Source organism: Ixodes scapularis, unplaced genomic scaffold, assembly GCF_016920785.2.
Source record: "Ixodes scapularis isolate PalLabHiFi unplaced genomic scaffold, ASM1692078v2 PGA_scaffold2__306_contigs__length_199485367, whole genome shotgun sequence".
NCBI classification, from domain to species: Eukaryota; Metazoa; Arthropoda; class Arachnida; order Ixodida; family Ixodidae; genus Ixodes; species Ixodes scapularis.
In genome coordinates this window covers 36,819,595-36,963,773 of record NW_024609857.1, presented here as the reverse complement: position 1 = coordinate 36,963,773, position 144,179 = coordinate 36,819,595, and the positions used below count along the sequence as shown (strand labels likewise).

Genomic DNA, 144,179 nt, shown 5'->3' with positions numbered 1-144,179 from the left:
GAGTCTTTAATATTGCAGCAGGATTTAAATATGTTTTCACTATGGTGTAACACATGGCAGATGAAAGTTAATGTCACCAAGAGTAAACTATTAACATTCACTGGCCAACGAACGCCTGCAGTACGAAATTATACATTACAAACTCTGCCTCTCGAAAAAGTGTCCAGCTACAAATATTTAGGTGTAACATTTTCAGACGACCTAACCTGGAATACCCACATTAACACTGTAGTTTCTAGTGCTTGTAAATCTCTAGGATATATCAAACGTAACCTTCACAGTACCCCGCATTGTGTTAAACTAACAGCCTATAAATCCTTTGTGAGGGCTAAATTGGACTATGCCAACTTTATTTGGTGGCCGCATCAAGCTTACCTTATTAACAAACTTGAATCAGTTCAGAATAAAGCATCTCGCTTCATATCTCATGACTACTCACGGACATCAAGCGTAACCGCACTTAAAACAAATCTAGACCTTTGCCCACTGGCCGAAAGAACTAAACTTGCTCGTCTTGTCATGTTCCACAAAATCTACTATTCCTCTTCGTCATTCCGAAACCATTACTGCCAACCTCCATCTCACATCTCCTTACGTCGTGACCACAGCCAGAAAATAAACCCTCTATTTGCGAGAACTAATAAATTTCAAAATTCCCCGCTCTCTCTAGCCATCAATAACTGGAATTCTCTTCCTGAGGCTATTGCTCTCGAAAATAATCCAGCTAAATTCCGCGATCTTTGCAAGGCACACCTCAAAAGTGTTTTTCGTTAGTCTAAATGTTTATGTCGGTAGCTAGTCATTAGTTTTTTTTTTTTTTTTTTTTTTTTTTTTTTTTTTTTACCATGATATGCATCCTGATGCGATTTAACCCTAGCCATTTTTCGGCAAATATTACTATTTGTATTTGTTTGTGAATCTACTTTTGCTTTTGTTTGTTTTTATGTGAGTTTGTATTCTTATCCCCCCTCATGTAATGCACTTCGGTAGAAGTGCCTTTGAGGTATAATAAAATGAAATAAAATTAAATGAAATGAAATGCGTTTTAAATTCATCATTCCAGTTGTGATTGAGTACCACTGTTTCCAAGAACAAAGATCGAAAATCGGGCATTAAAAGCATTTGAAAAAAATTTAAATTGGAGGACGTAAGATTATAGCATACATTTCTTAGAATTCCCTTCAAGATGCTGTTCACCTTTGTTTGCCACAAGTTCGAGCATTGGCCAAAAATAGTTATACCATAGCGTAATTTGCTGTAAGCTAAAGAATAGGCAATATGCTTGCGAACACCAAGAGGCATAAATGTTTTGATATGATAAAGCAAACAGGAGACACTCCTTAGTTGTGAACATATTTTTGTAAGATGAGAGTTCCATGATAGGTCTGAATCTAAGAGTATTCCAAGGTATTTTACGGTGTCTGAATAAGGAATTTGATCACAATGGCAGTTGTGTTGTCTATAAAGGAAGACATGGTGATAAAAATAAATTTCTCTAATATTTTAGCTAGACATGGCAAAATGGAAATAGGCCGATAGTTTTCAACCTTACTACGACATCCTCCCTTCAAGACAGGTGTAACAACCGCGATTTTTAGATCATCAGGTATACAACCGGTTTCAATTTTAGTGTTCAACAACAGAAGAAGTGTGTCCCGAACATAATTCCAATTCCTGCGTAGATCACTCAGCCGTACAGCATCGAATCCTGGAGATTTACTCGACTTCAAGCTAAAAACTATAGATTGTAAATCATCAGCTGTCATCAGTGGGAGAAAAGCGGAAGCAGAGTTTGCGTAAGAAAATGAAAGGGATAAGGTGCTTTTCCGGAGTGTACCGGAAAATGCGGCAAAAAAATCATTAAAAAGATTAGCAGTTATGAGGGAATTATGCCCAAATACATCTTGAATACGTTTTTTTTTGTATGCCCGGGGAGACACCTCGCAGTTCGTTAATTAATGACCAAGTTTTAGCGGAATTATTCCGAGACTCAGAGAACTGTTTCTGGAAGTAAATTCGTTTAGCCGAGCGAATAAGCGCAGTAACTTTGTTGCGGATAATTCGGAATTCGTGCTGCAGTCTTTGATTACGAGGTGAACGACGGCAACGCTTCCAAGCTACGTCTTTAAGTTTAATAGCGGACAGTATGTCAGTGGATATCCAACGTATGTTTGACTTTCTTTGTTTCAGAAATATTACTTTTTTTGATGCATTATAAAACTGCCGAAACAGCTGGACAAACGAAGTATAGAGTTCTGAATGGTTTACATGTCGCTGAAATGTTACCCAGTCGTACCCAGAGACATATTTATCAAAAGTCTTATTATCAACAATTTCAATTCGACGGATATCTGTATTTTTGCCAGTAGAAACCTGTTTTGGAAATTCGATCTGACACGCTACGAAATAGTGATCTGATAATTTTTGTTTTATAATTGCCGATTTAATTGCTGACGATGATGTCCTCAGGTTAATATGATCTATTGATGAGCTGACAAATCTGCCACACAGAAATTCTTCTCTGGTTGCTCCGAGAATGTAAGGTTCCACTCCGTAATCAGCCAACAACGTAAGATACTCGCAAACTAGTAATTTAGAGGGTTTTGAAAGATCAATGTTGATGTCTCGTGTGATGCAGAGGGTTGCATTACCCGGCAAAGATTGAATGCAGTGGCGTAGCTCAGAGAGAAAACCTGGAACACTTTCAGAAGGTGGTCTATAAAAGGCGAGCAAGTAGAGGTCATAAACGTAAGTAGTAACACGGAGTGCCAGCGACTCACAAGAAAGAAATGAAGTGGTTATTTCTGAATAACCCGCAGTAGCTTTTAAGAAAACTGCAATACCACCTCCGCGCTTTTTGTCCCGTGTATAAAAAAATCTGTTGAATCCAGGTAGCGAAAACCTGTCAACCTCGTCATTGTGAATATTAATTTCTGTGAGAACAAATGCATCGGCGATCGAAAGTACGCAATCTACGGCTAGTCTAAACTCATCCCAGTGCTTACGTAAACTTCTTATATTAACATTAAATAAAGTAAAGGAACTACCAGAACTTGACTGGAAGTTTTTTGAGCACGAGTGTAGGTCCGTAAAGTCGAAAAAAGTGGCCATAAAGTCTACACAATTTGCTCCAAAGAAGCAACATTAGTGATTCGGAGTATAGAAGAGCCTACGTTTTGTTTCGCAAAAATATGACCATGACGAACCCATACGAACTTGAATCCTTTCTCTTTCCCTCTGGTTCTAGCCATCCAGAAGAGCTTTCTGTTGCCGTCTGTCAGATTGTCGTTGAAGTAGAGTTTGGGCTGTGATTCTTCTCTTGTGAGAGAGCCCAAGCGGCCACGACAGGCCATCCAACGCTCTTTCAGAGGAACTGACGAGAAACGGACCAGAATAGGTGGTACGACATCACGCCTTGCGGGAAGGCGATGCACTGCCTCGACTTGTGATGTCTGGAAGTCCTCCACTTCGAGTTGCCTAGCTAAGCCTTCGAGGATGCCGCCAAGGTTTTCACGAGAAGCAAAGGGTATTCCGTGAATTTCCATATTACATTGGCGATTAGCTTGTTCAGATTCGTTCTGAACGGCTTTCAGATGTTGGATTTCCACTGCTTGGTCGGATATCAGTGACCGCAAGGTAGTTGTTTCTGCTTGAAGTGCCTTGATGATCTTGTCTTGAGTTTGTGCTGAAGCTAGAAGGGAATCGTACTGAGACGACACAAAGTTCAGGGACTCTTGCATCCCGGCCATTGTGTCGCGCATCGTATCGACTGCCTGCTTCATGGACAACAAGGCATCCATTTTGGGGTGCAGTTCGTGGAGTGAGTCGACGGTGTCCTTCCAAGATAGCAGACGATCGAGTTTTTGGTGCACCGTTTCTAGCTGCGCCAAAAGTGTAGTGGCTTCAGCTTGAGAAGAGGGAGGGTTGGTGCTTAGATCCGACTTCGCTGAACCTCCACGGCAGGCGAGGCATCGCCACTTCTCGAGCTTGGCAGTGCTCATGCCTTTAAAGGTGCCGTCAGCGATGCCAGAGCACCTTTTCCCCAAATGATACGGGCGAGAACAGTCAGCGCACTTCATGTTCCTGCCGTCCAATGGCACAGGTTCAGAGCAAACGCCGCATATTGCAGGATCGGCCATGATATTAAGATGAAGACGACAAAGAAGATTCACAAGAAGGTAGACAGTTGAGATAGATATAAAATAAATGCACAGTAAGTGAAGGGTTCCAGGCTCACCCGTGAGAACAAATGCGCTGAATGAGATGATTCTCGTCGCCGACACCATGAACTTGGTTAGTCGTAAGGGTAGGAGTATTAGGATTCCGAGATGGTTGTTGGGACTTCCCTGGTGGAATGATGGTGACCCACTGTTGCAGTCAAATCCTCCGTAAGATGTTGAGCGGATGGTACTTGCATGGAGGCAGAACTACCGAGAGGCGATCCCTTACGTCGAGGTCATCAAAGAAACTGATTAGAAGATTAAATGAGGCACAAATTTGGAGCCGCAAAAATGCCAGCAACCGAAGTCGCGCGTCGTCGTCGAAAAAACATAATAATAATAATAATAATAATAATTGCATGTAAACTATACATACAAACCCAGACCTGCCCAAGCCTCATCGGGCCTGTCTGGCAGCGTCTGGCACTCAGCAAACGAAACACACACACACAAATAGAGTACATAAGTTAAAAACAAAACGAAATCAAAACCGAAACCAAAGTGTTGACTAGGACATATGGGGGTGAAATTGGTTCGAATTTTGTCGAACTTTTGTTCAGAAGTTCGAAGTTCGTCGATTTTGAACTCAACAGGTACAAAAAGTCGACAATCGTCGAATTTATTAGAGCAATCAGTTCTGAAATTTCGAATTTCATAGCGCAAAAAATTGGAAGCTCGAAAACTATCGAATTTCTCTACGACAAAAATTCGAAATTTCGAAAATCGTTCAATTTTTAAATAATAGTTGCGACGTTTTGAAAATTTTCGAACCTTTCGACCTTTTTGATCGACATTCGAACCTCAGGCTCGTAATGCGTTAGCGAGATATCTACAAGAGCCCGTCTCCCACTGGTGTGTTTACCGCGCCCAAAAAAGTGGTCCCTCGATTTCCGCCTAATGACGTCATAGAAGTACTATGTTATCGCTGGCCGCGATCCTGGCGGTGTCACGGCGGCGGTGATGCACGTGGAAGACGCCTGCTCTGCTGCTTGTCGCTCTCCAGCTGGACAGTCCGCGGAAGCTTCGGCAGTCAGGAGTTGAGACGCCGCGACGACAGCGACACTCGTTCGCTCGTGCTTTTTGCCGGTACTTCTCTACCGACCGCCACACTCCGTCTTTTCTGACGTCATTGGTTGACACTTCGGGACCACTTTCGATGAATGGACAGGATAGGAGGCTCAACACGCCAGTCAGAAACGCCTTCCAGGCACAATAGCGCAGCTGCTCGAAACGGGGTCACGAGGTCCATGGGCCGCGTTTGTAACACGAGCTGCGAGGAGGTGACGAACGCGTAGATAGTCTGCGGGCTTCTCTGCCTTTCCGCCTGCTATCCTCCTCGCCAAGCGTCAAGCCAGCGCATGCGCACTGGCGACCAATCGGCGCGGGAGGCTTCCGCCATTAAATTGCGAACACTCCCCATGGTTTGAAATTGACCATGAGATGTACCCTCTCCACAATCCAGGCTCTATACCCGCTCATTCACTCTGGAAGCGGATCCGCGTTCGCAAAGCGGTTGCGAACGCGGTTGTATAAAGATTCAGTACAACTCTACGCGCACTCGATGACGTCAAGCGCGCGTGCAATTGTACTGGGCAGGAGATTGAACTATTGGGGGCGCTTTATTGAGCTTGTTGTCCACACAGCGCGGTGTTTACTAACACAGCAAAACAAAGAAATTGAACTTCACCTATAGGGAGTATTCACTGGCGGCCATATCCGTGTGCGCTGCTGCTGAGCGCGTGCTGACAGCGAGCTTCCGCAGTCCTTTTGGAGCGTGCATTTAGCACCATCAAGGTTCCCGGTCTTAGCAGGCTATTAATGTGAGCTCGTTCTGAGCATGCGCTCTAAACATCGCCCTCAAATATGGCGTCCAGTGAATACCTCCTATGCTCAGTCTCACCCACCGTGGTCTCACCTTAGCGTGGACTAACCGCGAAGGCTGTGCTAGCGCGAGCGGCCAGCCTTGACTGCCTTGACTAGAGCACTTGCTGCACGAGCGCTCGTACAGCCGCCGCGGCTTCATTTAAAGCGGCTAGCTCGCGCTTTTAGCACGCGCGGCTAACAATAGTCCATACTAAGGGGAGACGAAGTATAGCAACGTCTGTGCACGAGCGCTTCGCTTTGACCAGTGCTTTGGACGCACGAGGAGCGGCCTTCGAATCGTCATCTTCGATTTCTCTAATCAACAACAAACAATAAAATTAGGTTTGTTGTCTACACAGCTGCAGCATGCCGCTAGTGGCGTGACTGTTCGATCTCCTCCCCAATAGGAAGCATTCACTGGCGGCCATAGCTGTGTGCGCGACTGCTGAGCGCGTGCTGATGGCGAGCTTCCACAGTTTTTTTTTTTGTAACGTGCATTCCGCACTCTCAAGATTGCCGGTCTTAGCAGCCTATCAATGTGGCCTCGTTCTAAGCATGCGCGCTAGACAGCACCCACAAATATGGCGCCCAGTGAATACTCCTTATACAACCGCGTTCGCAACCGCTTTGCGAACGCGGATCCGCTTCCAGTGTGAATGAGCGGTGCAAGAGTACTGCGGCACCTTGAGCGATCATCTCCGTACCAAAAATGGGGAGCAAGGTGGGGATTTACATTCATGTTTTCTTATTAAGTTTATTTGTGTGATGAATAAATTACCGTACTGTGAGAATTTAATATTAGAGAGACGCGAGCCGGCATAGTGTAATGTTTCCGAAGATCGTCTGCTAAGCTCGGTGCCGGCGCGCTCGACGCTTCCGACATCTGTCGGCGGCAGGCACAACTGGGCGAGCTCAGTCAGTACATTGTCTGCGAATGCTGCGGCTGATAGCCTGAAACGGTTTATTTTTTCTTGTTTTTTTTTTTTAACAATGTAAGTTCGTCCGTTGATAATTTCACTCCAAGCTTCCGCCACCTAGCCACACCTCTGTAGTAAATTGCAGCGCGATACGTTGAGAAACCGATATTTGCGAGCCATCTAAACTGGGTTCGAAGCGTCAGTGCACATCTTGTAGATATAACGTCTGCAGATATATTGCGGACTACATAAATGTATCGAGTGTGTATTGCGTTTTTCAAAGTAGCGTTTTACTCCGTTCAAAGTGCCACTCATTTGAAAATAGCACCAATTAATCAGCTTCATGAGATATTTTGATGATTTTAACACATTTCCTATGGAGCTCACGCCACATTCTCATGACACTGTCTAAAGCTAAGGGGATCTCGCAAACCCTTTAAATAATTTGGGTTGTGTGAATATTCATACAGCGTGTAGTTGGTCAGCCATTTCAAAGTTGCAACGAGTCACTCGCTGTAGATGGGCAATTTAGCCAGTGTAGTACAACTGCCAGCCTGGGGTCTTAAACGTGCACCACGCAGTGTAGATACACGACCGCACGCCGCACGATGCTCGTCCAGATTGAAACGGGCAGGGGATAAACCCTTCCCCACCCTCTTAGAATGTTGTTTAAAGTTGTTGTCCCGCAGTGTTGGACATCTAAAGTCGTCAAATCCAAAGTTGGGGCCAAAGTTGACGGAGCGCACCGATTGGCCTATCACGATGATGAGTTCGCGCTTTTTTTTGCCGACCTCCAATCGCTGCGTTCCGCGAACTTTCGGCTCCAACTTTGTGTTTGACGAGTTTAGGAACCCTGGTCGAACACTCTATTGGTGAGCTGTCATTGGGAAAAATCACAACCTTCCGCAAAAGTGCGCCGCAAAGACATATTTTAAGGGCGATGTCCATCGTCCTTTAATGTTGTGTTGTCGGCGTACTGCTCACCGTGACATCAGGCGAAAGCAATCATCGGCATATTCTCCTTGACGCAAAGTTTTTCGTAATCGGAAATAATTAAATTACTGCGCGGAAGACCGTCCGGTAAATTTGTGGAAAAAACGCCACTATTTATTCAATGCGAAGTGCAGCTAAAACTGTCTCAATGTCTTAGCAACACATTTTTGACCCCACCGAAACAAATGCTTTCGGCGATAGCTGTCCTAAGATAGCTCTGCTCGCATTTGTATTCGTACGTCGAGAGTGTAGAATCTCTGTGCTCGCACTTCCAGCTTTCAGTCGTCGCATAGCAGAATAAAGGAAAGTGAAAAATGATCCACCCGATATTCCATCTCAACAAGTATATAGTGAGCTGATACGGGAACTTAAATCTTTGACGCCCATTCACGGCGATGGTGCTGTTCCGCTGTTTCGAGCGCAAATCGGGAACATTTGGAGCGCGCCTGTTTCACATTGGGTTTGAAGGTACCTATTTGGTTTTACTTTATTTGCAAGCGAAGTCGAAGCTACATGCACGAACTTATTGACCTAAATGACTCATTCATTTATTTATTCATTCATTTACTTTGAGTGGCCCACGAACAACATGGCGCCTTTTTAGTTGTGCACTTTCCGGTGCACTTTCCAGATTAGTATGTAACAGCAGAACCAAATTATGAAGAGGAAGAAAAACTTCAAAACAACACAATTTAACCAACAAAATTTCTAAATATACGCGCGTCATCAAAAATATCAAGGCTACTATTCGCAGCAATCTGTTCACAATTAGCGGAAAACAAACAGCGCAAGGACAAGGACAGAGTAGAAGGCGGTAGACACACACAGCGCTGACTTACAACTGAGCTTTATTGGCACTGACAACATGTATAAATACACAATTTGCCCTGCCCAAAAGCCAAGAAAAGAAACACAAGAGGAGGACTACACGTGTTCCTAGAGTCATCTGCAGGCGACTCTAGGAACACGTGTAGTCCTCCTCTTGTGTTTCTTTTCTTGGCTTTTGGGCAGGGCAAATTGTGTATTTATACATGTTGTCAGTGCCAATAAAGCTCAGTTGTAAGTCAGCGCTGTGTGTGTCTACCGCCTTCTACTCTGTCCTTGTCCTTGCGCTGTTTGTTTTCCGCTAATATGAATGACCAACTAGCCCAATCGTCAACACTACTGTTCACAATGGTTATAGGTTAATTGTAGCCGTGTCATGGGCTCTACTCTACTTTATGCAAATCAGAAGGATAAAACATTGAATGCGATCTGCAAGAAATCTGAGGAACGTGTATGTAAATGCAAGTAGGTAATACAGATGAGTCACTTATTTCATCCACGACATTGTGCAGAAACTTAAGGCCATGTCTTCTTCTGTTATGCTATGTATCCAGTTTCGTCAGTCTGCATATTTTATCATGACTGTAGTAGTAGTCTAAATAAAAATAGCGATCAAGAAGTACACGAATGAATTTTCTTTGAACACGCTCGATGATACATGAATGCAATGAGCTGCAATGTGCTGTGCTGTGTTTTCACAGTACGCGGGCTCATGCTGTAAAGACGATGCTTTCACAGCACCAGCCCGCGTGCTTGCCAAGCTCTCTGCGAGAGCTAGGAGCTCGCTCTTCTAGTGTCTGCTACGCTCGCACCTAAGGCAGGAAAGAGGGAATTAGCAGAAGTCACGGGAGGGAGCTTCGCGCTTTGGACGGGACAGTTGAGCACGCGAGCTCGTGCAGTGCAAGAGTACATAAAGATAGCACGTTTAGGGTTGTAGGTTCTGTTTCGCTCACACTCATCTTGAAACAAGAAAACGACCCTTTGTGTGTGCACTGCCTGTCATTTTCACGAGACCACAAGCTTGTTTATCAAAATGAGTGTGCGTGTATTGTACTCCAAGGAACAGGAGTAAATACTTACCCTAGACGTCAGCCTCTTTCTGCTACGTGTTCAAGAGTAGCCTATTCTACCGTTTACCCTTAAAGGGGTCATGAAACGATATCTGGTTGGAATATTCATGACCTTACAGAGGCGTACTGGTCCTCATCTGGCCCAAGTATACTCGTTCGGACCGTCACTGATTGTGAAGCTTTTTGGTCACGAACTGGTTAAATTGCGAGGTAAAAGGGGACTTTCCTTTCAGTCTTGCCTTCGCAAAGCTGAATGATATAGTTGTGGGATGGAAACTACCCGCCTGACGACAGGCGAGCGGGGCTCATGGATTGGACACGACAACTGCGTGCGCAGTCGGCTTCGGCTCGGGTAATAGCTCGTGTCCAACCGCTGCGGTGTTCAGGATAGCTCAACTCTAACAATGACGAGAGCTCAGCACGCGTTTTTTTATTTTGTCGACCCCAGCGCGTGGCTGATTAACAGTTGGTGGCATAGGATAGGCACCATGCCAACTGGTCGCTTGTTCTGGCTCCGAGTTGAAAGGATAAACGATGCTCATATTTCTCTAATTTATTTGCTGACTGCCATTGCCCATTGCTTAAAAAGAAAAAAAAGTGAGGAAAGTTTATTCGTCTATTAACGTTGGGGAGTGATCCTGAGTAGTATTAACAAAATTAGAAAAATCGTTTCAGAGATCCCTTTAAGCAGAGATGCCCTTTAAGCAGAGACTGTAGTCAAAACTACAAGCCCGAGCTAGCTCGCGCTCTTGCTTTCGATACGTAAGTTTCTAGCGCGAGTGCACGTTCTGCCTAACAACGTCTCTATAAGCAGCGACCTCATGCTCTCGTGAATGGGGCATTAGTGGCAGGCTCAGCTTAACGGTGAATGAAGTTTATGTAGGTGGTGACAGGCTAAGGTGGTATAGTAGAAGGTTCGTCACCAGTGAATACCACCTCAAAGACAAGGAGACTGCGCTTACCCCAATTGAACGTCCTCACTCCAAGCAACGCCGCTTGCCTCGCGACAGCGTCTCCACCAGTGCATCTCACAGCGTCTCATGAGAAGCCCAAGGACAGCGCTCGGCGACGCCGAGATGCAGGCGTCTGCCACTTTGCGACTACTCTCGTCGAGCCCTGGCGTGTTTGCCGGTTGGGGCGGGTCGGGAATCCACAATGACGTAATGTGCAGTCCTTGTCTTCAAGGGGTATACACCAACTCATGTTTACAAACAAACCGGAGCGCCCGGAGCGCCCCTAGCGGGCGCCACCGGCGCCGCGCATGCGCGACGGGGGTGTGGGCAAGAAGCTCGCAGTCGCCCATAAACAAACTATTGAAATGCGATGTTGTCGGCGTCGGTGTGAGTCCCCGCGCTCTTTTTAGCGTTAAAATTGTTGATTCTACGTCCTCCTAACGATCTCTGACTACTCGAGCGGCGTCAGCGAAATTACCGAGGCCCGTTACACCGCAAAACTTCGCGTGAATCATCTGACATGCGGCGATTCATTCCGCGTGGACGCCGCAGAGTGTGCACTAAAGCCTGATTCACATGATGAGATTTCGCTCGCAATTTTCAGTAGCGACGTCGCTCGGACTGCAAAAGCGTAAACCGTAGCTGAAATGTCGACGTCGATACTGGAAATCGCAAGCAGAATATACCCAGTGAATCAGGCATAACAAGTCGGTGGTGGCCACTGGTAACAATGATCAACATCTCCTTGTATCTACTGTTTACGTCCAGCCTGCTTACCAACCTTCAAACTTAAGTCTTTTGAGGCCTGCACTTCTTATCGCAAGGGCCAGGTTTGGTCTACGGGCCGGTGACCTCTAAAAGAACAGACGACAAGCATAAACGTTTGAGAGCAGACGACAGTTCGAACGATCAGGCGGCCGTTTCAACTTGGAGACGCACTGAACGTAGTCCGCAGGTGGTCCGTACAACTTGACGATTTTCCGGCGATTATTTTTGAACAAAAAAATAAATTTGATGACCAGAAGTATCCGTGAATTCAGCCCAAAATGCTTCCCGCCCAAGCAATCGTGGTCCGACGGCGTCTGGTTTTCCCTTTTCACGGCACATATCCGCGTTCTCGGACGAACCGAGCGCATGAAAACTGACCTTCAAATCTTTCTCGACACTTATGGTACAGCACCAGTCGCGGCATTTTGACGGGAAGGCAGGTTTTTGTCTGGTTCCCTTCAAAACAACGCAGGAATACACGTCTCACATGGGCACTTCCGCCCACAGCCCCGGACCGGAAGTGCGTCCGACGCGCCACCACCGCGGCGTGGCGTAACAGAGATGAGTTCGTGTATTGTTCCAGCACATACTCGTTGCCTTCCACTGGGCTTTGGCTACGCGTGCGACGACGTGTTATCAAAGGGAGAAGATTCGCGCAGGATATGGATCGTCTACCGAATTCTTTTCCTATATCAATAAAGTTTTTACAAATTTCGCAATCAAGGTTAGCCTAGTCTCCACGTGCTGCACGACCACGTGACTTCGCCTTGCGGCTCATTCGCACTCGCTCGTACAAGTAACTTTGACAGCGCCGCGGAATCTACGTTTGCTTCGAGAACAGGTGCTTGCACAAGCTCTCTTGTACGAAAAGTACTTTTTGTGCACAAGCTCTCTGGAATAAAAAGTACTTCGGCACCACTGCACGAAGTTTTGAAATAAATCCGGAGCCTTTCGACACTGCGTTTTTTGGCAGACACGTGCTTTGTGAATCCTTCATAGGCCAGCGCTCGTGCGAATGCAATACTACTTAAATTTACTTACTCGTCCCTCACACTGTATTTCACCGAAAATTGTGTTGTGCGTATGTTTAGACAGCCTTGGCCTACGCTCGATTCACCCTAGCTTCCAAAAGTGAACCCTCCGTTCCGTGATTTCGACAAAATCACACCAGTCGGCGACTGTCAAACCTCTAGCCGTCAACAGCGGTACGGGCGTAAGAGCAGAAACTCGAAGCTAGCGGAGGAATCACAAAACACACGGCCACAAAGAGACGCTTATATGCCCGTAACAGACGTGCAGAAGGCGATGCACCCGAAACATACTTGGGAAGCAAGCGACCACAGCACCTCGATCTCGACCGCCTTCGAAGCGACCTTTGCACTCGGCGCTTTCTTGTTGTTCTGTTTTTTCTCCCCGGCGGTCTGCCCTCACCTGCTGCGTGTCTCGCGGTGTGGACGTCAGTGTCCTGGAGAGCGGAGACGGGCGCTCGTCCTGGCGTCAGAGGTCGTCTCCTTTCGGTCGCGGTCCCCCGTCGCGTCGTCGCCGGACGCCAGCGGTCGCAACTGCAGCGGCGCAGCATCCAGGGATCCGACTGAGCCCGGCGGCGGCAATCGAAGACGCCCACCGCGCGACGGAAAAGGCCACCGAGCGTTGCTCGCATACCAATGTCTTGCCGCTCTGCCATCCGAGCTGACGGCACCGAAGGCTGCCGTCTTGCCGTGTCTTGCTTGCTTGCTTGCTTACTTGCTCGCCTTATTGCTTGCTGCGATCAGCGATGACTGGATGCTGTTGTTGCTGCCGTTTTGGGTCGGAAAGTGTGGGCCGCCTCCGTCGCTGTTTTTGCACTGCTGTTCTCCTGTTGCGCGGTCCTGGATAGTTGCGAGAACCAAGAACTGTGTAACGGACATCGACTTGGATGGTCGTGCTGAATTTCGGCTCTTTCAAGCTGGCTTCCGCTTTCGCTCCCGCTTGCTTTTGAAAAATATGGTTAAGTTGGACTTTCGCCCCCCCCCCCCCCCCCCCCCCTTCCAAGAAATATTAACAAAGTAGGTTTCAGCTCTGAATCTCTTTCGTAGTTTTCACGGTGTCACGTGATTTTCAAATGGTAAATTACTGGCGGAATATTTTCAATTAAGTCCATGATCGTTATGAGTTAATTTAATGGTTGAGCGATGCAGGAGAGAGGCAAATGAGTCATTCCACAAACGCAACTCAACTTTGCCTCCTGCAATCAAATGGTGTTATCTGTTGCACACTGGAGACGTGACTGGCACTTTTTAGCATCAAGTATATGTCTCAAGGGATGAACAGTAGGCTATGTTACATATACATATGTATGTTTATTTCACAATAAACGAGTAGAACAATTACACAGAATCGGTCCAACAACGCACCAGAGACTGAAATAAGCTACAGGCGAATAATTGTCGCACGTTATGTCTCCCACCCATCGCAAAGTTTCTCACAATATTCACCGTTAAAAATAAATTAAAACAAACTGGCACCATAGTGTTAGGCGATAGGCTTTTTTATACCGAAGTGCCCTCACTAGGTAGGAAGCTTCTGGAGGAGGCATGACGCGACCAGAGGTCAAGCCAAAAGTGTGAAGGGACACGCCTCCAACGATGGTCAAAACGAAGAGACGCTATTGAACGGAAAGGAGAGCTGACTTGGCGCCAACAACTGCTTTGGTCCCCCTTGGGGGCGTTCCACCGACCGCGTCCTCAACTTTCGGCTTCACTTGGGATTTTCTCACTTGGCAGGCTTGGGCCGGTATGTCGCCTCCTCCTCCTCTTCCTATCTTCACGGCCCGCTCTTACAACATGACCGCATCGACTAACCCTAACACTCCGGAGCGAGAATGTGTCAAGCTGCTGGAGTTGATGCACACATTATTACATGCCTACAAACATACGCATACTGAATGAATTGATATCCTGAAGCATCGAGGAATTCGAGTGAAAATTACTACGGAACAAATGGACTAAATGAGATGGCAGTAAACCCACTTTATTCACCCTTTTTTGCATGATTTTTGAGTTTTAAAATTATGTTTTCACTCCCCTTATAAAATACAAAGCAGCAGGCCAGTATGATGCACAACGTTGGCTCTTTCGTCCCTATCCGCCCGTTTTAAGCTGTAACTGCTAATATTACAATTATACTCAATGTTTCTTTGCTCTTTATGCTACATAGCGTATCAGCGATATTCTTCGTACATATCTGCAACTCGCTCTTCCCTCTCCTCAAAAGTTTACATAACTCAAGTTTGCACCTTGCTGGTGGCATATAACCAGTTTTGGTGGCCACTCGTTACAAGTAACCGCGTTACTGGTTGCGCTTTACTTGTTTCGGTACTATTCTAACGTACTTGTCAAATTTTCAGAACAGTAACGAATAACACACTTACGTTAGAGTACTTATTTCGAGTAATGGTTAACGTAGTTATGTTGCTCGTTACACCTTCTTCCCAGGCCTCAAAAAAACAAAAATGACACTTTATTTATTTTCGTGTTTCTAGGCGCCAAGTCATATGAATTCTTGCACTCATCCCCCATATTTTAATAATCAGAAACGTAAAAAAAAGGTAATTATGTTAAGTTTTCGCATGGACATGACGTTTCTTGTGATACGACGCCTATGTATACCTGTGAGTTAAAAACTGGAAAACGTCTTATTTCGTGAATGAAAAGTAATGAAAATAAAACGTGCGTTATCTCTTATTGGTAACGGTAGTAGTGACGCGTTCCTTTTATTTTGAGGTAACGTAGGTCGGTAACGCGTTCCTTTTATTTGCAACTAACGAGTAACGTAGTTCCTTGCTATTTTTTTCGTAACACTTACACAACACTGCATATAACCTACAACTGAATTAGGTGTATCACCCACGATGCGTTCGTATAGACCTTACGCGTGTTCTGGCACACAGCTATTGCCCAGAACGTTCCCGAAGAATTCGAATTCGCGTGCAGTAATACCGGCTACCCTAATGAAAACTATTATCGATTTTTCGATCGCATAGGTAACTTGGAATCGTTTTCCCGCATTCGCGGCTTTCACATTCATGGCACTCTGCGTATTTTGCCTTTTTATATTTTAGCTGCCTCTCACACTTCGGGGATGTCCTTCTGCGATTAGAGAAATTTGGACACAGCAAAGATCCTCTTCCCAAAAGCACATGCATATTGAATACGACGGATAAAACCAGCTGAACGTATCTAAATTAAGGAAATAAAGGAAAGAAAATACTGGCAAGGACCAGCGTTTTCTTGCTTTCCTTTCATTTTAAGTTGCTTTATCCGAAAGTATGACGCAACTAGCTCAGCTCCAAGTCTCCAACCCCTTATATTGAATACTACCTCCATACGTTGCCTGTCTTCAATCAAAGCTATACACTAAAGTCGAGCAGTACATTCCCATATTCGAAATTGCAATCTTGGAAGGATTGCAATTTTGGTGTTAACTGTAACGTGTTACTTTTTCTCGGTAACGCATAAACGGACCCGTTACATTTTCAAGACAGTAACGTATAACGCACTCAGGTTACTTATTTCTAGAAAGAATAACGTACTTATGCTATTCATTTTGACTAACGGGTAACAGTTAGGCTACCCGTTACGTTTCTTCCAGACTAAAAAAAAAAATACACTTCCCTTTTTTGTGTTCCTTGGCGCCAACTTATTTGAAATCTTTAAAATGTTGCCTCTCTTTTTGCTACTCAAACAGTTACACTTTTTTTAAGAATGGTACTTATGCATACCTGTAACGCCAAAACAGTAAAACGTTTTAATTTCCGAATAAAAAGTAACGCGTACGTAACATGTATTGCTTCTTATCGGCTACAGTAACGTGTTCCTTTTATTTGCAAGTAAACGAGTAACGTATTTCGTTACATTTTCGCTAGCCCCTACAATACTGATTTTATATATATTATAAAAACAATCTCGTGCTGCACGTAAGCTCTTTAATATCGGCCGTTCGGCTGCGCAAGGACATAAAAGGCCGGTCGAGCCAGGCTACGTGGACGCACATTTAGTCACCTACGAAATGAGAACGGCCGGGAGGAGTTTCAGTCGTCCCACCTTCGATATTGCTTCGGCTTCTCGTGAGCTTCGAGCATGCACGTGCATAAAAAGCACGACGGAAGGCGACGGACGGGCGCTGGAGGCCGGGCGTTCAAAACAAACGTCCTGCCGTTCTCATCCTTCAATCAATCAATCAATCAATCAGTTTATTTTTTCTTTCAAGGGGTACACACTCCTCGAAATGGTACCTTGGTGCAAAAGGCGATCGTGTCGCCTGACTGGGCACCAAGGTCCAATGGGGGGGAGAGGGGGAAAGGGGGAGGGAGGGGGGGGGGCAAAATCCAGCAGCAACAGCATTAAAGGTTGAACTTCGACAAGAGAAAAAATACTTATACAAGATATAACGGATACACACATACGTACACTTAAGAGAAAATGGATGCACACATAAAATTGTAAAGAATGAATACTAGGACACATTGATGTTGTTTAACATTGTCATAAAAACAAAGATTAAAAAGTAATATAAGACATCAAGCAAAAAATAAATAAATAAAAGTAAGAAAAGCACTTTCGGTATAAACCATAAAAGTGAAGAAGCTAGAATACATTCCTAAATTCCCGGCACATATAAAAATAGCAATCTGGCATTGTCCACACAATAAAACTAAAATATAAATGTGATCACAAGGTATACAAGATTTTTATTAAAAGCGGATGCACAAAAAATGCTGGTTAAAATTTTAAAACAAATGTATTTCAACATATCTATAAAATTATCAACTCAATGGCAATCAAAAAGGAGCGTAGATTTTTTTTTTTTTTTAAATGTAGTTCGGTTTGTAGTAATTATGAAATTATTACCAACAACATTTAGGAGCTGGGAAACCTGAAAATCGATCATTTGTTTTCCGTAGTTAGTCCTAATAGATGGTAGTCTGTATGTCCTCGTTGTCCTTAAATTATATGCAGACAAATTTGCAGGAATGAGGTCAAAGCCGCTTACTCCGTTCCTATGAATAAGCTGCCCAAGCTTATAATGGTAAAGTTTAGAAAGTGGAAGGATATTTAATCTGTCAAATAGGCTTTCGGCTTCACTACAGTGATTCGAGTTGGTCATTATTCTTAACATGCGTTTTTGTAAACTTACAAGTCCATTATAATTGGTTTTAACCGTGGTGCCCCAAACTAGTAAACAGTAGTAAAGTTTTTGATAAAAGAGGGTGTAGTATATTTGTACCTTCAACCATGTCGGTAGGAGGTCTTTTGTCTTACATATTATTCCTATTGTTCTAGAGAGGTCACTTTTTATATGCTCAGTTTGCGTTGTCCAGGATAGTTTGTCATTAAACCATACCCCTAAGAATTTGCAATCAGTTATACGGTCTATAATGCAATAGACTACTTCCATAAAGCCCTGCATGCAACACGGCGCGCGTTGCACTCTGGGAACTAGTTGGCCAGGGAGGAGGGTGGCATGGTTTCGGTTTCGATCGACACGTCGACAAGACATGGTTTTCTGGTCCCGAGAGCGTCATTTGTGGTCTCTAAACTAACCTAAATGGCCAGATCTCGAAGCTTCAGCACAAGCCTGAGACGTATAGCTTGTCTTAACACATGCTTGTTGTATTTTTGTACTTGAGCCTTCCTGTTAGCGTTCCAATCGAGGTATGTGGACGAGCCAGTGCTGGGAATCTCGACGCTGCGAAGCTCGGGGATCTTGCTTGTATACGAATCAACAAGCTGTAGCAACCAATAAGTATGCATACATCGAGCTGGCGCCTTTACATTAGTGTTGTTGATCAGGAAGTTTGTTTGTTTCGTGCGTCCATAGACGAAATGTTACTTTTTGCAATTACTGTATTTCTTAGTATGCCTGAGTATACGAGGTAAAACTCGGAGGCGCCATTGAAAGGCTCAATTTTGTCACACTTCTTATCTCTTATCTGTACTGACCCGCAGCACTGCACGAAGTGAAGTCCCCACCCGCTTGCATTCCATTAATATTCAACATCGCGTATGCACATAAAGTTATCCTGCAATCATATAGGCAAATTCGCACATACAGACCGTTTTGAAAAAGCAAAAGTCGAGCACTTGTGTGAAGAGTGTCGGACCGTTCCCCGGAAGTGCGACGGACGGGCATGAACCCCTATGCGCACAGCATAGGGGTTCATGCCCGTCCGGCGCACGGTGCGACATTCTTCACACAAGTGCTCGAACGAATTTAAAGCGCGTTTGACGGTTTCTAATGGCCATAATATTTGTTTTGTGTTTGTTTTTTCTCCTGCTTGAGTATGCCGAGATAATTTCAGACGCACCGTTCAGGCGCAGATCTTGGGCGTCAGTAAAAGCTCGTCCAAAAAGGCTTAGCGAGGAGTAGGGGACGCTTGTTAGGGCGTCCGTCGTAGCTAGCCGATCTCAGCATTTGCGAGAAATTAATCTTCTACCAGCATAAAATTCGAGTGGGAGATATATGATGACACGAGGAAGACATCATAGTAACTTTTGTGCAGTAGTTAGGTCGAATTTATTGCGTTTCCTTAAAAGTTCATGCGTAAACGCTGGACTCAACTTTGATACCCTGTGAGGATGCGGCTTTCTTTTCGCCCAATGAAGTAACAAGAAACTGACGTTTGGCAAGCAAAATACGTATAAGGCTCCAGATGAACAAATTTCAGTTCTAGTTCAGTGGTACTAGACGGGATTATTGAAATTGAGCTCAAACATGCACTCGTAGGGTGAGGTGACTAAGCCACGTCTTACTACGTTCGCATACGGACGCACAATATCCGGTGTTTCGGGAAGCAAGGAAAGTGCCCCGGTCTTCGTTTTGTATCGCTCGAGAATGAGTCTATTGTACGTTCGTGAAAAGTCAGATAATCGAAAACGCAAGCAGCGCGTTCGGTCGCGGAGTGATAGCATGAGGTGAAGCTGCTCAGTCGAAACCGAAACTGAGTGGCCAACCAGTTCCCAGAGTGCACTGCGTGGAATTTCGCCGCGATGGGGCGCGTCGGTTTTGGAAGTAGTCCATTGTTTATTGTCAAACATGGCAGTTTATTGATCTTTTTATTTTTTGCCGTAAATAACATATACTTGGTTTTTGCAGCATTTAATTGCATTTTATTTATGTCGAGCCACCTGTTTAAATCGCATAGGTAGTTATTAGCTTCTTGTTCTATTTCATCTACGGAAGTACCAGAAAAAAAGAGATTAGTATCATCAGCATACATGACTAAGTTTGGAGAAACTGAGATGTTAACAATGCCGTCTAAATAGATTATAAAAAGCAGAGGTCCTAATACTGATCCCTGAGGGACCCCATATTTAACAGTCTTACGATCAGAATGGATGTCATTGATTTGTACGAACTGCTCGCGATTTTGTAGGAAACTCTTTATTAAATCCAATGCTTTACACCTAATGCCATAGCGGGGAAGTTTTTATAGTAGGATGTCATGATTGATAGTGTCGAATGCTTTTCGAAAATCCAAGTATATGCCAAGAGTAAAAGGTTTATTTTCAATGTTATTTAAAATTTTATCTTTTATATGTAACAAGGCATCTTCTGTTGATTTACTCTTTTGAAATCCGAACTGAGCTGTGGATAGAACTGAGAATTTTATTAAGAAAGCTTGAATTCGACTGTTTATTAATTTTTCAAAAACCTTCGATAGTACGGGGAGCACAGAGATTGGACGGTAATAACTGATATCCTTTTTATCGCCATTTTTATGAATGATAGTTACTCTCGCAGTTTTTAAGGCATGTGGGAAACTACCGGTTTCAAATATAAGATTCATGATATGTTGCAAGGGCTCACTTATAATGTTAGACACGTATCTGATCGGTTCGGCTTTTATGTTATCAACCCCGCAACCGCTTTTATTTTTTAGTGATTTCATAACAGCCTCAACCTTAAAAGAAGTGACAGGATTCAGCATAATAGTATGTTCTAGGTGGGCTTCGTAAGGTTAAGGTTTATTCACACGATGCGTCTTTTCAACGCGCAACGGTTTAGTGAATCCGAGATTTCACGAAATCGGCCTGATCACACATCAGTTTTTGGCGCGCAATATCCGCCACGTATTGACTCACGAGATTTTCGCCAAACGTTCTCAAGTGCACCAGGAATATCATGCGTTTCGCATCAAAATCACATGAAGTATACGCACAGAGTGAAGAGACAGTCTGCTTGCTCGATTAGATGAGACCACTCGATAAACTTCGTCGGATCTGGCTCTCTGGGTTTACTATACTCCGTTTCATACTTAGCGTACAACGCTGTCAAAGCTGCTGGCGCTAGCATGGGGCTTGATCTCCTTGACACATCTGCACGTGTTCTCGCGCAAATTAAACCATAGATAAAGCTACGCGCTCAAGCCTGTAGCTTTGACAGCGTTGGATCCTAAGTATGAAACGGAGTATTGGCGACGTGCGCGACCGAAAGCGTCGCGGTTGCCGCGATTGGCCAAATGCTGACTATCACGTCAGCAAAGGAATTCGCATGAACGGAAATAAGAGGAACGTGAGAGCTTCAATTTTGACGGTGTTTACACTGTTGGTTCAAGAACGCTATGATTTCAAGCTTCCGCCATGCTAGTTACAAACATCATCGAACTTGTTTTTCGCAAGGTAATGACGTCACGAAAGGTAACCGTACGAGGGCGCCACCGAAACATCTCGGCGCTAATAAGGCTTGCCAAACCGGTGAAAAAGCGCGACGTCAAAGAACAGGCAGATTATCTCCAACTCCAAGTATTTCGGAGGTGCACCGCTAAAAGAGCAGTTATCCCAAGTAGGGCTGGGCGTCGATTAAAATTTTTAACCCGATTAATCGCTACCCATTAATCGATTAATTAATCGATTAATCGGTTTCGTTGATTTTTATAAATAATATGTTAAAAAGAATGCAACAACGCGTCTTGCTTTTGAAGACTTATTTTACTCTCTGTTACACGGCGCAAAGGACATTTAGAATTGAAGATACATATAGTTGAAGGATTCAAAGGCACACATATATTTTTGCTCCATCTCCGAAGACAAAGTAGTTTGTCCACATTTTCCGACAGGAAGAAGAGAAGTCAGGGCTTGGCGGTGCTTTCTTCTTTTTTCAGAGAAAGGGGCCTTGATGAGAAGGCGTTGATTGTTGTGTTTTGGCGAATAATCCTTGCTGCAGCGTCGTACATGGGTGCTTCGCTCGTAGGTAATATACTGCAGCGAACTGACGCTTCCACTGTAGGAAAACAACTTTTTGCAGATGATGCAGTGGACTTGCTCTCGAGTTAAAAACTTCGCCGCTGAAGTTTACTTCCAAACTTCCCAGCGAGATTGCCTTTGATACTCGTGAACTCGTCCATTTTTACGGACCGAATACTGGAACAAGTAACCATGGCGTTGTTCGATTCCCAGCTTGTTTTTCTGCTTGTTTGTCTTGCCTGGGCGGGATGTGTAATAGATCCTCAACACGTGAAGTTTCGCGGTCGCGCGGGGATCAATTGCGGGCCCGGCTTGTTCGTCTGGCCTCGGCAGAACTGTAATGCATATCCTCGAACACGTGACGCTTCGCGAGCGCGAGAATTGAACCTTGCTCATAGCACCTGGCTGGGTACAGAAAACCAGGATAGAGCCATGCGTGCGTCCATTTGACTTCTTTTTGAGTACCGATTAAAAAACCGATTAACCGGTTAAAACATTTGATCGCGATTAAAGCCTTAATCGATTAATCGGAAGGTTAATCGATCAATTGCCCAGCCCTAATCCCAAGTCATTCTCTTTTTATGTAGTGGTAGCACTCGTCGCGACTGTTAGGGATTCTGCACCGCGCCGCCAAACAGTACTGCCAACCATTATCGCTCGTTTGCACAGCCGCTATTCCGCTTGTCGATTGCCGCCATGTTTTTTTTTTGTTTTTTTTTTTTTTGTGTGTGTGTGTGTGTGTGTGTGTGTTTTTTCGGGTTTGGCTCGGATACGGGATCGGCCAAAAATCAGGATCCTCCAAAACCTCTCGCTCCGCCTCGAAGGTCAGACGTCACAGCGATGGCGAGAGGGGCAACGTTCGCGTTTCTCCTTCGGATGATCTACGGGCCTCGGTGAGGTTTCAGCAAAAATCTCGCTCCAAGAGCGAGGAGCGCTCGCAACCGTTTTTCAGAGGCTGGCATATTTTTCGGTCGCCTTCACATGTCACATCTGTTTTGCGAAACTAGGTCTCGAGACGTTAAACCCGCCAAAAAGATGCAGCGTGTGAAAGGACCTATTTTCAGCAATAAATAGCTTAGAGACGCTAATTAATGCGTCTCTTTGACCTCCGCTTTAATTCCCGTGCTTATATTCGCCGGCGTTTAATTATATCGCGGCTCCGCATTTGCGTCACAGAGTTCTTGTTCCTTCCAAGTACCGTTAAAGATTATGAACTTGCACCGAGATTCACTAACCTAAAAAAAAAAGAATCTTGCCAGTTTGTAAGGTTCGACGATAGACACTGTCAATGCAGCCTCAACAAAGTACAACGGATTGTGCGCATAGTTTATTCGTACACCATTATATGGAGATGAATACTGAAGTTACTAAAGGCATGAAGGCAAAATTTCGCCAACTCGATGTAACCATTACTCGGTGTCATTAAGGTGCAATGCACGTCTATGACTTAAAAAATGCACGCGGTGCAAAACAAAAAACAAAAAAAAAAACATTTGTGGAGATATCGATTTCACAACACACGGGTCACCATCACGATACACTTCGTCGCAAAGTCCCAAAGAAAAAAAAAAAAGAAAAAAACAACGTCGCTTTATGTTTACACAGTTGTTCAGCGTTGGATAGAGTAACGCTCCCTGTCTATTAGCTTCTCATGTGCATGCCCATGTCGGTTCATGACGGTTACGCTTCCAAGGAACTCCGATGCAGGCGCACACAAACTCACGTGCGCCCGAATACGCCAAATGGCGACCGGCTCAATAAAACAACTACGCGAACTGGCGTTGAACGAGGTTCGGCTGCGACACTGCCGCAGGACCCGCACCGCGCGCGCGCGCGTGCATGCTAATGCAAATGAGCCTCTCTCACAATTTTTATACACATTCCCCCTCCCCCGTTTCGAGATTCCGTGCGCTGCATTCGCATCGTTGGGCGTACATTTTCCGTTTGGTCTCTTCTCTACCGCTCATTGTTAGTCCTCTGCCCCTCGTGTCTGTCGTTAGCGGTCGGTTTCCTGTATGGACGCTTGCGTACACAAAGGAAATGGTCGTTCGACTCATTTTTAATTCGATTTTTCTACTGGCGTATTTGTACTTTTTTTCTTTTAATATTTTCTTATCTTCCGCACGTCCCTCCAGCAGTTTCCTTTTACCGATCATAATTACCTTTTTTTTTCTTCTTTTCTTGTTATTCGTTGATGCCCGGTCGGACCCCGATGCTGTCTGATTGGTCGCCGATCCGTGAGGTGAATTCGATAGGCCAGGTGGTTCGACGTTGACTTTGGCCGGCTGTCCAACTTGGTGGCTGGCGTTGTACTTTCCTTTATCCATTTCGTCTTATTTTTTAATGACAACGCGAGCGTCGTTGGAGTTTTTTTTTTTTTTGTTTTAATTTTATTTATTTATCTTTAGGCTGTCGGAGAGCCCATGCGTGTGTCGGGTGATTTTTAGGGGCTCCAACGGTTGGCGTCGTGCGCTATAGATCAACTTGGAGTGCCGAATGACGATGTCGCACCCATTCTTTAGTGAAAGAGCAATACAAAACAGGCGATTGAAAGACTGAATGGTGTCAATTTGTCATTGACACGACTGTAGGGTCCGATGAGTGACAAAGAGCAATCTCAGAGAAGTTACTTATCGTCACTAATATTCGGCTCCTACGATAAATCCTACGTTCATCAAACGCTTGTGCCTCCTGTCAGCCTTATACCAGCTTATTTGAATACTTGCTTTGACGTACAGGCGTAGTCTGGGGAACTAAGGAGTACTTCTTCCTACTTGCAGACACTTCCCGGGTCGTAATAAAACACTGTCATCGTGCAATACGTGCCCTTCAAGTTCACGCCAAGGTATAAAACCAGCTTGGCACCATTCCTGCGTGGTCATTCTGTTTCAGCTAAACCTTCTGTCTACTTTACCTTTTCATCCTCTCGTTACTCTCTTGCGTCACACATTGCGTCGACAAGCGTGCCTATTTTTGCTTTTTTTATGTATGTCTCGTGTCGAATATTTTATAGGGAAACAGTCCGGCTTTATAGTCTGCATTAGCGCGACGAGGTCCTCGCGGATCTCGCTCATGCGGGACCAGCTGCGAGACAGGCATACACTAATGTTTAAGTTCTTGCAAACGATCGTAAAAAAACGAGCATACGACAACGTTTGCCTGGCTTAAAAACTCGCTTCATATGCCATTGCCGACCTACACAAAGGAACACGGGCGTCAATCCAAAGCAGACTGGTTGTGTAATGCCGAATCAATCCCATCTTCAACTCCAAATAATTTTGGAAAGTACTTCTCGCAGTTAAATATTATCCAGGGCTTCTATCGGCGTCGGATCAGTTGCCGGTCTGGTGGCCTTGCTGTTGAGCCATAGCTTCCTGTATACAGATATACAGATATACGGGTACATTCAGATATCAGTACAAAGAAGGTTATGGCTGAGCGCGTACCACTTATAGCATACATTTCGCAGCACTAAATTTGTTTTTTCACGGCAATAAGAAGTAGGGAGTATAGGCGACATGCAAAATTCTTGCAAGCTATCATCACCATGCCATTCAATGCCGCCATATTGTTGTTTTTCTTCACATTTTCCTGTTTTGGACGAGGCGTATCGGCATTACACTCGGTTTTCTTGATACTAGGACAATGTATTTGTCTACTCACTGGGTTGCCGTTTAGTTTTGGTTTAAAAAAGAAAAGAAAGACGGCCGCGAAATTCTGGAAAAGGAATAGACAGCAACAGGTTCGCGAGACTGGTCCCTCAAGCAGTAAACTGTGCCATCCAGGTCAGTGAACGGTCTTTATCGAAGCCATTGCTTGAAGGGCTCGTACTGGACTTGCAGCACGTGATCATATTTTAAATCTATGACTCCCACTTTGCCACTACCATTGTCTCTCAGGCGAAAGTATCGCTACGGGAACCCCCAATATGGCGGAAATTAGATAATTGATCATGAGTACACCAGACACGCTTTTATTTTTGCATATGGTCTATTTACTGCAAGTGGTTCATTCATACCATTTAGTCCCAAACTCACAACATATGAGGAGTGGACTACTCCCCCATTCGCGACAACAACACCGCGGAGATATTTTAGAATCATTATGTTAATACGTAAGGGCCACACATAGCCATGCATATATTTAAGTTCCCTTTCACCTTCCCTTTTCTTTTCTCTCTGCACCTCTTTCTTGTCTTTAACCCAGCTTCACATCACCCCCACTGTCAGCCCCAGGTCAGACCGGATGACTCAAGTTCAAGACATCTGGCCTCTATCCCTTTCCGTTCGATAAAATACCTTTTGGATTAATATTCCCTGGCGGCCGTAGCTGAGTCTGCAGCTGCTGAGCGCGTGATGACGGCGAGCTCCTACAGTTTTTTGTAACGGGCATTACAGGCCATCAAGGTTGCCGGTTTTGGCAGCCTATATACGCGAGATGGCACTGACCGTGTGCCGTGTACAGCGCACTCAAATATGTCGTTCAGTAAATACCCCCAGCGGGAATGGCCACCAGCACGTGGCGCGATTACGCGACGTCTAAGTCATGTATACAAAGTAAAAATTAGTGTTATTTTTCTTTTTTTTTTTTATTGACGTTGAAAAAAGCGGTACGTGCACAACTGCCTTGCAATGCGTGCGACCTCCGCATGATTTTGAAGATAGGCACTTTTAGCAAACCATTACCGTGTTCCGCGTACCGCACTATCGGAGCCTTTGAAGCATGCTTTGAAGCGCACGCCCGGGTGAGACCGCGACCGCATGCTTCAAAGGCTCCGGTAGTGTGATACGCACAACACGGTATCGGTTAGCTAAGAGTTCCCGTTCTCCGCTGAGCCTCGTTTTTTTTCTCAAGAACTCGCGTTCATGTTTGGATACGGAAAGTACACGTTTGCTTTAGTTCTTTGTTTTGATCATTTGCTGAAAGTACAGACGAAGGGGTTGCTTACAAGAACGCCGCACGAGGGCTCAGCTTCGTGTCGCGTGTTGGGGTAAGTTACGCCCGTTTAGGAAGAAAATAAATATTCATCCTTAAAGTATAATGCCGTAAACAATTAATCGGAAAATAAAATTTAACAAACTTTTTCCTAGTATGATTTCGGGCAGTTGCTATTGGCACCGCGGAAAGCACATTTCGCAAGCCACGCTATAACACTGCCGTATGACTTCGGTCGTTGTTATCCGCATATACACCTTGGCTTTCTCCGATTTTCTTTCACAGACTTCATCTCTAAAATACGAGGGACTTTTTCAGAACCTGAGGGGACGATTATGGCCCACTCCCGAAAACGGCAACCGAGCGTCGACGCCAACTAAAGGAGCCATGAAACGATTTTTCTACTTTCGCTAAATACTACTTAGAATCACTTGTTAACGTTAATAACCGAATAAACTTGCCTTGCTTGTTTTTTTAGGCAATGGCAGCCACGCGCTGGGGTTGACAAAATAGAAAACGCGTGCTGAGCTCCAGGCATTGTTAGGGTTCGGCTGTTCTCATCACCGCAGTGGTTGGAGACGAGCCACTACCCGGGTGCCCGCCGAGGCATTGATTGTTGCGAGTTAAAGTCAAGTGCTCATGCAGTGTTCTCGTGTCCAATCCATGAGACGCGCTCCACTGTCGTCAGGCGGGAGGGTTCGAGACCACAAATACGTCATGAAGCTTTGCGAAGGCAAGACTAAAAGAAATATTCCCTTTTATCCTTGCAATTTCACCTCGACAACAAAGCTTCTGAATCAATGGGGGTCTGTGCGAGTACACTCTAAGAAATGCCTGCACGTCTACTTACCCGCAAAACACCCAAAGAGCCAATCTCTGCAATCTACGAAATCAGCTCAGCGAAGGATGAGGCGGAAAATCCGTTTAGACCTAAACATGATGTGACAGCTGTTTCATTACGCAATGCAAAGCGTCATGCTTGCATTGCGTAATGCCACAGCGCAGACTTAATTTAAAGGTCTACACAGATGTTCCGCCATATCATTCGCTGAGTGGATTTCGTAGATCGCAGAGATTGGCTCTTCGAGTGTTTTGCGGGTAAGTAGTCACGAAGGCATTTCTTAGAGCGTATACCTGGGCCAGACTAGGACCAGTACGCCTCTGCAAAGTCAAGCAGATTACAACCCGATATAGTTTCAGGACACCTTTAAGACTAACGCACTCAACACTGACCAGTCTTGCGGCAGGCTGTACAATCATTAACCACCATGCGTGGCTCACGAGAAGAACCACTTTTTAAAAAAAGGTTTTGAAAATAAGTATATTCATCTGCACTTCACGGGAGCCGCAGTCGGACAACTCAACATCATACAAGAAACACAAAATTCGCTGCACTCATGACGACATAATTACATAATTATAACCTCAGCGTAATGTACGATCTAGATATAAGCTAAAATAATGATAGGTACAAAAAAAGGCAAGGTTACAGTTTTAGGAGCGAGTATACGAGATTCAAAAGGTTTTGAAGATACGCTCCGTTACCAAAAAGGCCGATAAATTTTTTTCCTTTAGAGTCCGGTGATTCCGGATAGTTTATATCAGGATTAGCACATGTGTTTGTGTAGCAGAACCAATCACGTACGCAAAATGTGTGACCCAAGGATACTGAAGCTAAATAAAAAATATATAGATAAGAAAGCCTTATTCAATCAGGATCCCTTTATGAAACTTGGAGAACATAATAGCGCTTCACGACACGGACGAAGGGTAGGAACGAGACAACACATTGTGTTGTCTCGTTCCTACCCTTCGTCCCTGTCGTGAAGCGCTATTATGTTCTCCAAGTTTCAGTACCAACTCGCCCAAGAATCCGCATTACCCTTTATGAAGTGCCGGCAACCATGGGTCGCCTGGATTCACCTCGCATTGTTCAGTGTCAGAATTCCTATATTCCGAGTGCAAGATCAACCCTTCATTGCCTTTACACTCATTTTGAATTAGGAAGTCGGACTTCGAAATGTACACGGGAGCAGCTCATCGGCACATCACATCTCGCGCATAGCTTTTCACGGCAGCCTCTGAGCGGTACAGATTTTTGTAGTCACACGCATCGTATCTTACCCGATAGACCATTCGTGATAACTGTATTCCAGGCTGTATGCGTACTGCTATTCCTACGTCGGGCTTCCCTGAATGTGCCTTTCATATAAAACTGGGAAGCGTCCTTTCATAAGAGAACTTCGCACAACAACAGTAATTGTATACGTCGTCCGTATGGACAAAGCGACATTCGTTTTTTTTTTTTTTGCGGAGCCGTGCTTCTCGGGAACCTTCTCGCGCTCCCGATTTCTATACCGCCCTCGCGACGACCATTGTAGCAAACGTGTAGTCAGGACTAACCAACTCGTCCAGCACTCAACTCCTTTCCCCGCAGGCAATGGCCACAAAAGCCGACTGCGGGAACGGCTAAACTGCGTCCAGCAATCATTGCATTAGCCGAGGAACGGTACAAGCTTCGATCGAGCAAGCCAACCACTTCCCTTTGCACCCCTCCACTTCCCGCAGCCACTCGCCCGCCCTGACAAAACCGCACGGTTGCCACCTGTAACCCAATTTGTAGCCTTAATGACATCAACACCCCTTTGGCCAGGCCTTCAGCTTCCGACCGACTGCCACCTCTTGCCGAGGGAAACGGCTGTTGTTCACCGTGTCCGTAGGTCTTCTTTATATTCGAGAGTTACGTATAAACACTGAACACGTAATATTTCAGACATCTTGTTTATTGTTAAATATGGCTGCCGTATGATATTTAGTAAGGTGGACAGTTGGGCGAGTTGGTGCGAGTTCCCAATGAAATACAACGCGACTAGGACAAGGGAAAAGAGACGACAAATCAGCGTTTGTCTTCTGTTTTCTCGTTTCTTTGTCCTTGCCCTAGTCGCGCCGTTTTTCAGTATTATATATTTGTCTTAACCTAATTCAGTTTGGTGAAATAACTTGAGCTATGCGCAATGCGTTGAGATGACGGGACACCCGTAATATATCCGGGACATCCGCAAAGAACTTCCTCGGCTGAACAATCTTTCGCTGAATGGCGTGTAAACGTTGCATATAAAATACCTCGTACGATTATGCAGCTAAGCTGCGATTCTATAATTACCACGGTATGACTAAACAAACGCCAATCGTTTGGAATCGGACCCTTTTTTCTGCGCCTGATTACTGATGTGTAAGACATTCAACAATCCCAAATTGTTTCTGGTGCCACTGCGTTCGCAGCTTCAGCTGATGCATCCAACGGAGGCAGAAATTGCGAAGAGCGAGGCGTGTTTTTAGCATTACCAAGACCGGATGGGTTCCTCTGGTTCGTTGCCTTCCCGGCGTGCACCCAAAAGGTAGAACGTGGCGTAGCCCTTCCAACCCCGAATCCCGAGAACTGCTCACTCGGACGTTGAGAGCTGGAGCAGAAGAGCCCCGATGTAAATGACTTGTCAACGTAAGAAAAATCGCCACGAGAGACTCATCTAATCATAGACGAGAAGAAAGAAATATGTATAAATAAGGATCGCCTTCCGCCCAGCCGTAATTCGTGAAACACGCTTACGTCGTCCAGTCTTTGTTCTTAAATTTTATTTCCAGCTAACGATTGAGAAACAAAAAAAGAAAACAAAAAGGCGAATGGGAGCGAGATGTAGTCTTACACGGTGTGTCTTGTTAGGACTCGGGAGCCGTGCCAGACAATACGGGAGATAAGCCCCTCACCCCACCACCATCTGCCCATTAATTACACGCACGCAGACCGCTTTCCCTGCAAGTTTTCGTTGCGGTGCCGGTAGTTGACACGATTCCTGATCTCACTGTCTGATATCGTAACCTCCTTTCCACCCCCCCTTCCTCTCTCTCTTTTGCCCCTCTCGTCCGACAGTCCTCTTCCAGTTTCAGCTTGTATACGGGGTTTGCTTCGTATACGTTCTTTCTATGGATTTTTATTTTTTTAATGTTTTTCTGGGCTTTTTTTTTTTATTTCGTTCTTGCTTCAGCACGAACTGGAGTCTGTACTCCGCCGCAAATTTGCTTCAGCACTGAACGGAAATGGAATGGAACGACCCGCCGGGAGCGAGTGCTGAAGCCACCGAGGCCGCTGCCGCTGTGTCATTCCTTGCGTCGACGGTTTCCCCCGCCGTTTTTTTTAAATTTAATTTGTAGTTGTTGCAGATTGTGGTTCGATGCTCCACGGTCCCTTATAAATTATTTCTTTTCTTTTTATGCGCGGAAGATGGGGTAGGAAAAGGAGTCTTTTGTTTGATTTCTGGGATAATGAGGTGAAGTGTGTCCCACGAGATCGAGATTTCGCTAGGGAGTTCGAGGTGCGCGCACGAGCAGCGCGTCTTCATCTATCGGTCGCGGCGGAAGTTGGCGCCTCCGACCGAGAAGCTGTGGGAAAGGAACGGGCCAAATGTACGTGTTTGGACAATTTCTTAGAGGATTCTTTCTCCTCCCAAAGCCGTTGGAGATTACGCCGAGATTAAGGTTCCTCCTGTTTCATTTTATTGTCTTTCGGCGGTCTTCGTCAAGGACAGGTAGGGCTTAGGAAAGCGGTTCGATAACTGTTCCGTGCGAAGCTAGTGTCCCAAAAGGTAAGGTTTGTTTTGTCAAGGAGCATTCACAACGTTTCTTTTTTTCTTTTCTTAAATGTGCATGACTGACGGGAGTACGAGTATGTCAAGCTGAAGTATCCAATGAGTGTAGAAGTATATAATACTGAAGTATATTTAAAAGTCATTGGTGAACTATGGAGATTGCAGGACACTTTATACTTCTAGTTTCTTGCTTTAGTTAGAACTTAACAATTATGGTGCGAAATGCGGGATTCGCAGGGTCCTGGTATAAACAGTTCCACAATTCAGAGCCTTCCCGTGCAAACATTAGACCTTCCCGATTTTGCTGTTTATGTCAGAAAACTTGCAGCAGAAATGTTGCCTCTCGTAGATACAAGTTGTGAGTAATTCTACCTAAAACCACCTTGCACTAAAAACAAAAAAAAAAGGGGGGGGGGGGTGACTTTGCTTTTTCTGGACACAAAAAGTAACTTTGTTCCCAATTTAGAGTTACCTCTGCCCATGGTTCCTTCCGACCCAAAGACCGCAGTCGTCTCCATGAACGTCCAGCCTTTGGCTTTAATTGTGGTTGTGTGAAAGGAAATAGACAAGTCTTGTTTCGAACAAGCGGCTTTGGGATCGCTTTTTAAACAAACAGCAGCAATCTAAAACCTCTATGATCGTCTAATGCACAAGTGAAACCAAATTTTACTTGGGAATGCTATCAAGAATGTGCGCATCTCCTATACTCCGTTCACCACTAAACCGACAGGGCGATGGAAGCTGCCCTCTTGTTGGACGAGTGAACCATTGGTTTTGCACCACGTGATCACGCTATTTGCATGCTCACCCGCGGGGTCAGTTAGTAAGAGGTTCTCGATCGATTGGTCCGGCGAATACGTAGTAGCTCAGAGATGAACGGAGTACGGGCTGCTTGGACCAAGACACAATGTGGTGACACACTACGCAAAGCAAAAACCGGCAGGACCTAACTTATCGCCTTTAGCCAGAATACTTAATGAAATGTCTTAATACGAGTACGACGTGTATAGTACGTTAGAGAATGTGCAAACATATTCAAGTTACCCGACCCTTCGCCTGCCATCCTACTACAATCGTTCGCGTCTCGTGGTGTACTCTACTTACCTCGTGAAACGAAACGTGCTTACCTATCCAGCTCCGTCGGTCCCCTAACCACTCGTTTATCCAGAAGCAACCTTTCCTCGCGGTGTGCCTCTTGTTCTACGACGGTCACAGTGATATCCACGCGGCTTTCTTGGTCGTTAACAGACTTCGAGCCACGAAGCCCCGGACGCGCACTGACAACCACATCCCCCAGCTCGGGGGTCGCGTATCCTCTCGAGGGCGCAGATTCCCCGAAGACGAGCCGAGCGGCGTGCTCGCATCTTGACGCACGACGTGGAAGTGAAACAGTGTTTCCTTGCCTCGGCGCTGGCCGAGCGACGGCAGCGTTTAATAAGCGCCGTTGCCCGTTGAATTCATGAATGGACTTTGCATAATAGATCCAACTTGCGTCGTGTTGCATTGAAAAGCGGGCCTCATGCATGCAGCTGCCGTGGCTTTCTTATCGCTGCGCATATTTTGCCCCGCGTAGAGTGTCTCCGCTTGAGCCATTTTTTTTTTGTTTATTTTTTTTTTCTTTGAGCCTCAGCTATCACTCCGCTTCATCGTGGTTTGTAATTCATAACCGACTGCGCCGTTGCGACGGGCTGTCTCAGGCTCACGTCGTAGTGGTCGTCATTGCGATACTAATTGAGTGGTCACGGACACGCACGCTACTTGAGTCGTGTCTATCTCTCCGTGCTCGTTCCCGCTACCGACGTCGGCGAGGGAAGTTTCTATCGGTGGAATTATGACTTGCTTTACGTCGTAATGACGAATGACGTGCGTCATGCAGATTATTAACTTTACGTGGGCACGGGTTCCACGTGGGATGCTTATGCTGAGCCAAGCTGCGCTAGTTATGTAAGATGACATTTGTTACCGAAGGCTGCAAAGGTTTACATTTATTTCTCATATCTCTTTTCACTGATCGATTTTCCGGTTAGGTCTAAAACTACATCCAGACAGTATAATTTAAATTAATTAGTTATAACCGGTTCTCAGACTGCAAAGTATAATGAATTTCCTTAGGCGATGCTGTTTTCATAATCAATTGTAATTCAATAAAACCTTATTTACGTTGGTTGTTTAGGCCGTAACGCCGCTGTTAGCTTCTACGTGTAAAGAATGAAGTGGCGATGATTCGTATTTTTGAGTATCATATGTATAGACATATTAGACAATGTAATATAATTCCAGACCTACGATCAATACGGAATAAACGTTGTTACAAGTACGTATATATTTTTGTAGTTTTGCTTACTGTTCATATACCACCAGAAGAATAAAGCCACCGAAACGGAGCATTCGATCGTGGTGATTGTTACAGTGAACAAAGACGTAAAGAACTGGAAGAGTAGTCTATCCTATAAAGTTGAGCGGGGAAGGAGGTGAGGGGGGTGAATATTGAATTTTTCGATTTGTGTGAGTTTTCTTTCTTAAGTATCTCGTTTATTTATTTATTTTACACCACCACACCATTTGGTTGCACACTTTTATCGAAAAACTACCATTATAACACTATAACAAAATATTCAGTACGTCATTACGAAGGTGGTAACTCCCAAGTTCCTAATCTCACGGTCCTTCAATATCGTGTTCGTGACGAAGGAGATATTATTTGTCCCACCGAGTCAACATGTATCGTTAACAACCTCATCGAGCTTGTGTAAGGTGCTTCCAATTTTGAAAATAATGTAACAAGTCTCTCGAGAACAGTAAAAAGAAAACAACTCTTTTCTACCCTAACAATTGGTGCATAAAAATTTGCCTTTATCCCGTCCAGAATTACTAACCCTCTTCTATCCAATTCTCAACAAAAATAATAATGAATCCCAGTTTTCGAAAGGACTCTGAAGGACTATATACGTCGATGTATATATAATCTACGTAATACATTGAAGAAATAACAAAACCGCGATGGTTGTGAGTTTACAACACCCAAGCAAAAGGCTTTCGATACTAAGCTCTTGGGACGGAGTTAACGAGCACCATTAAAGATGTGCCATTTATACGAACGTATGCGGACAGCAAGCACAGGGGTTGCGATTATGTCAGAACGCCGGGGATTATTTATCGGTATTCATATTTTTCCCTTTTGAATCGGTGTTTTTCGGTGTCTAATTTCAAATGACGGAGGTATCGAAGTTTTTTGAGCTTATGCTGTAAAAGGAAATAATATAATATTTTCTACAGTAATCCTGGTAAAGATAAGAGAAGGGAGCGGGCCAAGGAATATGGTTTCGGCAGAAAGGAACATCCACAAGGGTAGTTCAGTGTAACTGTGTTCCGGGTCAAAAAAAAAAAAAGTAGGGTACAAAAAACTTTCTGGCATTTTTTTAAATATTTTTATTCAATGACGGTTCATATTCGAGGTTTTTCAGTTCAAACCGATTCAGAGAAAACCGCCTTGGAGGTTAATGTTTGGTGTGTATCACTACATACCGAAAGTACGTATAACCCTACCGATAGCCAATGCACACGGACGATGAGCGGCGCCGTGACAATGCAGTTTTGGTGCTGTTTCGTTGGCTCCGTTGGATTTTAAGTGTCAGCTGCGATCGGACCTAAAGCGAAAGTCAGCATAGAAAGCATTGCACAAACATAATAGAGCAGACGCGCCAAGCACATAGTCACGCAATGGCTGCGTCAGATCCTCGTGCGAGGCATCTTGGGCTTTCTCCCAACGAATAACCGTCGTTCGCCGCGGTTGCCGGTCAACGGCCACCGCCTAAGGACCCCCGCCGAAAGTTGTTCGAGGACCTCATTGGAGCTCGGCGGTGCGCGACGCGCCCGCCACGCAAAATTTCCGGACCTCGGAGCTCACTGTTCGGGGCCAGCAAGCTAATGGGGACGACGGGCGGCGCTTGGTCTCCGTCCCCCCCCCCTTTCCTTGTTTTCGTGCTCTCCCGGTCTCGCGCCGTGTGCACGGGATCAGCGGAGGATGTCCACGTTGCGTGCTCGGGACAGTCCCGGAGGAAGTACGATGGGCGAGGGAGAGGCGCCACTGGCTGCTGAAAGCGAATCGAGCAGGGACCGCGGCTGTGCTTCGGTTCGGTCCCCTCCTCGACAATCAGTCGAGTATGTCTTGCATGTATCCTCAGCGTGAGGGCCGTTGTTGTCGCTGAAATTTGTTTTTTGTTGTTGCTTACGGTTTTGTCAGTCTTGGGACACCTGAACGTCCGTAGAGAATGAGGGGTCAGGACGCCGAAAATTTGGCGTAAACGGAGCAATGCTCGCTAGTGAATGGGTAGAAAGGGCCGGCAATCCGCGAAGGTCTTTATTTTGACAGATTGGTGCCTTTCATTTATAATCAAAACTCCTTGGCTGAAAAAGAAAGGCGTGATCGGTTTACTTATTACTCTCCGTTTTGTTAAGTTCTTTGGCTTAGCTTGTGTTAGAATATGTAGTGTCCTTAATGTTTCTCATACGTATAAAATACGTGAGGGTAAACGCAGCTCTTTGTTTGCATCCACACTTGCAACACCAAGGAGCATCTCCTTTGGTGTTGCAAACCTCCCGTAATTTTACAAAACTATTCAAGTTTGAGAGTGAAACCTCTTTTTCTAACCGTGATATCCACCCGAGGATCTTTTAGGGCTTCGTTTAGAGCACATTATCATGTACATCTGTTTTCTTTTTTTTTTGTATTAATTTTTGTACAGTGGGCATGACGCAACCTAAGCAGTGACAGGGAAAGCTGTGGCTGTTGTATTTGGCGGGAAGTAAGCTGCTTCTATGTTATACTTTAGTGGCATGAGATTTCGTGAGTGAAAAGTGCACGGGACAAGAAATTAGTGAAGTGGTGTGCAAAGGTAATGCGTACCTACCCTATGCCGTCAAGATACCATCGTAAAATAAAAAAAAAAAGTTTTATATTTGGTGAAAATCGACGTGATTATCACATCAAAGTACAAATCTATTTCTCAGTGCAGACCTGTGGTACCTGGGACTAACGTTAAAATGACTCAGTCTCTTTATTTTCCTACAAGAAAAACATTTAAAGTGATGTTGTCAAAGAGAAAATACATTTCTTGATATTGGCGCGTCTTTCAGCTTGCCAGTAGACTTTTCCGGAAAATCCCAGAAAAAATTGCACCGACGGGAATTGTAGGGCTGTTCGGAGGTACTCTCGCGCCAGCTCGAAAGCTTGGCATATCCTGGTAGAGGCATGATTGATTCTTTCTTTTCCTTAGTTGCTTTAAACACAAAACAATTAAGCGAACGGAAAAGAAGATCATCACATACTTTGTTTTGCTTTCCTTCCGCCTTTTCTGCGTTCTGAAATCACGAACTTTTAAAACAACGTCAACTTCGCCTTAGCTTCATGGATAACTTTACGTGCCGTACACCTGAACGTCACAATGTGTAAAGCAGACGCTGGGGGCATCACATATTTCCGGAAAGGTCTTTTGCTATAGCCGTGCGAAGTAAAACTTTTCCCAGAACAACAAGAAAAAATTAATTTTAAACGTCGATTATATTGGGGCACATAACTTCCGTCCGTCACAAAAAATTTCGGTTATTGAATATATATAAATATTTTTTTTAAACTTCCCGAGCGGCACCAGTTTTGGGCATAAAATCAGCTGATCCGTCGTCTAGGAAGTTCGCGCCACTCCAGGCTGGCTGCCTCGTAACGTTCCCTTCGAACTCGACATCCCCGGAGACCCATTCATCGCTCTTGTGCAGCAACGTAAAACTTAAAACCCCGCCAGCACGCCCGCAAAAACCATAAACTCCTCTTCTTCTCCACGCGTTCTAGGTTGGCCCGAATCAACGAGGGACTAGTAGTCCGAAAAACAGCCGAGATGTTCGGAGTGAGGGCGCAATAAAAATCACAACCGGTCGTCCTCTTTACAGAAAAAAAAAAAGGCACGGGAGTTGAGAGGAGGCGAGCGCGGGATAAAGTACTGAATGTCGTATATATATATCCCGCACGCACATTCTATAACCTGGGGCGTCGTAAACTTTGAAAGCGGAGAATGAAATTCTTGCGCGTAATCTGCCACGCCGGAGAGCTCGGTGTACTCGGCGGACGGTGCCCAGGGACGACTGACTCCCCACGAAGAAGCTCGGGAACTCGTTGAAGCACGTAGCACCCGACCGGTGAATATCGGTGACTACGATGCGACGCCAATTCGCACGCCGTGTTTAAAAGGAATAATAAAAAAGGAGGGTGGGGGGTCGAGATCAGTTTAAAAGAAAAGAAACGCTCGTAAGCTGCGAGCAGATAAAAACAAACAAGATGAGCGAAGGAGAATTGTCTCCTACCATTTTTGTATTGTTTTGTTTATATTAAAAAAAAACGCGGCTGTACGCATGTTGCGAGAAATGCGAAAAGTACGTGACCCTTCCACGAACCCTACGGGTCTTCTCTGTCCCACGCAGAAGAGTAAGAAGCTAGAGCGCGCCCCAAGTGGCACCCGATATCGGCCTGTTATCCAGATGAGGATCATTACCGTCGCTGAGATTTCTAGAACGTGGAGGGCGTCGCTTATGCCTTTTTCTTTTTCCCGACGGGTTGCAGACAAGCGCGTGCAGACACGCCGAACCGCGCAGCACCCTAGCACGAGGAGCGGACAAATCCGAACCACAAACAGGAGGACGGGAGGGAGGCTTTACGCGAGATTTGTCTATCTAATCAAGGCGGCTTCGGGCGGAGGGGGCTATGCCTACACGACTAGCAGCCGTTCCAGCTCCTATAGCTCAAGCCGTAGCCGTAGCTTTAGCCGTAGCCGTGGAACGCTTCTTTCTCTTTCACGCGCGGGTTCTGTCGGGTGAGGCGCGAGCGGGGCCCAGAGTCACGGCCCCTGGGTTGCGTTGCGAGCAAAGCCGGCTGAGTTGCTCGTTCGTTTTCGGACGGGCCACGGCGAGCCTTCGGAGGTGATCGAAGCGCACTGCGTTCTATAATGCAGTATAAATACCGGGTGGGTGTTTTCGACGCGTGTGTTTGTTCGTGTCTGAATAAATGGGAAGGGGGAATACGAGGATGGAAGTTGCGGAGGGGTCCCCGCTCTAAGTGTGGGGTCACGTGGTGGTGGTCGGGGAGAGGCGGACAGACGTGTGCAGTAGACGAGGAGAGGTGAGGCCGCAAATCGGATTTCTTTTGGTCGTCAATCAAGTGATTCCGCCGGATCTTTGTTCCTTAGCAGGAAAAGTTGGCTGGATCCCGGCAAAATTGCCCGTTGTGTGTGTTTGTGTTTTCTAGTAAACAGGAAGCGCCAGCGTTGGTTGAATCTAGATTCGCAATCAACTGACATTATTGGGTTAATGTGTCGGCACTGACTGGACTGTTATATAAATCTTTCATTTAATTTCATTTATTATCCCTTAAAGGCCCCCATTTTATAAGGTTGGGGGGGCAATACAAAGAAGCACACAAGTAGAACTTGTATACAATAAAAACAACAACAAAAAAAAACAACATAGAAACAAGATGTGGCTGAGCACTGGCCATAGGTAGGAGCATCGCACTGATTACATATTAAATATAGACAATACAGCATATCTGAAGAGGTCGGGGTCACTGATAAGCACTACATGGTCCGGTAGATTGTTCCACTGTAGTATGGCAAGGGGAAGAAATGAACTGTTAAAGGTGACAGTCGAACCATGTCGAACAATCGAACACTAAGGGAGTTAAAAAGTCGTCGGGATGAACGATGCGGTTCTAACAGTAGAGACTGTCTGAGTAGAGGGTGGTAATAAAAAAATCTTCTGGAAAAGACAGATGCGTGATATTCTTCGGCCAGAAATGAGAGTGGGGAGGCATAAGGAAGGGGGGGGGGGGGGGGGGGGGCCTTCATGGCCGACACACTGGCAGTGCGTTCATAATTAGAAAGAATAAATCCGGCAGCACGATTCTGAATAGATTCTAAGGTGTTAGTGAGGTAAATCTGGTGTGGGGACCAAATGGCAGCAGCATACTCAATCTTCGGACGCACAAAAGTTTCGTAGGCCAGCTGGCGCAAAGCTGGAGGGGCTGAGTGCAGACAACGTCGAATGTAACCAAGCGTTCTGGAAGCTTCGGCATGTATGGAGTCAATGTGGAGGGTTCAAGACACAGGGGAAGAAAAATGAACGCTAAGGTATTTGTACGATTGAACACACTTAATTGTTGATGAGCCTAGAGAATATTTGAAAAGAGATGGGGAATGTTTTCGAGAAAAACAGACAAACTTACATTTAGAGTGGTTTAGTAACATTAGCCATTGATCACAGCATTTGGTTATATTATCAAGGAACTGTAACGTGAAGTATCTTCGGATACTTCACGTTACAGTTTCTGGAGAATTTCAATAACCCGTAGTAAATCAATAAATAAATAAGCTAAACTTGAAAGAGGTTAAACTAAGAAAAAAATTGCGACGTTTCTTTTTGTTTTTTAAAAATGTTACTTGAATATGGTTATACGTTTTCGAGCAAAGTTCTGAGGTCTTTCTGGAACGGCTCCAATGTTGATATATTTCTGCCGCATAGTATCCCGTGGTGCTTCAGAAATAACACACGTATGTGATGCTGTTCAACATGATTACGGTTTTCGGTTTACTCCTGTAAATGTGAGCTTTCTTAGGAAGTTCTTTAAACCAAAACGCACCTTTGATTATTTACGGCGGATGTCATATTTTTATGGATGCTATATGAAATATGTGATACCTAATACATTTGCGCTATTAAGCAAAAGCAAAATCTATGCATTTTTCTTTCACGAGGCTCATATGAAACACTTTTGCAACTTCCAGATGGTGCCAACGAGACGCCAGAGTGAATCGGAAGGCGGATAAAAACATGTGTCATGATTAAAATTCAAGGTGAGTTTCTGACTGTTTTGTACTCTCTGTGTGATTTTCAGGACGCTAGTGAAAACGAAAATACCGGTACGGGTACGGAGAATATACGAGGTGAACCAACTTGAAAACAGTTTATAATTTTCTAAGGACAGCGCGATCGATGAGCACTTGGTCGGTGCACACTCAACAAAAGGAATGTTCGAAACAATAATAAAAAATTAAAAAGAAATATCGAATTGGCTATAGCAAACACCTCCTACATAACCAGGCCGTAGTGTTGCGGATGATACGTCACCAACTGAAGGCCGCGCATGGCACATTGTTGCACTCGCCCCACGCAGACTCGGAATACGTGTCTAAGATGTGCCCCTCATTGGCCTTTGACCGATGATTTAGTAAACTCACCTATACGGCCTTCTAACCATAGGGGTGTTTTTACAGAACACGAGAAAAATAGCACAATACGATGCAATACGATACATTTTATTTCCGTTTTAACATATTACCATTTGTGCCTACATATAAGCCAAAAAGGCTTGTGCGTGGGACGCGGCAGAACATACCCCGTTAAACACACCCTTCTTTTACAAATTAAATGTGTGCCTCCGGCCCTGCCTAATAATTTAATTGTAAATAGTACATATGTTCAACTCTGTGTTACGAGTTTAACTAAAACAATAACAAAGAAATAACAAATTGTTTGTAATATGAAGTTTAGTTTCGACGTTTATCTACAATCTGAGGTGGAGCGAAGCCTTTAGGAGTGTTGGCTAAAGCATTTTATTCGCGTCGCCTAACGTACAATTTTCGCTGAGTTCATTTAGAACTTTCAGAACGCATCATCGTGTACGAGTGCCCTGGTGGTTTTTCTGTTTCTGCCGAAATCTGGTAAACAGTGCACGTCTAGCAGATTCCGGTATGTACATTCCTTATCCCTATAATGGGGTTGAAAGATTACGAGTTGATGGGTTCACTATCTCTACCTTCCCTTACTTTGTTCACGTTTCATCCGTCGCATTTAAAGCTTGCCCGGAGTACGAAATTTGTACACAAAGCCGCTGCACAAAAACTTTTGCTGAGTACGGGGTCACTTCAGCAGTGCCTTCATTTCTCTTTTCAGTTTGTTTTAATTATTCAGGGTTTCATCTGAAATGTAATCTTTATTGAGGCTGGTCTCAATGTGTGTGCCTTTAAAAAGGGAAGAACAATGAATTGCGATATGAAACCGTCCTTGTTTTTCTGATTTCTCTGGTAAAAATTTCGGTAGCTGATCTTTTTCATGGGCGTGTGATGTGTGACAAAAAAAAACTGATATTTTTCGTTAAAACAAATGGTGCGAATACTTTCGAATGTAGAAAAACGTAAAATAAGAGATGACACATATTATATACTGAAATATCACGTATTCCGGAGTCGCACATTTCAGAGAAGGTAGCCACTAGACTTTGCGAGCCTTACAAACTCATTCAGTTCTAATAAAACCAAAAACAAGAAAAATTAAATCTAAATACAAAGAAAAAATTGGGATTTAAAGGTTTTAATGAGGATACAACGTCATGCGAATGAAATGCTTTCATCTATACCCCGCAGTTGAAGACAGCGAGCACAATACTGGAAGCTTGTTGAGGTAAAAGTTCCTTGGAAAAAAATTGCAGCACTAGCACCAATTTTTTTTTTTCTGTAACACGTTTCACTCTCAGAAAAAAAAAATGCTGGCTCAGGCGTCACAAAGATAGAAGGCTAATCGAGGCGACGTATTCGTTTGCAGGCGTACCAAACCGGTATGTACGCAGTGAATTTGCATCTTTCGACGGTATGCGCGCAGCTACATGCGCAAATACGCTGAAAAAGATACCATTGATAGTTAGTTCGCCCAGTGCAAACGAGTGTTAACCCCCCAGCAACGGCACTCGATTTGCTGCTCGATGGAAACAGAACTAGTGACGTCATTCAGCTGCATGCGTGCACGCTTTTCCGTGATCGAAACAACTTGATATAGACGAGCGTGACCTACGACGACCGTATTACTTTTCCAATGGCGGCCATTTCGGTGAACGCAGACTCCAGAGCCTTGCATGGTTGGCTAGCTACGGCAACCAGAATATCGTGAATTTCGGTAGTCGACATCGTTAACGATGCAGGGACGGTTATGGTCGGACGTCTCTTGCAATGCAGGAAACGAACAAAAACGGAATGAAAACAGGAAAATAACAAGATACACCACGAAATTTCGAGACTGACGCCGCCTTATTCTTCAGGATGAAACCCCTCTTCCCGAATGAAAACTTCGCAAACTTCTCGTTCGAGACGCAGACCCTCGTATCGCGGTAACGCCACTTCACACGAACTTCGTTCGCACAATCGACCCGTTGATGCCCCGAGTCGGGCGCGCCGGCCACCAAGAGTCGACATTCGGCGTCGTGCCCCACCAGACCTGCCTTCCCTCTGCCCCGCTGGTATCTCCAGCGGAGCGTCCTTTGTTCTCCCGGTAATGGCCGGCGTGCCAGCGCGAGAGATCTCCGATGAAAAGGCGTCGTCGTGGTCGTCGTCGTCCCGGCGAGAGCAACCCTCGCCGGCCGCGCAGGCGTCAGCCGATCTATCGATGCCGACGAGAAAAGTGCGTGCCGCCGAGTTCAGGCGCCTCGCCGAGCGAGCGGGCCGCGGGCCCGGGCGACCGAATATGCAAATGAGTTGCCGCTCGCTCTTCCGCGCTGCGCCTAACGCAGGCACACACAGGCGCACAGACGTGCGAGCCCGGGTGAGAAAGGCGACCGGGTTCGAGCTAAGCCCTCGGCCGTACACACATCGATTGTCGAGTCTGCGCCGTGCTCACTGGAGCAGTATACGCTCTCGCCATCTTTGGTTTACCGTTGGCGCCGAGTGCCCTCGACCACAGTGCGCGGGCGTTTTTTCCACTTTACAGGAGTAGTTCGTATGAACGCACTTTTGGCGTGTTGCAGCTTTAGCTTCTATGCGTATGCGATGCAGCTGCTGAAGTTTTCGCGCTGCCTAACGAAGCTGTTGAAATCGGGGGTTACTTCGACGGGTGCCTATAATCGAACTGGAAGACATTATGTCGCTACAGACGGGGATCTAGAAGAGTGAGCTGAAGTTCCTAATGACGTGACAAGACGCTGATGCAGTCTGTGGAACGCTCGCGCGTGGCATCTTCCTGGGTGTAGCGCACCTAAGCGCTTATTTCGCCGCATTCGTATTTTTCGAAGAAAACAAACGAACGAAAAAAAGGAGACGGCCTCTATGTTTGTATAAATGACGACCATAATCGCCTCGGGCAGTTCCTCTACGCACCTTTTCAAAAGCGTTTGAGGACGCCTTCATTACAGTGTTTGTATGTTATGGACGCGCACTTTCTGGCTGGCCGGAATTGCGAGCGAGCGCTGGCTGTGATTTAGCACGTGTGGACCGTGATTTTTGTTAATATTAGAAACGTCTATACCGGTACATCCTATGCGACAAGACGTGTTTTCGGTGACGCGTGTTCTCCTAAATGTTTTGGGAGAGACCCTGCTGATCGTGCAGCGGGCCTGGAGAGCGAGCGGCAGGCCTTCCTTGTGTTGAAATCAGCTTCAACGTGCACGAGCTCCAACGCTGAAGAAGCGCATTCAAGAACCACGCATGCGCCCGTAGCCTTCGGTGCACGAAGGCGAAGCGAATAAGTGGTCTTCACTTCTGCTTCACTTCAGCGGTGTTTTGCGTGACGTTCAGCTCTATGCGAGCAGCAGCAGCAGCAGCTTGCCTATCAGGGCATGAATTGGGTTGGCAACATATTTTCTTAACACGTGAGCAGCTGTACGAGTCTACGTGGAGCACAAGTTCGTTTGCTTCTTTTTGCAGAGGTTGCGGTGACGTCAGGAAGCTTTGATTGGCTCTTATCTAAATATGATGGGTAGACCTCAAAGCAAGCTGCCTCGAGATCCACTCCACTATCCTTCAATCAGAGCCAATTTGAGCTCGGCGTCTTTCTGACGACAACACAACTTCCTGAAAAGGAAGCAGAGAAACTTGCACACCCCGCAAACACCAACGCACTGCTGTCAAACAAGCCCGCGCTTGCTATAGACCGCTTTGGGACTTGATCTGAAAATGAGTTCGCAGTTTGTTCTTGCGCGCTATAGCCCCCGTCATTCACTGTGCCTGGAAACTTTTTGTGGGACGCTGAAGGTATACACAACCGCGTGGGTGATTAGGCTGCGAACTCCAAGGTTGTCTTGTCGTCCGCATACACGTATATTTGCCTTCATACCTAGCGAGCGGGCGCTCGACAGAAGTGCAATGCGAACCCTCTTCCTCGTATAATTAGTCTTACAATGACCTATTAAATGGGTCCATGCAACGATATTCACTCGGAATCTGTTTCACTTTACACGAGCTTATTGGCACTATATAGTGCAGTGGTCGGCAGCCAGCGGCCCGCGGGCCGGATCCGGCCCGCGAGGCAGTATCATGTGGCCCCCAGTCCCCCAGCGAAACCCCTCTCCCCCCCCCCCCCCCCTTCCCCCCCGAACGATTCCGAGTCAAGAGGTCCAACGCGTCAAAAGGTGCAACGAGTCAAGAGGTCCAATATTGGACCTCTTGACGCGTTGGACCTCCCGACGCTTTGGACCTCTTGATTCGCCGTGGATCTCTTGAGTCGTTGGACCTCTTGACCCATATTGGATCTCTTGACTCGTGCCTCGATGTGTCAAGAGGTCTAATATTCCTAGAGTTCTTTTTTTATTATTATTATGTTGGATTGTGTTGGACAAGTCACGGATTTTGACGACGGATTTTGCCGACGGCTTTTTCGCTGACTGAGGCAGGTAATGCTCACGCATTAAAAAGGCAGACAGCAGAGATGCTAAAAATAAAGTCGGAGAAGAAAATGTCGGAAAAAGAGCAAAAAGGTTGAGCTGTGAAGAGTTCCACACGGCAGGGGGGATCTCACGAACACGGCTTTGATACATCGTTTCTGGCCGGTGATGTAATAAGTGTTTGTGCGTATGACCCGTGATTTGCTTGGTTTCTGAAGCGACAGATGCGCTGGGCTCTGGGGTTCGCATGCTGGGCACTGGATTTTGAAACACCGGAAATCATTGTTGTTATAAACTGTCAAGCTTATAGCAATATTCGTTTGTTGGGGACCTGTGTGCCTTCTCTCTTCTACCCCTGACCATAAAGTCGTAAATCTGCATCTCCCGTGTTGCTCTCCCCCGCGAATATCGAGATTTTAGATGCATTTTTTTAAGAAGTGACTACTTCGACACCCGGGTTCTAAATAATTGTAAAACTATTTTGAACACATATTTCGTCACATACAAGAAATATGTCCATAGTTATTTGCTATTTCGACGTCTACCATCACACTAAAGCGCTATTACGGCGTTTGCCGTCAGGATAACTGAACGTAGTTTTTTTTTTGTGACATTATTTTTAAAAGTTGTAATAATTGTTTAAATTTGTTCACGTCTCGTCAAAATAGCTTCCTTGATATTTTGAAGTGGTTGGACTTCAAAGAACTTGAAGAGACAGTTTGCCCTGGCGCAGCATGGCATGTAAAGCTAGTCATTTTTCCATTCGCTATGGCCTAGCACTGGACATACTGGACACAGTAGAGATCTATCGGCTTCAGAGATCGACCTGCTTTCCGACATAAACAGTTCTTCAATCGACTTCAATCTCTATGACCCACTTTTCTAAAAATGATTGAGCAAGTAACCCACCATCTTACAATTCCCACCGACTAACACATCGCGTAATTTCAACTAAAAGTAAATGATATCGACAAACAAGTGTTAGGTAATTCGTGTCAAGAATGCTTAATCATGGAACGTTCAGTTTCATGGTTTATTTCACAGCATTCTCAAAAATAAAGAGCAGTAAAGGAGTTGCATATCGCTAGCATAAGTATTTGTGGCTGCTCCCTGTTTTTAAATGAGCCAACGGCCCAAATTAACCCGCTATAGCTTGCACCGGTCATAACGTTTCAAGGAGACAATGCTCGCATTCATTAGCAACACTCTATTGGACGCCAAGTGGCATAATTTGGGCTCGTTTAAAGACGCCCTCCAGTGATATTTGAGCATCTTCCCATGTTGTGTTATTTACCTCTTTAGTGAATCGGTGAACTCAGTGAATAAAAACTAAAGCATAAAATAGTAGTGCATCATATTTTTAATCAAACATACGAAAACCCGGGACTGGACAAAGTTACCCAAGAAAGTATCTTCGTTTACAAATACATGAAAGGAAAGGCTAAATGCAAGATGCTGAGGTACATTTGTATTTTATACCTCGGGAATATGACAGACACTTCCGTAGAAATGGTATAAATAAGTCCTAGAACCGAGACTGGAACACAGATATGAAGTTCTACAAGTCCAAAATATGTCGCCAGGCACTATCCATGATTTAACACTGAAATACATATACATTGTGGCAAATAGTATCTGTCTACTTGTCTCCAATGGCTATGTAGTACTTGTATTCTCCAAAATGATTCAAATAGGTCAAACAGTCAGTAACCGTCACAAGCAGTCATTAATAGAAATAGCATTATAAACAGAGAAGATAAAGATAAGACTCGATGGACCTCTTGACGCGTTGGACCTCTTGACACGTCGGACCTCTTGACTCGATGGACCTCTTGACGGGTTGGACCTCTTGACTCGATGGACATCTTGACGCGTTGGACCTCTTGCCACAAATTGGAGCTTTTGACTCGTTGGACCTCTTGACGCGTTAGACCTCTTGACTCGAATTGGACCTTTTCATTCGTTGGACCTCTTGACTCGGTTGTCACGTGGCTATTGGACCTCTTGACTCGTTGGACCTCTTGACCATAAGCGCAACCCAACGTGGTCAGCTAAAAAAGAAAGAAAAAAAGATAAAGCTGACTAATTCGCTGCCCGTTGCCTGCCTTTCCCCCCCCCCCCCCCCCCCTTCCCCGCGCTTTTTTTCTGCGCCTTTTTTTACCTTCACTGAGTTTAAACAAGGACAAAGCGCACTGCCAGTTGGCCATAGCCCGATGTCCTTACATTTGTGTAGATATCATCTTCACGGATATCCTAGCACAAAGGTGGGATACAGTACGAACTTGACTGGTCCAGAAGTGAAACTGCAGTGCTGGCATTAGAATGCTTTTTGTGACCGTCACTTGCAAAACTCGTTCTGTTTTGATGCTTGCTAGACGTCCAATCGAACAAAGTCACTGACGGCAAAATGTTTAGCACTTTGCTTGGACTCAATAGAACAGTCACTCCTTTCCGTCTGTTCGGACAGTCCGGTCGTCTCAATGGCCCTATTGACAACTTGAAAGGTAAGTTTCAACATTACGTGTTACTCACTTAAATTTGTTTTCTAGAATTCGCCTTTATAACAAGTGTACCTTCATTTTTTTTTCAGACTGTTCGTCTGCAACATGTCACTTTCTAAACGCGGCAAGAAGCGAAATATAGATTTGGAATGCCGGACATTCAATGATCAGTGGACAAATGATGATTTATTTGTTCAAAATAAGAATAAAGCGTTATGCTTCAACTGCAGAGAAGCGCTTTCAATATTTAAAGAATACAACTTGCGTCGACACTACCACTCTTACCATCGCGACAAGTACGACTCTCTGATGTCAGGAACCAAAGCCGCGAGAATCGAAAATTTGAAGAAGATCCTGGGCATGCAGCAAGACTTTTTCAAGAAGAATTTCCAGGAGAAGGTGGCTCTGGTTCAGGCCAGCTACTCAATCTCCAAGTTGATCACAAAGAGTGGGCGGACTTTTTCAGACGGGTAGTTTGTTAAAAGACGTGTTTGTTGACAGTGGCTGACGATCTTTTCCCGGATCAGAAGAATGTATTCAACGAGCTTAGTCTGTCGGCCCGCACTGCCACAAGGAGAATCTAAGACATGGGTGAACAGTCGTTGAGTACTTCAAAGGATGGTGCCCGAGCTTTCCAGTGCTTCTCTTTGGCGCTTGACGAAAGCAATGACGTCTCTGATACTGCTCAGTTGCGTATCCTTGTGCGGAGAATTGACACCAGGTTTGAAGTAACGGAGGAGCTAGCTGCTCTAAAAACCCTGAAGGGCACAACAAGAGGAGAATATATTTTTAACAAGCTATGCGAGTGTCTGGATATGCTAGAGCTAAAATGGGAAAACCTCGAAAGCGTAACGACTGATGGCGCAAGAAATATGATTGGCTGTAAAGCCGGTGTCGTCGGACGCATCAACTCAGAAATGACACGCCTGGGCGTTGTTGCTCCTATTCATCTTCATTGTATTATCCACCAGTAATCACTGTGTTCCAAAGTGGTGCGCTTGAAGTCCTTGATGAAGCTAGTCGTACCTACCATTTTTTGCAGTTACACCCTGAACCACCGTCAATTTTAACAGTTCTTGTCGGAAACAGAGGCTGAGTATGGGGATGTCCTGTACCACACAGAACTTCGATGGCTCAGCAAAGAAAAAGTTTTGCGACTTTTTTTTTTTTTTTTAGCTTCGTGAGGAAGTCGCGGTGTTTCTTCGCGCGAAAAGGAAACCTCTCGAAGAGCTTGCTGATCATGATTGGGTGTGGGAGTTGGCACTCCTGGCTCACGTTTCTCTGCACGTGAAGGACCTGAATGCAAAATTACAAGGGAAGGGGAAACTCGTGTCCGGGATGCTCGCAGAGGTGAGAGCTTTCAAGATGAAGCTCAGTCTCTTCCAAAACCAAGCTAGAGAGTCTAATTTTTATCATTTTCTTTGCTGCAAGAATTTTTCAGGCGAGACACCAACTCCACTTCCCACGAAAAGACTCTGCAAAATCTTGCGCGAATTGAAAAGTGAGTTTTAAGTTAGGTTTTCGGACTTTACGAAGCATTCGAGCGACATTTGTTTATTTGAAAATTCATATAATGCAGATCTTAGCCAGGTTCGAGAGTGTCACCAGATAGAGCTGGCCGATCTGCAAACAGATAATGATTTGACGAGCGCATTTGCAGCAAACGATCTTGTTACTTTTTATGATGGCCTTGCGGATTCTACGTCCATGAATCTTAATAAACTCGCAGCCACCATGATTACATTGTTCGGGAGCACACATGTCTGCGAGCAGACTTTTTCACGAATAAAGTGCATAAAATCCAACCTGCGCTCACGAATGACTGAAGAGAACCTCCACAACGTATTGCGACTCGCAGTTAGCAGCTTGAATGTGGATGTCCGTAGTTAGGCGAGCGCAGTTCAACACCAGAAGTCTCACTGAGAGGAATCTCTAGGTTTTCGTGGAAATGTCGTATCTCATGTCGTGTGCCGTGAATTAAAGAAGCTGTTCATTTTTCATTTCTGTACGTCAATGTGGGTTCGTCCAAGGGCTTTCTTTATTTTTTATTGAAACCCCCACCCCCCTTACCCCGCTGCTTGCCGCCCTGCCCTTCCGCCTTGGCTTCGCGGTGACTCGGCCCGCTGCGCCAAAAGGTTGCCGACCACTGATATAGTGGAACACAAGTATACTCGCACGCAACGCCACTGACCAAGAAACTCATTTGTTGCGGTGTAATTTCAAGGACTAAAGCGAGCGTTTTCTTTTTACCTCTCGTTCGCAAAACTTGATGGCGTAGCGGGGGGAGGGGGGGGGGGGGGGGGGTCGCAGTGTCTTCATAGCACCCCTCAGTAACGATATTTGAATGCGGCTGCTGGTTCACACTGCCCATACATCATAAGTTAGGGTCACACTGCTCACACACCAAACAAAAGACAGCCTGCAAACACGAGTTACCGCAATATCCGTGGTTCGAATGCCGCCTGCCAAATTTCTGTTTGAACTCATTGCCGTGCGGCATTCGATGCACGGACCTCGCGGTGACTCGCGTTCGAATCTCAGTGTAGCCTATATTCAGGATGATGTATAATCAGTGTGACCCCGGCTTTAAGATAGTCCAGCAGATGACAAAACCTGAGAAATGGTCTTAGGTCGGTTAACACAGCACAGTTTGGTTACGTTGCGTTAGGTTAAGATGTTCTTTGAACTTTGACATTCACACAATTCATTTCATTTTATTAATTTTATCTCAAAGGCCACTAGTGATGCATACATAGGGGTTGAAATATTGTTGGTGAAATGAACTCTTAAATAATTCGCTGTCGTTTATAGCGATTGACTCTGTGCATGTGCTGGTACGACTGAATATAGTTAAAGAGAGAACGTCTCGGCAAGTCTGGTCAGGAGAGGACTGTACTGTACGCCTGTTCTGTGCTCCTGTTATGTGCGGCTTTAGCAGTTACTGTATTGTCATATTACAAAACAGTCAACCAGCCCAACAACCAACCAGCCCAGCAAGCTATCAAGTTACTGTATTGTTTTACTCTTTCATTACGCAAGCCCTCCACAAATGCCTCACGCGTCAATAATGCGTATATACTGAGAAAACCAAAATGCGCTTATACAACACTCTCGAAAGGCAACCCTAAGCACGGCGATTTCAGCCGTGACAGTTGAGTTGTACGACAAGCGCTGCATAATATGATTTAAAAAAGAACGACAAAAAAAATAAAACAGAGTAAAAATTGATGATTAGGCGGATCCAGGGCACTAAGCACGGAAGCCTTCTAGTTGGAGGTGGAGCATTCCCCGGCGAATTCGAGGCACTTCACCGGGTTGACGAATAAAAATGCCTGAATCAAGTGCACTCTCTTCTTTTCTTTCATTTCTCGCGCGAGCACGGTCGTATGAAAACGGATGCTCAAGCAGCTCTCGAACACACCCCCCGGTGCAGGGGCGTCATTGTAGCGTCACAGGAGGGCTGACGACGCTGCCTCAGTGCCGTGCTTGTTTTGGGCATTTTTTCGCGCGTTGAGATTCTACTTGAACAGTAGTCGGCAGTCTCTGTACCCTAACCGTCGCATGGATTTTCCGATCAGCATTTACGGCGGTTCTAAATCTGCGTCCTTTTACCGAGTTTCTCGAGAGGTTATTTCAACAGAAATGTTGCCTGTCCATGCGTTTTTGTTTTGTTTTTTCATCCAAGCTAAGTAGACGTGTCTCGTAAGATGTGTTTTAATAGCTTACTGGGTTATTTAGATGTTTCAATGTCTTTTTCTTTTCTTGCGTTCTTAATGTGAGCCTGGTGTGCGGCTTTTACAGGTATACTCCTATATAAAAAAAGTGTTCGATTTTTGTTTGCAAAATATTACGGCAAATAAAAAATGTCCTCGTTGTCATGTGCAGAAAATGCGTGAAACAATGCTGCCCATGCTTTACGCAAGAAATAACAGCTCAGTCCGCCGTACTTAATAAATTGAACCCAGTAGTGAAATGTAAAAACTCTCTTTGGTTAGCAGGGTGAGAATAAAAATGACTTGAAGTTGTAACGATATATTTTGTTTAGTTTTGTTAATCCTGTTTGCTTCTTTGTATAACTAGTCTTCAGTGAGTCGAAATATACACATCAATGAATCATACTGACCAAATCAGAGTAAAGTTCAAAAGCCATCGAAAGACAAATGTTGATATATGAGAATAATTGTGCTCCAGTTTACGACAATACACGTACAAAGCGTCGTTCGCACAATAATTATCTAGGGACAAACGCTGTTAAAATCAGCACTACACAATTTTGCGAGGCATGGTAGAGGTTTCCGAAAGTTACATGATGCAGTGTGAAATAAACTTTATAGGTGCTTGTGGCGATCTCAGCTAAATAAAACTGCCCTCCCGTTACAAGTGGCAAGCACTGAAAGCTCTTGCAGCGTGTCGACGGGTGGTTGGCGTAAAAGTGTACCTTTTTCTCAAAATTCCCAGACCATAGCATTAAGCATTTTTGATAGGTGATTATCTTCGAGCGCAGACCTTTTTATGAAGCATTGTGGCTGGTGCATACCATGAGCATTGTGAGCGATTGCGTTCTGCGGATCATCACCGAGTCCACAGCGCTTTCCGGTTAAGGTACTGGCGCTGCCTGCGCCATTTCTCATGTTTGGCGTACCTTGAGAGAAATAGCGTGTATAGGAATTACAGAAAAATAGGTAAATGTATATCAGACCAAGTTATACGGTTGCGCTAGTCTCATTATTTTCTTTCTCAGTTTTTTACAATAATTTACGTCTTGTCGCCAGGAAGTCCGCCAATATATCACGAGTTGCACGCGCCAATGGACCTTTTCCACATACCGACGACTCCAGGCGGTGGCTGCACGAACTCAAAATCGGGGAAGTGACCTACCTGCGCTACCAATCGATACCGGGAGCTACGCTACCAGTTTCTTCGCTCCCCGAGCAGCGGCGCGTGCCCAACGCGAGCTTAAAGATGGGCATCCGTGGCGTCCACCTAATCGTTGTGTTTTTCCTTCCGTCCACTTTCTTTTTCTGTGTAACCTAATTATATATATGCTGCAATTACCTGTTCTACACGCTTATCCACAGGCTCATTCCGAATTTCCTCGATTTTTTGTTCCGACTTCCGCCGCTTGGCATCGGGCGCTCGCGCGTGCGCAGAACGCTTCTCGGAAAAGATCCATTTACACATGGCAGGTTGGGGTACGGAAACGCCGGAATTGGCACTCAGCTTCAGTTTTTATTTTTTATTTATTGTATTTTAAGTCTCCTGATAAGATCAACGTTTCGCAGTTCTTACGAATGCCGATAATAACTGTAGTGTTTACTCATGAGACACGTGCAACTCCAGTGCCAGGAGCGCGTCTCCCACTGGTGTATTTAGCGTCCTTTCCTGTCCATGTGTCGAAAGCGGTCATAAGATAGAACAAATGACGTCACAAAATCCGGAGTGTCTCTAGATGTCGGATGTCGCGATCCTGGTGGTTGGTCGTAGAAATGCTGGCGAAAAGCACGAGCGAACGCGAGTATCGCCGTCGTCACGGCGTCACAAGTCCCGGTTGCCGAAGCTTCCGTGAACTAACTGAGGAGCGTCCTACAGCAGAATAGGTGTCTGCCTCATCCACAATCGCTACTGTGACGCCCCCAGGATCGCGGCCGGCGGCAGCGTGACACGTCTGTCCTATGACGTCATGAGGCGGAAATTGAGGGGCCACTTCTTTGGAAGCGGCAAACACACCAACCGCCGAGACGCCTTCCAGGCACCATTGTGCAACGAACGAGCACAGCGGCACAACGTCTCGACAACTCCAAGAGCGACATGGAAAACATGTCACCTCATGCATCTTTTTTTTTTTTTTTTTTTCTTTCGGCGCAATCGCCGAAACTTTTATATTTTACGCCTCGAGGGACATTAAGTCTGTCTTCACACGGACGTCACCAACACGGGAATGAAAGGTTGTCAGTTTTAGATATTCAGCTCTCAGGACGCACATTTGTGAAATCATGATAGTAGACACCGCGCAGTCCTGTGTTTCACCGTTTCATCGGTGCTGTAAATTATTTTTTTTTTGTGAACACTCGCTTTCTCAATCACGCTCCTTGCTACAAAATTGGACAAATAAAATTCAACCTACAGATTTATCAACCTAACGCACCAACACACACACAAAAACACCATGGACAAGGAAGACTTAATTTACAACGCTACTTCAATCCGATGTAGTGAAAAAATAAGTAAACGGGGATACACAACAGCGACGAGGAGGGGACCAGACGACTTGTCATCGACAATTTGATTCTGGAACTTCTCTTCAATTTTCTTTCCTTTTTTTTATTTTCCGCCATCAGACAATTGAGAGGCGGGGGTCGAGAACACCTCTGGGAGTCCGCGGCCGCCTTAGACCACCTCTCATCCGTCTCTTCTATCAAGCTTAACTCGACAAAGACAACACATAACTCGTAAGAAAAAAATATAAAAAAATACCTCGCACACCGAGACGCAGTCACGCGCTCACGTCCAGGAAAGGTCCACCGCTGTCCCCCGCAATATCACCAAGATCGACCTGAGTTTTCCCTTCTTTTTTCATTGTTCTTAGAATCTTGTATTTGATTTCCTTTCCTTTCAACTTGTCTTTTTTCACTACTCCTATTTTATTTTTCCTTACAACTGTTCCCTCAATCACGAAGATATTATTTCTACGTCACGTGCTCACTTTTTATATAACAAACGCGTGACGTTCGATGTTGGGTTCCAAATCCTCGGGGACCGCGGGAGCAGAATCCCCATCCACACATATAAACTCGGAACAGAAAAACTCACGTGAAATAAAATAGAAAACAAAATACCGGGAGAGGGGGGGGGGGGGGGGGGGGCGTTGAAAAGCGGTCGCCCACGTTTGAAATCTAATATGTCCTTCTCTTTTCCCCGCGCATTTCTTCTTTTGTTCGAAGGGGGCCCGTGGTGCAGTTTGTACGTCCTTCAAGAGTTGCCTGCTCTACCTTTGTTTAGTTTGCGCTCGGCTTTACTTCTTGCGGTCTCGTATTTCTGATAAAAACAAAGAGAAAATACTTTTTCTTCTAGAATCTTGTGGGAAAGGGTGTCAGTCGTTCGTGTGTATGTCGTCTTTCGATGAAGACCGGAGATATTGTGTTTTCAAGCTTATTCTTTCTTGTGAAAAAAAAAATTTGCTAACTTTTCATCGCCATTTTAGAGGAGCTAAAAAAAAAAGGGTGGGGCAGGGCAGGTAAGGGAGGAGAGGTTGAAGTGTTCTGTATTTGTGCAGTTTTTACCTCTCTTCACCTTGTCTCTTGTCTTCTACTTTGCCTGCGTTTTTCACTTTTTTCCCCTGATGTTACTCTGATCTTGTTTTGTACCTCGTCCATGAGTTCGACCTGCGTTGGTTCAGGCAGGCTGGGGCTGTATAAGCAGAAGCCGAGCACATAAGAGCAGGGTGGCGTGTAAAACGCTTCACGGTTTTCTTAGACGATCGTTTCGTACCAATTTTGTTTTTGTAGCATGGCAGCTGAGCTTTTTCCGCACGAAGGTCTTGCTGCAAGCGGCCTTCTATCTCTACTCCTCCATTTTTTGGTCTGATATACAGTTCTCTAAATCATTGGCACTGGGTATGACCAATGCTGCAGGCTTCTTCAATTTGGCAACCTCTGTCCTATAAAGAAGACTTAAAGGATCATGAGAGTGTGACGCGCCAGATTCCAGCCGCCATTGCTGACCTGATCTTGTCTTACCCAAATGCCGAGCCACTGAAGCAGGCGTTGACGAGCCACCACAAAGAAAAATGCTGGGGAGAAGGACACAGTATATCTAAAATGGCGATGACCTGCCCTACTGTGGCAGTGACGAAGTGAAGTAAACGCAATAAGAGGAAACAAGAACTGAAGGTCGGTTACGGCGGCTCCCATGCACAGATGATGTCAAAGGCACAAGCACGAGGCCATTAGTTTAAGGAGACTTCATTTTTTCATGAGCCATCGCTCCGGAAATGGGACATGCTCCTGGCCGTGATTTTTACGAAGTTGTAAAGTACTTTAGGCATAAAGCATGCTTTTAGCTAGCTCCCCCCCCCCATTCTAAAATCTCCACCCGCATAACTATTGGAATCATATATGGCGGTTTAATGGCGGTTTAATTACTCTTAATTTGCCTGGAGACTTCTTCGTTTTCTCTATAGTGTGAGGTTGTTTCTCAGCAGATTTACCAGCATTAAAATAAGTCGAATGAACAACGTCGGCCGTGTCTAAAATTTAATAAACTTTGTCTAATAAAATTGCTTTATATCTAAAAAAAGCTTGGGTCAGTTGCATAATATGTTCTTTTTTGCATGTCGCAATACTCGTCTTCAGATTCAAAATCGGTAAGGAACGTGTAAGGAGAATCGCAGGCGGTAGATTAGCGTACAACTAAGCTTGTTGCATAACGCGCGAGCACACGTTCTAAATACGGCACAGATATATGGTAGCAATAATATAGTGTACACTAGCGAAATTAAATATAAAACTATATAAGCTGCGATAATTATATATTTAATTGCCCCTCTTTTCCGAACAAATTGAGGGCCCAGGTTTTTTTCAGGGAGTGCTCTAATGAAAACGGACGTCTTCTGAGTCCTGAACCTTCGTTGCTCTCGCGAGTTCGTTTCCCTCCTCTGCACCGCTGGAAGCGGGAGAAGCGTCAATTTTAATCAAACCCCTGACTCCGACAATGGGACTTTCAATAATGCTGCCAGCAGAAAACCCGTTCAAAATGTGTCGCTACCAGCAACTCCTTTCGCTTTCAATCTAGAAGGAGAAGTGCTGACCCTGTCTTGTGCTTTTCATTTCCCTCCTCCGTTGCGCTGTCTGCCACCTCAGCGCTCACCTACTCTACAAATGGCCCGTGAAGTGGGCTTTTATTGGTGCATGTGATGATTGCAGATTCCTAGTATGTTATGTAAGCAATATTCGGTTGTGTTTATTTAATCGAGCAGAGACTAAAAATTTCGCAGATGAATATATATATATATATATATATATATATATATAAATATATATATATATATATATATATATATATTGCTTTGGGAATATGCTACACAAAGAATAAGAGACATAAATATTTGTAACCTTACGACGAAGTACGCTTTTTCAGGTGACAAAAGTGCGTAGTTTTTGGGCATAAGCAGCGATGCCGATAAACAATTTAGATCAACACGGTCAACACTGTGTCGGGGAGGAAAAAGAAAAACCCCTGAAATACTTCCGAGAAACTCACTGTTAACCAGCAGTGACCCCAAGTCGTGACGTGTTTTACACATCAGGTTATCTAACCAAACAAATGAATGAATAGTGTGCTGACAACATCGTAAAAAGAAAAAGAAAACTCCTCGATGAATGAGAGGGGATCTGTCTTGTTGGGCGATGTCTACAAAAAAGAAAAAAGAAATAAGGTTGTCAAGCATGGAACGTGCGAAACAAGCATGTGCCGGCAAATAAACAAGGCGCCTGGTGCACAAAGTTCAGAAGAGACGCGAGACATGGAACACTGAGACTCCCGGAGAGGCTGCTTAGGGATTCCGGTGGCGTTCGGGTTTTCTTCCAACGCCAATAGTAAAAGAGAGAGGGAGAGCCGTAGCGGTGCTTCAGCACAAATACGCAACACGAGCCTGGAAAAACGAGAAAAAAAAACAGACAAACGAAGGAGCAAAATGTTCAAAGCAGAAAAGCCTAGAACTAACCCATAAAAAATAAACAAGACGCAAAAAAAGAAAAAAAAAAAACAAAGCAAAAAATGATTGAAAACTTAAGTGAGCGACTCGATCACTGCTATCTCGTGGTTAACAGATGAATGAAAATCGGAAGTGACATTATAAAGTGTTACTGACATCGACATACATCATCACACGAATGTTTAAGTAAAAAAGAGAAATAAATCTGAAGTATTAAAACAATCGATTTTTGTCGTTTCTGTTTCCCATCTTATTAAAACGTCATACTTCGTACTTCAAAAATAAAATCTTACAAATTCAAAAAGCACTGGTTCAAATTCGAAATTGGCATGGTTGAACGTTAGTCATATTGAACGGATATCTCAAAGATCTTGGGAAATGTGTGGGCAGTAAACGCGCTAGAGGGAACTCTCAGAAACTAAATCACACGCTGATCGACAGCATTTTTTTTTATTACATTCCGTATTACTTTTATGATATTTATGTTTCGTAATTTTCCCCACGAAGCAATTTAGAAAAATCTCAAGGCCCGTCCTTTCAGTTCATGTGGCTTGAATTCCACTTTTCTTTTCTGTTATCGAAAATGAAAGATTAAATCCGGCGTTGTATTTGACCAATACTGAACTTTCGAAATATTGGACTGTTTTTGCGAACTTCGAATATTGCTGAAAGATGGTCACTGGTATCGCAAAAAGGTTTATTCTTCGTCGTTTTATTATTCAAAATTTAACTGCTCTAGAAATTTGAACGAGATGCTGTGCACCTCGTAAACTGAGAATATAGTCGCCAAAACTATTGCAACCTCCGTAGGATCCCTCAAAGCAACCTAAAAAGTATGAGATTGGAGAAATTTGTTTTCCCCCGGAAACTTATTTAGGGTTCAGTTGTTATGCGCCGACAAAGTGAGGGAGAGGAGGAGGCTAGAGCGCGGAGGAGACGTCAGACTGCCGAGCACTGGTTGGAAGGAATAGCGAGTACACCTAAAGCTAGCTGCTTTTGTCTCCACTCTACTCGTCGAACGCGCGTTGATTACGTGATAACGCAATCTTCAGCACACTTTGACGGTCGAAAAAAATGTCTGCCACTGCGCGGGTTGAATGGTTACACTCGAGGCACCTGTAATGACCGATTCACACGACGGACCGATCCGCCGATAAATTGATCACCGGACGACACGTCCATAAATTGTTTGTCTCTCAAGGGCATCCACACAAAGGAAGCAACGAGCAGACGACAGCGAGGACGAACTGAACTTTTTCGCGGCCTCACAGTGCCGTGAAACGCCAACGCCGCACTGTGGCACCGTTGTCCAAGAGCGAAAGCGACGTCTGCCGCCGTGGTATCGCGGCACTACCACGAAAAATAATCGTTGTACGCTGCTGTTACGCGCAGGGGGAGGCAGAAGACCGTGATAAGCTTAGCGCGAAGGGGCACTAGCTTTACTAACTCACGGCAGCTGACACAAGCATGGTCCTGCTCAAGGAGGCTTCGGCAAAAAAGCTACTAAGTCTTGGGCTCGCTGAGCGGCGTTTGGAGATGCCTTCACGCACCGCACGCTCGCGCACAACACTTCAGTACACAACAGCCGCGAAAAAGGTATTGCTGGGTAAAAGGCTGGATGAACGTGCAGAAAAAATCGCAACGTGCCAGACGAGTGTCGACAAACGATCTTGAAGCGGATCCGCAGGAATACCGGAACCTGCGGCGCGTCGACCGCGCAAAGTTCCTGCAGCTTCTTTCACGCTAGGAGAGATTGGAGAGGAGAGGGTACGAGGCGAGAGTATGCCCCTCCTCCTCCGTACCCTCCCCTCATCCCCTCCTTTCCTCCTCCTCCACGCCTCTTCCGTCGTCCTCCTCCTCTTCCGTACCTTCCCCTCATCCACCTCCCTACCCTCCACTCCCCCTCTTGCTAAACCTCCCATCCTCCTCCTCCATACCCTCCCCTCCTCTTACAGTCTCCCCACTAAATTTAGCTGAAAAATTGACGCCACGTGACCTCAAAACCATTTAGATTCCCCGCTAAATTTAGCGGGGAATTGAATTGATGTTGAGGTCACATGACGTCGATTCTCCCGCTTAATTTAGCGCGGTTACGCCGACGCCGCGAAACGTGCAAACGGGCGCGTGAGAGCTGCGCTCTAAAAACGTTGTTCTGTTGCCAAACTAAACGCTTTTCAAATCAATGCCACGCCTAAAATCCGGGTGTGAAACGGCGCTCGGCTATTTTAGTTCGCACGCCTTTGGACGAGGCGCGGTTCGCAGGAATCGGTAGCGTGTTGGTCACGTGGTACGCTACCCGCGGTCGAAAATCACGATTCATTCCGTAGCTGTGCACCAGCATATGCAATGGTCGACTTCTACGAAATCGACGGCACCTGGCGGCTAGAACATAAAGCTTTGACGGCGGGTTCGCTCGCCAGGCTTCTTGAGCGAATCAGATATTCACGGCTCGTCGCGACCTAAAGACGGAGCACTGAAAGTAGGTTCAAAAACATGGGATAAAAATCGTCACTAGCCGAAGCGTTTCTCGGCCGTGTCATTTTCAGTGTTCGTGTGCATGGCCCGTGCTTTGCTTGCTTTCCGAAGTGACGAACACGCGCGGCCATATTGTGTCTTAGAACCATGGTTCCTAGTTAACTGAAGCTTTATTTGAAATCACAGGAAACGCTTTTGCGCCCTTCACAAATGTTTAAACAGTTCGCGACAGAGCAAAGCAATATTACATGACCTTCCTAACACCAAATCTAATGTTGAGGAAGTCGCACTTTTGAATCATGACCATCGGCAGTTGCGTCTGCTCTGCACAAGCACCAAAATAGCGGCGCCAACAACAATGTCGGGGAACGGAGTGCCGAAACTTTAAGCGCAGCTCACTTAGTGGCTGAACAGGGAAACCGCCGCCGTGGTGGGCTTTTCAAGATTGGCCAAACTAAGATTATGAGAGCCTCATCAGAGTGTCAACTTGGACCGTGTTGGTTTAAGAACGCGATGACTCCTAGCTTCCACCCTGCTTCTTACACACACCATCGAACTTGTCGTCGCAGCTGATATTAAGATAGCCAGGATCACAACTGGTGACGTCGTGGCGAGGCAAATCCTGGTCGTGACGTAATGAAAGGGAACCAGACGAGTGAACTACTGAAACATCTCGACGCCTATAGTCTCTGACAGGATTAGAATTGCAGGAAGTTCCTTCATCAGTCCCGCCTCCAATGCGATCTTCCCTGCCCTCGGTAACACACCCCCGTCTCGTGAACCTCGATCAAGCTCGCGCAGCCAAAACACAGTAGAAGATAACCGGCGCTTGATGTATGCCGGACACCGGTAAGAGTTAAACTGCCGCTCTCACTCTCAGTGACTTTACTGAAATGCCAGAGTTCATTGACCCCGGGCATAGGTATACAGTTAATTCTTGTTCATAAGGGGGGGGGGGGGGGGGGGGAGGGGGGTTAGTAGACGACTCCGACAACAATACCCGATGTTTCGCCGGCGCCTTTCCACATGCATCATATCGTGATCGGATGTCGTTCTCGTAAGTATCGGGACGATCTTCTAAAACACTCTAGTACAAACAAATACGCCCCTCCCCCCTAAAAAAAGATGTCCATAATGTAAGTTGTTCCTAGTAACGAAATAAAAATGCAATTATTTATTCAGCTCGTCCCCGAAAAATTGGCCTCTATAGCGGGCTATTCCTATTAATGGGGTCCAGATTCACCAGGCATGGCTGTGTATTTCTGGTAAACCTGCAATCGCACGTGCTTACATCACGAGCAGAAATATGCCAGTAGCCAGAATGCTTTCATCACACGGTTCTCATACGCTTAGAAGCCAGTGCCTATATGCATGGGCCTCTGCTGAGTTTTGTTCATTCATTCATTCGTTCATTCATTTATTGATACTGTCAGCCTTTGCACAGGGCTATTGCAGGGGTGAAAAAAAAAAAAAAAAACAAATATGTACGTTTACATCCATGCATACACAAAGGTTACAAGCATATTGAGATGCTTCGTAATTTCGGCAGTTTACGAAATGGATCACTTCGTAGTTTTGAAAAAGTTTTTTACACAAGCTATAAGGGTTTTAATTTGTTGCACATATAAAAATATCAGTGATAAGCTCCAGAAATTTATTTAGCGACATAGATGACACAGCGGAATCAGGTAACATATTCCAATCTTTAATAGCCCTGGGAAAAAACCTGTACTTAAAGCAATCGTTTTTAACAGATGGATTAGGAATGTACATGCTATGACGATGTCTTGAGAATTCGGTGGAGCAAACTTCAAAGTACTCAGATTTCTTTACCTTTACGAAATTATGAATAATCTGAAAAAGAAACTTGAACCTTTCATATTTCGTTCTTGATTCAAATGTAGGAAGATTGACAAGTTCACATAGTTTTGTGGGGGAATGAACGTGGCATTTTTTATTAAAAATAAACCTGGATGCGAGTCGCTGAATTTTCTCCAGCTTATTGCAATTTGTGACGGTATATGGGTCCCATACAATTTTAGAATACTCGATGACGAGTCTTACCAGTGTCATATAAGCTAGACTTTTTATTTCAGGCGTTGCAATAGCGAGGTGTCGTCGAAGGCACCACGGTGCTTTATTAGCTTTGTTGCATACGTTATCAATGTGAGTGCTCCATTTTAGATCAGGAGTAAATATTAAGCCTAAGTAATTATGTTCTTTTACTCTCTCAAGCTCAGCGCCCCCAATGCAATAATTATAAGCCAAAACATTTCTTTTCTCGTAATAGACGTGAAGACTGATTCTTCAGGGTTTAGCACCATTTGCCCATTGTTACACCACTTCTTGAGTTTTTCTGAGTTACTGTTTTATTCGATTTGATCTACTGATGTTTCAATTGTATTGTAAATCACACAATTGTTGGCGAATAGTCTGATTGGAACTGAGATGTAATTGCGCAGATCGGTAATAAAAATCAAGAATAAAAGAGGGCCCAATACACTGCCCTGGGGTACGCCTGAAACAACTGAGGACATAGTGGATTTGCTTCCCCCAACTTTAACATACTGTTTCCGTGATAAAAGATAACAAGAAAACCACTTCGTGATGGCTGGATTTTTAAAGAGAGCACTGATTTTCAATAACAATTTTGGGTGAGATACTTTGTCAAACGCCTTTGCAAAATCTAGAAAGACTACATCAGTTTGACCACGGCAGTTTATCCTTCGAGAGAAATCATGAACAGTTTCTATATGCTGGGTTGTCGTGGAAATCCCTCTGCGGAAACCATGCTGTGATTTAAATAATATGTCATAATTTTCAAAGTGGATGTTTAGATATGATAATCTCAAGAAGCTCGTACTAGTACGGGAAATGGGCGAAAGTTACAGACGTCATTAACACTACCACTCTTGTGGACGGGTATAATTTTTGCTATTTTCAACGCGCTGGCGAAAAAACCGCTACTTATAGACAATCTAAAGATGATAGCAAGGTATTTATAAACCCACCCAGCATAACTTTCTAAAAATTTATTAGGAATTTTGTCAGGACCTGGGTTCTTTTTTGCGTCAATGTTCGGGAGAGGGTTAAAAACTCCTTGCTCACTTTTATCTAAATCATTGATGTGAGGGTTGTTGAAAGAATCACTAAAGCTTGGCAAATTTCCATCATCGTTGGTAAAGACGGATGAAAAAGGAAGTGCTAAAATTTTCAAAGTTCTGTTTGTTTGTTTGTTTGTTGTTTTTTTTTTTTTTTTGGGGGGGGGGGGAGGGTCAGAGGCACGCTGCTGGAACTTAGCGGAACGGTTGACATACCCTGTATACCCGGGGTCAGCCTTTTCTTCACGTTGTATAATAATTCATCACGTATGTTTAATAAGGCGACGAGTAAGCGCTCCCAGAATGTCCTTTCGACCTCCCGAAAGTAGTAACAATACCACTTTAAATATAAGGCCCCTGTCATCCCCCCCTCCTCCCCCTTCCCCAAATATCATCACGAGAGCATCTCGTGACGTCACGGAACAAGCAACATTAGCATGCGACGACGCCAAGGCAGCAGACGCGCCTGCCGTTTTGCAGCGTCTCTCATCAAACTTCAGCGTGTTGCCACTTGGGGCGGGTCGGGGCACAACTAACGATGACGACATGGGCAGGTCTTGTCCTCTGGGTAGTATCTCGAGCGTCGTCGGGAATCAGCTGAGCACGGCGTCGGTGGCACCGGTCCCCGAGTAGCGGCGGCGTGCGATTTACTCGATGCCTTTCCGTCCGTGCGTGTAATGAATTATAATTCAGAGCGTGCGCGCGCACACATACACGCTCGCGCGACTATTTAATTAGCCCACGTTTCCGTAATTGCTCGTCACGAATCTCGTAGGATGCCTGCCGCTGGCTGCCCCCCGCTGATTCCTCTTTCACCTCATTACAAGTCGAGTCGTTTTATTTTTGGTTTCTTTGCTGCTGTTGCCTTCGTTGATGTTGCTTCGTTGCGTCTTTTTTATAGTCGTTATTATTATTATTATTATGCGCGCCTCATGTTTTGCTCTTTGCGCCGCTGACCGCGGGGGCCTGCATCGGTCAATGGCGAAGTGACCCGACGTCGTTCATGGTGGCGCCATCTCGTGCGTGGCGTGCGAAACCCGCGCTGCTCTCTCGTTTAGTTCGTCGTGTCGTTCGTTTTTTTTTTTTCGGATTCCATACAGCAATGACTGCCCCTTTCCGGCGTTTGCAAGCTGAGCTCCGGGATTTCTCGGGTGCCCTGAGGTACTTTGGTCAGTGAATGTTTGCGGTATGCCTAATGTCTACGAAAATCCGTTGAAATTTCTACCGCAGAAGGTCAAGTATGGGTGTCTGTGCGTGTGTGTGTGTATGTGTGCGTGTCTGTGTGCGTGCGTGCGCGTGCGTGTGTGCCTGTGCGTGCGTGTGTGCGTGCGTGATCGTGTGTGTGTGTGTTTATTCACAAATTTTGTAGGATGCGTCTGCCCCACCAACTCGTCAAATTACTCAAAACAGGTATTAGAGGAAAAAAGAGAATGACTGTGCTTGAAACTTACGGACTAATATTTATTGAAGGGGCTTCATACACATCTGTAAGTTAGGCTCTGGTTAGGAAAAAACAAGTTGCTTTCCCGATATTCTCTTTTTACATTGTCCACAAAACACTTAAAAATAAAGAGTCAAAAACTAGCCAGAATTAGCAATCGCCAGCTACCTGGTTCTTTCTGCAATATGTTTGAATATGCTTTCTCACAGGTACCTTGCTATGGGAACGTACCTCGTTTCAATAATTGTAGCCCACTGAGTGCGGCGGTCCAAACCTGCCCCCCCCCCCCCCCACACACACACACTTTCCAATTGTTTCAAAAGCCTTCAGTTCTCGAACAACTAATCTGATCAATGAACCCGGCGAGACAAAGCTACATTCTTCTACGGACCAGCCGGGCCCACGAGTACGGTGCGGTGGTACTTAGACGCTTCCGCCTTTCCCCGTGTATTTACTCCCAGCGGCGCGTAGTGCGGTCAGCCACGGTGGGCGCCCGCCGTCGTAAACGTGGCCACCGACAGCCAGTTGCCCACCGGACCATCGTGTCCGTGGTCTTGACCGCCGCCGTAACGCTCGTAAAGGTCCCTTTTACTGCCACTCCCGGTTCACGGACTGAAGCGGCCCGTTTTCCTTCCCCCTTCCCCCTCTCCCTTCTCCCGCCTGCTCTGAGCCACGGTTTACTGTAAGCAACTGGCGGCTGTCCTTCCACTTCCATGTGGCTATTCGCCACTTAGGATAGTAGGAGCTCCCGCTCACATTAGCGGGTAGACGTTGCTGGCTGTACGATTCCATTAGGGGAACTAGTAAAAGAGATCCGCCCAAGTGGTGTTACTGTCGCCATTTGGGCTTCTATGGCGGGATCTTGTGGTGGGCGTACGCCGCTGGTGGCCCGCTGTGCTCATAGGTGAACGAGGGTCTACTCTATTGTATCATAGCTTCAGATGTCACAGCTAACGTTAACCTAAAGAAATAGAAACTATACCTGTGTTTCTATTGTCCTTCTCTCGCTCTCGTCCGCAAGCCACATTTGAACCATCGTCTTATTTTATTTATTGTTTTCATCAGTACACTAATTTTATTAGCCGCGCCGCGGTCCCTCACGGACTACCTGTCTTTCGGCACCGCCGCGGCTCTTTTGAGACAAGGTGACCAAGACCATGTGTATGACTTTGACTGTGCGACCGTGTTGTTGTCCTTGTTAGTGTTGAGCGAAAGGGAAAGAGAGGGGCCAGAGCTGAATGGCTGCTCCAACAGATTGGGTCTTGCATAGGAAATACACAACACTTTTGTTGACGAGACGCATTAGGTAAACCTTACAGAGTTTTGATGCACACATTTCGGTAAGCAAGTCGTCTGCGTCTTGCGCAGGAGTTGTGGTGACGTCAAAACGACGCCGAGCTCTGATTGACTTTAATTGAAAGGTTAGTGGGTAAACCTCGACGCTAGACGCCTTGAGGTCTACCCACTATTTTGGTTTTCAATCAGGCACTAAGAGTTGGGCTTTCTGACATCATTGCGACCCCTGTGCGAGAAGCAGACGAACTTGCGCTCCGCATAGCTAAAGCATCATGCTAAGGATGCCTGGAAATCTAGACTTTCCAACTAAAACCCCCATCAAACGAGCCCACCCAGCCGCTCAGTAGATCTACAGCGTGGCAAAAACCAGTATCTTGTCAGTTCGCGTCAGTCAAGGGGACCTCCACTAGCACAACCAAAACCATTCCCGTTCAATAGTCCAAAACGACAGGCATAAGATTATCCAACTGTTTACCAGAGCCCCGGATCAAAGTTCCGACCAGAAAGAGACCCCGAGGCACTCGATCTGTGGCGTGCCAGCAGTGACCACGCAGCGCAGTAAAAACAGCAGGCACCCAGCCGACAGCGTTTTTATGGAGCTGAGGCAGCATCAGCCTCAGTCCACATCCGTGAAACGGGGTGCGGGAGCGAATCAGTCGGAAGCGGAGAATGATTGGAGAAGGGAAGGGGACAGACGTGAAAAGAGGAGGCCCAGCAGCTCCAAGGAACCGATCCCAATGGCATCTTGCGGTGCGGCTCCGCGGGACTGAGTTATTATCGGGTTACAAGTGGCCATTTAGTACATCTGTAACGGATCCCTCACGGCAGGCCGTCCTGATTCGGGCTCCCCTCGGCAGCCGATGCCCTCGACTGGGCTGTTTGGTTGCCAGCCCGATTGCCTGTCCCTCGATCAATCCTTGCACTGAGCACCACCGGCTTTCCTTTATGGTGGGCGTAGGGAACTGAGAGGGGTTTCCTCGCAGCGGCTGGATCCCCGGTGTCGGTCACTTGTTTACCTTTCAAGCTTTGTTGTTGTTGCTGCTGCTCTTGACTGCCATGGATTAGACACCCCAGTGTATGGAGCGGTTTTGTGGCGCAGAATACATTCGTAGTGTTTCACGGGTATTGTCTTGCAAGATGGCTAGAATAGACGTTCTGCTGGTTGTTTTTTCTCGGTAAGCCATCTTCTAGCCAAAGAAGTGGTGTCGTTGCCACTTTTTTTGGTGCTGATTGGGAACTTCTTCTAATCGTTTCATAACAAATAAATGTTAGATTGTGCGAGGCGAAACAGCAGTGCACAGGTCATGTTACATTACGCCTCTCTTTTTTGTTTTTCACCTAAATTTTATAAGTGTTTTTAGTGAGTAATTTTTTTCGCGACCACTCATTTGTCCTTGTCTGCATACTACCTAGTATGCAACATCCGTTGACCAGTGCATGGTGATCCTAATTAATAATAGCGAGTTACAGGTTAAATTTCACGGCATATATACCTACCGGAAATCTGAATATTGCGTGGAAATGTCAATTTAGTAGAATAAGTCTCCACTTGAATTACGCGTTTAGATAAGTAAACTTTAAAATTAGACCCTTCGGAAATTTAACTTAAAGTCTCCGTTACTTCCTTCAAAGCCTCTTCAATTTTATTACTTAAAAAAAAAAGAGCGGTAACATGTAATAACAGGGATCTCGAACGCACAGGAGCCAAGGGCTCTTTCAAAGGAAATAGAGACGGTCTTGCGTTTATTGGTGCTACAGACACGAAGAAACAACGATCGTGCACGCACAGCCCGCTATACTGTCCAATGAAGGCGCTTCGAACTCCGACACGAAAGTGGATTATTGAGGACGCTTACCAATCCCAATTGCAAGCAACCGTAAACGTGACCGATAACGTGAAAAAACAAACAAAAAACAGTTGGCTAAAACGAGCCATTTAAGATCACGCTGCATCTAACGCAGAATTGTAGCGAATCCTAACGGAAGCTGTCGCAGCTTTCTTGACTGTGCAAAGCGTGCTTGTTGTGGCACAGTAGACGGTAGCAGAGTTGGCCGTCCGCCAAACACCTGCTCCGCCACCCACCTGCGCGTGTTGACGTCGTGTCTCGCGTCAACATGCGACGCGTCACCCCACACGATGGTCCGTCACCTCAGTCCGCGCGTTGTTCATGCCGTCGAGAGAAAGGAGCAGACTGTGCCCGTTATTTAAAAACTGTAACGGGTTGCAATTACAAATCATTCAGCTTTGAATGTAATGGATTCACGTTTCTAATTACTTCCGTAAAAAAAGTAGTTGAGTAGTACTTTACTCGTTAGCTTGCAATTTACTTTCACATTAGTTGCTCGGACACTTCTCAAGAAAAAAAAAAAGAAAGAAAGAAACGCTGTCATTTTAGGGCCCAGCCATAAAATTTTTAAACGATACATGCACACTCGTCGGGTGCACGCGACCCAGTCACACTCAAGTAGGGTGGTTGGCGTAGCGTTGCGCTCGCTTCCGTCTGCTAGGGTTTACGTGAGCGTATCGAAAGCGAGGTGGGCGAGGCCCAGGCGGCGAGGTCCCGCGTAGCAGATAAGTACTGACAAAGCCTGGAAGGTCACCACGAGACCCTGCCGCCGAAATGGAAAATGGTGGTGCCGTGGTTCTGTAGACAACGGATAAGAGGAGAGCAACGTGACTGGCGCCCCGCAGCGGCGAGACGCCGAAACGTAGCGTCTTACCGCTGCCGCGAGACGCTGCAGCGAGACTTGAGGACCCGAAAGTATGTTTCGGGTACTCGGCGCTGCAAAAGATGTGCGCTGACGTCCAGGTTACCCGAGAAATGGCTCTTTGGTGCTCTTTGATAACATATCCTCGTGTTTTAAATCTGCGACCGTGCACTCTATGGCTCCTTCATCGAACTGCCAGGCTTTGTGAGTATAGAGGAGGCTATGGTATTACCAAACAAAACTCGAGGAGCGGGCGCGGTGCGTCCCGCTTTGCGCGCCGGAGTACTCCGGTCAGTCCGTCCGGTGTGCTTAACGAGACCGGTAAAACATGCGAGACCCTGTTGGGCAGACGATGGACCACGGCAAGTGGACGAACCGAGCCGCTGAGTTGTTTGAGTAAACGAAAGTGTGCGGCGTTGCCGAGACCAAGATGGGGCTTTGTCAACGGCTGCAGAAACCTTCCGCGGGGAGTTTCGTCTACCGGCATGTCACTGTTACCGCTCATTCACACTGGAAGCGGAACCGCGTTTGCAAAGCGGTTGCGAACGCGGTTGTATAAAGATCCAGTACAATTGCACGCACACTCGATGACATCAAGTGCGCGTGCAATTGTACTGGATCTTTATACAACCGCGTTCGCAACCGCTTTGCAAACGCGGATCCGCTTCCAGTGTGAATGAGCGGTAAGACTGTGTCCTGAACTTCACAGTAGCGTGAAGTTAGATCTTTTTGATTTTTATAGCAACCTAGCTGCTAAAACAATTAATTTCGGCCCTTTGTTGCAGCAGTGACTGGGCCTCATCGAACTGGAGTTTCGTTCGCTTCAAATCTGATGACTTTGACACTCGCACCAGGAGGGCTCCTGCCGAGACGAATTGAGTTGGTTCAACGTTGGTCACAATATATAGCCAAAGTCACCTGCAAGGTTATGGTTCAATGTTGGTTGCGAGGTATGCTAAGACACTTCCAAACGTATTGTGAAGTGGTGTGAGCTCTCCACAAAACCTATCACACGGGCGTGCACAAAAAGATTTGTCAAAATTTGTATTAAAATTTTTATCGATGGAAAACACATTTTTCAAGTTGAACGAAATCACTCGCATCGTTAGCACGGTGGAATCCAATTGCACCATGGAAATGGAGTGTTAAAATACAAAAACAAAATATTTGATTGAATTTATTCTTAGACGACCAAATAAAAGACAGGGGGCGCAGTCAGCTGCCGCAATCATGAACAAAACCACGGTAGAAGCTGGGGCGACTAGACGCAACCATGTACCATTCCATAGTCACGTGTGGTTTATATTTGAGAAAAAAATTGGCGAGGAGGATGAGAAAGAGGCGAACGACACGGGATGATGGCTTGGGAAAGCTACGTAACTAATTTTATGCCCCCCCATTCCTCCGGGTAGTTAGCGGTGAGCAAATACCCAGTTGCATGCTGCTGCTGACCATTTTTTAACCCACCGAGCTTTATCTTATTTACCTGTAAAGGTCTCATACTGCAATAATTAACTTAGGCCTTCATAAGAACCGTAGCACGCGGAAAATAAGTACGAGAATTCAACAGTTTCATTGAGAGACGACCTGTCACATGATGCTGTCACTCTAAAAAAAGTATGAGGCCCTCTTATCAACTTAAGGTGTCTCGACTAATAAAATGGATCATAGCCTCCCCTATACGCACAAAGCCCGGCAGTTCGACGACGGAGCCACAGAGCGCCCGGTCGCAGATTTGGAGCGCGACGATCTGGTAGCATAGAGCATTTCTCGGGGAGCCTGTAGTCAGCGCACAGCTTTTGCAGCGACGAGGACCCGAAACATAGTTTTCAGGCTCAACGAGAAAAGAAGCCGTAGCGCCCCGCGGACATTCCGCGGGGCGCCCGTTACATGTCTCTTATCTTATCCGTTGTCTGCCGCTCTACACTTTCAATTTCGGCGGCCGCGTCTCGTGGTGATCTGCCAAGCTTTGTCAGTACAGAGGAGGCTATGTATGGATCTACCGCCGCTTCCCGACTAAAATGGTTCTCCAAATAAAAGTCAGGCAACACTTACCTGCTGTCCAAATAGCTATCGAATGATATTTATTTTCCAGGTTTGGAGACGGACTGCTTCTTTTGGAGTAGAAAAGAGAAAAATGTACTTTTAAGGTTAGGTGACCGGGCTCTCACTCTATAGAGGAGAGCGATGGGGTTGAGTCAGGCACGTAGCCAAGGGGGGGGGGGGGGGGAGGGGGGGCTTATGGGACCCGCCCCCCCTCCCGATATCTTCCATTTTGATGCGACCCCCTCTCCCCCCTTCTCCTCATACAGCATTTGTCATGGGAGCCCCCCCCCCAACCCCCCCCCCCCCCCCCCGAAACAAAATCCTGGCTACGTGCCTGGGTTGAGTAGTATTTCCAACCTTTCAGGGGACGTCCTTCATCTGGGGAAGTAGATTGTAATTCTCATAAATCTATGTAGTCGTGCAGAGCCTTTCCAAATTTCTCTCGTCGTTCACTTTGGCATTGAAAGAAGGAAAACAAATCGGGCATTGTGAGCTTTTAAATTGCAAGAGGGCAGTCTGTTTTTGAGAATCGGCGGCATTATTCGACTCTGTGAAGGGGTGACTTAACGAGTGCACCAGTCTGAGACTTAACCTGAGATCTGCAAAAATGCTGCAAGCTACAGTAGTTACACTGCCGCAGAAATGTACGGCGCGCTGCTCAGATAGTGATTGATTGAGCAGGTCTATGACGTTCGCATCAAATTCGATTCCAGCGCCCACACACTTCTCCAAAAGTCGTTGATTATTTCTCAATGGTCCGAAATTAAAGTGGTCAAGGCGGAAGTACGCGGTCATAGCTGGGCAAAAATTCCTCAGTCAATTTATGATATGCCGGAGCCTGCCCCAACGCGACGAGCCTAACGCGACATGATTCAGATGCTCCATAAGTTCATGTGACAAAGACCTTTTAGTGTATGGGTCGTTTTTATGCGCAATCCCATTTTTGTTTTACAATCTTGACAAGGACTAGACTTCTATAAAAGCTCTGACAGTGCACACAGGTTCCGAAAACCAAACAGACCTGGAGCTCACCTCAGTAAAGGCTGATATCAAAACAACTTCAAACGAAACCTCTTCCTTTTTGTTTGCTTCTCCTAGACAACAATGTTCTAATTGGCTAGAATAAGGTTCCGTGTATCACATGTGACTTGACTGCTAGCAACGACGCCGTCCAGCGTAGCGTATCATGCGCAGGTGACGTTTCTACCAAAATGCAGAGAAGCAAAGAGCACCCACACCTTCACGTCCAGCCTACTATGCCGAACCAGGCGATGAGCGCACCTTACCCTTCAGCGCACCCTACCCGCGTGTCGTAGCGCCCTTCCCGTAGGTCACATGACACACACACGGCATTATGACTGACTCTGATAGTTCGCAGCGGCCGCTGCATTTTATCGTAAGGTGAAACGGAGTACGCAAGCTACGACACAGGACAAACAACACCGTTGGGCTCTTTGACACACATTCAAGAAGAAAAAATAAGAGCGTAAAACATCCGAGCTTGCCTCCTTGGCGTGCAGTGGAAACATTGCTGCATTGTCATCAGTAGCGTCTTGGAAGGGCGATGATTCCGATGCCTATTCGGCGTCTCAATTTCGGCTTTATAAAAACATTTACCTGTGTAACAGACCTAAGAGAGAATTCTTCGCGCAATGGCGGTGACGGGCTGCTCGTAATTCCACAACATTACCTACCAATGGCATATATGGTAATCGCGACAGTTTATGATATATATATATTACGCGAGACTAGCCTGATTCACATAGAGCGATTTCGCAGTTGCGAGGGCTGCTACTGCAACTTCCACCAACGTTTTCTTTCATTTTTTTTTCTACTGCACGAGCAATGTTGGAACTACGAAATCACAAGTAAGATTGCACCATGCGAATCATGCAATACTCTCTGCTTAAAAATTGTCGGCCGCAATAGATTTATTTTAAACCTCGATGCGCCTCATCGCGGCTTAATGTCACGTTATGCATTGTGAAAATCAGTGAGAAGCAAAATCCACGCACGCTCCACCTCTGGCCCGCAGTTTCCCAGGATGCAACGCGAGCGGTTACGAGTTTATGGAACTAGCCTGTTCGATATGACGAACAGACAGACCAACACCGTTCTCCGTCTCCGTTCAATTTTTCACCAATACGCCATCACCCATCGCTACATTTTATCCGAGAGCTCCGGAAGTCCTCGCAGCACTGCACGCCATCGCAGATGCGCGTCCAGATGGGTGACTAAGGCCGACGCCCGCTTCCTATACCCCCACGCAGCAACTCCCGCGGCGCGCGTGCTGCGAGCTTTGCCTGGCCAATTACCGAGGGCCCAAGATAAACGCGGCCGCTTTATGCAAATGTAGAACGGGCATTAATTTGTCTCTACCCCAATTGGCAACAGCCAGGCAAACAGCGGGTGGGTATAGGGTGAAGGGGGAGGGGGGCACCCTGCTTCGTGGTGCGCGGAGAGATCGGCCGTTGTGGCAAGGCAGTCCCGTCCATCCATCGGGATGCGCTCCTCCCTCCCTGGTCGGGGGAAGGCACCCCTCCAGTTAGCGAACCTCATTTGGGAGAACTATATTACTGCGCCAATTGTTAACTTGGGGAGATGCCCGTAGAAACGTTACCTTCTGACCCGAGAAAGTAGACGTTGAGAAATCGGGCTGCAGTTACTTGTTTAGAAAGAGTCTGCTACAGTCACTGGGAGAGCAAGAAGATCATGGTGTCTCTTTCAAATGCCCCTGAATTCAGAACGCGTTCATCCCCTTCTATCGTGCTGGAAACGAGACGACTGAAAGACCTCCATGCCGTTCTTTTCATCCTGTCAGTTACTATGGGTGACTACGACTGAAAAGTAGAGATCTGTTTATGAAGGCAGGCCTTGGTAGTTTGTGACATGGGATGCAGAAAATCGTGGTTTGACAATAACACGTTAACTCAGATTTTTTGTTTCTTCTCTCCGTCGTATAGGTTATAATTTCATTTTGTGCGCGGCGATTTACAGAATGACGTCACTAAGATGATTCGTAGCCTTCTGGGCACATCTATCAACGTTTTCCCACGATAGAACGGCATTTATGGCAGTGGATAGCGATGCGGGCTCTACTGATGCACCCTATTAGACAAGGCCGTCTCTCTTCTTACGTCATGACTAGTGGACTTACCCTGCGCTGCGTAACTCAGGTTCGCGTCGCCGAAAGCGCGCCCCCGACGCGTGGGCAGCTTGTCACAATAAGCGAAATACTAACGAGGAGCGACGCCAAGACGCAAGCATTTGCCGCTTGTCGCGTTCCCTAGTCGATCTACACATTACGTCATCGACTCTTGATGACGTAATGTGTGGGCCTCGTGTTTACGTGTTCTGGCTCTACGTATTGTAACAGATGGAAGGCTGCGTAGATTCACGTAATATACAATGGGTGGACAGGGCGTGAAGAAGACCTCATGCCCTCAACGCCAACAGAGCAGGCCCCATGAACCGGTATCCAGGCAATAAATACAACGTTGAGCTGAAAGGGAAAAAAAAAAAAAAAAGACTGCAGCATATGTATGAAATATGATAATGTTCAAAACTTTATTTATTTTTTTAGAATTCAAGTTAGGGGGGGGGGGGGGGGGGGACCGATTCACAAAACGTATTGCAACCCATTGGTACCCTTATCGTTAGCCTGTTACTTGACAGTCCCCCCTAGAAAAGAGTACGAAAATGCGCACTGAATCCACTAGGAAAAGGTCGGTGTTTTTATTCTTTTGTTTCTTATATTGCCACGTTCGTCTGATCACAAATTGCTCGAACGTTGCATTCATATTGTCAAACTCCTGGACAGTCGTACAGATGACACGTGATTTGCGGTTTGTTTACATAGTTTTTAAAATAAGTTGAAGCAAGGCGCAAATACAAGATTGCCGGGTTTTTTTGTTTGTCTTTTTGCCTGAATGCAACTTTTTTGTTTTGTCGCTCGTTTACAATCAAATGATTGTGTCCCAATTCTGTATTTATTCATATTAAGGTTTCTACTTCATTTTATATAATGTTTGTATTCTCCTTGCCGACACGTTCCTCTTTCGACTTTATTTCCAATATCTCTTCTTTTGTTTTGCTAATTCTTGACTTCTCTTTCCCCCTCCCCATTTCTTCGTTCCTCACGGTCACGTCCTTTGGATTACTTCTCCATACTTTCCCATTGATTATTTCTTGCTTTTTTTTCCCCCATAACCTTCTTCCTCCCATTCTTTCTTTCATCTCACTCACCTCTTCCCTAACCCCCCCCCCCCCCCCTTTCTCACCCCACTTTACTTGCCTTCGAACACATTGCATTGTTCTCTATTTTCTTCTTCTCGATCGTTCCGTATGGAGGTCGGAGTCACGTCCCGATATCGACAGCGGTCTCGACAGAGCCAGGCAACTGTCGACGGGCGCCGAGTCGTACCCAGACCCGGTTTTTAAAAGAGGCAAAGCCGGCCACGGGGCTTTTCAAATCCTAGGGATTTGTACTGGGCCCGGATTTTACAACGGGACCGAGACGACGTCTCCATTTCAAAGCCTGCCCGCCCGGAGGAATAGCAAACAATGCAGCACATACTTAGATACATCGGCCCCTCCCCCTCACTCTCTACCGCGCTGGCGCAAGCACAAAAACATAAACGCGTTTCATGAAACAAAAGGCTGGTATCCTCTGGCTTGCCACTACTGTGCTCGACTGAAGAAGACAGGGATCAGTCGAGGGCCAAATCCGTGCATCTCAGCAGCTTTTCAGTTTCCACCAAGGTTCTCAAAATTGGGAGGGAGGAAATAAAAGGGAAAAGGGAGTGGTGGTATAGAGGACAGCTGGATAGAAATAAACGACGGTGCTAGAGCTGAAAAGAAAAAGCATCTGTCTTTGCGATCTTGAGGGAGAACGTCAGCGGGTCCTCTGCAGGTGTACGTGGATGAATTGCGTCCTCTTTAAAAACCAGCTTGACTTGAAGAGAGTTAGAGATAAGCTCAAGAGCGAAATGTAAGGAATACGACATTTAACAAGAATAAAGGGTTTTAGAGGCATGAGAACGCCCACATGAGAGATGGGTCGGTGTAATTAGTACCGCGAATGAATAACCGGCATACTTGTTTTTTCCTTCCTTGTCTTTTATTATTGTACATGTGTTGTTTCTTAAATGGAGGAATTTGTGCTGTTTTTAATCATGGTGACAGAGTTGTTGTTGTTGCATTGTCATTCTCAGTCTACTTAATATAAACTTACGACATAATAATTTCATTGTTGACAGGCATAACAGAATATTAGATGTAGTAATAAAAGCGTCCTATTATTTATATAAATGGTTCTATTTACTATAATATTTCCCAACTTGTTGAGGTTGTATGCATTATAATTTTTGATCTAACCCTGTTGGTTGCACCTTCTAACTTAATATAAAAGACCAGTGCAATAGACACGGTCAATTTTCTAGAAAAAGAAAACAAGCATCTTTCGCACTATATCTACGTTATCTCAAGAAGTTTGCCTGAAATATAATAATTAAGGTTTATTTCTTTCCTTCCGACGCAGTATTAAAAAAAGTTTGGTCATCAGAGCGTGATACGCGTTTTTTTTTTTCCTTTTAAACTGCATCCCAACTTTTCATTACCCTCGACAATAAGCTTGAATTATGAAAGGATATGGATCTTTCAAATACGACGGCAAATAAGAAACTTAAATGAAATAATTAAAATCATCCTTGTTATAGGCACGTGATTTCGCGATTTTACGTAGTACATGCAGTTCTTCTTGAAAACAAATATCTGAACGTATATTTCACTTGATCAGTTTTAGACGTTTTAGGTAAAACTGAGAATATAAGAAGACCCTCGCGTCCTAAGCCATGTAAAAATGGCGACTGGCTGTCTGTACTGTACCAATACAGTTACACATATCAAAATATAAACGCTATTATTGGTGCTTATCAACGAATATCGCGAATCAGTTTAGTCTATAACATTGGGTATAAACCGAAACCTTCAACCTCCGCAAATCTATAGCCACTGGCGGGCATCTCGAACATAAATAGTATTCGCTCTCCGGTGAGCAGATAGTATGTCCCGTGTACTTTCCATATGGCGGCGTCGCGCCCGTCCACAAAGAAGCGGACTTACGCGGAAGCCCTATTTTCGCCCAAATGGAGTCGCTCTATTTCGTGCCGCGGGTTCCTCCCGGATGCCCATCCTAATTACCATCCGCTTTTAGTCGCCACGTTGCACGGGCAAAGCAGTGCGTACTGTTTCCCAGTCGCAAGGCTGGGAAGCAAAAACAAGCTCTTATTTATTTTTTCATTCTTCGTTCACTGCTTACAAGTAGTGGGCTCTTTTCCGCGAAGTGACCTCCCCTGCATCCCTCGCTGCGCTCAGCTAAGAGCCCAACCAATGCCCCCGATTCCTTTGAAGTCCGCCTCCTGGTCTATGGATACCCTTCCTTTGATGTCGATCACAGGGTGCGGAGCCGATACCACCTAGAGAAGACAAGGCCAGCACCTTCACGCCCCAAATGTCATCTCTAGTCCATCCACGCAGCGGCCGTTGCCACGCGGCGATGCAAAGATGGACGCTTGTTCCGCTTTGCGGTGTCTCACGTTGAGATTCGGCGTGTCTACCGCTTGTAGCGGCTTGGGCATGGTGCCTGGAGCGCGTCTTTTACTGGTGTGTTTAGCGTCTTATTCTGTAAACACGCGCGGTAAAATACGCGGTAAACACACCAGTCAGAGACGCGTTTCAGGCACCATAGTTTGGGTGGTTCACTATTGATGACGTCATGCACAGGCCTTCTCTTCAGGATAGTATTGTCCGAGCGCGTATACGCGAAGCGACCTCCTCGTTAGAAGTGACACTTCTTTCCGCGGTTCCCTCCGGACTCCCCCGATTCCTGCCGGGCCAGCTCATTGCCCCGCTGATCTCTCACCTCGATAACGACATCTCCAGCCTCCTGCTATCCCACCTCTTTCCTTTCTGTCTCCAAATCGACGGCCATAGCGCACTTCCCCCGTCGCCGACAGCTTCGGCGCTAAGTGTACCTACAGCCCGTGGTCCATGGAGTCCCTAGGGTGTTCTTGGTACCCTGTGTGTACAACGCCCAAGAACCCTCCGAACCTTGTACACACTCGCTCGTTCTTTTTCTTTCTTTTCGTATCTCTATCCCTTTTGCTTTCTCCCCGGCTGTTCATCTGATGTCGCGTCTCGTCGCGGCGTTGATCCCCCCGGGGGACTAACGGATTAGCGGGCCCGAAGAGGAATGGTTGTTTTATGGTCGCTGGGGTCAGCGATTGGGGGTTCGATGGCTTCTGTTCCCCGCACGCTCTGTCGCGCCTTCTGTGACTCTGGGGCTGAGCAGCGTCGAGGCGAGACGCGTTGCGCTGATGGGCTCCTCGTCTGTTCCGTGTGCGTTTCGGGCCTTGATGAAGCTGGTGTTACAACTGACAATACCGTGGCACCCGAATTCGATTTTCGAACACTAGAATGAAAGTTAACGGTCTCTATCCAGCAAGCACATTTGTTTATTGCCAATATGGTAGATTTTGGGTGTCAACAAACGAAGAAAAAAATAATATATCTCAAGTCAGCTGTCATTTTATTTTATGCCGCTTTCATGCAACGGTGCCCGTAAAGTACACATCAGTGGTTTGGGAAGAACACAATAAAAACTAAACAAGGATAGAAGACTGGTTGTTATTGTTACGTCTTTGTCTCGTTATGTTATCGTAACGTATGGTCGTTCATTGCCGTATGTTATTGCCTGTGCCTCCTCTCGTAATTTTGTGCTACGTGTTAGAATAAATTAACGCTGCAAGATAAATGTGAACTTTAAACCGATATAACAATCGCCTGTTGTCATTTTTATGACGGAGTAAGAATGTGCAAAACTTTGCATTGTGGGCTGCATCAGATTTTAGCGGTCTTTTCTTTTTTCTGGCGCTCTAGATCATCAGTGCAAGTCTTCTTTTTATTGATCGCAATATTATAACGGAAAGTTGAATAAAGGTGTACGAGCCCCTCGTTGAATCCATCGGAAAACACGCACCTCGCAAACGCGCAAAGCTCCTTTGAACATTTTTTTTTTTTTGCGTTCTCACTTTACGGAGTCTTAGAAATCACGCTTAATACATTAATACACCCACTGCGGTACCCACGACCAGCTCATATAAGGGAAATACTTGGAAAAGGTTTATATATCAAGTTAACAAAATATTGGGATCTAAATAAAGTCGTTTTCAAAGAAGGTACAAAGAAATGTTGGGCTAAAGTTACACGCCACTGCCTCTCTCCCACCCAGTGACGTCACGACTGCACTTCCGATACGACCAGAAGGCACGTGACCGGAAGCTCGATGATTTTCGTACCACCATCCCGCACACTCTCTGTCTCTTAACATGGCGACTCTTTAGAAAAAGAGCGATCGTACAAGCGCCTACACGCGCACGCGCTGCAAGCACCACTTCTCCGCAGCGCACCCTCCTACCCGCAGAAGAGCGTCACCGAGGAAAAACTTCCGCTCCCTTCGTCATCGCGCGACTTCCCGTTTCCTTTCTGAGTTCCAATTTTTATGGTGCCGGTCCTTTTATTTTTCCTCCTTTATTGGACGGACGGAGCGGAGGGGAGGGTGTATGTTTGAAACGGTCGCACTGCGCGTCGCGGACCAAGTCGTGGCGCTTCTTTTATTTCTGACGATGGGTCCTTCCTCGGGCGTATCTCATTGTACATTGACCGTTTCGACTTCCGAGCGAGCGCCGGCGTCGCCGAGATGTCCCGAATCCGGTTCGCAACGCTTGTCCAGTCCATTCGTCTCTGACATCCGTTTTTCTTCATTATTTTTTGTCCTCTCACTCGTGCGTGAAGCAAACTCTAGAAAGAAATGTACACACACACATACACACATTGGCTTTTTTTTATTGTGTTCGTGGAGTTTACGTTTCGACGACCATCGTTGTTGCGTTCGAGGAGTGTTGGGAATTCGCTTGGGAGGGAGCGTACCCAGGGTGCGACGACGGCGGTCGCGGGGTCCGAGATTAAAAAATCGTCACGTGACAAATAGCTCCTAATACGTCACGCTTGGGGCTTGGGAGGGGGGGGGGGTGACAAGGGGGAGAAACCTTTCTACGCGACCGTTCTTCTTTCCTCCCCCCGCGCTTTGGGACCGTCGGGGCCAAACTCTCGGTTCGGGGGCGCTCGGTTTTAGCCGGGACCCAAACCGGAACGGATTGGAACGCACCCGCCACCATCGCCGACCCCTCCTGACTTCTTTGTCTCTTTGCTTCGGTTGAATATTTTTTTTCTTCTTCTGGTGTTTCGCGGTTCCAGTGTTTCGCCACTGCCCGTTATGAGGCAAGCAAATCAAGCTTGGCGTCGAGGAAGTTCGCTTGTGTTGAGCGGGACGGGTTTTGAACCTCGGACGAGGATGAATCACTGTCTGGCTGTTTTCGGGGGTGTCTGTTTCTGACCGAGTGTGTCGATCGTCCATATCGGCTGTGTTTGACTTGCTAGCTGATAGCTGCGTTCCCCCCTTTTTCCTGTCTTTTGTGGGAAACTTCCTTGGGACCCCGTCGGAAATCCCCTTTTTTTTTGTTATTGTTGGGCTTGTTTTCATTACGAGAACTATATTCAACGAGTGAAGGTAACGCCACGTCTTCGTAATTGTTTACTGGGGTAATGAAGTGGCACAGGCACTATGGGACAAATCATTTTAATTTAAATAGGTGGTGTGGGCGAGTTCGTTCATGACTAACCTAACGGAACAGTGCGCACTAACACGAAGACAAGCGAAAGGAGTTCACAGGGTGCGAGCTTTTTAGTGTGCTAGTAAATGAAAACAATAGTTGGCTTACGCTTTTACTGCACGTATTTAATTAAAAGTGGTCACTGACTGATCAGTTTTTGTTTGATATGCGATTAATATGCACTAAATTATCAATTTAATTTATGTAATATAAATAATTGTATTGCTAACGTCAGCAGCTGGTGCCATAATAACGCGATCAATATTTTAAACCTTGAAGTCGAAGGATTACATGTATTGTTGAGATTATATATATATGTCCTGGGTAGGGTGCGGTATATTAATAGCTTTATCAAGTTTAGAAAACAATTTTGTATGCTCATAACAATGATAAAGAAGTTGTTGCTGTTGTTGTTGTTTTTCTTCCTCATGTTTCGGGAAACGTTTAAGCATTTGTAACGAGGGAAAAATAAACCTTTTTTTTACCTTGTTTTCCCGTGGGAGTTCCGGTACCACCCGGTTTTTAAACCAAACAGGCAGGCCACACTATCACGAGTCTATATCTTCTCTCGTCAATCATCAGGGGTCTTCCATATTTGCACACTATCTTTGATGTAATTTTCTTGAATCTTCCACACAGACGAGAATCAATAAACTATATCTTCATTATCGTGTATCCTGAGCACTTCGGCTTGATTTCCGTGGGTTCCACACACTTGAACCGTTTCCGCGATATGCAGCTAAGTATAGACGAACCCGCTGTGGATACAATAAAAAAAAAGGCATAATACAATATTCAACGCATTTGCAAAAAAAAAAAAAAGTAACGAAAAAAACAACAAGTGCGTTGCGTGGTACTAAAACAAAACAAAAGTCGCTAATCGAATGCCCTCTACAGCATATCAGTTCCGTCTCCATCCGCAGTACCGAGTCTACCGACACAGCCGGGGCGGTGTCCGAATATTCGGTGGGCCTTCGCTCCCAATACATGCACCCTAGCGGTTCCTACGCCCCCTTCCCCCGCTCCCCGACGGTCGTTTACGTCACTGGGGTTCGACCGTGGGCGAGCCCCCAATTGGATTAAGCTGGGACCCTTAATGGTCGATTCACTTCTAATCTTATAGCGTTTCCTAAGAAATTGGATCGCTCGGCCCAGGAGGCATGGGCAGTGCCGAGACGAGGCAACGCCGCCCCATGCCGCCACGCCCAGCTATCCCGTCTTATTTGTGCGTTGGCCCGCGCTTGTCTGTCTTGTTTTGGGGTGTGCTTGTTTTCGTTGCGCTCTTGTCTACATGCATGCGAGTATTGGGCTCTGTCGTTTATCGGGAGGGCCAAGTTGCTTTCTTTGACCAGTTCAGTAGAGTCGAGGATCGGTTGGAGCTTTAGATTATTGTTTCTCTGTTCGTTTGTTTGCTCATTTTTGTTTTGAGGAGGTCTGTGTCTGGTAGTTAGTGGAAGTGTTTTCTGGGAAACTAACGTTGAATTAAGTAGACGTAGTACATCGCCGTTTTATGAATGTCCAACAAAATTAATTGATGGCACAGTTTAGACCGTATCATTTATCATTTATTAGTCAGTTGTTTTGGTAATAAAAGCAGTTAGATTACCAGAAAACCTTAACGTAAAGTTTAAAGTGGTTTTCTTGATTAAAACCGCTACGAGTTCCTGAATTTCTTTGTATGAAGTTTTGTTGGTTGCACTTGCTATGGAATAAACTGGCATTAATAGTTGCGTTTTTGGCGATGCACCAAAGAAGTATAAAATATAAAACGTAAGCCATCCTCACAACCCGGATAAATTCTTCAATTAAATTATTAGTCAAGTAACATTGAATAGTGAAAACGGAAAGGAACATTCTAAATTAATCTTGTGAATGAAATAAACCAAAATAACCCAAATAATGTATTTTCTCAATTTTAAAATAATTTGCTACATAATAACGCGCATATTTAGGCGTACAGTTTTTGTCTGATGGGCTCAGTGCGTTTAACGGAAACCGCGCTAGCGTACCTACTGCATAGCGTCTCCTGCACAATCGGGATGGCGCTTCTCCGCAGAGGTACCCTTTTAGAGGAGAAGGCGAACTCCGCGGGGCGGGAAATCTTGTAGGTGTTTGTTCTATTTTTAACCTTTTTCTTTTTCTTCCCATCCCTGTCACTCCTACGCTCTCTCTCTCTCTTTTTTTTTCTCTCTCTCTTTCTCTCTCTCTCGCTACCATTCAACGCCTGGAAAAGTGATTTCGAAACTTTTTCTTAAGTCAAATTAGTTTTGTTATGACAAAACAGTAATTGGATTTCAAGTCATATGTGTTTTGCATTCCTTGAACCGGTATTTATCTCATTGTTTATTTACTTCTTCTTGTGTTTATTACTTTTTCTTGGATCTTTATAGTATATAATTTACTTGTCATATTTTGCCTTGGAACTATTCTTTCTTTTTTACTCCTATTTTAATAAAGCGCTGCTTTAGTTTTGAAGTTGTAACGGAGACCGAGGTTTCAACTATCTTAACACTTTTCAATCATAAACCAATTATAATGTATAAAATGTCGCCCCTCCCCCTTAAAAATAAATAAATAAAAAATCGTTTTGTTTTAATTGCAAAAAAAACAACAAAAAAACTAAGGATCGTGGAGCGCTCAGTTTCTGCTAAAATGTGCCACGTGCGCTCCTCACCAGGTCCCAAGGTTTCAGAACGAAACGTTGTTTTACTAAATCGTTAAACGCGACTTTCAAGAATTTTGTTTTGTAGAATCGTGGCCAACAACGGCCACGAATACGTGGAGCTGAATGACGCAAACTACCAAGAACCGGGCCTTTTTTTATTTTTTTTATAACATCAATTGTGATTTTTGAATAACATAAAAGGTAATTTCGAAAATTTGCAATCCGGTCCGAATCACTAGTGCAACGTTTGAGGGGCGTTTCAGCGTTCGCCAATACGTACTTTATTTTTACGGTGCAAGAAACACTGGGTATTTGATTTTTTGCACGCTGTACAATTGTCCGTGATGTTAGTCGCCATCTTGCTTCAAGACAAAATATAGCAGATGAACTTAAAGCTGAGGTGCCACATACACGCAGTCATAATCTGTAATCTCTTTACGAAACATATAAAATCCAGGTCCGCGTTTATCATAAGCGAAAAACTACGATAACTAAATAAAAATATTATCTTGTCACTTCCCTTTCGCATTACGCACGATTCAAACGAAACAACGACCCCAACAACGACAAGAGCGACACCATCAATAACGATAGTGACAACAAAAACAATAATGACAATAAAAACATAACGACAATAAAAACTTCGATAAGAAACTATAAGATTTTTGCAGGGAACACAGCAATACGTGAAACACAAATAATAGACAGGCGGTCCTATTATCCGGCTCCCCAATCAGTGGGAGTGACACCATATTGGAACGTCGGCGTGGACACCGCCCGCGAAATCACAGCTTCATTCTGTCTCCCCACGGAGCGGAAGGGGTCCGAAAGCAGGGAATGACCGCACGCACTCGACTCCCCAACGCGCCAGGACAGCCTCCTGCATTAGGGAGAAGAACGCAACTGCGAATGCCCCTGAACAACACCCTCCGTGGGGAGTAAAAGAGGGCTATTACCCTTCCCCACCCCTGCCGCCTTCTCGTTATAACCCTTACGTAATGGACGAGGGGGAGAGCCCGACTCTAACAACAACCGTAACAATCGGCAGAGCGCGGTTTGGACTCTAGTCCGTTTCAGCTTGGGATGGACCGCGGGAGACGTTACGGGCCATCAGAGCGAATTTCAAGCCGCGTGATTGCCACGTGACCTTGGAGAAGAGCGCAGCGACCCGCGGGAATCGTAGTCACGTGATAAACCCGCAGCGTTGGACTGGTTAGGTGCATCATGGTGTTCATTGCGGTCGACCGTAAAGGTAAAACGGAGTGGTATCGCGTTTTATTCGCACTAAGAACTTATTGGCGACTGCATTTACGTCTGATGATCATAACCGTCGAGCGCACTGGCAGACAACGTCCTACCCAAATTATTATTACATTATTGTGCTGTTTACATTGCGATATTTTGTGTAATCACACGCAGTACCTCGTAACGTGCTATCTACGTCAATGGAGGAAGCCTATCCTTTGTATATTTTTTCCGTACCTTGTTGTTGTTGTTGGTGGCTCTACGTATTATTTATTTCCAGTGGCGTCCTTGTTTTCCCTATAGTGTTGTTAGGAACGTTCTGTTTATGATGGCGAGGGTGGTTGTGAAGGTGCTCGCTGAACTCTTTCGACGTGTCGTTAGGCGGTTTGGACACTGGGCGATTAGGGATTGCATGACTCAAAACAGGCAGGCTGCGCTGCCCTCTAGGTGGATTATGCCGACCGCGTAGTGGTCGGTATGCCGTACGGGGGTCGTCTCACTGAGCGTGCTTCGAATTCTGATTCCGCTAACAGGATTGCGAGACTGCTGATTTTTTTTTTCAGAGTGCTGACTCGGACGGTCTAATATCATAACTGCTCCATATGGGGTGTAGCGGGTCGTGGGCATTGCGGATTTAATTAGTGATTGCTCTCGCATTGAGCTTAGCTGGAATAACCTTGGTCGAAGGGGAACGATGCTCAACGTTCGCCTTACGAATTGATGGAGAAGTGTATGTCGAGGTTCTACAAATAAATCCTGTTTTGCGGACATCGCATACGCGGTCATGGCGAATGGCAAACCTCAATAAAGGTTAGAACTTTTTTTCTTTTTGTTGTCTTACTCGTAACTTGCCAATAGCATGATTTACGCCAACCATACAATACCTAAAATACAGTGCTCTCTTTTTGTTTTTGTTATTAATTTCTAAACAGACCAAGAACCCAAGTTCCGCGAGTCGGGGACCGAGCTGAGCGCTCCGGGTTACCAAAGTCTCGGAGCTCTCTCTCTCCCACCCTCTCAGGACTGGCTTCTTAATGATGATGGAAAAATGGAGTTCTAGCGTAATCAGCCTCTCTCCTGTCCTCCCGTCGTTCTATGCAAATGAGAAGACGTGGAGAATTACGCTGAATGAGCGCCAGGGCACGCAAGAAAACGAAAAAAACAAAACAAGGGGAGAACATTAAGCGATGCAACTGAGCGAAATATTTCTCTTGCACGCTTGCGTAAAAATACTGCTATGGGACAGTAGAAACTATACTATGCTTCATATAGGTTTTCTAGCAAGGCCAAATAGTTTTGCTACAGACGCATAGTATATTCTATCCTACGATGATGTCGAAAAGAACCTAGATATCTCACTCTAGCGCATCTTCCTCCTGAATAGGTAAATATCAAAACTAACTCGTTATTTAAAGAGCTTCACAAATTTGCGTACTTACAGATTTGTTCACTCTCATAACAAATATATATTTATTTATTTTTACAGTTAAAGCAAGCTTGAATCGTACTTAAACTGCAGAACTGGTTCGAGCTGAGAAACACCCGTCTTTCCATTCCACATTTTTATCATGTTTCATGCAGTATTAGTATGTTGTGAAGGACGTACGCTAATGCTCAAATGTTTATCTAAAAAAAACATTATTCAACGACAAAATGTATGGTTTGCGCATCACAAACAGCAGAGATTGGTAAAAGAACGCAGTAACAAGACACAGACGGGTGCGCTGCCAAAATGTCATATTGCGTGACATATTACCCTAGACTTCCTGGCGTGCATTCAGCAATGTCGTTTCATGTATATAGATAACTCATTTATTCTGTATCGCGGAAGGAATAACTGGTTGCATATCCACTATTACACATAAATTTGAATTCATCGCCTCGAAATTGCCCTTTCGAATATCACTAATTTTGAAGTAAAGTGATGTCTCGTTAATATGGACACCTCCGTTCCCGTAAAAAGTCGTCCATAACGCTATATGGACATCCCGAAAGTGGTGTCTATTAAGGGGTGTATCCATTTTAACGGGGTCCATATGAGAAAAACATGACTGTTAAGATTTCGACGATTCGTTCTTAAATGGAATGCCAACCGCAGCTTCGAGACCTCTCCTAGCCTAGGTCCCAAGTCAACAGACACCGTGTGACCTGTTTCTAACGCGAGTAGTCGTGGGAAGTACATCAGTCGGCGTCCACATTTCACGTCATTATCGAGGACGACTCGTTATCATAACCTTAAAATGCGGGCCGTTCACCCTTGTTGATATTACACTGGTGGCAGCTGTTAAGACCCGTTTGCTCTACTGGCGTCTGACTCCTGGTTAGCTCAGTTGGGTAGCGCGCTCCACTGGAAATGGAAAGCTCCCTGGTCCGGTACCAGGGCCAGGCGGCCTTTTGCACTCACGCACCGGTCACCTAGTTGTGTTTGGAGATTTGTGTTTGTCCTTCGTCCCCCTTGTTCCGCTTGTTACACTTCTCCCAGGATTATTATCGGTTTTGTCGCTGCAACTTTGGCATTATGTTCAGAGGTTGAGGAGGCGCACTACCACAAGTCCCGCTTTATGTTTTGATAACTTAGCTGAAATTTCTGTAACTCCCAGTTGGACCAGCGCGGTAGCCTGGACGAGTTCTTGGTAGGAGCTCGTGAACGACGTAGAGGGTCCAATGCTTGTTCCTAACTTCATAACAAACTTTATCATGCGGCTCGGACGAAAAAAAAAAACGTTCAAATCGGCACAAATGACCCTTTATGGTTCCTAACTGACATTCACAAAAGGTTGAGTTTATGCTTACAGCGTTATATACTTGAGGGCAACATTTTATGGCATTTAAGGGGAAGTGAAGACCACACGTGAACCGCTTTGGTCGGCGTTCAGGGTGCGCGAACGCACGGGCATTCAAATATCTGTGGCTTCACTGCTCGCAAAAGTGGTTCCCAAGTAAGCTACACGAAAGGCTCAGCTCCATGGAGCGAATATGCAGTGAACAACTGACGAACTTCATCATGCGGCGTTTACGTTCACTTAGCGCTACACAGTCATTGCTCTGACATCACGCGCGAAACGAACACCGCAGAACGAAATCGCCCCCCCCCCTCCCCGCCCCTAGAATAATCTACGCCCTGGAAGATCCTCCTCCTCCTCCTCCTCCTAGGCTCCTCCTCCTCCGTGGAAACGTCATAACACTCAGACGGCGCCAACTCAGCAATCGGACACGAACCCAATGCCGAGCGTCCTTCGACGCGTTGATTGGACACGGAGCAAAGCCGAACACGGACGCCGCACTCGTGTGTCTAATCTTGCGTCCTCGTCCGATCTCACCGTTATGACGTCACCACAATTCTAGTCTGCAGGCTTTGCTTACCATTGTCTGAAGCGTTTTTCTTTCTCGTATATAAGAGTCTTATCACATTGTTCATATAAAAACAGTCTGCACAGATGTTTGAAGCACACATATGTGCACGAAGCAGACATGATTATCGAGATGCTCGGGGCGTGTTCGCAAATAATTCTGTCGTCATACTTAGGGACAACTTTTTCTGGCATTTCAGGGGAAGCGAAGACCGCGCGTGAACAGCTCTGATCAACGTTCAGCATGTGCGGGCGCCACGTGACTGTGCGGCTCAAGACATCGCTAAGAGAGCCGAGCATAGAATACGTGAAAGGGGGGCGCAAGGAGACCCTAGGAACGCGGTCGAGATATACGCCAGAAGCAGAGAGATTTGATGGTCTGCCGGGGAGTATTCCCGCCGCCACGCAAGGACGATGCGGAGACGGAAGTCGCGGGAGAAGCGGAGCTTTCCAGGGAGCCGAGGCGGGCCAAGCGGTTTCCATAGCCTCGGCGGTCATAAATAAGAAGCGCGCAGCGAGACGACGGGGGGAAACTGGGGCCTAATTATCCGGCCATCCCCCGCGATAGACACCCCCGGGCATTTTACCTAATGGACTCTCTTTTCAAATCGGAAGACTGCGATGACGCCGTCATTTGCATATTCCTCCAGAAGCGGGCGCGAGGAGGGGAAGAATTCGGGGTGGGGGAGGGTAAGAGGGAAAGGTTTGACTCGAAAGGGGTTTCGACGGGGGAGAGGCGAATTTGACCCCGCCGCGCGTGCTTGCGCTGGTCGAACGTGCTGAAGCGAGAGGACGGCGAAGGGGCCCAAAGTCGCGATGGAAGGCACGGTGGCGCCATCCATCGGAGTGTCTGGGTAGCGCTACTCTGGCCGAGGAAATTTCGATTTCGGTTTCGTCGGCTCTCTTCGCGGGATGTGGTTAGCGAAGGACGCCGAGTGCGCATAGTAAACATATAAATATAGGTATATAAATTATTAAGATATTAGAGGACAAAATAACTTTAATTGCCTTCCGAAAGACACAGGCTATACGCTGTAAATTTTCCTACCGTAATTGATTCTAGACTTCAGGTTTTGCAAGTGTTGGTGCTTGTGTTCAGACAACTTTACATTTACTCAACATGAATTAGGAATAGGGTTGTTGGCTTTCTAAATTAATTACTTGAAAAGATTGGATCCTTAAATAAACTTTATTTCGTGCAAAAATAATTTTACGCATATGTCATCACAGGATACAGACAGCACAGAATGTAACTATTGTGCATATATCATTCCTACACTCTTTATTTTTTTTTAATTAAGCGAAGACGCGACTAATTATGTGAATGAATGCAAAATTATTCCTATACGCAGCGCATTCCTACGAGCAGCGCTTCGCCTTCCTCTTTCACATGGCGCTCCAGCATTGACATCAGGCTCCCCCACTGCGCAGGCGCGGCACCCCCGCCGGCTCCACGGCTTCCTTGACGAGACATCTGCGTTGCTGTGCTTTTTTTTGTGTTTTTTGTTCGTAGGCGCATCCACTTTGACCTCGTGCGCCCCGCCGGCTTTCGTGACGAAGCATATGCGTTGATCTGCTTTTGGTCAATGGGAATTTAGGCGGTGTTTCGCTCAGCCAACGGGAACTTCGGTGCCGTTTTTCGCTGCTACAGACAACGCCGGCTTTGCCCCATGGGACAAGTAATGCTTTCGCATTAAAAATAATATTACAACCAAAGGAAGGCGGATTTATAAGAGCGCTGACTTCTTCAGCCTTCTTAAATTCGAAGATGCAATGTAGCGCCTAAGCAGCAACGCCTTCAACGCCTATGGATACATTATGCAGCAAGAGCAATACGACTCGTGTAGCGTCAGCGAATTTGGAACGAATAAAGTCGATAAATTGGCTTAATGTCTTTAAAGGCTGCTAATACCCATGTTACATAAGCACCCTTAACCGCGGTTAACTCAGCTTTAAGCGTTGTTTCGCGGCACCACACTTACACCACTATACTCTCGGACAGCTATATCAGAAGAAGTGAAGAGCGTCCGTGCACTTCTTTGATGGATGATCAAGACGCTCAAGCGCACGTTCCCCCATAGCTTTCACTGCATAGCCGCAGAATGTTGTCCGCAAGTATTGTGCGCTAACTGTAACTTAGCGTAACTGCAGATAAGTGTGCCCGTTTGGCAAGGGTATAAGAAAGTTATCGCTCCATCTGTTCCGTTGTATAAAATAAATAACTTCGTCTCGCGCCTCTTTTCGCCGCATCAGTCTCACTTTGGATTTCAGAAAGCACTTACGTATGCTCCTCTTCATTCGTTGAGCCGTGTCAAATTCCCGCGTGTCGTACGACGTGAGTTTGTGTCGTGATTCGAAAGCCTAGGATCACTGACCGGCCGTTTATCTGAAGCCCGCAAACAAAGAGCTACCGAACTTTAGCCGGTCCTTTCGGAAAAAGTAGCCGCAATCTAGCGGCGGACGCTAACCCCTTTGTCCCGCAACGCTATGGAAACTGACGTCCCAATCTCTCAACACGATCTGCTCAGCGAGCCGTGTCATCGCAGCACCGTGAAAGGTCAGAGACGAGCAGAAAACACCGCGGTCGCTTGTGATGCTGATTTACATCCTCAGTGCCCTTTTGAAACGAGGTTGATGAGGGCTCTTGTTTGGTTATCGGGCGTTGCTAGAGTCTTTTTTTTTTATTTTGAAGCATTATTGTTGTCAATGTTTTTTTTTTTTTTTTTTTTTTTTTAAGGTCGTCGTTTGTGTGCGTACGTGTTTGCCCATATTTGTCTTTATTGTCCTTACCTGGTCTGTGTTGCCGAACGCTAGACCGTTGCGCCTAAGCTCGGACTTACGCTTTCTCTCTTTATTTCTCCCGCTTCCGTTTTTTTTTTTTTTTTTTTTTTTTCTCGATGTTAAGAGAATATTTTGTTAAGGCTGCTTAGTCTAAGTAAGTGCACAGCTGTGTGAATATCGATATTGCGTGCGGAAACATTACGACACAATATTTAGGATTTGTCTAAATTGTTGTCAGTTGACGATCGTTATGCACAGAACACTTTTTCTTACTTATTTCCGGACTGTAGTTGTGACCCTGAGTGTCTCTGAGGCGAGCTTCTATTGTACGGGTCTCCAATTGATGGGTTAAAATTTTGGCCAAAGGTGCGTGATCAGAGGACAGCTGATTGCGGTGTATCGCCGTTGCCACCGTGCAACATGGGGTTTTGACTCTCCATAAAGTTCCACGTGCGCTACGAGTACTTTCTTCGCTGGAGCGCGCCAGATGCCCTTTGATTCCTTTTAGTACGTGGCCCCCGAATTAAAGTTTTAATTTAACTTTCGGCAGGGTAGCCTCTGCAGCATAAAAGTGTATAAAGTCAGCCTGTGCGGTCCTTCTTGACTCACGTAAGTAGTGAGTAATAATGCTTCGTCGTTGATGTAGTTGTTTTGAAGCGGTAGCGGCATAACTGCGTGTCTTCCTACAGAGTGTGTCACTTGCTATTGCCTTCCTCGCGCTCGCGTGTAACTGGCGTGGTTGCCGAACTTGTGCTTCCCTGCTGCGGCTGCACCAACGTTTCTGGGAGAGTGAGCTTAAAATGAAAAATTAAGTGCATGTAATAAGTTTGGGGAATTATAAACCAAGCAATATCGGTTATTTTTCGATCGGAGCGGGAAGGCTGTTTCAATAATTCAACGTTTGGGGCATAAAACAAATGCTAAAAAGATGACGTTTTAAATTTTGGAATGCCAACGTTATAACTATGATCAGTGCGAGATGAGATATAGGATGGTCGAATCTGATTCATTCTTGCTGAACTACAGTGTTCTGATGAAAGATTTCAGGAAAAAGATACAAGCAGAGGATTTTACGGTGGTTCTCTAAAAATAGTGGATCTATAAAGTGTTCCATGTTAGTAACGCTTCCAGCGTCACCACCACGACAAACTCTATGCTATAGCTCTCATTTTTACGTACGGTACGATGATAAAGTACCGTGATGTTGCTTAGGATGAAGCGTGGTGAGTGATTTGGGGTAGATTATAGACGCTTTCAGGCATTTGTACATAGGCGCCGCCATAGCAGACATTCAGTTTTTGTTTCCTCTTATCCCGTTTGCTTCACTTCATCACTGCCACAGTAGGACAGATTATTGCCACTTTAGGTGCTACTGTGTCCTTGTTCCTAGCATAGGCCTTTGTGAAGGCTCGTCAACGCCCGCTTCAGTGACTCGGCATCTCGGCAAGATAAGTGAAGGTCAGCAATGGCGGCTCAATCTGGCGCCTGTTTAGAGCGTCTATATTGAAGTGATTAGCGATGATAGACTTTGACCTCGTCAAACGAAGAGTGAGCTGGGGATGTTAAAATTCTAGATCATCATATGTTAAAACTCTAGATCATCATGCGTCATGTGTACCCAACCCTAGGCAAGCGAACCTTTTCATCGAATAAAAACATGTTTTCAATCGATCAATCTATTTGAGGAGATGCTCCCACAACTTTCAGTTTTTGTCAGAACTGGCAGATATGTTTTGCTTGATAATAACGCAGTCATATGACTGCATGTTTACGGCGACCACATCTTTATATGGTTCAGATGGATCGAAGAAGAGTCAAGTGATTGCCAACGACTGAAAAGCAGCTGTTCAAATCAAGCCAAATTGCGAAAATCCGAGGCAAATTCAAAAACTAAATCTTAAACATTTATATGGCTGTCAAAAGTAAAGTGAAACACAGATACCGACTATTCAAGATAAATAAATAAATAAGTAAATATTTCATTTTCTCTTTTTCAACACAGTACATATACCGGCCCGCAAAAACATGGGCAGGCTTGTCTGCGGGACTGGCGTCCAAGAGGTTGCTTACATATTATAACAAAGCATGCAATATTTGCATGCAACTAAACAAAACCAAACGAAGAGAATTATACCTGACAAGAAAACAAGCAAAACCTTGGTCCTTTTCAGTCACCTATCGACTGACAGCAGCTATCTCTCAGGTCCTGTTTTAGTCTTTTTTTTTTTTTTTTAGAAAATTCAGGTTATGAAGCTTTACTGGTAACTTATTAAAATCAAAAGGAACGCATAGTATGACCTTCCATTTTTTCCATATTTAGTATAAATACTAGAAAAAATCGACTTTTTCTGTTCTCCTTAGTAATTGCTCTTTTGTTAGTGGAATTTTAAAATCACTATAGGAGTAATGTTTTACCAAAATTACGTAACAGTGCAAGCTCTCAGCAGTTAACACTCTCGCGGCATTCAGTTTCTCAGCTTTCTCTGCTTCTTCGTCCATTGTCTCATATAAAACGGCTATCGATTCGCTATATGCGGTTCACCATAAGCTTCTCTCGTGCTACCGCAATTTTACGCATTTCGAACGCACCTCCCTAAATCAAAACAACATCCCAGAGAGGTATATTTGAAACTTTGAGATCCTCAGACAGCCATCGAGAAGTTGGCTACCGAATACTGGACGCGATATGTTTGTTCTTCCCCGTCCAATTTTCGAACTCGCCGACGAGAGTCCATGTGAAAGTGAGAGGATGCATCTTGTTGTTCGATATCTGCAACTATGATTTCAGTCTGGCGTGAACTCGCAGCGGTGCCGTCTGCTTAGCCCCGTCGCGTCTTCTAAAACCATCCCGTGCTTCAGATGTGTAGATTCACTGCCGCATCAGATGGCCAGGCAACCATGGGCTCCAATTGCGGGACCTTCCCCCTTTGATGATCCGCGAGGGCGCAGCTGAGCTCCAATTTTACACATGCGCGCTCGTTGCGCGCGGCTCGCGCTCGACGTAAAGAGGGAGGCAGTCGTAGCTTAACTCATCCCAGCGCGCGAAAAGGGTGCGAATGTGGGAAGCTCGGTCGGTTCGCCGCACCGCCATTCAAAGGCTGAGTTGGTCGTCGGGGTTTGGGGAGCAAAGGGGGGGGGGGGGGGGGGGGGGGAAGATGGGAGCATGGGAGAGGGAAAAAGGGGGTGGGGGGAGTGTTGCCTTGGTTGATTTGTTCCGCGAAAAGCTGCAGACCGCGGCGCTCCTGCGTGTTCGCGTTTGTAGCGGTAGATGTGGAGCCTAGACGTACCCCTTTTTTAAAATGTTCGGTTATCACGCGGATGAAGCAGTACATAGTAGCGGGTCGGTGCCACATGCGTGACTGCAAGGTTCGATGGATTCGGGTTGTGTCAGTGGACCGCCGTACTTTTTGGGGGAAGTGTTAGGTCGTTTCTTCTTCGAAACTTTACATTTTTCTCGGAAACCAAATTGCCAGGCAAAAATAAAAATAAACAACTCATTCTTTCACAATGAGTTGTGGTGCACTTGGTTGCCAGCCCAATACCGGGTTTACAAGCCATAGCCCACACACCTCCGCAGCAGATTATACTTAACATGTTGCGAAACCCATAATCTTAATATATACAATGATAAACGAACAATCGGAAGGTACCTATTTTGCCCTAGAACATTGAATTGAACTAGTTATTCCGGAGTTGAGTCCATGTCAACTTCGTGCTTTCGTGCCCTTTTCAGTTACTTCTTTCGTTTTTGTAAGGTGCTATTTCGCCGAGTGCGCCCCTCATTCAGGATTCCACAACACAGTCTCCACTCGGAAAACCCTAGCTCCATTCTCGGTAAAAAAAGAAAGAAAGAGGGGAGGGAGGGGGTCATCCACTGATTACATCACACGCGGAAGCCAACTGTCACGGCTTCGCTCCCCTCGTCAGGAGAGTCCAGCGCCACCACTGCTTCCTCCCGACACCTCGTTGTCCCCAGCCGCTCCCCGGTTACTCCTGAAAAAGAAACAATTCCAATATTCAAATCAGTCGGACGGACAAAGACAGGGAGGAGACTCGGGCTTAAAAACTCCCAGCCCAGAATAACGAACCCACCCCAGGCAACGCCACGACCACCATCTAAAAACGAACTGGAACAACAACAACAACGTTGGTACGGACACAAAAACCTTTGCCCGGCGTCGTCTTCGTCGTCCTCTTTCCGACTGTTTTTGCCTGTCCAACGCCACCGACGCTGCTGCTCTCTTCTTGCCTTCGGCAGCGAAGCTTTAGCTGTCGTTGCGGCGTCATATTTTGTTTTGTTTTTCGAAACGCGTTGCTAAGGAGGAAGGGAACGCTTGTTTGTCCTCCGTCTGCATACCAAATCAAGCGAAGAGAGTCGGTGCGAGCAGACCCCGGAACCCCAAGCCGCACCCGCACACTACAACCGCTCCAGCCGGGCCGGAGCCAAACGAGACATTTGCATTCCAAACAGCTCACAGAACTGTCGGCGAAGGCAGCATGGCTCGCTTCGAAATGCCCCGGCATACGCTGCGGGCTAGAAGAGGGCTTCTGCGGGACTCGGGGCGCGGTGGCCGTGCTCCGTTTAGACTCCTGTCCCGGGCGGCGGGTTCTTCTTGCCTCTGCCTGACTGTGCTAAAGGGGAAAATCCCCATCGGCCCCCGTGGAACGTTAGTGGCTTGCCATAGCGGGTGCGGCTCAAAACCATGTTGCCTTTGTCTTTGAGTTGGTATGTTTGTGTGTTTGTGGGGAAAAAAAGGAAGAGGGGGGGGGGGTTCATTCAGTTTTAGCCGACGCGGCTTTGAGAGAGATCGGTGTACACGAGTATTTTGGTTGTGTTCAACTCTTTGTGCGGGTTTATTTTGGTTGTTTGAGAATAGAAGCCTCTCCTTACGGCAGTGTATATTCAGAAAGCCTGAGACTGCTTGCTTTGGGTTGTATGAGCAATCGCCCTTCGTGCTTCATATTTTTCTCCTTTTTGTGTGTGTGTGTGCGTGCGTTCAATGCAGTGACGCAACCACGCAGGCTCAGTGCCTCGATGTCCTATACATCAGCCGATGTCTTTACGAGGTTTAGGGGGAAAAAAAGGGCAGAGAGCTGGAATAATGTTAGCGTACGCCGTTAACGTCCACGTTACGAATAGGCCTGAATGCGTTTAGCATGCTTCACGCCCTTTCGCGTGAAGCATGCTCAACTAGTTAGCTTTTTTTTCCCCAATTTATTTACTTGATAGGACATGCAGTGCTCTAAATGTAGATAGGAATACAACAAACATATCCTAACTGCGCTTCATTTCCAGTGCGCTGCTGCTCAAAGACGCCTGAAAGCGGGCACTGCTGATGAGAAAATATATTATTGAATGACTGGATAAATGAAACGATATATTATAACCTTCTGCTTTCGATTGGTATCTAAAGCAGACATATTTTTAATTTTTTTCGAATACGCTCTTTGGCGAAGGCCAATACGACATCAAGTTCTTTTTTTCTTCCTTCTTTGTCTGTGCGATGTGTAGCTTTCACAGGGAACCTGAAACACCGTGTATATAACCTTTGTATTTAGAAAATACAAAGGTTTAGAACCTCACGTGGTGCATTGGGGCGGGTCATACGGTACTAAAGGCGGCAGAATAACATTATCGTGCTCTTTCTGTACTCCTTCCTAAGTGACGCTCGAACTTGTTCCAGTGCTCCCAAATTCGCTCATTTAGCCTGCCACGACCAAAGTCCCGCGCGCTCCCACGCCTTCCAACCGCGCACACCAACGCAGCGCCGCGCAACTATACGGCTGGCTGATGATGAAAAGGACGGCGTCAGGGAGGAGAGGGGTCAGGCAAAGTTGTCCGAAGAGTTTACAGGTGTTCTGACCAGGCAAATTTCGCGAAACTGCCGCGTTCTCGCGCGCGGCCGCATGCACTAAAGAACCCAGCACTCGTTTGATCGCGCACACACGCACGCTGGGAGAGATTCCCGAGGGACCCGGAGGGAAGGGGGGTAGAGGGATGAGGGCCCCGGAGCCGAGCAGACCGGGAGTGTCTGGGACCACGGGCCGCCAGCACCGCGCTCTCGGGAAGACCCGCCGTGGCTTGATTATGATAATGCATGCAAATGGTCTCTCCCGACGCGAATAGTGATGAACGGGCTGTCGCGCCCGTTGGTCACTAGAGGGAGCATCGTCGTCGTCTCGTCGTCATCATCGTCAGCGTGCATCACAGACCGAAACAATGGAAAGATGGGCCCGGCACTCTCGTATATCCAAGGGAGCGCCGCTGCTGCTGCTTCTTTTCCCCGGGCTGGTCACTTCTCCGCTTGGGATTTTTGTGTTGTCACTGGGGCAATTTAGATGGGCCTATAGGGCTAGTGGAACTCTCGGGTGCGCGCGATCTGTCGTCATAGCCTCGAGCAAGCTCACACTTGTGGTCGCCTAGCAACATATGAGCTACATGAAACATGAAATGTACGCGCCATGAAGACCAACATGTTGGATGTCTGCAATATGTTGATCAACTAAGGGGTGACCAACTGATGTTTCTGCAGATATGCGGCAGAAATTCGAAAAGGGGTTTTAACCGGATTTCCGTCCTGCATTGAGGAGAGACTTGACTGAACCTTGAGTTTACATTAACGTTTGTATACGAGCGAATATGTTTCATGTGCGGTTGTACAGCAATTCAGACCTGCCCCAAACGAGGTTGAAAAATTTTCTCGGAGTGTTATAAAATGGAGGGGGGGGGGGGGGTCTTTGATTTTCGCTTTATGTTGTATAAGCTGCATTGCCTATACAGGTCAGTAACGCTTTCCTTGAAAAAATCACCCATGCTGCTTTGCTTAGGCATAAAATCTCTTACTTAAGAAAACCGTAAAAATATGCCTTCAGTGTTTGGAAGTTCCTACCTGTTTGGATATTAACGAATGATTAATTAAAGCGTTGCACCACGTTTGACGTTATTTAGCTTACTTTGTTTTTGTCAAACCAGATTATTGTTTATTTTTTCACAATAAGCGGTTTACAAACTGTAGCAAAACAAAACAAACAAAAAAAAAGAAAAAAAAAACAATCGGAGGAATTACATTACGCTTCACCAACTTTAACAAAAAACAAAATTTGTTCTCGAGCTCATTTCCCCCGCGCGCCCCCCCCCCCCCCCCCTCCCCCCTTTTTTTTCTTTTTTTTTTACCTTTTTAACGTGGATTTGCAGTACAAGGTCTGTGAGGCACAGCTTTGTCAGTTTTGAATAGCGGTATTATAATTCATTTGTTTCGTAGTTTCACTATTTTTTTGAGTATATATATATATAGCTCTCAGCATGGTTGTAGCCGTGGAGTTCTGCCTGCTGCAGGTATTTTTATGCAGACACCCTTTCAGCGTATAAACTCCCCTCGCAAACAAAACAAACCACAAAACGGTGGGAACTAACTTTTAGTGAAAGGAATAGCGGCAGGAGATAGCTTGCGGGACGGCTTTTAAAGCTCATTTGGGGCACAACCCGTGAGGGATTAGGGCATTCCAGTGCACGCACACGAACGTTAAAAATAAATTTTAAACAAAAGGACAATATATTTGCGCTGGAGGGGGCGGCGGTGTCTGCCTTGCGAAACGCAACGAACACTTTCCGGAGTTTAAAGTGTCTAGGAGCGATAAGAACGTTTTACGGCACATGTCCTTAAAAACCCCAAATAATATACGAGTGCTGAACTGGGGGAGCAGAGCGTTATAAGCATATTTGTCTGGCCCCCATGCATGATACCCCAACAACGATCTATAAAATGGGCAATTTCGTGAGGTATAGCAATGGCGGCGCTGGACTATACTCTGTTAATCTTAAGCTGACACGGCGGTGGAACCTGCGCGCTAACCCGACCAATCAAACGCCTCCCTTTCATCACGTGACCTCGCTCTCGCCGCGTGGGTGTGGGAGGGAGGATGATCACCTGGTGAGAGATAGACGTGTGACTGGACCTACAAGCAAGTAGTTTCCACTGCGCTATCAGCTTAGGGATGAACGGAATATAATGTCGTCTTTTTGACGCCATTTTGAATTATTATTCTTATGGACGTTACTTTTTTTTTCTTCATCGAACTGGTATCTCGCGAGACAAAAGTATGCGAAACAGACATCAGTGGATCAGTTTCATCATCAGAGCAATATTTTAAGACGTATGATTGGTAATGTAGTGCTGTTGTTGTTTTTTTTCGACACGGCGCAATTCAGGAATATTTTGCGCAACCGACTATTTGTGGAATTCGGATGGTTAAGAAGAAAGCGGTCACATTTGGTTGTCCAAGCTTGACGAAGACGAATAAATGAAACGGTAAAAAAAAAACGCAGATTCTAAATTGTATACGTAGATACGCCGAGTTACATTTTGGGTCGCGTTCAATGAGGGGATACATTTGTTATCAGTCTGAATTAAAAATTAGCATTTCAGACAAACCGTGTGTCTCTGACAACGTGCCATAAATTTGAGCTCCCAGTTTTCCCTAGTCCCTAGCCAAGGGTTCACACGAGGCCCATGAAGTTTGTGAGGTGTAAGTTCGCATTTTAAACAAAGGGGTTTTAATCGATTAATCATTATGATTTATTTTGCGCCATTCTTCTTTACGAGATTCATCAATTGAACACACTATACTACGCAGACCGTTGAAGATAATCCCAAACCTAGACATTTTCCTGAGCACACTCCGAATACCGGATACCTCGTCCGCAAAGTGGTAACCATAAGGCACAGCCGTTTATCCTACGTCTCTTCACGCGGGACGAATCGAATAAGTATACGATTTCGTCGTGAGAGTCAGCCTCGAATGAGTGTATACCTGAAAGCCTCTCGGCGGTTATCAGTTCTATCCCAGAGATTCGTCCATTTCGCTTCGGGTGCACGCTCGACGCTCTCAGCTGTACGACCCGAGCTTCCGCCACCGTCTTCCGCACGACAGCCGCGCTCCAAACTGTTAAAATCAACACATAGGACTCGTAAAAGTTTTTTTTTTCTTCGTTTTTCATGTTCGTTTCGTTCTTCATTCCGCTCCAAGGAGCAGAGTGCACTTTTCTGTCCGTCCATCGTTTGTTCCACGAGCAGGGCCAGGCTCGTTGGGGCGTTTGGTCGATCCCGCGATCTCGGCTTTGTTGCCAGCCGTCGACGTTAGAGTGACTTGGCGGCCATATACGTGCGTGACGGCACCGGATTGGCTGAGCTTGCTGATAACGAGCGACAATCCACGGGCGCTCGTTATACCAGGTGTCGAGAGTCCTTTGATATTGAGGCAGGAGTCCCGAGTCATTTTCCGAGGGTCCCTGGGCGAACAGTGGATGGCGTTTTGTGTGCGCTCATGGTGTGCGACAAAACCCTGCTGTGAACCTCGTTCGCAAGCAGTCTATATGTCCCAGATCACCTTGGGACTGAGTTTGCGGTCCAGATGGATAGATGATATGTAAAGAGAGGAAAAGTTAATACGAGCTAGTGACTTGTTAGTTCGGTGGGTGTGTTCCAGGTGTGTGGTTCCAGCGTTTTAACAAAATTCAAGATACTAATTGCAATGCCCACTGAATGTACATGTCGTAAAAAAAGAAAAAAGCGCCCTTGATTGTCGATTTAGTCATATAGTTTGACCAACGTGATCACAAACCTTTCTTCATTATTGGTTGATCGTTCTCTTATTTTTTCTCCCCCAATTTAAGGATGAAGTCTACTGGAACAGCGAAAGGGCGTGGTATCTACTCCTCGTAAGGTGAGTGAATTTTAAGGCATACATTTTCCACTCGTTTAATACGATTATTTTGATACATTAAAAATCGACCCTTCCTTCTAATTATGTAGCCATGAAATCACGATGCGTGCTCTTCGACTTCAAATCAAGATAGCTTCAGACAAATGCGCAGCGGGAACATTTGGTAAATTTATAATTTATCGGACAATTTTGCCACTGTAAAACATCAATTATGAATGCACACACACCAAAGAAGAAAAAAAGTGCGGGAGTCTATCTTGGATTTGTTCGAACCTGGATGAGAATCGTACGCGTCTAACGATCCCATAATCATTAACTGCAGCAAGACGCACGTTACAGATTCGAGGTTAGCGGATGTATATACTGCATGGCCCAATTACCTAACTACGGCGGGAACACTTCCCGTCATGGATAACTTCCCGCGAAGTAAACCTTCACCTACAAACTTAACTCTTTCGTTAAACAAAAAAGGTACACCAAAGGTCTCTTCCGTGTTTCTTCCCTTGCACTTCTAGCGTGCAATCCCAGTTCATCGTCCGTAACGAGACTCTCACTAATACAACCGAGACGCCGGTCGTACAGGGATGAACACGCGCGCTGCATTACCCGCGCTAGAACGAGCTCAAATCTGCATCGCCCGCGAAAACCGCGACACCTCGACGACCCCCCGCGTAACCCGATCCAGCGTGCATCGCAACACGCGAGCAACGTCGGGTTTATATCCCTCCTAATCCCTTCGCACGGGGGAGCTGTTGCCGTCCCCGTGGATCCCTAACCCTATCGTGACTCAGCCCACCGTCACCCGAAGAATAAAAAACATTCGTGCGGGGGCTAAAAACTACCCAACAAAACACCGTTCTTGCGGCGGCGTGCATATTTGCCTTGGATATGGTAGTCTTCTTTTGGGAACGCTAATATAACCGTGCTGCAAACTCTGCCAAAGGTTTCATGGCACCATAGTTTGCAGATGTATAAAGACACTGCTATCTCAAACAAGCAATGGCATTTTTTCTTCTTCTGGTTTTCTTCTAGCATCGAATCACTGGCCTCAAAGCTACTACTCTGTGGAGGATAGAGCTTATCCGGTGCTTCAACCAAACCGGTTGAAGTTTGTGCTCGTCAATTCCTCGCCTTAATAAAACGTAAAAAAAAAAAAAGGTGCCGATGTTGTATTTGCATTGACTGTATCGCGTAGTGTGCGTATAACAGTCAGAAATTGACGCCTACCGTATAAAATGTGAGAACTGTGACGTTAACATTGTCGTACGAACACGTGCACACACACACACACTCACCAACGCACACACACCCACACACGCACGCCGACGGAAAACGTCGTATTGACCTCTCCACGCCGACGGAAGCTGTTCTCACATCTTCGTTTCGCTTCACCTATATTTTCTCGCCTATTCCAGGTGAGAATGTCCTATCATTTTTTCGTCCCGTATACCAGATATGGAACCCACGTGACTGAGAACGAAAGCGAACGAAAACCTTCTATAGTTTTTAGAACAAATTGGGTTGTGTGTATGTTCATACAGCCTAGAACTTGGTCTGCCTCAACGGGCGACGAGTCTCCGAGCTGTAGATGTGAAATTTAGCCAGCGCAGTGCAGCCGCTAACCTGGGGTTTTAACGTGCACCACGCAGTAGTGATACACGATCGCACGCCAATGCGGTCGTGTATCACTACTGCCCAGGATCTTGGAATTTTTACAACACAAGTAGTTTTGATGACAAACTTTCGATACTAAGGAAGGTACCGAAGAGAGAAGAAAACGGCGATCACTTGTTCACGGTAAAAGTGTCAACTATCGTAACATTTTTTGTTTGTTTGTTTATGTCGTGTACTTTTTGAACCGCAAACGTGTTTGCCTTTTTATCGGCTTAGTTCAGTTCGTTTTAATTGTACGATACTATTATTAATCTATTTCTGATTTAAATTAACGTCTGTCCTGAATTCGGCAGGGGCGACATCTTTTACACATTTACGAAGAACGTCGTTTTGCCTCAGCTCCCAAGCAACAATGGTAGTGTACTGCAACAATTCAATTGGCATCGGTTTATTTGTATTGGCCTAGAAACTGGGGTACAGCCCTATAGACTTCGCGACATTGTTATTGCGAACAAGTTATTGCCGGTTTCACTATTAATATTTAGGAACTGGCTATCAAAATCACTACATTGGTGGAAAGGGCTCAGCTCGGGTACTAAGCCAAGCGATGAATTTTTTCGCCCGCCGGTACCCTCTCGAAAACAAACGCTAAAATGCGCCAAAGCCGTATTTCTGCTAACAGTGCCCCGCAGTGTACACCTAAAGCAGCACCTATACTCATTGGAGTGTGCCGCCACCCGAATTCCAGAAACACCACTCTACACCATGAGTCGGAACACACGCACCCCACCAAAAGCACGCGCCATCGTCCGAGCCACATACCCACATACTGGAACGTGTTATGCACGCGACCCAGAGTTCGTCCGCCTTTATCGATTAACATTTTTTTTTTTCTTTTTTTTAAAAAACAGCAAATATTCAGCGACGGATAGCACGGGTTTTCCGTCTTGCGGGGTAGAAAACGCGTGAAAGCAGAACGGACGATCTCCCCCGGCCCGGGCTCGTGAAAGGGATCCCGCCTCCCCTAAATACCACCGCCGCAAACCCTGCGCAACCCCGCAATCTGCGCGAGCTTCCTGGCAGCTTATACCAGCGGCGCGAAAAAGGAGGATCCCGATTTCGGCGAGGGGTTTGTTTTCCGACAACACGCGTGCGACTCTCCCGCGCTGCCTAAACCGCGATGACGAATGGCGCTGTATTTTTTTTTTTTTTTTTTTATTTTACCTGCAAAAGTATTTTTGAAATTTTTGTACCCCTTTTGACTCCTCGTCAGTATACGTTCACGCTTCGAAGTAATCTAAGACATTACAAAAAGAAAAAAAAAAAAAAACAGTAACAACAGAACATTGCGGAGTAGGTCGACTAAATGAAGTGCGTGGTATGAAAATGCATACATAAAATGGAGCTGCAGTGATGTCTCGTTAACATGAACACCTCTGTTAACCCCCCCCCCCCCCCCCCCTCGTTCCAAATAGCGTCCAAAATTTGAGTTGTCTATAATACCTATACACAAATGAACGCATTTACCCTGTTCGTCCCCGGAATACTGTCTTTTTGGAGGAGTATTCATATTAAGAGGATTTGTATTAAAAAGACATGGCTATAAAAATGTATATATTCCGAAAGGAATTAAAGCGAAAAGCGAGTGAGGTAACAAAATATGGTTCCATAGGAGGAATTCAATATATAAGGGTTGCGGATGAGCTTTTTTGTTGTCTTTTTATGGAAGATTTTGCGTGGTCGCGTGCCCCGTTCGTTGTTATTGTTGCCGTGATTGAAGGGTTGCGACGTGAAAGCGCGCTGGGTCCGTTTAGTGGAAATGACTGGAAATTAAACGGGCGTCTCGATGCGAAAAAAAAAAAAAGAAAAACCTGGTGGGCTAAAACTTACTCTCATGCTCGCAATAAAAGAAAAAAAAAGGAAAAAATATTTTTTTACGCGTGACGCGCGGAGTGCTGCGGGTGCTGCTCTGCGAAAGATTGCTAGGATCTTACATTATTGTTTTTTCTTCTTGTTTTTTTAGCAGCGTGCGTCGGCCTAGCGGCATGCTAAACATCCATCCATCTCCGGGTGGTACTGCAACGCTGGAAACAGGTCGATGCGCGATATTACGGGAGTCCGACGTAGAAAATAGAGGACACGCCTACACGGGGGAACGAGGTGCGAAAGCACACAGCTGTCCGATTGCTTCGTTGTTTCGTTATTTCTCGTAAGGGCTTAAAGAGTAGTATGATCGATGGAGGCTAACGAGCGTCCTTGAATACGGTTCTTGCGTGTGCCCTGAATGCGTGTCGGCCCGCCTTTGGCCTTGTCCAGCGGTCCAATGGGTGTACAGTACCGGCAAAGTTTAGGTATTGTTGTTTGTAGCCTTTTTCATGCAAAAATTAAAATCGAGCAATCTCAACACCTTTTTAATTATTTGGCCATGTTACGCATCATAGTTTTAATTATGGCATACGTTGCACGGTGTCTGTTCCAGTGTAGAATCGGTGGCACAAGCGCGAGCTTTCTGTAGTCCATGACACTTCAAGGAATTCAGGCCGTGACGAGTATCTTATCGTTCCTTCGCAGCCAATCACGACGTCGCATTAGCTAACAAGGACGCCGAAGAACGGACCAGGAAGCCTGGTCATGATAAGTCACGCGTTTTTTGAACTGTCAGTGACTAAAACTTTGATAACTCTTCGGCATCCGCGTGACCAAAGCCAATGCCAAAGCACGATGGAAGGCAACGGGCGTGTGCTGGAGGCGGAACATCTACTGCAGCTCTTATGTTGAAACACTATATGATGCGGTTTAAGCACAGACACCACTGATTACTCTAATGTATTAGCATTCACCAAAAAAAAAAACAATACCGGTCGCTAGTAACTGGAATAATGTTATAGACATAACCAGATACGCGAGCACACGAGGATTAAAGAATCGTTACTATTAAAAGCGATGCAGTCATCATCTTAGTGCTTATTTAGATACACGTGCGAGGGCACGCATCGTTATCATGAATTAATTAACAATCTAAGATCGTTTTAGCTCCGGCCGTTGCAGCCTGGAGGGACCGCAGCTTTCTCATTCACCGATGAGGGTATCGGGAACCACGCAGAGATCCCGCAGGAATATAAATTTATGCACCTATTGCTTCGAGGCACGTAAGCACGTCGTCAACGGGACGGTGGAGAAGTGCGCCGCAGGACGGAGAGGGGCTCGGAGTGATAGCATCTGGTTTGCACCTCATCCGTATACGGTGCATCATTTGTTTTGGTATACGGGCACAGCATGAATAGGCGATTTGTGCGGGGAGAGATCGATGGAAGCCGCATACGAGACCCTGCGGTCCGTTTCAATGTGCTCTTTGTTTCATTGGTTTCGAGCTTAACGACAGCTTTTTAGCGTCGCCACTCCTGGCCGTTCGAGCAGTGGCTAACGGTCGTCTGCTTCGGCAGGTTCGTCTCTCTCGTCTCACTTAAGTGGGTATTTGCTTTGCTTTGTTATCGACTCAGCGGGGACCTAAATGGCAACTCGACGTTGTTCACAACTTATCGAAGCCAAGCTTCGTGCGACTTCGCCGAGATTTGTTGCTGGGTGTTTGTTTTTTGTTTTTCTAAATCGATTTCTCGGAAGATTCTTGTTTCGTGTGTACTTATTCATCGCTCAGTTTATTTAAAGCATTTAGTGATGTGTCTTTACCTGCTAGATATGTGTTTGTTCGTTATATTGAGGACTAGAGCGTGTGCATTTTCGGTGAATGGTTCGTGCTATATTTCTGTGAATTTGATTTAGTCCAGAGAACGATATCTTGCTTGTTATGGCTTGCTGTCGGACTCGAGGTATACTCGCAAATATCGAAGTTTATAATTTTCTAGAATCGTCTGAGTGAATGTTGTTTTTTTCTTTTTTTTTTTAGTGGCGATAACACGATATAAATAACAAGTCGGGTATATTACGTGCACGTCTTTGTTTGTGAAAAAGAAATAAAAAAAATATCATTACAAAAAAAAAAGGTTAGCTTTTTTTGTGTTTACGGCATCCCAAAAAGAAGAGGCCAAGCGGCAGTTTCTTTCTTGAGGAAGTCTAAATTTAATTTTGAAATGTAAAAGAAAGATAGGTAAGTCTTACTACTCAGCAAAAGGGGAAAGGGATGAAGCAATAAATAAGCTATAGTCAGTGGCAGGTTAAGAATAAAGTAAAAGCTCCTCCCTCCTCTTTCCACTTTAGCAGAACGAACTCTGGAGAGGAGGCGACCTCCTCTTCAGCATTCGTTCGGACAAAGGGGAGAGAGCTGGGAGGAGCCTCCACTTTACCCTTAAGCTGTCACCAACTATTGTTAAGTAATAATTATGAATCAGGAAACAATAATAGATTATCTTAACAAATTGTGACAAAATTAATGCTTCTTAGCCTATCACGATAAAGCTAAATTGGTGTCCCCGAGCGTTGTAGTGGCCTTTACAGAACGTTCAGCTTGATGACATGCACTCAACGCTTTTCCTTTTTTTTTCTGGGGAAAAATTTTTTTGCCATTAGGAGATTTTTTTTTTTTCTTCTCCTTTTTCACTGCATAGACGGCACAATAATAGCTCAGACGACTCGCAATTTTAGGACATCTCAAAGTGTGCATTTGGAGCATGGTAATGAAGTAAAAAAGAAAACAGAAAAAAACTTGATACACAAAGAAACGGTCTCATGGTGTTTTTCGGCCTCCCCGGGGGAGGCCATATTTTCCGCTTTGAAATATGACACCCTCGCGCCCTCTGTCGGCCGCACGCGCCGTTTGCGCTTTTTAAAAAGGGGCGAGGAAAGGGGAGGGTCTCTGCACGTGCTGGCTTTCCCAGACCTCGGACCCAAACCACTCGTGCCAGAGGGTTGCAGGCATCGGTACATCACCCGCCCCCGCCTCACCCGCGGACAGACGCACGCCTACGCTTGGGTCGGTGCTCCCGGTATCTAGTGATGATGTGGCAGGATTTATGAACCAGCGCCTGTATTACGCAATTAAGTTAAAACGTAGCAATTCGCCTAAACACGGAAGTTCTCTCGCGTGTGAAATGCTCTTCAACGAGAGCTTGCGTTGATGTGGCGCCGCCTTGCGCTTCGACTGATCTGGTCAGGATTTGTACCAGTCGTTACCTGATTGTCCCTTGCGGGTTCCAAGATAGCGAAAGCGTCGTAGAAACAGGGATTTGGCAGTATTTTGACATGATGAAGCACAAACACGTAGATGATTGATTCAGCACTAACCTGTTTCTTATGACGGCTTAAGAATATGTATTTTTCGACAACGTCCCTAGATTCTCTTATCATCTAAAGGATTGTGAATTGTTAGGAATCGTGGCATACCAAAGAATTCATTCGGAATAAAAATGGTAATATATCTAGACTGTCACGTGAACTCTGCTTTATTTCCGGTGCTAGAAAACATGAGGTTTCATTCCGTGTATATATAAATCTTTAATTTGCGTGATCCCTGCTGCGCACTTCGCACATTATGGCGGTGTTTTATCCAAGCCGAAGTTCTCTCGGCGGAGGTGCCTAACCGAGCAAGAATATTTTACTTAGTAAAGGTGGTCATTACTGACAAATAGGCTACAGCGTTGGATCACAGGAGTTTTAACTTCTAGCAAGTACACAGATTAGTTAAGTCTTCAACGAACCTGTTAAGTGGATAAGTAGAAAATGAAAGCCACTACAGACATTCGCAGCCTTTGCTTTAAAATCCGGGAGGCACTCACTTGATCGAATGATGTTTTAGCGAACGCCCACGTTTCAGCGAATGACACTTTAGCGCGTTCACCACGCGCGCTTTTGTTATTCGCTAAAACGTCGATTCGCTCAAATGTCGCTGTTCGCTAAAATGTAATTGGCTCATGTTATATGGACCATTAAATCCTGTACGCGTCTGTCTTTGACCCCATGTGCTTTATGCGTTCGTTTCCTACTGACATTGACTAAGTATTCGCCAATATGCAAAATTTTATTTATTTTCTCACTAACTGCTTTAGGAGGTTGTTATCTAACCACCAGTACCTTAAGATATTACAAATATCGACTAGCGTAATTGTTGCTTCGTGAGTGGATATTGGAAAGATATCGATCCTGATGTAAGTAGTTGATAGCCTCAAGATTTGTTTCTTTTTTTCCTAAACCGTGTAACCCCCGCCCTCTTTTTTCCTTACACACACAACTTCTTTGAACTGAAATTAAAGAATAAAAGCAATGAACGGCCAAGTCAGCTCGCCTTCGCCAACTTTACCATTGTCGCCTGTATAGATTCGGATAACGTCCGTCTTCGGCTTGTGCTCTGACAGCGAGTTGGCTATCTTCGCGGCAGACAGTGTTGTCGATCTCGGCCTCTCAGCACAGAGTCAAAGAGAGGTAAAACGCTTCACGACGAAGCCAACGAGAAGCGTTCGACGGCGCTTCATCTCGGTGGTACTTGCAGCACTGCAGCCTCTCCTCATCCCTTTTGTAACGGCGACAGGAGGGATCGAGGAAGAGAAGGAAAAGATGTCTTCAAACCCGAGTGCCACAATCAAAAGCCTACAAAATACAGTTGGAACATAAAAAAAGAAAAGAAGGGAATTGAGGCAGCGCCGAAGCGACAGTCGTGCTGGAGAGCAGCGAGACATTTTATCGATTTTATGCTGATCGGTATAGGAGGCTGAAGAAAATATTTCGAAGCGTAACGCAACTTTCAGAGGAAGCCGGCGTCTCCGTTTTTCTTTTTTTCGTTTCTTTTTGGGATTGGGTCTTACTTTGTGCGTGTGTGTGTGCTTGTGTGTATGTGTACATGTTTGTCTTTTTGTTCTTCACTATTACTGCCATTATTCGAGCCGGGGAGGGAGCGAGCGAGACGCGAGACGCCAGTATAAAAACGCAAACGACGTGAGTAATACACGTAAGAGTGTCGAAAAAAAATTTAAAAAACCAACGTAAGTATGGCGACGAGAAAGAGAGAAAGGTAGGGCTGTAAGAAAAAAAAATAAGAGACTCGTCTGTCGCAAGCCTCCCGCAGACGCCGGGCTTGACCAATCAGCTATCGTCTTGCGGGTCTCTAGTTCTGCGCAGTCGCAGACTGTTTCTCGGGGAAGCGGGGGAGCTAGCCGGAAAAGCGGCGGATGTGCAACGGTCTTCACGCCATAACCGCCATTACTTGGCCATTAAAAAGCACGCAAGTTCGGAAGATATACCTTCTGCGAGCGTGATATATTCTAAATGTATGGCATATGACTTCCGAAAGTCGCTTTTACATATGGGATACACACATGTGCCGCGAGGATTAGGTAGACGTCTTCGGTTGTGAGTGCAGCGTGAACGTTCGAGGAATTTGACGCACTGCATGTTCTGACTTTTTAGTTTTAGGTTTGTTATGTTCCATTGATTGTAGACTTCGAGATGACACTTGGTTAAGAAACACGTCTTAAAAAAATGCCACAGCTTACACCGTTCACAAAAGGGAATGGCATAATTTTACATGATAACGTGTTAGTGTGCCACACCGCTGGCCCCCCAGAAGCGAACTCTTCCCCGCATACTGCGAAACCTTTAAATTATTTAATTAACATATAAATGACTAACTCAAAGGCAACTGTTCTTTTTCTTAGAATTGTATTATGTTTTATCTTATGTTTAGTACCCATACAGTTTACAAATTAAAGATTATCAATAAAAAAAAAAAAAAAACGACTCACGTTTGTGGCTCCGAGTGCAACGTACTTACCGACGGATTACACGTTTTTTCATTCGCGTCCACAATCTCATGAAGGCACCTTGGGAGACCTAAAAACCTCTACCTGAAATTTTGATTGCTCATTGAATGTCCCAAGGCTTGGGAGATTTTTGTATATTGGATTGACTAGTGTTTTAATATCACAGAATTCATAATACTATCCTATTTATTCTTAACTCGGCGCTGGAGCACGTGTTTTTTTTTCTTCGGCAGGAAGAGTCTTAAACCACCTTAATCTTCTACTAGACTACAGTTAAAGTGATTGTTCTTCGAGAGACGTGACCTCCAACACGAATGTGGCGCCGCTGTCTGCCACCAAAGGCTTCACCTTGACATTTTAGTCTGAAACAGCCATTTCAAATCATTAGTCCTACACCGTAACAATCATCTGTATTTGACAATGCCGATGAAATAGATGCCACTGGACATTGGCAACGGCTGGTGTCGCACATCGTGGCTCAAAACTTTTTCTTTCTTCGTCTGTAGTTCAACACACTTATCACATTCTCAGTTTTCCTTGACTCAGCATTGTTTTAGTCAGAACGTCCCTTTCTACTTGGGACTCCAGTGACCTGCATTTAACCCCAATTTTTGTTTCATGATTCGCCCGCCAGGCCGCACCAATTTTCGTTGCACACTTCGATAGTCGGCTGTTTCCCTCTATCCTATTCCTCACGTCTCTTCCGCTGGGTGGGTTTTAAATCGCTGGATCTGTGAAGACCTTGGCGATTAACTGTTCGTATCACTTAAAACGTCGCTACGATATAGCGTGCATTTCCCTATACATCACTTAAAATCTTTCACTCCACGTACGAGGTATTTACCCTGCAACTAGACGGTAATATTTACGCTAATACTTTTCCATTTGCACCATTAATAACAGACTGGTCTTAGCAAGCGTTGAGTTCATGCGTGACGTAGCCAGAATTTTAGTTCACACAGAAGAAAAGGTGGATTGAACGACACTGCTAAAGTCATCTCGTGCTCTACAGGCTCAGAGTGGCCTCGAGGTTGTCACACGTTCAGTTCGGACAGACTACAGTTCCCTCGATAGCAGCGGCGACTTAACGAAACTGGATGGTGAGATCCGTATATTACTACAACATATGCTTCCAATTTTTATGTGTTTCTTTTTCCTGCAACGTTCTTAAAAAAAAAAAAAGAAAGAAAGCAGCGACTCTCCGACAGTTTGAGCTTCGTTCATTCCGAAAGACGAAGAGCAACATCTCAACAAAACCGCTTCACTTGCGCGCACACCATATCACGCCTTCCCATCTTCGCTACTATCGTGAGTACTGTAACACGATCCGGGCAATCAGGACGCCTCACCGGACAGTGATAGCATCGCGGATGTCGCGTCGACACGCAGTGAATCCGGGCTGCCCGCGCACACGCGCGGCACGCGACGCGGCAGCACGTGCGGAATGCAGTGGCGTCCTCCGACGCGGGCGGCGTTTCTTTCGCAGCGTGCAGCGTTGGAAGCGTGGGCGAGGGGAGCGGATCTCCGAGGGTGGGTTGGATTCCATGGACGCTGAAACGCATTAAAGGGGAGGACGAGACGTGAAATTGAACCTGTGATCCATCATGCCCCGTCGCGTGTCGGAGATGGCCACTATACTACACCGCAGCCGCGGGAACAGCTTTTTGAGGGGAAAGAGAGAGCGTGCGGCAGGAAGAGAGAGCGTAAGGATCGTGGCGGGCAGCGATGTAACGTGTTTGTATGAATACATGATCGGCGGATGGGCAAGAAAAGAAAAATTTGGTTTGACGGGAGACGGCCTCACTATTCACTAAAAACCGCAGCTTGCTGACAAAACAATATCAATAGGGGAAGCAGAAGGTCATCGACTAAGAGTGTGCTCTTCCATGGCATCAGGCTCAGCACTGGTGTATTCTGTCCTCCGGTCAAAAGGCCGATACACCGCCGAACATCCCAGAGTCACACTTTCAAATTCTTGCCAATACCGTTCTTCTTTTTTAATAGTTGCGGCTCACCTGAGCTCAAGTAAATATCGCTGTCACTATCACTCACCATGCGAGACCAAATGGCTTGCGAAGATAAGAGGTGCCTTCACCCGCCGTCACTCCCGGTATTTATTTTTTTTTTTTTTTCGCTTAACAAAAAGATTCTTATTTGGCGTTTCGGAGATATTCATATTCTAGAATAAACTGCTCCATTTGGTGTATTTTGTCTCATTTTCGTTAATAGGGAGTTTTAGAATAACGTACGCAATTTTAGCACACGCTAGCGCTAAATTTAGCGTTTGTATTAGCGCACGCGACGCAGGAGAGTTTTAGAATAGCGTTTCTCCGCCGCGACGCAAAAGCCCAAGCATCTCGCGCTTGCGACGCCACCAAGATACAGTAAAAAATTTTATTTCACACACGAAAGGGTGTAACTTTAGAAAAAAAAACGAGTTTTTTGGTCCAGAGTAGCATTTTAATTTGTTTAAACATGAGAACGCGACGCGAGCGGTTGACCGGTCGTGTCCGCTTGCGTCGCCTCGGCAAGAGAGGTCTCGTGTACTGACCTTCGCACATCGTTCGTTCGCCGTGAAATGTTCACGCGTCGCAAGCATCAAGTTGCCGGTGATCGCTGCCAAACCGAGTACAATGTCGTCCCGTATTGAAAATTGCAGTCGCGAGGATGCCGCCGACGTCGAACTCACGACGCCGCCAAAACAGCCGCCGACATAATCCTGGAAGCCGCCATTTTTTTAAACTGTGCTCGTCTTGGCTTTAGCCAACTTCTCATTACGAATCCTCCTTGGAGCAGCGCAAAGACTCTTTGCGTACGCACGCTATTTCCGAGAAATAGCGCGCGCTAAAATTGCGCACGCAAAGCGCAAAACCTGGTTTGCGTTCGGAGCATGCGCAGTGGCGACGACGCTATTCTTTGCGTGCGCAAAGCTTTAGCGTGCGCTATTCTAAAACTCCCTAATGTCCACGATCTTGGTCTTGGTCTTAATACGTATCAATGGGGGTATAAATAAAACAGTTTTCACTTTTCAAGTTTTTACTCATTCACCTTACAATGACTACGAGACTTCTTAGGATAGTGAAGGCGGCTCCTTTGCTGGGGCAAACTTAAACAGCGTGCTATTGGCGTTTAAACGCATGACTCGTTCAGCTCATGCCGATGAAAAATGCGGCCATAGATTTTTCCGGGAGTGTGTGACGCCCCCACCGTCTACTTTGCGCATTGTAACGTTCCGGTGTCTGGCACGTGACATTACCCAATAATCGAAGGGACGTTGGTTTAACATTTTAAACCCGCCTAAAGCGCAACGCACGCATAAAACGCTCTATACACATAGAAGGCAGAAGGAAAACAAAACAGAGTATGTGATGGTCTCCTTTTTTGTTTGATTTATTTCTTGTGCGTTTTAAGGTCCTTTTCATTAAACAGGATGAGTCGTGCCGCTTCCAGTTATACATGGCGTTCGATCTAGTCGGCATTAGCGTACATCGGATCAACACACACAATTCCCCTCGCCGCGAGGTCTCCTGGGATTTTCCGGAAAGGTCTATTTATGCCAGAAATCAACGCTGCATTTAGCCAATGTCTACCCTATTAATATAGGGCTCGCAACACGCAGCGCTCAGAGTTGATCAACATTTGATGACACTGGGAGGATGGAAGCTGTATACGTGCTCTCTTGATTTGGTACGTTCAGTCCTTACCGGAATTCAGTGAGTTGGAAAGGGTCTTATTTAAGTGAAGGACAAGGGTGTATTTTTTTATGTCCATGATTGATTTTAGAATAGTGCCAAACGCAGTCCCCCCCCCCCCCCTTTTTTTTTTCTTTTTCTTTTTTCGCTTCTCGCTTTTTTTTTGTGCCTCTTTTTCTTTCCTTGTCCTATCTGTGGAGCGACATTCTCGACGGGAATATCAATGCAGATCCGTAGTTTGTGCGGTTTGGTCACGGTTGTCGAGAAAACAATGCCCCTGATTCGCTTCGTCCCGGTGCACTTGCCGGTGCGATGTCCTCCGCGGACGCAAAAGAGCGTCAAAGAATTCGACGCACGATTTCGGCTGTGTACTCCACCCAGTCCGTATATATATATATATATTTTTTTTTTGGCGTCGTCACTTTTTTATGACTTACCGAGTCGGAGATCATCAGGAGGGGAGGACCACGCCGTGTATGCAAGTTTTAACTGTCGCTTTTTTTACACCTTCGTTTATTTTTTTGTATTTTGTGTCTGATAGCACGCTGGATAATGATAGGGTTAATAAACTCGGAGGTTTTCGCCCCCTTTGATGCGCGTTTTCGCTCCCAACAGTGCCTCTCTCCCTCGTGTCGCTGTTCCTCGACGCTTCTGTTGCCTCGTTGCTGGATCATAGTTATAACCTTCTCTGAGAAAGTCGTGGACCCAGGTGTAGTGCGTCCTTTGTGTTTTTCATCATCATTTTTTTTTTTTTTTTTGAGCTGAGAAGAAGTTTGGGAACTTAACTGACTGCTCGCGTTTCTTGACAATGACCGCAGGTTGTGCTTCTTTGTTCGCGCTTGTAGGGGCGCGGTTTATTGTGTTCACTCGTGCGCGTAATCTCGTATTGAAGAATCTCCGAACGTTGGCAAGGCGTGACATTTATTAATTGGTTCGTGAGAAGCGTTTGACATTCGTGGTGCGGGATACTATAGTTACTTGGTGGAGCAATTGTGTCTTACCTACCATTGCCATGTGACGTGAGTAATGTTTAGCCTGACATGCTTTATCCTGTGTAAGCGTAAATGTGGATCTGAATTATGAAGACTTTGTCGGTTTTAAATTTTAATATTTATTGTACAGGCTTTTGCTGGTCTTAAATAAGCATTCACGCATGAGCCTCGCTCAGAATTACAATTATGTGCCAATTGTTTTTGATAAAACGGCACAACTTACACACCATAAGTCCCTAACACATTCATCACTTACCAAGAGCATGTCAAAATATGAAAAAAGTTTATGCAAAATTCATGCCATTTTCGCGGGCACCCCAACCCTTATCTGTGACTGTCGAAACAACCCCTACTGCTACGTTTTTCTTTTTTTTTCTTTTTTTTTTAGAATGTAATTTGACGTGGGTCATTTCGCAAATGCGAAATCATGCTGCAAGGTTTCTTTTTTTTTTTTTAAGATCTTTTTTCCATCTTTTCGTTTTCTTAAATTTTTAACTTTCGCAACAATTTGTAAAGGGCACGCTGAATCGAATGACGATTCTCGCTTGCAAGCTGTAAAAGCGGTTGAAGTTCGCAGCCTCCCTTGATAGATCAGCCGCAAGAAATAACGCGAAAAAGAGGAGAGGAAGAGCTCTAAAAACCGCAAACAGAGATGGCCTCTTGCAAAGACAGAACGCCTTTAACGATCTCGGCGATCATCATTCCCTCGCCGCGAAAAAGGGACGAAAAATCTTGAGTAAGGACGTGCTGACACCGAGGGGCGACTGAGCCGCCGCGGAGGCATCAAAAAGAAATCCCGCGAAATCCCAGCCCTGTAGAGATTGTACGTTTTTGCTTGGTTCCTATTTCCCCACCCGCCGCGAAATGTGTCGCTTCTTCCCTTTCCTCTTTCTTTCTTTTTTACTTTCTCTCTCTCGATGGATAAGTAAGTAACGGACCGTTAGACGCGTGGGCGCGTATATTATCTTTCATCCATTTCCTGCACGCACACTTAAATACACACAAACGTGCGCGCGAGTGCGCGCAGACATACATACGCACTGAGACTTGGATCTCCGATGGGCAATCTGCGGCCACGTAAAAAAAAAATGAAGCGAGACGAACCGTGGGGCAGGACAATTTGCAGAATTCGATGTCGTTTTTCTTTCTTTACGGCGACGTTTAGCGTCAGTTCTTGCTTTTTGACTGCCAGAACTTGTATGCGTGTCTTTGAATTTAGACTCGAGTGGTAGCGAGCGGTATAGATATGGTACGCATCCTGCGCTACGCTCGCTCCCTTCCTTCCTCTCTTTGAGATCAAAAATGTCCATCGATATTCGCATTTCGGGGCTAGCCATAAAAAAAAAAGAAAATAAAGTGAGCTGGAAAAAAAAAAAGACAAAAAAAAAGGAATCAAAACTACATAGAAACAAAAAGAAAAGGACAAAAACGATACTCCCGATGACAAAACGACAGAAAGAGAAATGGACGAGGTTCCGCGTACGAGATGGTCGGCTGGCATGTTGGTTATGCTGCCTTTTTTTTTCTCTCGAATATACAAAAGAAAATGAAAGAGCGTGAGCTTTCAACCGGCCAATCAATCTTGGGCCTGCTTTGCAAGATGGCACCGTCGCGGGGAGGGGATTCGAACCCGATATGTATTTGGCCAGCTCCGACTTCGTCTGCCCTCTACGAAGAAAGACGAGGCGGAAAGAAGTTGAGGCTAACGTGCATAACAGCTCGCCCACTCTTTGCCCTACGCGCTCAGATCGAACCGGGTGCTCGAACGCTCGCCCAAAATGCTCGCCTCTTTCTTCCTCTGTTCTTATCCTTACGTATATTTTGTCTCCTATCCCTCGAGGCGCTAGGTATATAAATATTTTTTTCTTTATATTTTTTATCGCCCGTTTCGGCAGCCATGTTGTTCAGTTTTGGTTTAGCTTTAGGTCGGCAGGTAGGTGGTCGAAGTATCTGTCTCAGTTGCGGCGTATATACGAAACTGTCTTGATTCGACGCGCGGCTTGGTCCCTGGTGTTGATCTTTGGAGCGCCAGGAAACCGTATCAGGAGACGACGTGGCCGGAGGAGCTGTATAGGAGTCGTCAAAGTCCGTCCGGTGTTCGCTGGGAGACAGTGATGGATCTTTCGTTCTTCGGCGACTGTAGAAGACATTCCCGGCGCCGTCGATCGTTCTGTGGGGTCCGAGTTGGTTGGTGGTGCGGACCTTGGCCGGCTCCTGTCTCGCCGCTGACAGTGAAGCTGTGCGGCGTCCGATTTCTCTTTTTGTCTCTGCTACTGCATTCTTGTTTGACGCAGTTTTGGAGCTTCTGTGCGCAGCTCAATGTAAAAATCATCGTCTGCTCCAAGGATAAATTGTGTGATAAGTGCAAGCTGGAATGCGGTTTGTTATCGTTTTGCTAATATTTATAGTATATCTGCTGCGGGACGACAATAATGCCAGTGTGCTCTTGCGTTTTGCATAAAGATACGCCTGACAAAACAAATATTTTATCAGATAAAACATATAGATAACAAACAAATAAGGCGCGCTTCGTCAACCCCCCAGCCTTTTTTTCTTTTTTTTGTGCTTAGTGTAAGTGGCGTAACATATAAAGATGACAAGATATCTCCGCAATTCCATGAATCTCCGAATTTTTCAAGGATCGTAATTGTACCGATGTGTCACACTACCATGCTCTAGGAAACCGGATCGAAATCGATATCTCACTCAAAACCGGTCACTTTGTCGTTATTTCGTCCAAATGAACAGATTTGAAGATGGATGCTTTCAGAGTCATAGTGAGATTAAAGTGTGGCAAATATAACCTAAAACTGACAAAGAAATGAACAACAAAAACACAAGTTTGGGACCTCACGTTGTTCTTTTGTTACCACAAACGATATTAAACACTTTACCAGCTTGCAGAAATTTTACGTATATTTCTGGCACGTAAATCCAAAAGTGGGTTCACACCTGAGGAAGTTATAACCAGGATTAGAGAAGTGGAATCGAGGAAAGCCATCGAAGGCGGGCACGATGGATCCGGACTCCACATATGGCGTTCAATCTGGAGTTCGCACTTACGACACCAAAATTAAGGGTTCGGTGCAATACTGGCTGATAGCTGTGACATAAAAATAAAATGTCGGTAGTTCCTTTCCAAGAGTCACGGAAGGGATCGGACGTCACTAGACCAGAGGTGAACTTCGCCCCACTGCACCGGTCCTCTTAAACCCAGCCAGCCGCCGCGTGCTCCCCGTCAACTTGAGCTTCGCGATGCCACGGCTTCGAGAAAGCGTACCGGCGAATTCATTTCAACGTCGCTCCAACGGTGCTCATCTAGGAAACGTGCTGGAGAGAACGAACTCATTATCATAACTAATTATGCGAGAAAATTGATTGGTGGCGGCGAGCCAGACCCAGAGATGTCCCCTCCGGCGCTTGTTCAGCACGCTCCGCGAAGCGCGCGAACGCGCTCGGCGTCGCAGACCAGAGTTCGTTCAACGCAGCGCGAACGCGTCGCCCGCTCCCAAAACCCTCCCTCAGGTACGACCTCTCTACAAACACCAACTGAACGTCCGCGCAGTGAGGGAAGTTTGGCAGCAACCACTCTTGGAGTTGGCGAAGCATAAGCGGCCTTTGCCGTTTACTGACAACTCCAACTGTCCCCGGCGATGGGCTTCGCCCGCCGGTGTGGACATCGCGAGTTGGGTGACGTTCGGCGGGGAAGTGTTTGAGTTTGGGGGATGCGCTCAGGCGCTTCGGAAAGGTAGGAGGGCCGAACCGTTCGTACTTGAAATCTGCCCACCGGTGAATTTAATTCGGCAAGGGGTTGGATTTGGTCCGGAGGGCACGTAGGCTTGTCTGTCGAGTTAGGTGATCAGTCGAAGAGCGTGCGTTCGGGTCACCGGTTCTTTCGGTCGATTGATACGTGCGCGCGAATCCGAAATGTAGGCGATTCTGTGCAGTGTTTGACGAACGTCTGCTGGACTCAGTTTGAGCTCTGTCGTGCACAAAGTTCGGGGCTTGGATCCGCTCGTTCACCTTTTCCCAAACTTGAAGAGAACAATTCATGGTGAGTTTGAGGAACGAGTTGGGTTGATACCTAATTCGAAGAAAGCAAAACACAAACAGGAGACAAAGACAGACATGTGCAAGCTTTCGTGCCTGTCTCTTTCCCCTGTTTGTGTTCTTTTTGCATCGTATTAAGATCAAATCGCTTTTCTTAAATGTGAAATGCGAGGGTGAGCTGTTTGTTCCCCGAGTTACAAAAATGAAGGGAGAAACAAGACAAAGGTGACACAAATCGGAACCAATATTTTCTACGGGCTCAAATAACCTTGGCGTAGTGAGACTGATTGTAAGACGAATGCTTCTCCTATTCGCGAAATAAGTGTTCGTAAAAACTTTTTTTTTTCTTATCAAACCTAGATTTTTTTCCCCCGAGGCCTACACCCGTTGACCATTCCTAGATGCCTAAAGTCAAACAAACATATAAGGTACAAGTCTACTAACATGCCACAAATCTAAATCAGAGGCTGCATAATATCTGTAGAATTTAAATGATATAAGCGGTTTCTCCTGATACTTCATTATAGGAAAGCTTTTAGTGACTGGTGCATTAATTTCTTTACTCTGATAATAGCCAATCATAGATACGATACGACCGGGACTTCAGCTCTCGTCATAAGTTCGCGTACCATTAATTCACCGGCTTACATCAACAGACCCCAAAACATCACGAACTTTAATTCTGAAATAGAGTGGCAAGCATTTGACAGCAAGTTAAAGCTTAAAGAAAAAATATTGTCATGTATACAAAATATTTTGCGATAAAAAAAAATATGTTCGCCACTCACCAATTCCAGTTTTTGTTTCCAAATTGATTCAGCTGCAATGATCCCAACTGTCCTACCTTCAGGGACTTAGAATAAAAAAATTCAGGGACTTAGAATAAAAAAAAATATTGTTAGATATTACCAAAACTCTCGGCTGTCACCAAGTGCCTCGATCTTATATGAAGTTATGCCAGTCTCGCCGCAGGCATAGCCAACTTTAAAAAACAGCAATAACAACAAAAGGCATCTTCAAATGGTGAGCCCTATTGGTTTTGACGTCGAGCGAACCACTTTCGCTGCGAATCCCGCCGTGACTCGCCCGTCACCTCACAGATATCCCCGTCAAAACGCCGGACAGCGCGACGTGCTGCCGCGAGCCGCGGAAACTTCACAAAAGCCAGAGTTCACAATGTGCCCCCACCACCTTCCATTCCTCTCCCCGCCCGCCCCCCCCCCCCCCCCCGATCACTTCAGAAGGGACCGACTCGGAGGCACTCCTGCCGCCATTCCTCCTGCCAGAAGATGCATTCCTGGGATGTCTTCTCCGACGGAGATATGCGTCCCTCGGCTTACCCGCAACCACGTCGTGTTAAACAGGCAGCCACTCGTTTAATGAGATTCCTGGGGCGCCACACGACGGGCGTCTGCAGAGCGTGGAACGATCACGCTGACAAGTGAACCCCCTCTGGTCTCGATGGTCTCGCTGATGGGTCATTTAGAAAGAGTGAGTAGTACTCACTTCACGATGAACTCGGAACTTTCGAGCGCGGTCACGATCCTTGCTTCGCAGTGTCGCTGGACAATATCTTTCCCCCTTCTGAGTCCGGAGAACGCGAGGGAAGACGAAGTGCCCTGATTCAGCGATGTCCGGGCGGGCTCCCCAAAGCAGCCAGGAATGTGGGCTTCTGGGGTGTGGGGGTGTCGCAAATATAGTCGGGGACGTTCGGTTGGGGTGGGTTGGTAGCACGCGCTGTGGACTGTCTGTCCGTAACAATATGTCTTCGTGTTAGGAGGATCGCCGAGGCGTAGTGGTTGAGCGGCGGGTGGTCATTTTTGGAGCTGCCCCTCTTGTTCTGAAGTGAGTGTTGAGGGTCGCCCGTGTTCGGTTTTTTATACGAGTCAGACCCCGAATCTGGCACAAGTGACAGCGTGACCTCGTGTAGAGACCTTATTATACTTCTTCTAATGTATAGAACGCTCTGAGTGAAATGGGAGTCCCTACTGCATGAGCGATATGTTGACATTTTTGCGAACAACACCTAAAAAGAGTTCTTATTGTAAAGAAATACGCACGAGCAAAAGACCTGTCCAAATCTTTGTAAAAAAAATAATATTAATAACTTCTTAATTTAGGTACTTTAAAGTTGTTCTTCCTCGTTTCTTGGCGTAGTCTTTCTCCGCACTTGGAAGGTGGTGCAAGCTCGGGAGGTCGATGTCACGAAAACTTGGTTACGGAAGTGACGTCACAGAGCAGCCTGCTGCCGAGAACCACGCAGTGCACACGAGCGTCCTTTCTTATCTTCTGGCTTGCTCCTTTGCTCGCTTCAACGCGACCACGTAATTGCGCACATGAGTCTCGGAGATGACGGCGCGTGGGGTTGCACATTTATCTCTACTGGACTCCAAGCCACAGTCATTCGTGTCTTGGGCACCCGACATCGTCGCGCGGCAGAAGTTCGTGGACGGTTCTTCAGCTGCAGCCGTATAGGCAGCCGGCAACGGCCAGGCGGTGCCAGCAGGGTGAGAGCGCACGGTTATACCCTATCTCGTTGTAACTTGGCAAACGGCGAACGATAAGCCCCACATTGCGTGCCGAAGGCTTCGAAATGCGCCACGTATACGAGCGCAACGCACACATATTGGAGCATGACGCAGCGAAAAGCCTGATACTTCTTCGGAATTGAGGCGCGCTCCGGTGATACGCAGTCACGTTCCGATTGGCCCGCCAGGGCCGTAGCTTCCGCTCTACTGGCACGTTACGCGATCACGGCTTCCTAAGATACCCAGTATTTCTTGCTTCAGACACTAGGCTCAGCGGCGCCACCAGAGTAATAGCTCGCGTTTGAACAATGCAGCCGCCACTCCCAGGGGTACCCAGTAATTCTTGCTTCAGTCGCTAGATGTTGCCAAACCAAACAGCATTGCAGGTTGCCTATAGTTCTACGGAAATGTATGCGACATAATAAACCCATGCACCGACCAATTTTTTTTTTTTTTTTTTTTCAGTAATGTTAAGTTAGCCGACCTTCCCATCGTTTTGACGAACGTCGAATAAAACCGGTATAGACATATTTTCGCCTTTGCATGCTAGTGACGCTCACTCTTTTAGACGATTTTGCTTCTTTTTTCCCCCTTTGGGCGTAAATTTAAAGGTACGAATACCAGAGTCACTGAACGATTATGTAACGCAGAGTGTGGCGAGTGCCGAAAACTCTTATCGTCGCGACGAAGCCAACGAGATTGCTGTCTTGGCCGCTAAGAACGTAAAAAGAGCCAATCAGGAAGCAAGGATCGGTAAAAGCATAATAATCCACGCCTCGCTCTTCTTTAAGCTGCGACTGAATGTAATAAATCCCACGGGCGTTACTCATAATGACCGCTCCGTTCCCACTTACCTCGCAGCCAACGCTATATACGCCGACGCAGTGTTTCCAAAGAAGCCCGCTTTGCCCACACCAGGTGTGGGCACTGCGCATGCGCAGAAACCAAACTCGGGAGGAGTGAAGCGTCTGCGCGCAATACCGACAGCAGCGCCAACCTGGTGACGTGGCGTCAGTGAGTTGAGTTAGTCTATATATACGACCCGGTGGAGTCAATCAAGCATTCCCCAAAAGTGCATCATCACGGCGTTCGTTACTTTTGTGAGTATGCAATCGTCGGCTAAACCAATCACGTAAAAACAAAGCACAAGATAGCGGCCAAAGCAACGTGCGTGATTGATTGATTTAGTCGGTCGTAGCGAACGCATGAAAGCGACGAGAACGCCCTGGCGGTGCACTTTTCGCGCCACTTGATTTTTCGCAATCCGATCGTATAGCCAACCGGCAACAGCCAGGCGGCGCCGGCAGAGTGAGAGCCCACGGTCTTCACTGTCTCGTTGTGACCTGGCAAAGGGGGAATGATAAGCCCCACATTGCACGCCGACGGTTTCGAAATGCGAGACGTAAACTAACGCAACGCACAATATTGAAGCATGACGCAGCGAAAAGCATGATACTTCTTCGGTGTAGAGGCGCTCTCCGGTGATACGGAATCACGTCCCCATTGGTCTGCCAGGGCCGTAGCTTCTTCTGTACTGGCACGTTATGCGATCACGGCTTCCTGGGATACCCAGTATTTCTTGCTTCAGACACTGGGCTAAGCGGCGCCACCAGAGTAAGAGCTCGCGTTTGAACAATGCAGCCGCCACTTCCAGGGATACCCAATATTTCTTCCTTCAGTCGCCAGATAGCGCCAAACCAAACAGCATTACAGGTTGCCTATACAGTTCGGGGGTGGTCGCAGTGTATACTTTGTTTCACCTTGCGATGGACCGCTGCGGCCGCTACGAGTCACCTTAGGCAATCCAGCACCGTGAGCGGGACTACACGTACGGCGCGTTGCTGCTGGATTGGTTTCGATGGCTCTCGTGCTGTCTGTTGCGGTCCATCGTAAGCTGAAGTAGACTATAGTATAATCGAGTCAACAAAACGACTGTTTGGATGCAGCGCTTCGTTCCGAGAGTCCGGTGGTCGCGCGACTTTCTCGATCCCGGCGTGCGCAAGTATACGTAAAATATTGTTCGATAGCAACGACCGCGCTCATCGTGAAGGGCCGCTGCCCAGCTGCGCAACATCGGGGCAGCATGCAGTCCCCGTGGCTCATCGGCTCCTATTAAAAATAGCTGATCAAGCGTGGTGACAGCGCGCAGTCAGCGAGCGAGGGGAAAAAAAAAAAAGAAACTTTCCAGTGGTGCATAATATTAGACCGACGACTGCAGCAACGATTTTCCGCAACGACGAAGTGGAGTTTCGGCGTCGCATACTTCGAACGCAGCCTCCCTTTTAATTCATTAGCGACTCGAGTTTAACGACGCCGGCGACCCCGCCGTGACGGTCGATTAATCACCCGCCCGCCCACATTGTTAGGGGCTTTGTCTGTTTCGAGTCGGCCATGTGGCGGCGTTACGTGAAGGTCATTCGGGAGCCATCGCCTCTTTCTCGTCGTCTCAATAAACGGCACCTTCTCTTAGTTCCTTTGTATACCCCACTGTGAGGTTTCGCTCCCGCCATCGGTCGTTATCGGATGTTATTTTTGTTTTTATGTTGTGTCGGCTCGTTTTGAGGAAATCGTTATGTGAGGTGATGGGCGTACGCGCTCTCGAGGTGACCGGTGTTCGTTATAAAGATATTGGCGGCTATTAAGATGGGCAGGTGTCTGCATCTCATTCTGATCCGAACTCGTTTCAAGGAGCGTTCCCAGAAACGAGGCATTATATCAAAGCTGAACGAACAAACCAACACAAAAAGAAAGATGTGGGTGTTAAATGTTCTAAAGATCGCTCTGGGGAAAAACAAAATGGACCACTTGACGGAATACAAAGTTGTGGCTCATGCCTGCCGGCTTGTTCAAAAGGTAATAAGAAAATTTTTTTTTTATTCAATAAAAAGGTACGTATATTCAGGCTCTTCTGGTAAATGTGTATCACAAGTAAAGCTCGAAACCGAACTAGTTGACAAAGATGGAAGCATTCAGGTGGTTCGAGTTCATCCAGGTTTAATCCGTCGCCTTTATCACATATTTCCGTTGTGCAACAGTTGCCTAGAATAGCTGCCAAACTCCTTTCCTTCGTGTCACTTTATTCCCATGCCTCTTTGTATTTGTCGATTTTTTCGGCCATATTTGATTGGTTCTATCAGATCCTATAGTGCCGGCTGCAGTCTGACGCAAAGTGAAACAAAGTATAAAGATAGGTTGATTCATCTCTCGAGACACGTCGCATGCCGTTGCCCATAGTTGCAAACCTCTTCGAAATCCGTTACATTTTCGCCTCTCCTAAAAAGCCACAAAAAAAAAAAAAAAAAAGAAGCTGGGGAAAAAAAAGGGGACGTTAAGTAGGACGGGTGTTGTATAATTATCGGATACGGCGTGACGTTCAAATTATCGGTCCTCGATTTCTTTGAACCGTTAGGTGGATGCCGGCCTAACGAACAGCTCGGCGGCGAACGCGGAAGGCGTCACGAATTGCTCTGCGAATGACACACGCGTGCTGGCGAGCACCTGGCGGTCGCACATTTTCGAGAAGTGCGTCTCGGCGTCGCCGCGAAAAGCGCCAGCTGCGTGATTCTCGGCCGATTCGTCCTCAGATACGCAGCTGCTCCCAAGGCGTATAGTACTTTGTGCTGCCTACCTACATCACCCGGCGTGCCGCATCGTTCACGTTTAAACTAGAGAACTTTTTCTTTTTCGGTATTTTGCTAGTTTGATGCCATTAAGCGGCGTTCTGACCCGCAACTTCTAATTTTTATGACAGTTCTGCGTCTTTGTTATCTGCTTTCCTTCGAGGCCGCTCGCTGCTCGTCGGAAAGTTGGTGGTTTTCTTTCGTTAAAATCCCAACGTTCGCGATCCCTGAGCGGTTGAGACATATAGCGTCAATGTAGGAGGAGGGGTATACTACTTCACTCTAAATAGAACTTCCGTCATTTTTTTTATATAACCTCTAAGTTCACGTTTTATGTGCTTATATCGCGTAAATCCTTTGGTCAGTTTAATATATTTTTTGCTACACTTTTACTGAGCTCTTTTTTAGCCTATATTTTCTGCAGGCAACTTTTTAGAAGGATTAATTTAGAATATATAGAGATTTCTTTACGCCAAAAATATATGTCTATTCTACACCTGAATGTTTAAACTGAGCCTTGTCTTGAAGTGACTTGGTTAAACACCACTCTAGGCGGAAGTTTAAAGCATTTTCGCCTGGCGTGAGTCCTTTTTTTATTTACAACAGCTTTTACGAGCAACCTGATAATAAACAAGGTTTTGGCGCGCTCGCATACTCAAAACACATTTTTCAGCAATGCAACAAATTCTAACAGGTCCTTATTCAGGCTTCTCTGGTCACCCTGTTGCGAACTATAACTACTAAGAACAATGCCATTGCAGATACCGAAGATAGTGCAAGCGGGCCCCAGTTTGACAAGATATCAAAAGCACACGAGCACGATAATTTGACACAAATGAACGTAAGCCGCTTGAAACGCTAATTAGCAGCAGCTGGAATACAGCTAGCGCACTTCTGAATGACAGTGGCAAGCATCCCCTCGTCTTGTTCGCGTTTCTGTCCTACATTCAAAACTTCAAGTAATATATTCCGATTTATGGGGGGAACAAAGATATTGAAATATTCAATTTTAGAAGTCCCTGAAACTGACGAATAAAACAAGCTTCCGACAATATTTTGAGAACAGCAAGTGAACGCTCCTACGTTATCCAGGAATACTAAAAGCGACAGAGTATAAAAACAAGAAAGAAAACAGTGTCCTCGTTCCCTGGTGATTTTTAATATTCCTGCGATGTGCCAACTGGCCCACCTCTCTATCCTCTTACATTCCCGACTAATATTGAAACGGTCAAGATGTTTGACCGCGGTATAGTGTACATTGACGAGAGAGATTATGGCGTGGATGCTGTCATCCCCCTCGATGAAGCTTCAACAGCGGGCTGGCAACAGTGCCAGCAAAGAAAGAGAAGGCACTCGCTATTGTGTGAAAAGGAGCAGAGAGCGGCCAGCGTGACCCTCTCGGAACTCTAATGCCCCCAAAAAGGTGACGGACGGAAGCCAACAGCCACTTCAACGTTTGTTTCCCCAAGTGTCCCGAAGACGACACGCGCCGCGGAGCATCAGTGGCAGCACTCGCCAACTGCCGCAGTCTGTGACACAGCAAAATAGGCACGGGAACGAGACAAACAACAAAACAAAAGACTGCGAACATATCCTTTGGCACGTATACAACACACAAAGCGCGCATCAACAGAAACGAACGCCAGAAGGACGAACAAAAAACAGACAGGCGGCGCTAGAAAGGAAGGAAGCAGGCTCGAGTGAAAGTGGTCCTTCTTCCGACATGAAAGGTCCATTATCGAATTGAGCCACCACGGTAACTCCCAAGTCGCCGTATGTCTTATCAAAATAACCCTGCTGTGAGCCACCAGTCCGCTTCCGGCGCTGGCATCGTTTTTTTTGTTTTGTTTTTTGTTTGGCTTCCATTCGCTCTTGCGCGCTCCTGCGCCTTTAGCTTTTCCCGCTCTATTTTCCTCTCCAAAAAGCCTGGCAGAGCTAAGGGAAGCCGGAGGTGGGAGAGGGAGGCGAAGGAAAGGAGGGAGAGAAAAAGGATCATGTTTAATTTATACCAGCCATGCCAGGAGCAAGCAGAATCCGCGTCGGCGTTGTGTTGGTTTTGGCCCGGGGCTGTTTGAACAGGGGGTCCCGGATTTTGAGACCAGGGGTTACAGGGCGGCGGCTGCCAGAGGATGTTGTGCAAACTTCTCTCTTTCCCCTCACCGTGGCCTCTCCGCTTCTTGACCTGTTTGTGCAAGCCGGCGTTTATTCCTTTGGCTCTTTGTTAAGACTCGTTGTTTCCGAGTAATATTTTTTGTTGCGTTTCGGCGCTTTAGCTTTTGTCCTCACTGCCGAATCTGACGCAGCAGCGTCTCCAAGCTAGCCGAAGCGCGCCATTTTTTTTCGCGGTGATGCCTTACTTACTTTGATCGCTTAGAGAACGGCAGTGGCTGTCCATTATACGGGACCGTGATTGAGGGAACCGCCATCTCGAGGGAAACAACTATTTCGTCTTGTTTTGTGACACGCTTGGGCTGCTCTTCTGAGTAAAGTGCTTCGACGTATTCTTGAGAAGAAACTCGGAATGACGATATTGAGCTCGGTGTGGAGTCACTCCTGCACTGTTGGATAGAAAAATGTATTGTGTACAAGATAACAAAGTTTATTTTCGTTGAAGTGGTTCCTTCGTTTCGAGTTTTCGGACCGAACAAAACATATTGTGGTATATGTTTTGTGCAAGCGAAAGACATCTTAATATTGGAGATGCAAGAGTGAACTGCACTCCACGCTCCGCGTATTGTTTGAGAATCACAGTAGGAAGCGATTGATCGGGATCTATAGCTTTTAGGGAAAACCGTTCTGTCCTCAATTACGCGTATTTTTAACAGGCTAAACATTTTATGACTGTCTCGGGCTGTAGTACCTGTGCATTGTGTTCACTTCGAGAATGTCTACTTTGGGGTGTTCTGCATGTATAACCTAATATCACATTCTATATTCATAACCGGATAATACACAGACAAATTATTTATTCTAGCCTATAAGGCTGGAGAGAAATAAACCCTTTCTGAACCCTTTTGTGCGCTGTATTTTGTTAAAAGCGCTAATGAGCATTTCGCTGACTATTGATATGCGTTATAGCACAAACTTAAGCAGTCTGTTAGAAAATATGCACAGCCCATCAAAACGGTTAGCAACAGTTAGCTGAGACTAGAGCAGTAGACATTGCAAGTTGTCTCTAACGTTCGCCTCCCTTTTTGGCTATAAGAAGATAATATCATGTCTACTTTCCTGTGGAAAACACGAGGTTACTCAACTAAGATATGTTGAAAGTGCTTCGGTAAATGTAGAGGCCTTAGATATATGCAAGCCCTACTCCTCCTCTGAGACGATGATTCCTTCGACGTATTTTGCACCCAGATTTTGTTTTGATTTGCTCAATGTTTTTGTTAACATATACCGTTGGTTACAGTGTTTTTGTAGATGTTGCAAAATCAAAAGGGGGAAAAATAGGGATGTAGTGTTTTTGTTTTACAAACCTTGTTTTGCGATTATACCTTCTGCATTTATTGACCTTCGCAGGGGCAAGCTGTTTTTATGTCGAGCTGGAAAACAACAGCTGACCATTGAGGACCACGAAACAACTATAGAAAGACGTTACTAAAAGTGTAAACACAAAGTCGGACAAGTCGATCGTGTTTGCGTTTATACTTTGAGTAACCTCTAATAGCAATCATCGTGCTCGCCTTTTACGTTGTCAACTGTAGACGATCATGGGAACCTATGAGATACCCAACATGTGGCAAAGTTCAGGTTGGTTCGTGTTTTAATATGAACCACTTTACGCCGCGTTAGCCATACCTCTGGTAAAAGTAACTCCCGCACGCGTAATTGAGAGAAAGGAGCAAACTGGACCTCCTTATTAAAATATTTCGATATTTTAATGCAATTACAATCGCAGTCAACTTGCACATTCATGTCGTTTTCTTTTTTTTTTTTTTTTTTTTGCGCAGAGTTGACGGGACCCAATTCGTGTCGTTCATATCCTATCAGTGTCCTATTTTCTTTGAGAATCAACCTCGTGGAACGTGCATTAGCGAACTTGCCCTAAGGACGATGATAAACGAGAGGAGCCCCTCGGAGGAATACATTACAGCTCCTCACTTCCACGCTGATGGATCACCCTTAAAAGAGATGCAGACGCGCTCGTCCCTTGAAATGCGTCGCCGCAGACACACCCGCCAATTGAGATGGAACGAACATCGCGGTAAAATTTCGCTATACATTTCTGAGATAATTGTTGGAAGACAAATATCCGGATATCCACGCGAAGGACGCGAAGTCACTAGGTTGTGGACACACGCGCGGCGTCTGCTATTAGACCATTCGAGTATAAACCATTCCAATTGTCACTTTCTGTGGGCTCCCATCTTTGCAGCAGCGGAACGCGTTCCGCGCGTACGCAGTAGCTCTCTACGCAGTAACTGGGGGCTGCGTGCACAGCCCATTTACTTATCGGTTTTTGCATAGGGGATAAGCGCCGGTAGGGTCTATAGAGAAAGATGGCAGCGTAATGAAGGCGAGTAAAGGAACGGTATATATATCGCGATTTATCATAACTTCTAAAAAAGTTCCGACTTAAATGTATAGTGCGCGAAGACTCGTAAATAGTTCTCTGAACGCGACATGTTTTGATGGAGTTCCACCCAAACATGATATAAGAAAGAAAGATAAGGCCGCCATACCTCGTTTTCCAATAAGTCATACCGCAACCCAGCGCTACACTCTATTAAACCAATTAAACATCGCCAAAAGCGTATCGTCGTAAACTGCGTTAACTGGCCTAACTGGCCGCACTATCACTCTCTTGTCGTCGCCCCTCACGCGTGGCGGCGCTGTCAACCTCTTCCCACGATCACGTGGGTTGTTGCGTACGAACAACGCTGGATTTTTCCCGTAAGGGGCACTAAGCGACTAGCAGTTACCGCTGCAAAAGCAAGTTTCGGGAAGGAGCTGTACCGTTTTGTGAAGTTGTTTGTAATGTTATCCAAACAAAGGTCCGAGTTTGTCGCGGTAGTGATACGGCTCCTGCTGCTGCTGCTCCCTTACGACTTGTAGGCGCATAAGAACCAACATAGGAACTGGCAGTTTCCCTTCAGCCTTCTTTATTCTTTTATGTTATAGGCTCATTGGACGCTGGCCTGTCCTTCCTCCATTCAGGTCGGCAAGAAAAGAGTCGAGGAAGGGCGGTGAACTTTAATCAACACCTTGTTATGCAAATTTCAAGTCGCCGGAAATGAGAGCCGAGACGGCGGAAGTGCTCCTTCAGACGTCCGCCATTGTTCCTCGCTGAATTTACTTTTTTCCTTCTTTCACTCTCTCTTTCACGTTCTCTCTCTCCCTTCCTTTATTATTTATTCTCTCTTGTTTCCCTTTTTTTCCTAATGCTTCTGATTGGTCTCTCACTTTTCTAAATTCAATTTTGCATTGTTCGTCGAACCGCGTTCATAGTTTGAACGTGTTTGGTTACTTTTTATGGGATAGGGGCTCTTTGTTCGCAAATCTCTAGTCTATTTTATTCGTCAGAAAATTTGTGCGGATTGTCGATAAAAGGTTTAAGGCGTGCAAGACGAAATATATTTTTCCAGGAAGTGACGTTCTCATGTATAAGTTAACATCTGCCTATATAATTCTTAATAATTATAATGTGCTTCTTCAGGTTGTGAAATGGAATACAATACTCGTTTTGTACCATTGATATTAAATCTGCGAGAGCATTATCACTCTTGCTTTCTAGTTCGGCCCTCCTCTAAATACTAACGTTCGATGTCAGATAAAACGAATGTGGTAGTCTCGCGAACAAATTAAGGAATATAACATACAAGCATGACTTGTGCTACAGGCAGGCACTTATGCATCAAAAACAGTACAGTGCACTGCTATACTTCGTTTCAGTTTAAGTGCAGAAGCCACCGACGCTACAAGCTAATGAGACCAAACAAGCAGCTTGCAAATCGCTACTCACTGGACCTCTTCCGTTTACAATTTGGTTCAGACTTCAGAGCACGTACAAGGTGAATGCCGTGATGGCGCGCTTTTGACGCTCCCTGATCGGTCTCATCAGCTCGTAGCGTCGTCTGCGTCTTGACTTAAGCTAAAACGAAGTATAGACAGAATATAAAGGGAAGCAAGTTCAGTATCGTATGCAGACGTTTATCGTGCCCTAAAGACGGCTGTGGTTGTCTGGCATTGATTTCACTATAATCTGTCTGCGAGAACCATTGTTGTGGAAACCACCGCGTGGCGAACCAAGTTCATTGAACAGAGAAACACACGAGGCTTCGCTCTTTTTCATTTCTTCTTTTCGGTGGTCTGTGGATTGTTTATCCTAACGTGTTTAAAGCTAAAAGGATTACTAGGGAACCGCCAGGACAACGAGTACCCAAGGATGAAGCCTTGAATTAGGACTGGACAAAGGACACCGTGGTCCGGAACCTCTCTGCCCGAACGGGTAGCGCAGAACTCTCTCATCAAGCCGGATTATGGAGGCCACCCTGGCGACAAAGGAAAGGTGTGTGTCACAATCTCCATCTGGCTAGTACCGCTGCCGGATTCCCTAGCTGTGGTTGTCCACTACTGCAATCACCATCAAGAGACATTAAAGGCGTTTTAACGTATCTTCAGACCCAGAAGTGAAAGGAACGTCGTCATTTTTCTGTTCAGCCGACCACGTCCTGCCGGACTTGAGGTCTATCTGCACTTGTAACAATTGGCGACGAGAGGAAAAGAATTATTCAAGTTCTCCGGGCGTCGCAAGTTCTCAACGTATTCTGCAGGTACCAAGCTTTCTTTAAGCTTTTGAGTTTGCCATGCCCACGTTCCGCAAGACTGAACCTTTTGAGGGAGTAGGTGGGTATTGGCCGTCATACGTCGAACGTCTTGAAGCTTTTTTTTTTTTTTCTAGCGAACGACGTTGCCATGAAGGATGGAGTTAAGCAAAAGCTCTAGCGGCTAGAAAGAGAGGGTGTTATTGTACCGGTCAGGAGCTTCAACCTGGGCTGCGCCCATTGTTCCTGTGGCAAAAAAGGAAGACCGTGTGAGGATTTGCGGAGATTTCAAAGTTACTGTAAATCTATTGGCAACGTTAGAGACGTGCGCCATTCCAAGAATTGAAGATCTGTGGTCCACGCTTTCCGGTGGTGAGAAATTTACAAAGTTGGATTTGAGGAATGCCTACCAGAAAGCAGTTCTCAAAGGAGACTCCAGGAAATATACGAGCATTTAGACAGACATGGGTTTGTTCCATTACACCCTTCTTCCTTTCGGAGTGTCGTCTGCTCCAGGTATCTTCCAATGGGAGATGGAGAACTGGCTTCGAGGACTGCCACACGTTTCTGTGTACATTGACGACATTCCTGTCACTAGCAAGTCCGACTCAGATCACCTTCGAAATTTGTTCGGTTCTCGCTCCTCTTCAGGACGTTGGACTAAGGCTGAGGTCCGACAAGTGTCTTTTTTTTTTTTTTCTTGCCTCAGGTACCTTGGGCACGTCATCAGCAGGGAAGGGCTGTCACCGGGTCATGGCAAGGTGGCAGCTATCCTACATGCCCCGGCGCCACGAAATGTCAAGGAACTTCAAAGTTTCTTAGCTTTGATCAACTTTGTTTCCGACAATTCCTTTCTGTCTGGACGTCCTCGTCCATTGCATTTGCTTCTCACTGACGAGAAGAAGTGAGAGTGGAGAAAAAGCCAAGAGGACGCCTTCACTTCAAGCAAGCATCTCTTGAAATTAGCTCCAGTTCTCGCTCATTTCAACCCAAAGAAGCCTATGTGTCTTAGTTCCGATGCCTCACCGCACGGTATTGGAGCAGTCTTGGCACACCGGGAAACCGATGTTCAAGAACGATCCATCGCCTTCGCATCCAGAAGCTTGTCACGTGCCGAACAGAACTACAGTCAGCTCGACGAAGAGGCATTATTAGCCTTGGTGTACGGTGTTGAGCAGTTTCACCAGTACCTTTAGGGAAACCCATTCCAAGCCTTCACAAACCACAAGCCTCTACTTGGTTTGCTGAGTCCTGACAAGCCAATTCCAGTCCACGCTTCACCTCGACTCATTAGGTGGGTTTTCAAGCTTACAGGGTACCAGCTTCTCTACAAACCGGGAAAAGATTTGAGCCACGCAGATGCACTAAGTAGACTGACAGTGCCGACACACAGTGTTTCAGCACCTGTGCCGGCTGACATCTTCATGCTTGAAGATGCTTATCCCAATCTTCTGTCACCTGTTGCCGTGGCTCAAGTGACGAAGCGATCCTGTTCTGGGGAATGTAGTGCTTGCTGCCCTGAGAGGAGATAACGTTACACTGGGGCCAGAAGGGAACCCCTTTAGTGCAAGGGATACTGAACTAAGCCTTCATGACGGATGTTTGCTCTGGGGAGCACGTGTGGTAGTCCCACAAGTGTTGCAAGATCAAGTCCTGAAGCGCCTTCATGCAGGCCAGCCTGGCATTGAGGAAAGCAATATGGTCGCTAGAAGCCACGTCTGGCGGCCGGGTATTGACAATGATATTGCGAGAAACGTGAAGACCTGCGCAGTTTGCCAATCTCATCAACGGGCTCCACAGCCAGTTCAACAAATTTTTTCCACAAAAGCCCTGGCCCAGACCCTACGTTGATTTCGGAGGCCAATTCATGAGGCGAACCTTCTTAGTCATTGTGAATTCATTGGTTGAAGTCTTCCTCATGCCATCTACCTCGGCGGAAGCCAATATCACAGCTTTTCGAGCAGCCTTTTCCCAGCATGGACTACCAGATTTGATAGTATCAGATAATGGTCCTGCCTTTGCAAGTGCACAATACTTGGAATTCCTGACACATAACAGTTTACGCCCCATGCTTGTACCACCTATCATCCATCTTCAAATGGTACAGCGGAGCGTGTTGTTCAGACTGTCCATAACAAGCTAAAGAAAAATGAATCTGGCTGTTATCAGACGTATAGACTTCTGGTCCACTTGAGGACCACTCCGCCTGAGGTCACTGGTAAAACGCTTGCAAGTTACTGACCGGGAGACGTTTTAAAACACCGTTAGATGTCCTCAAGCCATGCCTTCAGTTGTCAGTACAACTCAAATAGCTCCAGCAGAAGCTGTACAAGGATAAAGGGTGCCGGCAAGGTTCATCATGTGGCACTGAAGAGGAAGTCTTCGCAATAAATTTCCGTCAAGGTGCAACATGGATGCCTGCTCGTGTGATTGGAGCCATCAGTCAATCATCAGCACAAGTTCGCCTCAACGGCGATACAGTGTGACATCGTCAAGGTGACAACCTGCAGCCCAGACAGACGGAGACAACCGCAGCAATCGCCGAACCACTCCAGTCCGAGACTGCCGCAGATTAACCAGAACCACGAACAGGGGGCACCATCCAAACTGCTAATCAAGTTAGTTCTAAATTCTCACGTTGCTGTGGTACCAGTTGAAGCAGCTGCCAATGTTCCCATACCCATGGACGACAGTACCACTGTCATTACTACAACCAGCAGCACACTGCAGCTGCGACGTAGTGCGAAGGCTAGAAGACCCGTGCAACGCTACTCCCCTTAATTTTTCTCTTTTTTTATGCTTGAAATGTTTTAAGGGGGGAGAGTTGTCGAAATCTTCATCTGGCTAATATCGCTGCCAGATTCCCTGGCGGATAAATTAAAGACAAACGGCTGCAGTTCCAGAAAATTGTAAAGTTGTGACGCAGACGTATATAATGTGTAAAGAGATACTGTTAACCATATCAGTTTCCATCGGTGACTGTCATAGGTTGGTCTCCAAGTTGAAATTAATACTTCCGTATTTGCAAGATTCCATGGGCCAGAAAAAAACCTAGTAAGCTCGCTCTGCTGAGTAAAAGAGAAGAAACTGAGCAAACTGGGACTTTGATGGCGTTTTATGCTAATTTGCTTCATCGAATGGAAGAAACATTCCGCTGTATTCTTAAGCAGTGCTATGATGTATTAAATTTCTGTTTTATACTTGTATACTTGTAGTGAACAATCAAAGGTGGCAAATAAGGTGTAAAAATGTATGGCAAAACGGTAGGCAATTTTGTTGCATACGTGAAATATTTTAGGAGCACAAACTTTCAGCGATGCCCCGAATTTCCCGACGCCAGACGCCTACATTCACGGAGCTCTTCATCAGATAGTTGAACGCGTATCATGTGCACACTTGATAGTTGCTCCTAAAATGAAGCGATACTACTGCTAATCGGGCCGGCAAAGCTGACAATCTTCCAGAGCATTCCATAATCTCGAAGTCCTCTCCCTCAGTGCGCACTGGTGGTCGTGCTCCTCCTTGCCTGCCCCTCTGGTAAAATGACATCCCCGTTGACCAATCAGCGACTACACCTTACTCCTCTTTTCCCACCCGTCAGCCAATCAGTATCGAGCCCCGCGGCCATGCTTTTTTCCAGGCTTCACTTTTATCCGGGTTTTACAAAACCGAACACCTAACCAAAAACGTTTCACGTTATAACGCCTAAACAGCACTTTTCTGCTCATTCTATGTCTATAACTTTACACAAACATTTGCGCAATTTTTCAAACTGCTAATATGCCCCCACTTTGACTTTTCTTCTGCTTTGCAGTTCAAAGTTATTTAGAACGTACTTGAAATTCAGAGTTTGCTGATAACATAATTATAAATGAGGGAATATATACAAAACACGGGGAAAACGTCTTATCCGTCCGCGTGTTTTATGTGTCTTCACTTATTTTTAGTTATTTAGAAGAAATGCAGTTTTCGAAATGTCGAATTTCTTCTTTTACCACAAAATGTGGGCGACACGTGAGGATTAAGAAATGGTTTGACGGGATCTGATCTTAATTTGTATCTTCATTTAGTACGCGTTCAGTACAATGCAGCATATGGATGTACTGAGGTACAGCCAGTCCGCTTTCGTCGACACGCGGGATTTTACACAAAATGGCCATAGTCATCATCATTATTATCAGGGGCGCGAAAAATAAAACTACTTGCCATGGGCGCCATCACCCTTAGGTACGCGACTGGGTGCTGGAGATGTTTCCTGACTGGTAGCCTTCTCTATGAACGGTGCATCATTGGGTTTTCGGAACAGGTCTTCTGTCCGCTCCGCCGTGGCGTCCTAAAAATGTATGAGCCTGTTCGATGCTTGCGTTCACAGAGCAGCCGCGATCAAATTCGCGGTTGCTCGTTTCCTCAAAGAAGGGCTACTCTGCACTTGGACGCCCCCACTCTACCTCCTCTTGGTCTGGCCAGAAGCTGCCTCATCAGACATACATCAGACACAAGAACGATTGGCCGGTGTTACTTTACTCAGTGCAACTAGATTCTGCTGTTATTTTGTTTTTCTGTTCTCACTCCCAATCTTCGAACTGAAATTGAGTTTACGAAGATGCTAGCCGGATGACCAAATGGCCATTTTTGTAAAACAAGTTTAATACCCTTCCGCCCATCTTCCCTTATAGGCGGATATGGTCCATCGTACAGCCTATTTGCTTAGTGTGAATTCTCACATTGGGACATGCTTTCTCGTTTTGTCCCCGACCACTACACCATGTTTCTGTTGCCTGCGTTTCCGTCCAGTTCAGTGTTCGTTGCCAATAAACGGTTTGTTTAAGAGCGAATGCGCATATTGCGTCTGCAACTGTTCCACTCTTTTTTGTCAGAGCAACCAAGTTTTTCTCGCTACATGTTGGCTATTTGTAGAAGTGGGCGCAGCCTGTCTATAATGTTAATACGCAGTTTGCTCACATAAAGCGGAATCTACTATGTATGTAAATGCAAAGGGAAGTGTGTCTCTCGTTTTATTCGTATTTGTTTTTCGGGGTGAGGCAAGCTTGAAAATCGGGGACGGTGTCTGGCGGGGTTCGACCTCTAATCAATAAAGTAGATAAGGAAATGACAAACGAGCTAGCGGAAAACAAAACCACATTAAGGAGACGAGATAGCGATGTTCCCGTATTTGTTTTGTCGGACGCAGACGGTTGAATTGTAAATGGACTCAAGAAAAAAAGATAAGAGCGAGAACACGACTTTCCCGCTCCCCGCCGGAACTTTCTTGCTGTTGCGGGCTTCTAATGTCTTTTCGCAAGCATCCCATATCCTGCATAAAAAAGCGACACAATTGTATTTAAAGGCCGACGTGTTTAAGAAACAACAAACGCACAAAACAGCTCTTTTGAGACTGTATAAGTTTTTTTGTTTTTTTTTTGTTCGAAAGGCAGTTTTATGAGCGCTACCCGCATTGTTATAGGTTTCCGTATAATAAAAAGAAAGGCTGTGATGTTTATTTTTTATTCTTTATTGAAGATGTGCTTCGGCTATGCTACGTTTTATTTAACACAACATCTGTTTTGTTCATTGACATCAATGCGCTCTATCTGAGGCACACTGAAATCCCAACTCACAAAATAAAACGACTTCGCAACTGTTTCCAAACAACCGTTGTTTTTTTTTATTTCTTTTTTGTTTTCAATTTGAATAATTCGAGCTTTATTTCGTGCGCCTTATTTTCCAACCCGCGCACTCTTCTCGATGACCATCAGCCGAAGACGGTTCGATTTTCTTGGATCCTCTGGTCCAATTCCTCGTTTTCCGAGAGTTCTTAGACGGCAGTCGACTCCAACCACCCTCCCACTTTTCTAAATTGTTCACACCCGGTCCCTTCTTGACAAAAGAACGGTGGCTCCTATAGAAGAAAAAGAAGTAGGGGGAAGAAAAGAAAAAAGCAAGCCAGCTACGAAGTGCTTCGTAATACCGCCCTGGTCCGTCCAGAAGTCCCCTCCCAGCTTCCCGGCCAGCGGCACTGAGCTCTTGGATAGAGAGATCTGGCCTTAAGCGCGTAATATGTATGTATGCCGCCGCCGCTTAGGAATGCAGGAGAGAGCCTTACTTAACCGGAGAGGGCGACTCGGAACGGGCAGGCCTTCATCCACGGACGGCTCCTCTTCTTCTTCTTCATCGCCCTTGCTTTACATAAATCTCCCTCGCGAGAGCCTGCAGCCTGGCTTTCCCACATCGCCTTCGCTGCTGAAGCCGCCACCGCCGCCGCCACAACTATACGGCCCACACACGCACGCACACACCGCCTTGCCTTGCCGCCGTCTTCGTGAATATTTTTGCGCGGCCTTATAGTACGAGAGGCAGCAGAAGCGCGGAGGAGTGTCTTCTCTTGTTATTCCTAATTCTAATCTGTACCTCTCTCTCTCTCATTCTATTTCTCCTCCTTTTTTTTCTCTCCCCTCGGTCTCCCCTGCCAACGCACGATTCCCTCGCCCAGATTTTCTCTTTTTTTTTGTGTGCGACGTTCCTGTTTTGTGTGCGTGTGTGTATGTGTTTCTGGGGGCTTCAATTCACTCGCCTAACAAGTAGCTCGCCCGCCTCCCTTCACCTCCACCGGCGGATGAGGAAGAACAAGGAGGTGCGGGGGAGGGGAAAAAAAGGGGGGAAGCTGCAAACGTCGACGACTTTCAATGATGATCCATATTAACTTGATAATTATCCCGCCTCGCAATATATACGGCAGCCAGGGGCTGCGGGGAAGCTTGCTTGCTTCGGTCGGCTCGCCCGCCCGGCCCGTCGGTCGTTCGCTCGCTCGTCCAATCCGGGCGGCGGCATTGCATTGCAGATGAAGGTACTTTCCATATAATTACAAACGAACGCAAGAAATGGCCCCGCTCGAGAAAACCTCGCTGCCAGTTGGGCACCGGCACTCGGGATCCCGTTGCGCCGCAGGAGCGCGCGCGGGACTCGGAATCCCGGTGGCTGTTTCCCGAAAAGTTTGCGCTCACGACCTGAACTTGCACTTAAACGCCAGAAGTAAACTCAAATACGTTCTTCACGACGAAACGCTGCTGTTGCTGACGAAATGCCATGACACGGCATAGTTTTACGACGTCGGTGTGGGAGCGTAATCTTCGTGGTAGGAACCTCGTGAAGACCTCGGTCCTGGTTTATCGGTAGACTAGGGAGTTAACTCTGTTGGCTTCTCCGTGATGAAGATTTCTGCTCTTCATGGATGACCCACGGCTTCTGTTGGCTTGGATGTGTCGTGGAAGTGCGCTCGCGTGCGGCTTGGTGGTGCTCGTAGAAGACTGGCTGGGCAGTGGTTTATCTCGGGGGCCCTCGTTGCTTGGTGACCGGAAGAAGGATCTCAGTTCCTCTCCAGGTACGTAATTTGTGATCACGTTTTTTCATGGCGAGCGGATATGCAGATCTTTCTGAAAGTAGAAAAACACAAAACCATTAGGTTTCTCTTGTAAGTTGTAATTAACCCTTTTAAATAGCCAAGTAACACAGCAGCCGCAGCATGCTCATGATGCAGCAGGGGAGTGGTGACATCTAACTACCTCGTCATTACAAAGTCTATAAAAACAGAGTACTTGTTTTCACAAGATCAGTAAGAAACAACCGTGAACGTTACATTGACAAAATTTGTCGAGTCGCACTTTACCTAACTCTCGCTGATTTCACAAAATGGCATAGAGGAGCAAAACCTTAGTGCTCGCATGACACAAATACCAAAGCAGTGTTTCGCCGCTCCAAGCCCAATCTACCCGCGATACTTTCGCCTAAGCTTCGCAGGACAGGCTAACGTTTCACCTGACGCCAGCTAAAATTGACGACGCAGCCTTTTGTTGCCTTTCCCACCCCGCAACCCCACCACCGTCCTGCAAGCATCATATTTTTTTTTCCCGCTGACCCAAACTTCGTTCGCATTCCGCGGCGTCGCGTTCGCCATTGGCCCCAGCTGGAAAACGACCCACGCCCGGTTTCCTCCAACCGCGACGTTGCACCGCCGCTACCCGCTGCAGCCTCGCATCAGCGCTGTCATCCTTAAAAGTCAGCCAAGCACCGAGGAGCAGAGCTGCCCACCTCATCCTGCTGGAGAGAGAGAGCTGACTCGGCCCGTCCCACTAATGGTGGGGACGCAAAGAGACGCGCGGTGCAGCGCTCCCGAGGACCTCAAGCGTAGCACGTCACGCAGCCCTGGACACGCCCTCGGAGAGTCAGTCACGCGGTGGCCGAGGACGACCTCGTTAGCGGCGGGGAGGACCGCGAGTAATCGCTAGAGGACGGTCTCTTCTTCGCGTACGAATCGCCCACGTCGCCAGGTCGACGCCGCCGCCGCCGCCGCCACGACGACGTCGAGGTGGAGGGGGCCCTCTTAACGAAGACGCCTGAATTCCGCCGGTGTGCGTTCTTGACGTTCGTGGGAAAACGGTCTTGGAAAGTGCCCCCGTTAATTGGTACCTTCGCGCCGAGACGAGAAAACAAACACTCGAACAGGTCCCATGCTAGCTCGGGAGGGCTTGTTCGTGTTCGGCGCGAGCGCGCACGACTGCAGCGTTTCCGGTGGGACTGTGCCCGGCACTGACCGAAGAGGGGGTGCGTCCTTTAACCCTTTCGGGATTCAAAGAAAATAAGAGCGTGGTGGCCTTGAGGATTGTTTCTGCTTTCTTTGCGAGAGCCTTCCAGGGGTGTAAAAGTGACGCCGTGAGCGACGTGCTTGGCTGATCTGAACTGATGAGAAGACTTACTAATTGGAGTTAGAGTACAATGCTCTGATTGTGGCGCCACATAGGCTCGAAATGAATATTATGGATGGCGATGTCAAGTATTTTAGCATATTTATCTACTGCTTCGAGCAACACGTTGAAAGCTTAAGCCGTTAGCATAGCGCGATGAAGCCTGGCGCTAATCCGCTAAAGGCAGCCGTTTAGTTCCTCTCAAATTTACCGAGACGGACTAAAATTGTCTCCCCCCCCCCCCCTTTATTTTCTTTTTAATTGCTACTCGTTTACGGGACCAGATGCTTTTGCATTAAGCTCAATTTTCGTCTGCACTGCTGATTTCATCTGCTTGCAGCACGTGCGATTTTGAGTAAAAATGGGCTTAAAAATGGGTCACAGTGCACCAAGCGGTCCACTGTGACCGTTGCGAGTGCGGGCCCAACTCTGAGAAGTGCAGCCCCATCTTTGGTGAGACCTGTGTCACGAGCCCTTGCAAAACGAAAACGGCCAGGGTAATTCAAGAAGCCTTCCTGATTAATTCATACCACGACAACTCATGTGTAAGCGCACCCTCTTTGTCTTTGTCCGATAATGAATTTTACCATCTGAAATACCAATGATGCTGATATTTGAGGGGAGGGGGGGGGGGAGCTAAAACATATCTTCGTGTTCTGCCAAGTGCGTCGGTTTTTATATTTTTAAAAGCATTTCATACAAATAAACCATTCAGTTGAAAGTTACGCCGCGTCCTGTCCGGTTCTCACTTCGTTTTCGTCCGTGTATTTTTGGCGTAGTACGCCATGTTAAAAAAAAAAAAAAAAAAAAACTTTTCGTGAGATTATTTGTAGCGATTAAGGTAGTTTTCAGGATCAGGCTTTCAGGACCATGCTGAGTACATATCGCTGGCGGCAAGCCACCAGTGAGTCCATTTCAAAAGTTTTGTGCAGGGTTGTGCGCAGCGTGGGGGCGAGCACATATCTTTAAAAAGTTGTTGCGTTGCGCGAAAATTACATCACCAAAGCATGTCCAAAAATGTACACCTTCACGCTCCCTTTTAAAAGGACTACACGCAGCTCGCAAGACGAAAGACACCCCTACACAGCGAGTACAGCTCCCAGAGAGTTTACTTTTGCCGCAAAACAGAACTGCGCATTGTGAAGCTCAACTCATGCTCTGCAGGGGCTACGGTCTAGAAGCTACGGCGAATTACAACTTCCAGCATTATAACGCTAAATATATAAAATCGTAAAAAGTTTACCGCACTTCAAGGACTTAAGACTGCGAGTCACAAAAGAAGCAAATATAATGCATAAACTTTATTAAAATATAAACATACTCATTGTGCGTATCCGGAAAACACCGCGTATTCGTCAATACAGCGTTCTTGATGTGATAAAATGCATTTTTATCACACCCTTTCCCGCCCCTGTCGGCCTTCCTCCCAAAAGTCCATTTTGTTTTGTTTGGTACTCGTCGTATTACAGCAATTTCAGCATCTTTCTTTCTACATGTGGGTCTGTGAAAGATAGATTACATTTTGGAGGGTTTGACGAAGGTATCATGGGAACTGGCTACTCCTCGCCACATAGTCGTAATCCTGAAGCATATTCAACTTGATTGTCACTTTAGAAACAGATGGTTCACAGTATATTTCGAACAGCACATTCCGCAGTGATATACTCGAACACTAGCTCCATCACCTTACCCATATTTTTCCTGTACTGGACTCCAAGCTCAATTCAGGAAATGATTTCGAGTATTTATTTTTTCCCGCTTAGCAAGCGCGTGACGGTCTCTACTCAAAATCTCTCAAGGTGTCGCTCTTCATCCCTCTTTCACTGTCTTTTATTATTCTGCAGAAGTTCATAGTGTCGAATATTGTATCTGCGACGCCCAACTTGCCTTGGGGTTAACCACCTCACTTATAGTAAAAGATCAAGGGTTAAACTTTCCCTTCCCCTGTCGCGTCTAGCAAACGACCATCAGTCAAGTTCCGGCATTTTTGGGAAGTTTCGGTCCTTTGCCCTTTGCTAGCTGCTGTTTGTATGTTTATAGTATCTCGTAGCATGCTCGTGAGTCATAGGAACGGAAAGGCATACGCGGGTTCACGAAAGAGCGATTTTCAGCAACGCTCGTTTCGGGAAACTTTGGGTTCATCGCGAGCGCAGAGGCTACTTTCTGGGAGTCTCTTGGGCGTCCGCCGCATAGGAAGAACGCCGCTTACTAAAACTCCCTTAACGACTCCATTGGGACGCCCATTCTCCTAACGCTCCCTGACGGCAGGAGATAACTCATGCGGTTAGCTTTCCTGGAGCGTTTGTCAACGTGTTCTAAGAGTCATGGGACGGCGCTGTTTATTGTTTCTATGTTTTAGTTTGTCCATGTATTCGGGGGTTCCAAGTTACAACTCACAAAAACAATGCACGACAGACAGCACCACCAGCTCAGTGAATACTTTGTCATAAAAACGCAAGACTAAAAAATGAAGCAAAGAAGAAAAATGGGTGCAACGCGAAGGAAAGTTTGTTATATTCAAAATTATCCTATGAATGTCGATTAAGATATATATATATATATATATATATATAATAAAATTAATGAGTTGAGGTGAATGTCGCACGAATATTCCAATTTTTGTATAGTATTTCCGAATAATTGACAATTGGATATTCGCTTTGAGGTGAACGGCGATATTCTTACTTTTGGAAGTGTTGATCGCGGCGGGTTAAGCCCCGTTGAGTGCACCAATTACACCGCGGAGCCCGCGAGTCATTCCTTCCCTGCAGTGCACAGGTGGTTGGCGGGAAGCGAACTCAACAAGGCTAACAAGCCGCGATCTTGCGGGTCATGTTTAGCCGGGGTCACAACCACAAGCCACCGCAATATCCGTGGTTCGAATGCTACGTGCCAAGTTTCTCCATCAACCCATTTCCATGCGGCATTCGAAGCACGGATCTTGAGGTGACTCGCATTCGAATCTGTTGGCAGACTACCCTTTGTATGACGTATAAGCAGTATGACACCGGCTTTTTCGCAGCGATGTCTTTGCAGCCCGCGTTCATTATTCGTGCCTTTGTTTTGTTTTTGTGTCGAACTTATTATAGAAGAAAGAATGTTTGCATATAGCAAGGAGATTTATGAATCCCCTAGCTCGATTAGGGTAGCTGCGACAAATATGTCGTTTACATGACACGATTCATATAGTTTTATTAAAATTATCTGTGATTAGAACTGGAAAAGTGAAATGCTGGGGACAATTAACCTTCACAAGTTCAGCTGAATTTTTTTAGCATGATGCACGGTGATGAAAAGCTTAAAGAAACGATTCAATATTCGATTCGAAAATATTCGGCCAAACCGCTATTCACTTCGAATTCGCTTCGAACTCAAAATCCACCATTCGCGTATGTCTTGATAAGGTAGATGTTGATATTGAGTTTTGTGAATTTTATTGAAGCAGGCTGCAACATTATCGAATTTGAGAGCCTGATTAATGCACTAAAAAGTATTTCAAGAAGGCGGCACGTGGTAGTCAGTCACGGACGGAAATAGGGAACACGTCTGTGAATTGTCCTGCGCGAATCGCGAGAGGTGAACTTAAATATATATGACGGCAAAGCTGAAAGTATTTAAGCAGTGGACAGTTAATTTCTTCCTCTGTCACAACGCCGTTCAATACTAAGTACTAAAAGGCAGCAGAAGGCGGTTTTATATTTCAAACGTATGGAGTCCTATAGTTCCGCGTAACGGCATCAACGCACCAGACCAATAGTCAAGATTTATGTTTCCGCTGTTATGGCCCAGCACATTAAGTGTAGGTTATCTTTCCTGCTTCTATTCATCTTTTCAAAAAGCTCGAAGATGCGGTATCATGCACAGAAAAACCTGCCTATAATACTACACATTTCATAATCTCTTTAAACCCGTCCGACGTAATTTGTTAGGGAGTAGCAGTCAACTTCATAGACTCTCCTATTCGCTTCTATGAATCTCTCAAGGCTATCTTGAGTCTGGATTTGACAATGTGACCCCCCTTATTCATAATCCCTTTTCTCATCAAGGCCTCCACACCAAATTCACAAAGTAGCCACACAAAAGCGTGCATTCCCGTTTTTCTCCCCTTAAAGAAGGAGCAAAACAAACACGTGGCACTCGATGCCATCCATTGGCAGCACGATTTCTAGATCACTCCACGCACATCGAAACCAGGCGCTTTTATCTCACGCGTTCCAGACAAACGAGCAGTTATGCAAATGCATCCTCGAAAACGAACGCCCGTTGTTTTGTCTGCGCTCTACATTAGCCTCCTTTCTTTCCGTATTTTCAGCGTTTTTTTGTTTTTCATTTTCTGTTTTTATTTTTCGCTTTTTCGCGTGGGAGGAGTACGCAGCTTGGCGCCGCCGCGGCATCATCCCGAGACAATAACGCATATTAGCATACGTTTAAGCGCACAACAGACTCAAAGAAGAAAAGCAGCTCGCCCCACGGTATTTACAAACACTCCACGTCGCTCGGCGTCCCTGCAGCTGCAGCGATAAACAAGTGGCTGGGTAAGAGTCGCTGGAGAAACAGTCCACCAGTTTATTTTTGCTCCGACCAGCACCACCAAACCGCAAGAGA

At 45.9% G+C, this 144,179-nt stretch overlaps 1 protein-coding gene across 1 annotated transcript; it reads left to right on the top strand.

Moving 5' to 3' along the window:
- The first annotated feature begins 47,700 nt into the window (after positions 1-47,700).
- LOC121836446 (general transcription factor II-I repeat domain-containing protein 2A-like) lies at positions 47,701-48,069 on the top strand. The gene has a single exon (XM_042291344.1). The coding sequence runs from the start codon at positions 47,701-47,703 to the stop codon at positions 48,067-48,069; it is 369 nt and encodes a 122-aa protein (XP_042147278.1).
- The last annotated feature ends 96,110 nt before the right edge of the window (positions 48,070-144,179 follow it).

Coding starts and splice junctions, on each gene's coding strand:
- LOC121836446 (XM_042291344.1), top strand. CDS start 47,701: ATGTCACTTTCTAAACGCGGCAAGAAGCGAAATATAGATTTGGAATGC.